The sequence below is a fragment of the Leuciscus leuciscus genome, assembly GCF_965113295.1.
Source record: "Leuciscus leuciscus genome assembly, chromosome: 18".
In the NCBI taxonomy this organism is placed as follows: domain Eukaryota; kingdom Metazoa; phylum Chordata; class Actinopteri; order Cypriniformes; family Leuciscidae; genus Leuciscus; species Leuciscus leuciscus.
This window is the reverse complement of record NC_138742.1, coordinates 20,076,045-20,210,195: the sequence shown is the minus strand read 5'-3', so window position 1 is coordinate 20,210,195 and position 134,151 is coordinate 20,076,045. Positions and strand designations below refer to the sequence as shown.

The window sequence follows — 134,151 nt, the reverse complement described above, 5'->3', positions numbered from 1 at the left end:
GGTACCGCAGCTCCACTCGACTTCAGCACGACTTCCTCATCCTCATCCTCAGAGGACCAGCAACCAGTCAACCTCAGCGACAGACTGAGCCAGGCCCTGCCCAGTGCTGCCGCCATGCTGGCGACCTTTAACCCCGAGCAAGCAGAAGAGTTGCGCAGAAAATACCCCAAATCCTCAGAGCTACGCCTTGACCGAGACATCAGGGACTTTAACAACAAGGTATTACATTCATCAAAACTTAATGCGAAAAAGAAGTGCTGCATGGGGTGTATAAAATCTCGGTGCTCTTTGGTTGTGGGATAGTATATCTCTGAAAACAAGAATTCCAAGGCACTCGAATATTAGTGAAAAAAGTTTAAAAAGCCTTTATTTCATTCCTGGCTTAAAAATTGGTGAGAAGTGCACCTACGCGTTGCGGCTACATGCCTTCATCACACACCCTGATGAAGGCATGTAGCCGCAACGCGTAGGTGCACTTCTCACCAATTTTTAAGCCAGGAATGAAATAAAGGCTTTTTAAACTTTTTTCACTAATATTCGAGTGCCTTGGAATTCTTGTTTTCAAAGGTATTACATTAATTTAGAACAAAAATTGGTAAATGTTAATAAGGGTTGTCACATTTCAGTAGTCGATACCAGTAGTAGTTAAATTTCACTGCTATCATTAGCATTTTATTCAGCGTTGACTTGGAACCAATGTACCTGACCTTTTTGACATCCTTAGTTGTTTATCGCGATCGCATATAAACTCTTATACACATTTGCGCACTTGTTACTAATGTGGCAGTCAAATAATGACTATGTCTTAAAAACAAAAAGCATGCTGAAAATTGTCCATCGAATATTATAGGTGGTATTTTTAAACGGACTGAATATTTTGGAAATTAAATCCTGAAGGTGAATATGGATTATTTAATTTTTAATAATGAAATTGTGCATGACATTTTTTCATTTGAAATATTCACAGCTTGTATATACAACCATGTTGAATTTCAGCCCCCAAAAATGCAAGCCCTGAAAATACAATGCATTAAAATGCAAGCACTGATGCAATGATTAAATTTTTTCAATTAGTGCAATTCAACATGCTTTTTTCTTTCAAAGACATTACTCATTATTTTACTTCCACACTGTAGACTTTTCCTTCACCCTTGTTCACAACAGATTGTTATTTGTTTTGAGCGTACAATGCGAGTTGAAACAACAGTCATAAAAGGCGCTTGATTAAACCTCATTCATTCAGTGAGCTAGCTACTGGCACAGCAGCATTTTTCATACAGACAGAAGCTGAGAGGTTTAAACAATCTGTTGAGCAAGGCTCCGGTCTGAATAGAAACTTTCATTACATTCCTGTTCTCCATGGTCAGCCTCAGTTGCTCCCTGTCTCATTTTTATTTGTATTGTCTTTGTAAAAAGAGAGTCCAAAACTATCTTTCAAATGAACGGATTCACAATCTGAAATGCAGTACAAGACGCTCGATACTGAGAACGTCTGAATAACATGGTCAGACCTTGAAGACATGTTTTCATCAGCCCAAGCGTCGTAGGTGGCCATGAATGGCCTCATTGGTAGATATCGTCTTTTTTTATGCATCTTTCAGTCCGTGTCCTCCTTAGAAAGCCTTTTCTGATCATGTATGCTCTTGCAGACACAAGACTTATATTGGTTTCTTTGTGTGTTTATATAGTCTCCTCAATACAGTTCAGGCAGCTATGATTCAATAAAAATGGAGATATGTGCTGAAGATCTGACTGTTGGTCGGTCTCAGGCGGCTGATGATGATGAAGATGACCATGATGACCACGACGATAGCGATAAGATCAATGATGTAGAAGGAGTGGATCCAGAGAGGTTGAAGGCCTTTAATGTGAGTATCAGAACATTCAGCTGATGATTTTCTACTGCATAAAAAGAACTGTACAATCTTGCAGTAAACCATGTGGTTTCTATTTGCAAGTTAAACTGCAGTTCCTCAATGCATGTGTGGTTTTCACTCATTCCTTACACTTCATTTAAGGAATTAGTTTGGCAAGCTGACCGATTTTTCTCTCTCCGTTTAGATGTTTGTACGTCTCTTTGTGGATGAGAATCTGGACCGTATGGTGCCAATCTCTAAACAGCCTAAAGAGAAGATCCAGGCCATTATTGAATCCTGCAGCCGCCAGTTCCCAGAGTTCCAGGAGCGTGCTCGCAAACGCATCCGCACCTACCTCAAATCCTGCCGCCGCATGAAGAAAAACGGCATGGAGGTACACACACTGCCACGTTCAGCTGCCACTTCTGTTTTTTGGTATGGTTAGATGACTTATATCGCTCCCTGGTGGCCAACACAGTACATTGCAGATACTGAGAAATACAGTTTTGTTTAGTGATGATGCAAAAATTCTAAATTAATATTCATTTGAATATAATTCAGTTAAAGTCCCTATTAAAATGTCTGGAGGTGTTTTTTATAGTTCAGATTACCATGTTAAAATTCAAAGAAATTTAACAGAGGAATTTCATTTGTCCAACACAAGTTTAGCTACAAAGCAGAAATAATTACATAATTAATTTAGACTAATTATGCAAATGTATTGCTTGATATAAAGATGTTTTTCATATTAGACAAATGTTTCTAAATTAAGTTCAAAACTGTCAACTATTAACAGATGTTTAATGTTTCTATACAGCAAGGTAACATGTCTTGACACAAAATTGTTTTCAGATATCTGTACAAAAATAAATAAATCTATTGTGTATACACTACTACTAATCAAAAGAATCCTGAAATGAATAAACCTTAAAAAACTGAAGATCTCAGTTTCCATAAAAATGTGAAGCAAAACAAAACAAATCAAAACAGTTTTAATATGGATAATAAGAAATGTTTCTTGCGCACCAAATCAGCCATTTAAAATGATTTCTGAAGGATTGTGTGACACTGAAGACTGGAAATTTAGCTTTGCCTTCACAAGAATAAATTACATTTTAAAATATATTCAAATAGAAAACAGCTAGTTCAAATTGTAATAAGATTTTATAATATTACTGTTTTTGCTGTGTTCATAAATACAGCCTTGGTTAGCATAAGAGACTTTTAAAAACATTTAAAAATCTTTCCTACCCCAAACGTTTGAACAGTAGTGTATAACATATTAAACATAAAAACTGACAATTCTGAGAAATAATATATTAAATATGCTGTGTGTGTGCTAGCAGACTCGACCCACGCCACCCCACCTGACTTCAGCCATGGCTGAAAACATTCTAGCAGCTGCTTGTGAGAGCGAATCACGCAAAGCTGCCAAAAGAATGCGCTTGGATGTCTACCAGGCACACGTAAGTATTGCTGTAGAAGTGTGTGTGATGCAGGTACTTGTGAACCTTGTAGATGTCTTAGTATCTTATTTTGTCTTTCTTTATTTTAAGACCAAGTTAGCCTGATATATCTGTCTCTTTCTCTCTCAGGAGGACCCAGTATCTCTAGAAAAGGCGGTCTCTCGTGAGCCGGTCTCTCTGACCCAGTCTGCATACTCCCTTGCTGCCTCAGCCTACTCCCAGGACCAGCTATACATCAACGGAGGCCTCAACTACAGTTACAGGGGTTACGGTGGACTGTGTGCCAGCATGCAACACCCTGTGTCCCTGACAACAGCTACCGCCCAGACCAATGGTGAGAGGAAGCTGGCAGCATCCTAAAATAAGTGATAACTGATTTAAAACTTCATTAATTCTTAATAAGACAATTGCCTTGTCTGTGAAAGATATATGCAATGCTGCTGTAAAATTTGACCTAATTTTATGATGCATAAATCAGTGGTTCTCAAGTGGTTTTTAAAACATACAATCAAGATGTACTGAAACTGATGTAACTGAAATCATATTTATTTTTCCCCTCAATAATAAGTTAGGGATAATCCACAGCTAGCTGTGCATTAAACTATTTTAATGCACGATGTGGAGGAAAAGAACTCCTCCGCGAAGTGCGTTCAAATTGTTTAATGAACGGCTAGCCGTGGATTATCCCGCTTATACCATGACAGCTATTATTGATGTTTGCAGCGTAATATTTGACCGGAATGGTAAAAATGGCGGTTATTTTTCTTCAGTTATGACTCGTTAGATCTAGCATTCTGCCTGCTTTGAATCATACACAGAGATAAAGTAGTGTGATAAGATTGCATTTATTTTAATTAATTAATTGTTGCATTAATGTGAATTCATCATCGAAAAAGAGAGAGACTAGAAAGAGAGAGAGAGAGAGAGAGAGAGAGATGCGTGTGTGAATTACCTGAATCTGTTCAGTGTCTCTCTCTATTAACAATAAAGCTGTGAGTTTAATTACTTCAAACCCAGTGATGTTACCCTCTCTTTGCTGAGAAATATATAATGTAGCGATTCAAAGAAGCAAGAGTTTTATTTATATAGCTCCTTTCAACAAGCCCAAGGTCGCTTAGCAAAGGTTCAGTATTCAGTAAAAGATTCAGTAGCAAATGTTTCTGTGTGTGTGCACCACGATCTCCAAGTGACGTGTGTGTGTGTGTGTGTGTGCTTCAATGAAAACTGTGCATTATTATACAGTACAACTGTGATTAAACTGACATGGAACTACCTGTGCATTAAACGGTTTTACCTTCCAGCCAATAAGAATCAAGTATTCAGACAGACCACGGTATAATTGTCTTTATTGAAGAACATACAGCTCTTGAAACTTCTGAAATCACAAAATGAATTATGGTTAATTAATTTAACTATATTGACACTACCAGTTTCTATTAACAATATATTAATAATATATTATTGCAATTTCTATATGTTTAATGTATATATAATCAGTACAAACAAAAACTGCTGTAAAATGTGGAGACCAGCTGTAATTAAACTTTAAATTTAAACTTAAATTATTTTTTTTAAATTTCTAAATTATTATAAAATTATAAACTGACGCTGTGGTTATAAAAGAGTATTGAAAGTTTGAAAGAGTAATTTTGAATTATTTATTAATAATGTTATTAATGTTCATGAATCGGGCTGCATGTTTTGCACTGCATGTTTTTATTCAGTAAACCAGTTTAAAAGAGTATTTGTTTCTCAGATTGTTTTACACTGGTGATGCAGTATGTGATTGCATGCAGCACACAAGGGTGTGCCATTATTTTTCAGTACACAATAATTTTGGACTGACTTCATTTCCTTTAGGACTGTAGATTAGAGGAGAGTAAAAGATCAATCCTGGGATTTTAAGAATTGATATTGAGGTCATTCAAATGCAGTTAGAGATTAATCATAAAATCAATATCTTATCCTCCCCTAAGAGCTGCTAAGTCTGTGTTCTGATTATGTTCATAATTATATTTTTACTCTCTCCGTTTAGGGCCTACTGATCTCAGTATGAAGTCTCTGGCATCGAATTCGTCCTCGTCAAGCTCTAGTAGTCTCGGCAGGAACGGAGGAGGGGGCGGGGCTTCAGCTCAGCTCAGCCATACAGAGGTAGCGGCAGTGCGTCAGCTGATCGCGGGATACCGTGAGTCTGCGGCCTTCCTGCTACGATCGGCAGATGAGCTGGAGAACCTCATACTACAACAGAACTGAACCGGTCTTCAACGCTCTCTCTGTCTACATACATCTCTCGTCCCTCTGGACCACATAACTGGCTGTGTCCCTCACATGATCATCATCATTGTCAGAGGTTTTCCAGTCACCAAGGAAAACCATCTGGCTCTTAAAAATGTTAGAAGAGAGAGAAAACACAGCTTCATCAAGCTTTTGTTTTCATATAGCTTCAGTGAGAACGACCTACGGATGAAGAGGACAAACGTGGAGATGGATCTCTGAAGGACACTGCAGTGCTGAGGCGGACGGTTCGATGTGTCCTCCGCATACTGCTCCTGCATTTCATGCCTTCTCCACGACCTCCCTCCGTTCATTCTGCCTTCATGCCCCTCTGAAAGCCATTGATTTCTGATTTTCTTTGTTTTTAGCTACTTCAAAGGAGGAATTACGGCACGCCAATCCTCCAGACAGCACTAACTAAATGAAGACACTTTTGATTTGGGGGTGTAATGGAAAAAAAGAAGAGAAAAAGAGCAAGAAGAAAACTAAGAGACCTTTGTATTTGCTGTAAATAAGCACTCGCTGTGTTCTGAAGCACTTTTCCATTCGTTCTGACCTCTGAATCATTAATTTATGCATTTAGATATGCAGGTGGAAGCTCACCTGGAAATACCTCAGCCTGTCTGTCCTCTCTCTCTCTCTCTCTCTCTCTCTCTCTCTCTCCCAGCGTCCCCCTCTGTATGTGGGAGAAGAAAATTATCACCTGTCCATCCTCCACTTCACGGTCCACTTATTTGGGCATCGAAAGTGGAGAGTGGGAGTGAATTTGTTTCTGTAATTGAAGTGCAGATTTTCTTTTCCAAATCCTTCAAATGTGTTGTATATATTCTGATCCATTTCAAGGTATTGATCGCAAAAAATACACTGGACTTGTTTTGGGACTGGACCCTTCCTGATGCATTTAAACCCTTCGGTTTCACAGTGACTTTGTGTCCTCCGTACGTGTCACCTCCTGTTCTCCTCTTCTTTATGTGTCCTTCCATTTCTCCTGTACGTCCTCTCCTCCTCCAGCTTATTATTCTACTTTGGAGGGAGATGGAGAGGAAGGATCCGGGATGGAAGCTGTTAGTCTTTTATCTGTTGACTTTTCTTAATGGCCATTAATCCACTCTGCTGCTATGGACTCCAACGTAACGCCACAGACCTGAAACCTCAAGCCTCCCAAACACAACCACAGCACCTCAAGGTGAAAAAACAAGGCAAAAAAAAACCCCAGAAATGAAAGCCAAATCCAGAAGAAAGATAAAAAAAAACCCTGCAGTTTTGCATTCTGGTCGAGAGTGTTTGATTTGATACTGAGGGCTGCTTGTGTTTGCTTTTGTTTGATTTGTTCTAAAAGCACGGTGTGTGCTTAAATCTCAAGATCAACTGGGATCAAATCATTGGCACAAGAGCTTGGCGCACACACACACACACACACACACAAACACGCATACGACACGAACAGACATGCTAAAGGGTCTTTAGAGAACTGAATATCCAGCAGGAGAGGTTCAAAAATGTGTAGTTAGCGAGGTTGATTTGGTTAGGGACTGACTGACAGTAGTGTCACTGTAATTTGCTCCATTTTGCACACAGAGGCACTGCTAATCTATGATTGAGGAGCTCTGCGGCTCCGTGATGCACTGCTAGTGGGGGATGGAGAAAGAAAATCGCAATGCAGAAGATAATCAAACGCATTTCTGGCCCTAAAGGAGACAGACTAATACAGAGAGGCTACCATGAACCCCTGCTGAGGAGCCTTCAGAATCTTTACATACTTGATCACATGACTAGGACCTACATATGATTGAAAGCCATGATGATGAGTGAGTGTGACTAGAGACTACACTGCTCTCTTAAGACATTTGTGTGCAATTTTTACACCCCTGTTCAAAACGCAACAGTACAAATATAGAAGTAATGATTTCTTCTTATTGTACTATATTTATGGTAGACCTTCACAGTCCAACCTCCTACTGCAATATTGATTTGTTAATTAGAATATTGCTATAGATGTGAAGATATGCAGAATTGTCAGCGTGAGGCCTCTCCTCACTGTGCGTGGCTCACGGTGTGATCGTTCTATTTAACCTTACTCTCATCGTAAAGGGTCCTTGACCTCTTGTCATCTCTGACTGCCTTCACTATTTCTTTTTACTTCATTCCTGGAAAGAACGTGATAAGGACATATTTTAAAGAATCCATTTTGCTTCACTCACAGATAAAAATAAATAGAATAAGACTACATTGTGACATTATTTTAATGTCAATCAAGCACATTTTCCACCCAAATTCTCATTACCTTAATGCATCCTAAGATTTCTTTTTTTTTAATGATATGGTGTTAAATCACGTCATTTATAATTTCAATTATATAAAAAAAAATCATTTATTACAGTATAAAAAGTTACAAAAAGAATACTGTAATACATTTTTTTATTAAATTGACAAATAAAAAGGGAGTACAAATATTACTAAGATTTTTTAAATACTTTATAATTTCAATAAAGCAGAATAAGTTACATATGTAAAAAAAAAAAGAGTGCATTATGCTAATGAGAATTGTGGAGAAATATGCTTAAAGGAATAGTTCACTTCAAAAGGAAAATTCTGTCATTTACTCAACCTCAAGTTGTTTCAAACCTGTCAGAATTTCTTTATTCTGCTGAACACAAAGGAAGATATTTTGAAAAATGTCGGACTCTGTAACCAAACAGTTGATGGACCCCATTGACTTCCATAGTAGGAAAAATAAATACTATGGAAGTCAATGTGGCCCATCAATAGTTTGGTTACCGACATTCTTCAAAATATCTTTCTTTGTGTTCCGCAGAATAAAGAAATTCTGACAGGTTTGAAACAACTTGAGGTTTGAGTAAATGACAGAATTTGAAGTGAACTATTCCTTAAGATTGATAAAGATTGTTCTAACAATAGTTTTAATTGTCACAAAACACAATTTCTTATTTTATTATTTCGATTTTTGAAGTGAAATTTAACCAGACATGTTTCTCACAAATTTGACCTGCACATTCTAGGGTGTTGTTTTAGGGAATCCTCATGGTCAAATGTGCTGTTTCTGTTCATCTCTCTCTTCTTGTCTCTGTCATTCTTGTCATGTCCGCTGTAGACACACAGATGGTGAGAGGTCAGGTAATAGCTGCTGTCTCGATCATCTGTCTTTCTCTCGTTGAGGTCTGATATGGGTCCCACTGCCGTCAAACGTCAAACGTTGCTGATTATACGCCAACCTCACATGCTCTTCTGTGGATTTATAAAAACATACCATGGAAATGGGGCTGCTAACCGCATCTGTGTGGAGAAGCCGAAAAAAGCGAAGCGTTCATCTGTTCGTATGGTGTTTCTTCTCTCTAGTTCACTCAAGGACAGCAACTGAAAAACAAACTGTAAAACGAGGCAAACGACAATCGTAAAAAAAAAAAAAAGAGGTGTAACTAGTTCACGGTTTTGTTTCCATGCTCTGTGTCCTGTGTGTGGTTGTACAGCGCCGTGTGTCCCGGGAGAGTGAGGGGTATTTTAGCCATAATCAGAGCATCTCTCACTCTCAGATCCAAGTTCTCATGCTAGCCGCTGAGGACTCGTAGTGGCCCACTGTCGAAAACCTTTTTATCTGATTCCTATTTTTTTTATAATTATCTCGATTACTATTATTTTGTAATTCTTTTTGTATCGCAAGTGGTCTTTTCAGAACTGTTTTGTACCGACATCACATGTGAAGTTTGTCCTGTATGCCTATACATTCCAAACAAGGATGTCAACATGCCAAGCAGCCAGCCAAACCACGGTCACATCGGATTGCAGATACACACACCGAGGGCAAATTCAATCCTACGCCGCACAGGCTTTAAAGTTGAAGTAATAGACATTAGCAACAGTATTAGTTATGTTGACAGCCTGATGCCTGATTCCTCCCGAAGAACGATTATCTCAGTACTGTATGACCAAGTTTTCTGATTAGTTACTGCGTCGTGCCTTCAAAGGGGCCTAACAGAACTGATTGTCATGTATGTCCCTGTATTAACAGTGTATTAGAAAACACATTCAGCTCTCCGGATTTGCTGTCATATGGTACTTCAGAACCTCTTCAAGGGTTTTTTTTTTTTTTTATCAGCACCGCAATCTACTGTGATATTATGTAAGTAAACAGCCCACCTGTCATTTGTTAAAGGCATCACTCACTAACACACGGATGGTCCTATACGGGTTCAAGGCTTTGCATTCAGGTGTGACGCTGGTTATGGTTGCTGCTAAACTACACACAAAAAAAATGCTCTGGTTTGATCAGATGTATAGCTCTGAAAAAAAAAAAAAGAAAGAAATGAAAAGAACTTGACTTTTATTTTTCTAGCACAGTGGTGTACAGCTGCATTCAAATTCATGTGGTTCCCAGTTTTAGTCTGTTCTCTTTAATAATTTGTTGGTGTTTTGGATCTTTTCCATCCCGTCTCGGTTTCCTCCTGATTTCTCCTGTATAAGGTGCTGCTGATGTCGGCTCTGGTTTTGATATGTACCTAATACCAATGTGAAACTGTCTATTTCCTTCTCATTTTGGACTCAGTGGAGGTGTGATGTTTACATGTACAGATTTTTGAGATTTTCTCCCTTTTTTGGTTGTTTTAATTTTTTATTTTTTATTTTTAAATCAAATGCTTTCCCCTTCTTCTTTTCAGGCATTGTTTCATTTGATCATCTTTAGTGAAGGGAAATGGGACTTGCAGCAATTTCCATGCATTTACAGTAAGACAAAGTGTTTTTGTCTGGGAGACCCCCATCACTGACCCCAATCACTTTCTCTAACTGCTGTCAACCGATACACAAAATGAAGAAGGCTTGTTGTAAATGAATCTTTTCCTCTGGCCATTAGGGACAACACATCCGGCTGTTCCTTAATGATTAAAAGCCATTATCGCACCCTTCGTCGGGTGTAGACGTCGTCAAGTATTACAGTACAAGAACAGCAGAGTGAAAACCTCAGGTAAATGATTGCTGTTTTATAGTTGAAAAAGAAGTCTTATCGGCGACCCATTTCCCACTTTAATACCATAATATATATTAAATAAATCTTTTTTTATATTTATTGTGTTAAATATATATAACAGTGAATACTTTTTTCAGTACATGTGGCTAAATATTTTAATTCTTTAGAAAGTGTTGATACATACATATGTGAAGAAAATGAAAGATTGAGTGAAAATGAAAAAAAAAAATCAATTTCTGTTGTTTAATGCAAAACAGCATGGGTGGCTCCTAACATATCACTTTCATTAATGAAAACCAATGATTTGAGATAAAGCTTTCTCCAGTGGGATGTCACTGCTAAAATGTCACTGACATGACATTGTGACTTTTTTTTTCCTCCCAAGCTGTACATCACAAAGCTAAATATACTAATAAAACAGTGTGCTATATATCAATCATCCAGTAGCTGTATTTCTTTTCTTCACCCTAAGGACATTTTTTGATTCGGCATCAATGCATTTGTCTGCGTTTGTCTGTGGGTCAGGTTTTTCTAACCAAGTAAAAACTGAAACTGCTTAAATTGGTCCTCATAATGAGAACGCTCCCCCATCATCCAAGACAATATTTGAATACTAAGCAATTTCCTCTGGTGCTTAGATGTCAGTTTGTTTGTGCATCTTGATTGTTAGCGGTTATTAGTATTTTTATTATTTTCATTTTAATCATTATTTTAATCATTTTAAGTCATGTTATTGCCCACTTGGAAAACCTTTAAAGGGTTGGTTCACCCAAAAATGATTTTACTCGATTTTGATAATTTACTCGCCCTCGTGTCGTTCCAAACCCGTAATACTTTAGTTCATCTTCAAAACACAAATGAAGATATTTTTGATAAAATCTGAAAGATTTCTGTCCCTCCATAGACAGCTACGCAACTTCCACTTTGACGCTTCAAAAAGTTCATAAAGAGATCGGAAAACTAATCCATATGAATTGAGCGGTTTAGTCTAAAATTTTCTGACGAGACACGATTGCTTTTTATGATGAACAGATTTAATTTAGGCTTTTATTCACATATAAATATTCACCAAATCAGCTGCGGTTAACAAGCATGCTCAAGCATGGTCTCTTGATGTAAGAGAACCAATGAGGTTCATTCTCGTGTTATGCAGCACCTTTGAGCTTCAGCAAGAACCAATGAGGTTCATTCTCGTGTTATGCAGCACCTTTGAGCTTCAGCAAGAACCAATGAGGTTCATTCTCGTGTTATGCAGCACCTTTGAGCTTCAGCAAGAACCAATGAGGTTCATTCTCGTGTTATGCAGCACCTTTGAGCTTCAGCAAGAACCAATGAGGTTCATTCTCGTGTTGCAGCTGTTTATGTTTGCTGATAAATGTTTAAATGTGAATAAAAGCCTAAATCAAATCTGTTAATTATATAAAAGCGATCGAGTCACTTAAGAAAATTTGGACTAAACCACTCGATTCATATGGATTAATTTTGCGATCTCTTTGACATTTAAGCGTCAAAGTGGCAGTTGCGTAGCTGTCTATGGAGGGACAGAAATCTCTCAGATTTCATCAAAAAGATCTTAATTTTTGTTGCGAAGATGAACAAAAATCTTACTGGTTTTGAACGAATTAATGACAGAATTTGAGTATCACTAAAATGGGGTTTGGCACTGGCCTCATATGGGGCTTTTAAATAAATTGTATCATATATTCACAATATATAATATAGCCTAACACACAGGTTTAAGACTAATATAATGTCGTTAAATAACTTGGATCGATATTACTCCTCGTAGATGTCGCTCAGATTCGACCCCACACAAATCACGGACGCGGAAGCAATGCATCACACGCTCGAACATGGGTTATTGAGTCGCGCGCACAACGGACAAAATATCTGCGCAACTGTGTAAAGAAACTGGTGCCAGAAAAGTTGCTTTCCTGACCTATGCACATTTTCAGAACAGAGCTGGAAGTATGCGGAACATATTTCAGCGCAGAATATACTAAAAAAAAATGAGAGAAGAATGATGAGATAAAGAGCGAAATTGCCCCAAATAAGACACGATTCCATTATTTACCACCGATACAAACATCCATAAATGACGTCACCGTGTGTGGGCGGACCTATTTGCGCCACTGGATTAAATAATTACATAATAATTTAAAACAACATAATAATTGAAAGTCATGTAAATTGAAAGTCACCCATCCTGTATAACAATAGACGTGGGCATATGTGTTTGCGTGTCTTAAAAAAATAATAGAATAGCCCTAGTGTTATTTTCCAAAGCAAAACGTTTGATGCATGTGCATGCAAATTAATGTCACAGGAGGGACGCGTTTTAATAAACGCAAAGAGATGTTAAGAGTAGTAGGCCTATACGTTTAACGATTAAAGGCGAATCTAAAAATAAATGGTTACTGGTTTCCAGCTCCAAGTGTGCGCTTGCCTAGTGAACAGATGATCGCACTACAGGAGACAAGGGTCGCTTGCAGCCAAGTTTACACACTGCGAAGCGTTTTGCTCCGGAGCGGAGAGTGGCACAAATTCTGCGGCGCACTGCAACGGTCATTATGAGAGAAGATCGAGGGACGCCATGGACAAATAGAGCCTAGATTTAGATGAAAAGAGGATGTTCTTCAAGGTACTTCAACCACAATATCGTCTCCTCGTTTTAAGACATCTTTGAACTATCCAACATGTCTTTTCCGCATGCCTTTGTGATCCATCCCAAAACAAAACCGGTTTCACCTGATCCTCCGCTATGATCGCGGCCAGTGCGTTAGCAAAACAAAGGCGATCCCGGTATAGAATCGCTACGGATGGTCTGTCGCCATCGGTAAGGGACCCACACACCTCTTTTATTTACAATTTCAACCGCTTCGCTTGGTGGACAGCCTCCAAATATTCTAGCTACCCTGGAGTCCGTAGAAGGAAAGGGCTGGGATGGAGAAGTGTTGTCGCAGCTGCATGCCATGCCTGAAGAGGTTATGGGACTGGATATGGCCCGAGTTTTACTATCCGAACATCGCTCGTCCTGCCGAGATCCGCACCGTCTCAGGTGATATCCAGGTCCCGGCTCCTAAGAAGAAGCCCACGCAGCTGTACGCGGCTCTGTTCGACTTTGTAGCCCGCAGTGAGGAAGAGCTGACGGTGAAAGAAGGGGACAAACTCTCTGTCATAGAAAAGAGGGGAGATTATGTGTTTGCCAAGAAGCTGACGGGATCCCTGCAGTCCGGACTGGTCCCTGCTAATTATGTGGCCCTTGTACAGGATGAATTCGCCAACTACAAGTAAGTCCAGAGAATCAATAGACTTATCCTACCTATATTAGAGATAAGATGGTTTATTTAAATTAGAATATTCATTATATTTGATGGAAAATGATCACCCTGTCATATTTTTTCCTAAAGTTGAATGAAGAGCTTGACACTTTCTATACACGTGTCACTGGTTGAACTTTCCAATTAGCCTTCTGTTGTTTTCATACTGGGCTAATATTTTCTACTGCTACACATCAAACAAGGCATTTTATTAACATGATCTTGTTTGTTTATTCATTACACCATAATTAAGGCTTGAAACTTAAGTCACAACAAAATAATGAAGTGTCTTAGTAAATTTTACTTAATTAGACTTTTTTTTTTAAAAGAACATATTAGCAATCAGCCAGAAGAGGCCAGTCTATAACAGTAGGCTACATTGCTCACGAGCTTCTGTTGTGATTTGTTGCTGGTGCTACGATAGATCCAGATAGAATAGAATAGTCATTAGAATAGAATTTAATAACATTCATTATCAAGGCTGTCGCTAAAGAGGAGAAAGGTGGTGACAGTTCTCTGGGTCCCCGGCTTTCGGAACACGAATTCAACCAAGGAGGGCCAACAGCAACAACCTGCACAAGGGCCCTGATGCCCTGTCCATTATATCACCAACAACCTCTAGTGTTTTTTAAAGTCTTTAGTTTGGCCTAATTGACGTTTGGCTGACGGCACTAGACTAGTTGCTGTAAATTTTAAAGATTTAAAGATTTGGCAGGCGTTTAATTGTCTTAAAATGTTGAATTATTTTTGAGTAGACCCTGGAAACTATTGTATATTTCACTCTGTAACAATAAGGTGATTAGCAAATAACGAAATTAGCAGTGCCCCTAGTCTGAGCTCAGCCAAGGAAGGTTCATACAGTATGCCTACACTGTCTCATTTCTTTCACAATGGCCTTCATCACTGTCCGTGTGAACAATGAGTTGTGCTCTGTTTTCTTTTATTTGCGCTATCGTTTGCTACTATTTGGTTGCTGTTATAATGGGGTCAGTCAATTGTCTTCACTATAAAGGCCTCCTAAATAGTGTTGACAGGTAACGGCGTTATGATGTCAGAGGTGTGTGTGCTAGTGCCTGTCAGAGTTTCACTGAAACTGAAGCACCATGGGATTGTGTTAAACAAGCATGTGCACCTGCCGCACCCATATTTAACATGGCAACACTTTGAATGACGCCACAGTGTTCACTTGTGAGAATCTGCTGATCATGCTGACATAATTACAGTAAGAATGACAGTAAGTATGTGTCAGCAAGTAATTACAATAAAATAAATTTCTTAGTAATACAATGCCTAAGGTAAAAAGAGTAAAGGTAGAGTATTAAACACTATTAATTATTATATTACTAATATTACACCTTATAGTTCAAATATATTAGATAATGTACATGCAGTAGAGAGTAACTGTGCTGTGTTTGCTTTTATCTATCAACATCATCAAAATAAAAAAAAATCATATTACAGTACATAATAATATTGTAAATATTCATGGCTTTTATGCACATTTCTCCTGGTTTTAATTAAACCAGCATTATCAAAGGCACAACACCAAATATGATGAATAAAAATACTTTGAATATGACTATTTAAATATGCACATTTTCAATATGACTGTTTTATATATGTATTTATTTATTGTAAAATATGTGCTGGACATAGTCTTGATAGGTTATGAAGTAGAAGTATTTAGTCATTCATTCATTGAGGTATTCAGCTATGCTATGTGTGTCTGCTTTACAGATGGTACTATGGGAATATAAACAGACAAAAGGCCGAGAAGCTGCTTTTGGCTGCTCAGAATAAAACGGGTTCCTTTCTGGTGAGGATCAGTGAGAGTCACAGCGATGAATATACTATCTCAGGTTCGTTCCTCTATTCCTTCTCCCTCTCTCACACGCACTCTTTCGATGGAATGCCTGGAGACCTACAGTACTGCCTGTCCGTTTTTCTCTCGTACATCTTCTCCATTCTCATCTTTCTTTCCTCATCTACCCATTTTCTGTCTGATCTGCATGACAACAGCCTCCACTTCATCAATCTTAATATTTTCTGCATAAGATATCCATTCTCTGCTTTATCCTCCATTCTCTCTCTCTCTCTCTCTCTCTCTCTCTACCCCACAGCTTGTAACACCATATTGGTCATCCATGTACAACAGACTAAGCATTTTTCTGTCTCCTCTGGAGAGTAGCAGTTGCGTTCTACCCTCATAATATTCTGTTTAAGGTCTCAAAAACCCCAAGGCCATCTTAATAGCTGAAATATATGCGTAACATTGAAGTAGCAGTTTTAAAATGATTTTATAATCATTTTTGACTAATCTTGTTCAAATTGATTATACACAGTATTTCCAATTTGATAACATGCTTCTGAAGTCCTACACTAAAAATACTAGTTTACTTATATTTAGTTCTCAGATATAAAATGTAAATATATGCAATTTATATTTATATTCAAAAATTTAGTTTCCAGTCACATTTCTGAAAACTGCATATCTACTTCAGCTTCAGTAACATCTGCCTGCTGGGCAGCATAGAAATAATCACAATTAACAGTTTAATTCTGTTTTTTTTAATGCCACTACAGTGTAATCCTAATACATTCTTTTTTTTACTTGGAATAATATAATAATACAAACTATAATAAAATAGGCCCATATGATTTACTATAATGCTGTGAAACAAAATAATATAATATAATATAATATAATATAATATAATATAATATAATATAATATAATGCAGTCTGATTAAACCGGCCGATTGCTAAGATTAATGAGATGAGAATCATTATAAAATAATTTGATGGGAAGATAAGAGATTTACTTATGCTATATTACATTTCTAAATGATTATTTTGTATGTACATCATTGGAGCTTATGGGACCATATAAGCAGTCAATCTATAAAAAAAAAGTGTGTCTTTGAATAACAAAATATTTGTATTCTTTGCTTCACAGCCAGAAGTGAAAATAGTGTCTTCCATTTCCGTATTCATCGCTCAGCTATTGGTGCTTACTTTGTGTCCGACAAGATCTCTTTTGCCACTCTGGATGAGCTCATCAGATACTACCAGCACAACTCCAAAAGTCTGGGATGCCCCTTAGACCAGCCGTGCGTACAGCAAGTATGACACTCTTAATATTTAATATACACACATTCACACACAAGACTTCTTAATTTTAGACATCCCTTTTGGTCTCATGAAGCAATTGCTTATAAATAGGTTTTCCATTGGCATTCTTGGGTATCAGTTCTGCATTATAGATCTAATTAGCAATATAGAGAAACAGTCTGTTTCTAGAGAAGTGGCCCTGGGTCTGCCTGGAGTTGTTACTTTGGATTTATAATCTCTGCTTCATCTTAATAAGCAGCACAGATAACAGACAACATGGCACACTGGGTTTAGAGCAACATATGATATAGGGGAGAGATTCTAGGAAGAGATCTCTTGTAACCTTTGTTGCGTGTGTGTCCACATGCAGAGGGAGTTGTTTGACATGGAGCCATGGGAGCGGCCGAGGGAGGAGTTTCAGCTACTCAAGAAGCTGGGGGAAGGCCATTTTGGAGAAGTCTGGGAAGCTGTCTGGACTACAGAGAAGAAGAAAGTGGCCATCAAGATGCTTAAACAAGGTGTGACATCATATCCACCTTATTCCTGACGACCTTACTGCGTTTTGAATTGTGGGTGGCATTTCCGGTTTGGGGAACTTCCATTCAAAAAGGCTGAAACTAATCATTTCAAATCATAAGGTTGCCCCACAAATAAAGCTGATCCGTCAGTTTGACTGGATGAGCTGTCAATTTTCCTTCATGATTTATTTTCAGACATCATGAGAATAACGTTATACTTGGTATTTTAACGTGACATGTTATAACAAGAATATCTATGGCAAGAGCTCTTTTCATTCGCTGCTTTATTTTCCTTGTGATTATTTTCTTTTTTCCCTTTGCAATTCGCTATAAAAGTATAAAAATTTAAATTTACGATATATTCCATTAATACTTCACTGGAATGCACAAATAATCTCTTGTTATTCACCTAAAATCCTCACGTTTCTTTCCAGGTTTGTTTTCACAGGTAAATGCAATTTACAATCTGACAAAATGACGTAAATCACTTTGAAATTGTATCACGTAATGCTGAAGTTAATGAACATTTTTGATTAAGGCAACATAAGTTACATAATATAGATATATATTACTACAGTGATATTTAACCCGTCCGTTATTGCTGTGGAAAGACTCGCACTTTTGGGGCTATTTGATATGTTGAAAGTACCTTGTTGATGCTTTTACACTTTTAAATTTCCTTTTAATGTTCGATGGTTGAAGGGTGAGTAGATTAATGTCATATCATTGTGACACTTTTTTAACGTATTGCGTTCATAGAGCCAGCCTTTTTCACTGTACAGTTTAACGGAAGTTACACCCATAATTCACACAAAGCGTCATGGGGCGTAGGAATAAGGTGGATAAGATGGGATGTTTTCACATGCGATAAACCAACTAATACCACAAAACATCACAGAATTTGTTAAATCAATCTCTAATACTGATGTTTGTGCTGTTGTTTTCGCCACCAAAATTGACATTCTGGATGATAATGAACTATTTTGTAAGGGGATATTACAAAATTGAGGACTTGAACACAAATTTTAGAAAACAGAAAACAAAGGATTTTTTCTTTTAAACATTTTGATTAGAGGAGAAAATCAAGACATCCACAAGTACAAAGTAAAATTTGGCTATCTGCGTTTCCGCAACAGTCCGCGCGCACTGTCCATGTGACGTATTTGTTTATCATCGGGAGGGTCCACGTACAACTGTGCATGTGCAAGGTGAATGTTGTGATAGAAGAGTCCACTAGGTGGCTATATGCACAGTTGTGATGTACTGTGCAGTAGTCGAAGAAGTGTGAGTTACTGGGCCATCTGGCCATTCATAGCAGAGGAGACCAATCACGACAGACTGGGCCGTCTGACCAATCAGAGCAGAGGAGACCAATCACAACAGACTGGACCACCTGGCCAATCAGAGTAGAGAAGACCAATCACAACAGACTGTTCCATCTGGCCAATCAGAGCAGAGTAGACCAATCACAACAGACTGGGCCATCTGACCAATCAGAGCAGAGGAGACCAATCACAACAGACTGGGCCATCTGACCAATCAGAGCAGAGGAGACCAATCACAACAGACTGGACCATCTGACCAATCAGAGTAGAGAAGACCAATCACAACAGACTGTTCCATCTGGCCAATCAGAGCAGAGTAGACCAATCACAACAGACTGGGCCGTCTGACCAATCAGAGCAGAGGAGACCAATCACAACAGACTGGACCATCTGACCAATCAAAGCATAGTAGACCAATCACAACAGACTGGGCGGTCTGGCCAATCAGAGCAGAGTAGACCTATCACAATGGACTGGGCCGTCTAACCAATCAGAGCAGAGAAGACCAATCACAACTGGGCGGTCTGGCCAATCAGAGCAGAGTAAACCAATCACAACAGACTGGGCGGTCTGATCAATCAGAGCAGAGGAAACCAATCACAACAGACTGAGCCATCTGACCAATCAGAGCAGAGTAAACCAATCACAACAGACTGAGCCATCTGACCAATCAGAGCAGAGTAGGCTCTCGGAAATGAGGGGTTTAGAAAGATCGAATCCTTTATTGAACCGTTTCAGACACTGTGAGAAGAGAGGTGATGCTGCTACGTACATATATTATGAGAAAATTAAAGTGTTTTATAACCTTGGATGAATTGTAGGAGACCTCCAAAATAAGATTACAAGCCTTTAAATGGCATAATAGGGACTTTAATTGGGATGTTGTGATAAAGGAAACCAAACCAATATGATTTCCATTCTTAAAGTTAAATACTGTATGTAATATATCAAGACATTTGAAGATGTGAAAATAAATTTGAAAAGCATAACTGGAATGAGCCAAAATCTCATACGGTGAAATCTAAGCATAGGAGTTATGTAATGTTGCTGTGTAAGAATAATTTGATTCATTTTTAATGTTTGGGACTTCAAACTTGCCCACAAATGTTTTTCATTTCAATTATTTAGATTTGTTTCGATTTCAAAACATTGTCCATCATTTGGATCTGGAACAAACCCTGAGAAAAGGATCATTGTCTGCACACAAATGTTTTTTAATACAAATATAATTGGATAAATGTGATTTTTGATGTGTTCTAACTTTTGTTCTCTTACTCTGCCCTGTAGAGGACACAAAGGTGGATGAGTTTGTGAAGGAGGTTCACGCACTGAAGAACCTGCACCATCCGAAGCTCATTCAGCTGTTGGCTCTCTGCACACGAGGAGAGCCGGTCTACATCATCACAGAGCTCATGACTAAAGGAAGTCTCAAATCATACCTTTCTTGTAAGTGTCACTACACCCTATTTCCCTGAACTACATTCACTGCACCTGCATGTTTATCTATGAATAATGTATTATAAATCGCAAAAGATTACTCTATATGGTCTTGGTATTTCATGCTTTGCATTTTTTTTTCTCTTATCAGACAATCACGTCTGTACTCATAAACATTTATGGCATTATCTGACCACATCATTTTATAGTTAGAGTTCAAAAGTACATTAAGTCATTAAACACAAAAGTATATCCTTGACTATAAACCTTCATTCTGTGTACCAAGTTCTTAAAATAAAATGAAATAAAATGTTTAATTTTCTTTTCTGTGAATCAACGCATCATTCCTTGAACTGAAATCATATTTTAAGCATAACGATTTGACTGAAAGTTGAATTGAAAATTCAGATTGGCTTTCAGTTCGTTTACCTTCCCCTTTTGCTTTAATGACTCGAGCTGCATGAAATCCACAAAATGAAATCCAAAGCAGGGTTATTATCGTTAACTAAAACTAAAACAAAAAAACATGTAAAATTAAAAACATTTCTGTTAGTTTTTTTTATTCGCTTTGGTACTATTTTCACAAGTTAGGTGTACATTTTCAAAACTCTTAGTGCTAATATCACAACAGATCATCAAAAGTGCACTTTTTTCAAACATTTCATCATGTTTTAAGTTGTGTTAGTACAATACTCAAAATCACAAAGTATCCTTTTCACAACACAAAATAAGTGTTTCATCTACATAAATGTTTCATTCACAGTCACTGCCTTTCATAAAGCTCTTACTATCAGACTTTTGATTTGCATCTCTTTTTGTTCAGTTTAATACATTTGTCTATTATTTAATCCAACTGATCTTAATGGTTAATCAATGAATCATTTGGTACACCTATAGATTTCTATAGATATTGATTCAATACACAGTTTCTATAGAACTTGTTTGCAATTTCTGATATGGATAACCAAATGTAATGAATTATGAATAATTTTTACATAAGCGATTTATAGATAATAACCACCACGATGTTCAAAGTGTGTGCACACGCGTGTGTGTGTGTGTGTGTGTGTGTGTGTGTGTGTGTGTGTGTGTGTGTGAGTGTGTGTGTGTGTGTGTGAGTGTGTGTGTGTGTGTGTGTGCACAGGCGTGTGTGTGTGTGTGTGAGAGAGAGAGAAATTTGCGATTTGTGCAAACACTGAAAGCAGAATAGAGTATAAGGGAGAGGAAACAGTCAATACGACTGTAAAACATCAGATTGATCAGAGATGCATCAGTAGAAGGGAGACAGATGGCATCAAATACAGCATTTTACATTACAGTATGTATGCAATACTGTAAACAGATTACCATGGTAGAGACTGCAGAATTACTACTACAGTATAGATTCAGTCAAATGGTATGAAATCATTTACTGTATTGCCAGCAAACTCTGTTAGCACAGAACCTGGCTGTACTTCATCACACCTTTTGATAACACACTGGATAGATACTATTACAAACATTATGGATTCAATTACTTCTAATGTGGCAACTGTAGCCTGTATTACTGTAATTATTTCAGCAACAACGGTGATTTGAAACATGTATCTTGCATTGTTTGCTGTTGAATGAACTGATTGTTAAAAGTACTAAATTGAAATAAGATCATACTGTTGTGTTTCTGTGATTAAACCAAATGTTCTCATTACATATTACAATAATCTTGTGTTTGAAACAGTGATTATGTGGACTGAAAAGTGTATAACTGTAATGAAAGCATGAGATCAGGTTTTGAAAGAATGACTAGTTGTGTTACAAGTGTGATCAGTTTGGATTTTTGTACTAAGAGTTTTGAAAATGTACACCTAACTTGTGAAAATAGTACCAAAGCGAATTAAAAAAACTGTAATTGAAATAAAGCTGAAATAAAATAAATTACAAATATTTATTGAAAAACGTAAACTAAATAAAAGTTAGAAATGCTGCCTTTGCAAAAAACTTAAATAAGTTTTAGTTTGATTTGTAACTGGAAATAAAGAAAAACTAAAACTGAAATAAAAATTTAAATAAATTAAACATAAATAGCAATATTTAAAATTTTAAAAACTAATAAAATGACTAAAGCACATAACGAAATAGCAAAAAAAAAAATTAGCATAACTAAACATTTAAAAAATAAAAGCTAATTCAATGAATAAAACTAAAATAACAGTGATGCATCTTGACTTTGTACAAAGAGTCACATGATCAGTGTCACTTAGTAAAACATATTTGATTAGTGGCCTAGAAAAACGGAATCTTCAAACATTTATACATTTATTATTTATTTTAAATCAATACATATTTTTCCAGTTTATTTCCAGATATAAAATATATTTAGAATCCCACATTTTCAATGTGGTCTCAGACATGTGGACCCTTTCGTTTCATTGATGTTCCCCTGGCCATTTCTTCCTGTAGCACCGGAGGGTCAGGTGTTGACCTCCGCTCACCTGATCTACATGGCTAGTCAGATAGCAGAAGGAATGGCGTACCTGGAAGATCGACACATTGTCCACAGAGACTTAGCAGCTCGAAACATCCTGGTTGGAGAAGACCTGGTGTGTAAAGTAGCTGACTTTGGTCTGGCCCGCATCATCAAGGTAATGGTTGGATATCAAAGATGCTGCTGAAAATATGCATATAAAATTGTTTCTGCTTAGTATGTAATTCGGTGTTTGTGTGCAGGATAGTGTGTATACAGCTAGTAGAAACACCAAGATTCCTGTGAGGTGGACGGCCCCAGAAGCTGCACTCTACCAGCGTTTCTCCGTCAAATCTGATGTCTGGTCCTTCGGAGTGCTGCTGTACGAGATGATGTCACGTGGAAAGATGCCGTATGATGGTATGGGTCTCTGTTTCTGATCTCTGTTACAGAAACACTAAATGCCTTCCATTTTTTTATATACACTACCGGTCAAAAGCTTGTGGTCTCTTATGCTCACCATGGCTCTTCACCAGGATTCTTTGATGAATAGAAAGTTTTGCAACATTATAAATCTCTTTACTGTCACTTTTGATCAATATAATGTCTTTATAAAAAACTTACTGACCCCACACTTTTGAACGGTAGTCTTCTATAAATGTTGTGCTCTCTGTTTCTCACAGGGAAGAACAATAAGGAGGTGTTGGAAATCCTGTCGTCGGGTTACAGGTTACCGTGTCCAAATCGCTGCCCCCCAAACATATACCGCATTATGATGGAATGCTGGCACGCGGAGGCTTCCAAACGGCCCTCGTTCCACGCCCTTCACAGTCAGCTGGACAATATCTACTCCAGACTCTACTTTAAAACCATTGAGGTGTAGAACACGAGGAGAACAGGTGGACTGAAACAGAAGATCCTGTGGGACGGAAAGATTTGCATGGACAAAAGTGCACATAAGACTTTCTGATTGCTTATGTTAATGAAGTTATGTGCAATAATAAATGCTTGTTAAAGGACTTCTATAAAAATTCCATGAAAGTTGAGGAAAGGAACTGAAATTTTAAAAGAGGAAACGTGCATCATCTTAATCTGACAGGGCCAGATTATCTGTAGCTTGTCATAGCGACTCCTGATCATCAGTGGATCAAGATGTCGAGCACTATTATGCACCCTTATAATATGCATCATGCACTTACATTTATTTTGCGCTAGAGTTAATCTGGCCCATTCAGTTTCTGTAGCAGTAGGAACAGGAGATTATTTAATCTGATGTTTTCAGATCAGAGTTTATGTTTACAACAGATTCACCTGCCAGTGTACGGACAGGTGTCGGGACGGTGAAAACTACAGCTGTTAAGTTATAACTGTTGAGTGTCTTTAGCCTATGTGAAAGGCAGGCTGCACAAATAACTGTTTTCTACCAGGTACACGATCGTGTTACTATACTGTGGTTAACACAGGAGCCATATGACAAAAACTACCTGGGTAGGTTTCCTCATGATCGGTTTCGTAGAAATCATATCCATGTCAAAAGTCTGTTGTCTTCCAATGGATTATTCTTAAAATAACTCTTGTAAATAAAGTATTTTTTCAGTATACATGTTTCTGCAGTTTATTGGTCATTTGTTTGCCTAATATGTAACCGATTTTGAGATTGACCAGAAATTTTCAAGCATGCTGGTAGACTGTAAAGCACTTAACCTCAAACAATAAAGATTGCCTGTTTAGCCTACTGTGCTTGTGTCATTGTCGTCCACAGGCGTGGTTCAAATGCGGAAGGTTTCACTCTAATGTCAGTTCCCTAAACTAGTATACTCGTATGGGAATCCTCTAGAGGTGTCTCTCGGGGACAGTTTTATCTCATGGGGGAATGTTTGAGTAAAACTTGCCCATGTCTTAAGACATGTTGGGACAGAATATGCGGATCCTCAGCGGACGATGGAGAAAACAGCATGAAGACTGACAGTGACTGTACGGGCGAAGGACCCGGTAATACAGAGACTCGGTACACGCCGCCCCAGCCTCAGCCTCAGCCGCCTCAGCATCCGAGTCCGAAGAGTGCTCTCTATACTGCTCTATGGGACTTTGAGGGACGCGACGGACAGGAGTTGTCGTTCAAAGCTGGTGATATGTTCGAGATTGTCAACAATTCCGGTGACTGGTGGACTGCGAAGAAAATCGACTCATTCGGCAGTGTGACCACCGGCTTTGTTCCGTTCAATTATCTGGCGCGAGCGGAATCCACAGAGTGTCAACCGTGAGTGTCAAAGCTACTTCTGAAAAGTAGTTTATTAACACTATTACGGATAAAGAGTGCGTTTTTATTTCAGTGCTGTTGTTAATGTTGTGGTTATTTAAGCAAACAGTTTCGTAAATTCAGCTTGAAGCATAAGTAACATTTTTATTTATCATTCAACTGAACTGTCCTCACGCATTTTAGACACTTCCATGCAATAAATGCACGTCCTTGAATAGGCGATCACTTCGGTTTCCGTTTCAGGTGGCCAAAATTAGATTTGAAAACATCACACTTCGACTCATTTTTAGCTCAGATTGTATCCGAAAATCATTATCTCATATCCCCCGCGGTCAAATATTGTGATTCACTTTATGAAGTATTAAATACTCTTTTAATTAATTAAAGTTAAGTAAATTAGCTCTTTTAATTAATTCAATTAAAGATCTCCGAGACCCGTTTCGTGACCGATTTTTTTAACCGATTCTTTTAAATCAATTGGTTCACAATAAATAACATTGATTTGTGAATTCAACTTATGTAGAAGATTAAACTTGCAGTAGGCCTAGCGATTCAATTACGGACATAGCGAGTTAACAGAAAACAACTTAAGTTCAGATTCTTATAGTGTGCTCTACACTGAGCTTATTTATGTGGACTCTGACCTACACCAACTACGAACACATTTTCCATTCTATCTTGAATGCCTATTGAAGACGAATAAAGCTCGGCTATACTAGTATAGTATGGAAGGCGAACGGGGCCAATAGGCAATTTTTTTACGTGTTTCTTTTGTGTCTAGACACGCACATTCTGGTCGTGTTAAGGCGTCAGTTGTCGTCGCATTACTTTAGTAGCCTACGTTTAAAGACGCATAGTTTTACCATGTTAAGACTACTGATTTGAACGTGCATCTAAAAGGAAAACTCAACTCATTACCGAATGATACAGGGTTTTGCACAAATCGGTTGAGTCAAAGATTCAATGAATTCCTATTCATTTACAACTGCCTCGCATCATTCCTGAATGAATCAGCCGTTTGAATGAATCGTTTGAATAAATGACTCAATAACTCACTCATTAAGACGTTCACCTGCCGCCTCCTACTGGTGGTTTAGTTTCATGTTTAAAAGCATCATTCTTTCCAAAATTTCTTATTTGTATATTCAAAAAATATTTAAAATAATCTCATTACATTATTTAATGCAGTTTAATTTGATTGGTAACAGCCCTTTAGCATCTTATTATTCTATTTTAATTTATTGATCAAATTTAAGAATTTTAAATGAAAGATGAAGCATATATTTAAAACGATTAGGGAAAATGCCCTTTATAATGGTTAAAATATCATAAATATGCCGATTTATATATGTCAAAGCTGACTGAACAGTGATGAGAATATTAATTCGGAATAAATTATATTTACAACACACACACACACAAAAAAAATTCCTGGACAAACAAATGTTTTTACTCAGACAAGTGAATGGCCGACCGAAGAACAATCAAATGAAAAGGCTTAATGTTGAGCCCTGATATATATATTTTTATTATTATTCATTTATTTACTGTTGTGGCAAAAATTCATTAAACAATCATCAACTGCGTAAGAGACACTCTGAAATTCAAATGATCATTAAAAAGTATTTTATTCTTGCAAGAAGGCCCAGTTGCCACACAGAAGTCACCAGTACAGTCTGTGGAACAAGTGCGACGAGGAGAGGGAGGGCAGAGGAGTCTTTATACTGCTTTCAAGGTCTTCTGCTTACAGGCCCTTATCTAAACAAGGGAAGGTTTCTCTGCTAGTGATCTGATCCTGCTGAGATTATTCTTACAAACTCACAAGTTCTGAAATTGGTCCCTTTTCAATCTGCCTCCTCCTGACGTTTCACCTGTTTCCCAGTGTTTAAACACACACACACACTAGTCATATGTTGGCAGACCACATACAGTCCAGCAAGGATCATTTCAATGTCTTACTGAAATAAATGAAAATCAATACTGTAAATCAATGAAAATCAAAAATTTCCATTACATTACCCATAAACTTGTCTTTAGGAAGCTGTAAGTTACAGTGGTAAGAATAACTTTGTGAAACCTTTGCGGGTGGTGGTTTCCCAGACAGGGTTTAAATTAAGACAGGAGTATGCTTGATCTAGTTAATCGTGCATTTCTTTTCTTTTATTCCACAGCTGATGTGTGCAGTTTTTTAATTGCTTGCATTAAAATAAATTTCTCTTTTTTTGTTTTTTAATTAATTGCAGTCTTTTTCTTCTGCCATTCATGCTTATCAGCTCCATGCAATCTTAAGCTTTTCTTGGTTCAGCTGCACACAGGCTGAAAAGGTTTTTTGGCAGTTTGCTAAAATAATAGAGCCATTCTAAGAGCCATCGTTTAAGCTGTTGACTTTTCTACCTTGAGAAAGAACGTTAAACGAACAACTTAAAAGGGCATGACAAATCATGACATAAGACTGACATCACTCACAACGTACCAATGCATTATCCCTCATGAACAAAATACAACATCTGATGTTTGCATACGTGCATACCAGTATACAATTACGACATCCTTCATGAATAAACATGACGACTGATGTTTGTATACATATAACGTACCATCCCGTCACATATGCAAATGTAGTCTCAAATACAACAATTTCATTGGCTGCTGTGCGTGTTGTCGCGTTAACACGGACAAACGGTGCATGTTGACGCGGTCAAAATTCACGCGTTTCGTTTAAAGACTTTTGACCCCGATCCCCTTCCAATTAGCCAATCAGAGTAAAAGTGTGCGCAGGGCGACATGTGCAGTCCCGCCCCGATCTGCAGGCTGCAGCCAGGTGTACTTGCATTTACCTGTGCAATTTTTTTTCCTCTCCCCACCAATCCCGAATGCATGCTGAAGCTGTCAAGGTTAAAATCAACAACATGTAATAGTACCATCAAAAATAATCATAACGTCCTTGGTACTGAAGCTTTGGGTGAAGAAATGACAGACATTTAAATTGTTATTCACTGATAATGTTTTCCTCCAGTGAGCTAATAACAGCTGTGAAGGATTAAGGCCTGTTCACACCAATAATAACGTTAAATATAAAGATAACTATATCGATAATTATATTAACGTGACAGTGTCACACCAATGGAGGATATTTTTATGTGTATTTTAAGCATGCAGTTTTGTCATCTGCCTCTTTAAATACTCAAGCTCTTTAAAGCAGGATGGATTCTGAATGGCTGTCAACATTTCTATCATTCATCAACTGGAAATATTGCTCTGAAAGTGATTTCAACAATATCATTCTCTGTGTCATTATTGTTGTAGCTGTGATGTGGACTTCCCTATTCTCATAGAACTACAACGATTATTAAAACTTTATAGTTCTAGCCCTTGGTGTGAATGGCCCTTTACTAAGTGAACTGAAACACAGTTGAACGGAAGAAACTGATTAGTCCATAGACTGTAAAAAAATATGGGTGACGCCCCTTCGCTCTCTTCCATTGGTGAGAAGTGAAGCCGCTAGTGAAGCCGCTAGCGATTTCGGGACCAGACCTGCGCAGTAGTGAGCAGGAAGTAAAGCCGCGAAATCAAGGCCCCGCCCTCACTCTCGGTGTGAAATAATTAATTATAGAAATGTTGATATTAAATTTAAAGCTTCAATCTCCTCAGTCCTCCGAAGATCCCGAAAAAAAGTCTGTTGGTGCTTCAGTGACTATTTCGCTCAGAGAACCTGTCAATCATAGCTGTCAATCATGACGTCACACCACCGTTTTTATAGCATCAAATAACTAACTAAAAACAAACTTATTTTAAAAACAAACACTTGAATTTAAATCAGCGTAATACAAACTACAGTAAATGACAGAAACCTCCTTCGAAAAAAGATATTTGAAGTGTAATTAAATTGTTTAGTTGGTCTCAAGTCCCGTTGAATAACACGGGGAGGCGGGGGTTATGACCTATACTAGGACCAGTCACCGGGGGGGCAATCGAGGCGTTTTAGCTTCACTTTTCAGGGCTTGTGCGGCACGCTTGGATTAGTCTGTTTCTTGAATTAATCGTTTAGACCGTTTTGAGAATCAGTTTGGTGATTGATTAATTGAACAGATCTGATTCAAAGGAATGTGAATTAAATAGTGGAGTATCACAAATTATTAATACATTAATAAACACCTGTGCTATCAATTGTACCCTAAAGGAAATTATACTGTACAACCCATGTGTTTTCTGTATCTTTAGGTGGTTTTTTGGAAAGATGAGCCGTTTTGAAGCATTGAATCACCTAATGTTTGCAGGAAATGATAATGGATCCTTCCTTGTAAGGATCAGTGAGACAGACAGCACGGGCTTTGTGATCTCAGGTGTGTATGTTGTTTTCTGACAGTCAATAGTGAGTCTGTTACCGCATATCCTTAAAGCTGCTATTGGAGACCGAAGTTCTGAATCTTCTCTCTTAGTGAGGTCACAGGACAAAGCAAAGCACTTCAAGATCTACCATTCTGGTGGAAAGTTCTATGTGGATCCATCTCCTACATTCGCCAGTGTATTAGAGGTGGTTGAATATTATCGAACTCACCCATTCTCCACTTCGGACCAACTGAAGCGACCCTGTATTCGGGTGAGACTCTCTTTCTCTTCCCATTTTTCCCCATTCTCCTCTTATGCTTGTTTTTTTTTTATCTCCCTTATTCTCACATTCTCTTTCAGTTTTGTCATATGAGGAAGTGATTGAAAGAGTTTCTTCATTTTTATGAGAACACCAGCTTCTGTCTATTTGCATTAGAGACAGTAAATATTTGCAACATCAAGAAACTTATTTTTCAGTCCTCCAGCAAACACATGCTGATGTCTAAATGTAAAGCATCCAACCCAGTAAATATGGGACGTGTATATATACAGTAGCAGAACTAAAAATAAATTGCAGTTGTAAACTTACTTCCTGACACCACTGACTCATCTTCCTGTAGAAAAAGCCCCGGTCTGAGGATCTGCCACCCTCCACAGTCGATGAATGGGAGGTGCCTAAAGAACAACTTAATTTAGAGAAGCGGCTGGGCAGTGGCCACTTTGCTGAAGTTTACAGTGGCACGTGGAAGAATCACACTAAAGTGGCCATCAAAATCCTCAAGAACAACGGTGAGCTCATAGCTAGAGGTGCCACAGAGCAGAGCTAAAAATAAGAATGTAAATGTTGCACAGCAAAATAATATACAGTGAGGAAAATGAGTATTTGAACACCCTGCTATTTTGCAAGTTCTCCCACTTAGAAATCATGGAGGGGTCTGAAATTGTCATCGTAGGTGCATGTCCACTGTGAGAGACATAATCTAAAAAAAAAAATCCAGAAATCACAATGTATGATTTTTTAACTATTTATTTGTATGATACAGCTGCAAATAAGTATTTGAACACCTGAGAAAATCGATGTTAATATTTGGTACAGTAGCCTTTGTTTGCAATTACAGAGGTCAAACGTTTCCTGTAGTTTTTCACCAGGTTTGCACACACTGCAGGAGGGATTTTGGCCCACTCCTCCACACAGATCTTCTCTAGATCAGTCAGGTTTCTGGGCTGTCGCTGAGAAACACAGAGTTTGAGCTCCCTCCAAAGATCCAAAGTTCTCCCTCCCTCCAGAACCTTGATATGCTTCTTACAGAGCCACTCCTTGGTTATCCTGGCTGTGTGCTTCGGGTCATTGTCATGTTGGAAGACCCAGCCTCGACCCATCTTCAATGCTCTAACTGAGGGAAGGAGGCTGTTCCCCAAAATCTCGCAATACATGGCCCCGGTCATCCTCTCCTTAGTACAGTGCAGTCGCCCTGTCCCATGTGCAGAAAAACACCCCCAAAGCATGATGCTACCACCCCCATGCTTCACAGTAGGGATGGTGTTCTTGGGATGGTACTCATCATTCTTCTTCCTCCAAACACATTTAGTGGAATTATGACCAAAAAGTTCTATTTTGGTCTCATCTGACCACATGACTTTCTCCCATGACTCCTCTGGATCATCCAAATGGTCATTGGCAAACTTAAGACGGGCCTTGACATGTGCTGGTTTAAGCAGGGGAACCTTCCGTGCCATGCATTATTTCAAACCATGACGTCTTAGTGAATTACCAACAGTAACCTTGGAAACGGTGGTCCCAGCTCTTTTCAGGTCATTGACCAGCTCCTCCCGTGTAGTTCTGGGCTGATTTCTCACCTTTCTTAGGATCATTGAGACCCCACGAGGTGAGATCTTGCATGGAGCCCCAGTCCGAGGGAGATTGACAGTCATGTTTAGCTTCTTCCATTTTATAATGATTGCTCCAACAGTGGACCTTTTTTCACCAAGCTGCTTGGCAATTTCACCGTAGCCCTTTCCAGCCTTGTGGAGGTGTACAATTTTGTCTCTAGTGTCTTTGGACAGCTCTTTGGTCTTGGCCATGTTAGTAGTTGGATTCTTACTGATTGTATCGGGTGGACAGGTGTCTTTATGCAGCTAACAACCTCAAACAGGTGCATCTAATTTAGGATAATAAATGGAGTGGAGGTGGACATTTTAAAGGCCACTAAAAAGACCTCTAAAAAGACCCTCAAAGACTAACAGGTCTTTGAGGGTCAGAATTCTAGCTGATAGACAGGTGTTCAAATACTTATTTGCAGCTGTATCATACAAATAAATAGTTAAAAAATCATATATTGTGATTTCTGGATTTTTTTTTTTTTAGATTATGTCTCTCACAGTGGACATGCACCTACGATGACAATTTCAGACCCCTCCATGATTTCTAAGTGGGAGAACTTGCAAAATAGCAGGGTGTTCAAATACTTATTTTTCTCACTGTATATGGGGCAATGACACACCAATCCCACGGTCGGCCATCGACCAACGTCGGGCTAGTTTTTCCACACGTCAGCTGTTGTCTGGCTCACATCAGCAGGAGTTCAGCATATTGAATCATCATTGGTGAGAGATCATCCGCCGTTCAGTTTAGCGCGCGAGTCAGTGCACAAGAAAAAAAAAGCTAAAGTGATGTAAGCACTGAGCATTACAAATACAATAATATTTTCATAACAACATGAGCCGCCTGGAATGAAGAAAGTGATCAGCGGGATTGATATTTATTTGGATTTTTGAATGATGAACATTTTGACTATTGATACCTGCTGATATAGACAGTTATTTCCCTACATGCAGGCGCAGAACACACAAGATAGTTGGCAGCCAGCTGTAGTCTGTAGTGTGTTCAAGTGCAGCTTTTCGGCCAACGCGAGACGACAACATAGCTTTCGTCACCGCTAGTTCTTTGACGTCTGCTTGGTGTGTCACAGACCTTTACAAATGCAACTTACAAGTCTTCTAGTTTCAACTCTGCCTCTTCTTTTTATCCAAAAGAAATTCTGGCTGTTTTTAAATGTGAAAAGAATTTTAAAAAAATTACCTTAAACTCTGAAGCTTTAAATGAAGAAATTCCACAAACTCTGCAATTAATTCATTCTAAAATATGAGAGGACTGTCATCTTAATTTTTTTTTTTTTTTAAGATAAAAACATTTTCACATCGATATTACAGTCTTTGATTCAGCATAGGCATTGTTTGTTGGAAAAATGCTGAATATGACCTTTTCATAGCTTTAAACACAAGAGTGTGTATGTATTCATGTACTTGACACTGACAGAAGTTAATGCAGCGGATCAAAATATGTTTTTCAGTGCCTTAGAATAAGATACACGGCTGGAATTAAACACTAATTAAACATGAACACATTCATACAGGAAATAGAATAAACTCAAACCAGTTTTTGAACCACCTTTATCCGAGTAAAAACATTTCAAAGGTAAGATACACAATACTCCAGACAGAACCAGTAACTCCAGAGTTACAGTGTTCTGGAATTGCCTTCAGGGAAGGAACTGAAGCATGACATGGATAGGCAATTTTTGGATGTAAATGGGTAATGTGACATTGGGCTAAAATCAACTGCATAATTCAGACAAAATAAATGTATCCTTATGAAGGCAACCACCTGCTGTGCAGCCTTAGGGCATGAATACCTTACAGCCAACGGTTTCAGATTGTACATTGCACACATTACTGGTGAGGTAAATGTGAGCTGAGGCTGAACACGATGTAAGTCATGCAGAATGCCAGTGATCCTCAACATTACACTGGTAAATCTGCAACTGAATACCTCGAACAGAAAAAGAAGTAATGTGGAATAAATGTTGTGCTATATGTTGCAATACACTTTTGCCTTGTTAAATAAAATCAAAAATCTAAACTTTAAAACAAGATAAATTTGCTTTATGTAATGTCTTCCTTCTTACACCATTGTTAAATATTTTTTCTTGTTTTAAGCATAAATCGAACTAAATTTAATGAATATGTTTAAAACAAGAAATAATAAAAATACAAGAATATTTTCCGAAAAATTAAAGGTACATCATCATGAAAAGTCTATCTATGAAAAGTCTATGGATATCTTATCCAATGAAGTTAAAGTATCTATATATGTTTTATGGTAAACAAGGTTAAAATGCAGATTTTCTAATAAATATTAAATATATTTTTATAAATAAAAATACATGTATTTGTAATAAATAAATATCATAATAAATCATATTTTTGTCTATTTCTTTTTTCTTCTTTTTTTTACCACAGATGCTCTGAATCAGAAGGACTTTCAGTTGGAGGTGCAGATCATGAAGCGTCTACGTCACAGGCACCTGATTTCTCTCTTTGCCATCTGCTCTTCCTCCTCCCCGTTTTACATCATCACCGAACTAATAGAGAAGGGCGACCTGCTTAATTTCCTCAGAAGTTAGTCCCCTAGATATGACTGATTGATGTCTTGCATTGATAATGCTGTCTCATAATCTTATACATCACTCCCCATCATTCAGGTCAAGAGGGTATGGTATTGGACATGGAGTCTCTGATCGACATGGCAGCTCAAGTAGCAGATGGGATGGTATATTTAGAGGCACATAACAGTATTCATAGAGACCTTGCTGCGAGAAATGTTCTAGTCGGAGAGGGATACATCTGCAAAATTGGTGATTTTGGCCTAGCTCGAGTCATTAAGGTGAGCAAACTGATTTTTATGCTGATTTGTTTGAGGGGCGGGGGGATTGGGGGTGGGGACTTCACAATTTGGATCTTAAGTGATTGATATATATATAATTTGTGTGTGTGTGAGTGAGATACTGTATATGTGATAAACTAGGCCAAAAGTAATCAAAAAGTATTCAGATTATATTACATTAAATGTACAGTATAATGTAATAGATTACGTTACTAACTATTACACACTACGTGTGTGTGTGTGTGTGTATATATACATATATAAATATAGATAGATAGATAGATAGATAGACAGACAGACAGACAGACAGACAGACAGACATACCAACATAGACATACCAAAAGCGAGTACCGGCACCTTATTTTGTCAACTTCAAGTACTGCATCCTGGAAATTACTCTTGAAATTGTTTATAGGGACATTTGCTTCCTCCTTTGTTGAAATAGCAGTAGGGAACATGGTGTTGTGATCCTGATCCTGTGAAATTATAGCTTTGGTATATATTATGAAACCGAACAATCAAATTTAACCATTCCCAAGAGCGATTTTACAATAATTTTTAAGTGCTCTTCAGCGCATGTATTTGTTCTATGAAGTTGTCTTTTAACATGTCTAGGAGCCTGTTTATATATCTGATGAGAAGAAAATACCATATAAATGGACCGCTCCTGAGGCTATTGGGCATGGCTATTACTCAACTAAATCTGATGTCTGGTCATTTGGGATTCTCCTTTATGAGATTGTCACACATGGAGCCGTGCCTTACCCAGGTCAGTTTTAACATGCTAATTGTTGTATCCTGTTTTTGTTTGTTTTTTAGTTTAAGACTTAAGAATATTTATCATTTATATTTATCATTTTTAAATCATATTTTATTTTATTATTGTATATTTTATTATTGTATTTATACTATTGTAAATAGTATAATGTAAATATACTATTTGCATATGTAGATTTAAGTTACAGTACAAATAAAGGGGAGTTTTCTGAGGGGTTTTTTTCCGCATGTGCTGAGCCGGAAAGCCAGAAGCTGAGCCATTTTATTCCTAAAAACATGGAGAGAAAAAAATTCCTCCTGGCTGTTGACAATATTTTGAGAGTGATAAAATGGGATATCAAAAAATTCCTTCTGTAAAAACCTTAAGAAGTCAACAAGAATTCAGATTTATGTTCAAGAAAAGTATGCACATTTGTGAATATTTAATTAGATAATGCCTCATTTGCAACATTTCAGAAATCTTTAAATATAAAAAATGTTTATGATGCTAAATGTAATCAGTGAACTGTTTTTTTTACCCTGTTCATCTTGGGTTTCTTGCCTTACAGCCTTAAGTCCTTAACATTTGAGTCTGTATTCAAGCCATTATCTTCTTTTATAGGTCTTCATAATTCTGAGGTGTATGATCTCGTCACAAAAAAACGCTATAGAATGCCTTCACCAGCCAATTGTCCACAGATCATCTATGACATCATGAAATCTTGCTGGGGAGCAGAGCCAGAGGACCGTCCCACGTTTGAGGTTCTGAAGCATCAACTAAACATCTATCAAGACAGTGTCTATAGTTATGCAGGCAAATCGAAGAAATCCTGAGGCCTTAAAGTCTTAGAAACCAAAACAAGACTGGCCATGAACAATTGCAACAGACAGATACAATGTAAAATCATCTTTGAATTATCCTTGTTGGAGATGGACTGTAGATTAGTCCAACATGTCAGTTTTCAGATAATGAGGAAGATGTGCACATGAAGCACTTTTTGGGAGTGCTAAGGGCAAATAATAATTTATTTGTGTTTAGACTTGAATATAATGTATAATGAGACAGATGCTGTAGTTTTTTTTTTTTATTAAAAAGGTTAATAATAAACCTTGTTGTTCTCAGGTAGAGTAGACTGAAATTTTAAATTTCTAATCAACAATCTGTTCAGGGGCAAGTTAAAATTAGGCTACTAATCTTTTTTTCTGTCTTTCTTTTTTACGTATTGAATGTATTCTTGTTTTTAATGTTTTTTTCCTCTTCTCAAGCCTTTAATTCAAATGTGAAAAGCAATAGAGAGGGATATTCCATCATACAAGTGGAATTATAAAATTAAATATGAAGCTATTATGAATGCCAAAGAACATGTACAAAATGCTATAAAACAACAAATAAGACATGCTGTTTTATGTTGATTTGTACATTTTAAATTGTGCTTTACTGTCGTAATATACTTTATTATATTTTATAATGTATTGCATTGTTAATGTTTATTGCAGTTCACCATAACAAATTCCTCATGGCAATCTTGCATTGCTGATAAACTCCAAAGAAAAAAAGCACGGACACACAAATATATTAGAGCTCCTTTGTTTGTTATTCTAAATTAGCTTATGACAGGCACAACCTTGGTGTGTGTCTCAATTGAGATTAATTGCGTAAGAAAACAGTAAAGATGGGGAAGGATTGCGATCATATCATGCAAATATCTGCTAATTCAAAGGTCTGTTAGATAACAATTTGTATTTGTTTTGGCAGATGTAATACTCTATATTGATGCAGAAACTAGCGATACTTCAAGTTCTCACAATAGGTGAACCAATGAATCAGGCCTGTGCAATATGAAAAATCACCAGCAGATGGCGACACACCATTATTTCACTGATGAGCTGTATAGCTTGCAACCAAGTCTGTATTTTAATTTAATTCAATGGCGTGTCATCATAGTACAGCTGTCATAAAGCGTGAAACTGCAAATAAATAAATAAAAGAATGATTCATGACCATGTTCAATCATGTAGCCTACTTAGCGTATCCATAAGCACTGCGACCTTCATGCTTTCCCTACAACAACAAACACGATATAGGCTCCTGTGGAGGCTCTGACACTGTAAATTTAAGTTGTTATGTGTTTGAACTACTGACAAGAGCTGCTGATGTATGGGATCATGTTCGTCATTGTCATTGTCATTATCATCATCAGTGACTGTGTTCTTCCAGTTACGAAGCACATTTTCAGCATATAGCCTATACTTCTTAATATAGGCTATCCAATTGTTTCAATATTAAACTCATTATTTTAAAGAGAATAAAATGTTAGTTTTTTTAATCATAGTATCACGTTGAGATGGACATGGGGTGAACTTTAAATATTTTCACTTCCAATTTTTGGTGATACGCCATAAAGACCGTAACCATGACATTTAAATAAACGATGCTTATTATTTTTAGGAATATTGCAGTGTTATAAATGATTTATCCATGCACATCATTATTATTATTACTTTATTATTATTATTGCCCTCGTAATCAAAATAATTTCCCCTCTTGTATACTGAACATCTCTTCCCTTCTCTGATGACGTGTTTACCGGCGCCAGGGCAGAACAACCTGTCACTCACATCAACCATCCAATCCAATCCAATCAATTTCCCATGGACAAAATCAAGCCCCGCCCTACATTTGTTGGAGAAGTTATATCCATTTAACTTTTTTTTTTTTTTTTATGCTTTTGGAGCCAAGGGTGCAAAGAAAACACATACAAAAATATATAATAAAATAAAAAACATTCACAAAAATACAAGACCTTTGTATCAATCAAAGATTTTGAAGACAGTACACAAATGAACAGTCTTAATAGTGTTTCCATTAGTACTAGATTGAATAGTAGAAAAGTAATTCACATTCTTTAAGGAATACTGAGAAAAGGGGCATAACTTACTTATGAATGTGAAATTTGACTAATAAAATTAAACAAATTATAAAAGCCTCCTTATTCATACTTATCATACTTTATCCAAAAATTAAAATGTTCAAAATGCAGACAAAATGAATGAGTATATTTTCCTTAATAAACAGACACCTCAAACCAACTTTTTCACATACAATGCCAGAAAATGTGGGGTAGACCCAGGCATGTAGGCTACTGGCCATCGGGACTACCGCGAGATTCCCGGTGGGCCGACGTGCTTTTTAGGCCGATACATTTAATTTTTTTTTTTTTTTTTGTCTTAATGGCCCATAAAACTCGTACATCGGTGGCCCATTCATTTTGTTTTGTTTTGCTTAATTGACGGCGCTGGGTTAGTGCCAGTGTAATGCATATTGGTCAAAAAAAGCCTTAGTTGTTTTTTTTCCTCACAGACCGGCCCATGAAACGCATAGATCAGCAGCCCATTGGTTCTTTTCTTGATTGACACTGGGCTGGCCCAATCACATCTTTAAACACCTCCCCCTTTGGGCTCTGACCGAGCGTGTAGTGTGTATCTGTCAAAATAGTCAAGAGAGATGGAGAAGAAACGCGAGGAATGTGCAGAGAAATAGCGTGAAAATTAGATACAGGCCCTTCAAGCAGACGCTGTAAAATGTGTCAAAATAACAGATATTTATTTATTTATTTAAAACTTTATTTTAACTGGGGAACCAGACTGAGACCAAGATCTCTTTTTCAGTTGAGCCCTGTGAAACATGTAAACATATACAATGTCACACAATGAAAAATACATACACAATGAAGACATCCAAATCAACAAAAACAATCACAAACACATGAAACATCATATAAATACTCCAATACATTTTTAAAATGGACCAGGGACACAAGATTGTTTATCTGAAGTTTGATCTGCAATTTGTTCCATATAAGGGGCAAAATAACTAAATGCAGACCTACCCAGCTCTGTTGAGATTGATGGGGTCTTTAATGTAACCCACCTTTGGGATCTTGTTAAAATATTTGTATGTCTAATAAAAAGCAAAGAAGATATGTAAGGAGGTAATTTAAAAAGAAGAGCTTTGTAAATAAAAAGGAGAGCATGTTTATCACGTCTCACAGCAAGAGAGGTCCATCCCACATGTTGGTATAAAATACAGTGATGAGTTTTATAGTTATCACCAGTGATAAACCTAATTGCACAATGATATATAGCATCCAAAGGTTTTAATGTGGCAGTTGAAGCGTGCATATAAATGATGTCACCATAATCTAGGCCAGACATAAAAGTGGCCTGAATAATTTGTCTTCTATGAGGAGATGACAAACAAGCCCTGTTTCTATAAAGGAACCCCATTTTGATTTTTAGCTTTTTACTAAGTTCAGTGATATGCTTTTTAAAAGAAAGAATGTTTTCAGCAGCAGCAGGACATTCACCAGCTTCAGTGGCTGATGAAGTGAGGAGGATCAGAGAGATGAGAAAGTGTAGAGCCTGTGGTAAGCAGAACTACTTTCAAAACACTTAGGCTATGTCATGAGTGTAGGAACCCATTACCCATTATGCCCTCGAACCCCCCTAGAAGGCCCAAGGTCCACACAGGCACACACCACCAAAAATCCATGTGAGAAACACTGGTATTGCTATGCCAATGCAGCTTATAGCTTGTTTTAGGATTCATCACTGTGGAGTCTAGTCCAATTGTATTAATAAATGACAATTCTGTACTTATTTCATCTGTTAACTCTCACTCGTTCCTACTCACTCATTACATGCCATTAGTGGTTTTAAGGAATAGGAGTTGGTATACATATTCAAGGACATGCAAAGATGGGTGGTGTTTATATGTAGTGGGCCAGTCTAGGCCAAAATGCCAGGGCCGATTTTTTTTATCCCAGTCCAGCCCTGGGTAGGCCTACTGTTTCCAAGTGCAAAGAGCAGCTTACATCAATGTAAAAAAAAAAAAAAAAAAAACTAAACAAAAAACAACCTGGCATCACAATAAGTGTATTGTGATTGTCAAAACATTTTAGTGACTAAACAGAGTTTTAGGTTTAGTGACAACATGTTACAATGTTTACATGGTACAATTTCTGGTAAGCTAAGTTTTTTTTTTATTGCTTGACACAAATTTCACGATTTCAATTAAATTCAATTATTGTGATTTGATTCAATATTGACTCATTTGGATAAATATTAGGTACACAAGATAGGTTCATTTTTCCTGAAGGAAACAAAAATCTCACCTAATGCTGTAAACATACAGAGAGCCCTCAGCTGGTAGTATTATTTAAGGTTAAAAATAACTCAAATATAATGCGGTTTTTTTATAATAACAACTTTATTTAATGATACAAGTACAAATATTATAGATATGTAATATAGTATATTTAGCAAAATACTCTCTACAGCTCTTTTTTTCTAGTCAGTGCTATATTATGGTCATTAAATGGCTTTCCTGAGGTAAATGTTATGACATAATTGTTCTCCAGCTGTTTTATTGACCTCTTTCCGCGGTTGAAAAACACTGATTGATCGATATTCTGTATGAGGAATATACATTTTGGTAAGTTGTACTGTATCTTTCAACATTGTTCATTCGTGTTTAATGATTAGCTAACTATTAGCTAAATGATCGGTTCAGATGCCGCTTGAACTGAGGCGCTAGGGATCTGTCACATCACATTTACAAGCGCCAACTATTTATTGTTTGAATTTCGTAATAGAATTGACAGAATCTGAGAGCTGAATTTTTTTTATATCATAAGTAACTACTCTGTTTTATCTGTCGGTCTCCATGTCCTCTTGCTTTGCGATTTTTCTGCGCATGAGATAATGGATGTGTGGCATGAGAGTGTGTGAAAAGTGCTGAATGCGTGAGAGTTGGCAGCCCTGTAGCAACACTAACCAAGACAGCGAACAGACAAGGAGTGACTGAAAAGTCAACTTCTATAGGAACACAAACTAGGTAATGAACAACACAGCTGAACAGAATTAACTCATAATGAGGTGACCATGGTAACTAATAAATGGCAGGAATACAAACGGAAGGAAGGCATGTGACATGAAAAACTGAATGTCCATGATAACTCAAATAGAACAGAACAGAACAGACTATGACAAGTAGAGCATCGTTATTGTTTTTGGACTGTAAAAAGCTTATTTTACCACATACTGTGTCAGTTGTGTTAATCATTGGATCATCATTTAAGTGAACATTTTTCATGAGCCAATTTATGGCGTAGTTAAGTAATTGTGCAGTAGGTAAAAAACTACCAAATATCCACAAAAACACAGCATAAATGTATAGTTGAGAATAAAAAAAAGATATATATATATATATATATATTATATATAGTTTGCCATGTAAAAACTGTGTATTTCCTTATGCAATCGCTCTGTAAACGTTTGGGGTCTATCAGACCCCAAGGACCAAAAACGTAAACCTTACTTGAGGACCGATTAAATCCAGTTCCTTATCATGACGTCATCCTCCAACCACGAAGTTATTTTGGTGGTATAATATTTTATATTATTTTTTTAAACCCTGCACATTCATCAGTAAGTATTACAGCTGTATTTTATTAATTTGTATGGTGTTCTTAAGAAATCAGTTTGATGTTATCAAAATTAACGTTATGTTTACATTCTCAGCTAATCTATAGCTTTAGCCGTTTACTGTCTATGGCTTTAGCTTGTTTCCATCCTGCCCGGTTCTTTCCATTTGGGTGTCTTTTTCTTTTTCTTTCCACAGTCTAAAAATGTATTAATTAACTAACAAACAAATAAATAAAGTGAAGAAATGTTAGGCCTGTGTCTAACTTACATGGGCATATATCGAATTATACAGAAGGTTTTGTTGTGCTTAATTATATACACATTCAACTTTGCTTGAGGTCGCTCAGACTATAGGACTGTGATGATGGTTTAATGGTGACATGATCTCTTCCAGGGAAAGCTTCTCTAGTTCCCTGTGTGAGTGATTTATGATGGGCCATGCAGGAAGAGGCTCGCGGAGCTGCTCATGCTGTCAGAGCGTGATCTTCGAGTCCACACTCCACAGACTCTGAACATCGACCTGCTCCCGTGACACTCTTTTCACCTGTAAACCAGCTGTTTTCACTTCACTGGAAAATCAATAATTCTGACTTCTCGTTTGTCTTAAGTTTGAGCTTGCAAACCTTCTAACTTATAAAACAAACAAACTTTAAGTAACTGCACGCCTTTCTCTTCGGAAGTCACGTGATTGCACTAACCATTAAAGGGATAGTTCACCCGAAAATGAAAATTCTGTCATCATTTACTCACCCTCAAGTGGTTTCAAACCTGTATGAATTTCTTTTCTCTGCTGAACACAAAAGAAGATATTTTGAAAAATGTCTGTAACCAAACAGTTGATGGACCCCATTGACTTCCATAGTATTTTTTTCCCCTACTATTACTAATTACTGCACTTACTAATTGTTTACTCGTGTAATATAAGTTTATAATAATAACTATTTTATATTTTTTATATGCCTGGCGCTGTATGGCTATTGCTTAAATCTATCACTTTTGTGACTCAGCAGTTCAACAACCTTTAGTGGTTTTAGTTGAAAATAGGTCATGCGGCCTGCATGGCTTCCCCGAGCAGCAACATCTGCCTGCTGCGTGCCAGCATAATGCTAACCACGTGAGTTATGATATGGTAATGATGTGGGCAACACCCTGCAACTAACTGAGCAGTTTATATGACCTTAAGCTGTCAACATTCAGCGGATGGAGATAATATTAACAGTGTTGGAAATGTCTGTATTTATGAATATAGCAGCAGGTTTCGTGTTGCTCTTTTGCAAAATTATACAGTCAATTGAGGTCAACCACAAATAGACGCGCACCCACTAACCTTTTTAACTGGCATCAAGCCAAAGTTTTTACAGTGTTGTGGGTGCAGTGTGGGTAACTGTCGCAGCCATGCACTGTTTCAGTGGTGCTTTCATGTGGGTGCAATTTTCAGGTTTAAACCTGTCCAACTTAAGGCCTTAATATTTAATAACCTTCTTGTTCCTTTAAATGTAAAGTGTGATTGAGGAATAAGTGATATAAATAAAGGGCCTTCCTGCATCTGTTGTTGTAGTAGCTGTACTTTAGTCAGTAATACATTTACAGTAATTTAATATGAATAGTTCTGAAAAAACAGTAGGCCTACCACAGATTTGAATTAATGTTAAAGGGATAGTTCTCCTGAAAAATGTAAATTCGTCATCATTTACTCACCCTCACCCCAAAACTGTATGACTTTATTTATTCTGTGGAGCACAAAAATAAAATATTGAGAAAATATAATGACTTGGTTAATATGGAGCCCCTAATAATGATTAAATGCTTTTGCATTCCTCTGAATAACTTCACATTTGCACACAAAACTTTTTATGTCTCACAAAGGTTTTTATTTTATGTCACAATATTATTTCTGTCACAATTTTAGGGAGCGGATGCAAAGTTTCTCAGTTTTGCAAGAGAATGCACTATTGGTTACCCATATTCATAAAAAATATTCTTCTATGTTTTGCTGAAGAAAGCAACGATACAGATTTGGAACAGCACGAGGATGAGTAAATGATGACAGAAGTTTCCTTTTTGTGAGAACTATCCCAGTGTATATTTACATTAACCTGGAAAAAAAAAATTTGTTAAATGGATATCTTTTTGTTTGATTAGCTAATGGGGCACAATCTGCATATTTCAGCTTTATGCTTAAAATATTAATAATAATGCCATTTTTTCATGGATGCAAAAAATAATTAAGATTAATTTCATAGATTTGGAAACTGATTTTAATATCATCACAAAAGGCTGTAAATATAATAATAAAGCACTAGACAGATTACCCTCTGCTATGTTCTTATAGTAAGAAGAACATCTCAAACACAAAACTGCCACATGAAGGCCTTATTTATTCATTAATCTATACCTATGTCTCCTGCTTTCCCCAATTTTATTCTCTGCCCACCATTAACCTTTATACAGAATGACCTTTAAAATACAAGGCAGGAGAGTAAACAGGAGAAGTACATGCTTCAGCCCAATGGCTCCTCCTGTTCAAGACTCTTTAGCAGGCATGTCACATGGAATAGTCCTGTTTTTCTTACCGTCGAGAATATAGGTCAAAGTGGATTGATGGCTTGCAGGGTTTTCTCTCATCTCAAAGACCTGCAATGTGAGATTATAGACATAATTACAACAAAAGGCAACAAAAACAAACACAATCTACTGACAGTGTGCTTAATAAACAGTGTCATTATAATTATTGTTTATTTATTTTTTACAATAAATACTAAAAGTCCATTTAAATCAGTAGCATTCATGTGTAAAAGTAGAAGCGTATCTCTTGTGCAATGAATTTCCACTGGCACTTGCGAGGAAGATATTGTTGCAGAGGCAGAGCATAAGCAGGGCATCCCAACCGTTCCTTGATCCCAAAGTCTTTTCCAAATGGTCAAGAAAGCATAGGGGTGTTCCTCAGGGTGGGACCTTCAGCTCCTTAGCAAATAGCTTTTCAGTCCTTGAGCCTGGAGCAAAGGAGGGGTTTGATATAAAACTACAGTCTGCCTCATCTGTGTTATACGCTCAACGATTCCTCAGGCTTTCCCTTCTTCACAAGATTTAAAAAGTATTTTTCTGGGACGTTTATACTGCCATTGGACTTTAAGGATTTTACACATGACAGACAGCCTACAAAAAGGCAAGGTCCACTTAAAGATAAGATCAAGTCATAATGCATGGCCTTTCTAAATTAAATGGCTGATTGGCAGATATTAAATCAGCAACGTGACTGTTTTTAGATTTGAAGGAACGTTAAACACTTAAAAACATTAAGCCGACTGTATAACCACAAGCTGTATATATAAACTGACCTAGATATGTCTAATAGGTTGACATGATACTAACCAAAGCAGGTCTCTGGAAATTGCATTTGTCCAGGACTTTTTGAATTGAGTCAAGTTGTTTTAAATTTTTCTTTAGAAATGGGGCTTGTTAATGTGTTTTGTTTTACTGCGGATGGAGTTTAGCAGGGGAATTTTCACATCTGTGAGGATTAGATTTCCTCTGCTTCTTTGTTGCTCTTTCTATAGGCCGGCTCTCTGTCTCTCTTACTTTCATTCTTTTGTCTCTCATTCTTTCTCTCTCTCTCTCTCATACACAACTGCCCAACACATACATCAATTCACAGAAAAACTTTTGTCTTTTGGTCTTTGTAAACTGCCTGGAGGACATCGATCTTTGTAGAAGAATGACACCCTTTTCCATTAACTTTTCAGACTGCTGCGCATACAATTCCTGACATCTCTAATGTGCTGAACCTTTTATGATCTTTCAAATGAGATTAAATGACATTAAGTTTTCCTTTAATCCCTCACTGCTTCACTCTTTAAAATGATCAGAGTGTTCTGATGAAGCGTAGTTTTCACTGGTGTTAAGTCATTGTGGATTACACCTCCTTCACACAAAGGCTTTTGTGTTCAAGACCGATTTCATGTTGACTCAGTGAAGGATTAGTGCTTAAGAGAGCCTTAACAGGCTAAAAAGCCTGTTATGTGTCTAAGTAAAAAGTAAAAAATAATAAAAAAAAGAACCATGCAGGAGACTGCAGATCTGTTGAGAAGCATTGTCTTTTATATTCAGCATCACAACAAGGCTCCCAATTTATAAGACAAGATCAAATTATACACTTCTGGCTGGCTATATAGAGTAAAGTTCATTTCCATTATTAGCATCATCCAGCTATGATCGCACACTGTTCTCTCTCAGACTGTTTGTGTGAAGGTAGTGACTTTATTTTTAGAGTTGGAAAAGTATTTTGGTAGAGATACTTCAACACACCCTGAAGACGAAGAGTAAGCTGTCAGTCAAACAGGAATTATGCCAAATCATATTACAATGTCAGCCATCAGTAGCCCTAGTATATTCCCATCAGGCAGACATAACATACCGTTTTTTACTCTTTCTGTGAGTTACATTGATTCCCCAGTAGGTGGCGACAATTGACTCTCTATATGAAAGAGTCACTGAATCATTCACTCAACCCGATTTGTTCAAAAACACTGATTCGTTTAGAAACTATCTGTGGACGAAATCACAGCCATGCTGCTAATCAGAACAACATTGATTTTGCTCACGCAAAGCCATACATATTTAAGGGTTGTACATGTACATGCTAGCTTATGTGCATAGCAACCATACATAGGACCAGCGGATTCAGTTTACAATTTGAGCAAAACTGGGACAAAGGTTCTTTCTATGACTTTTGACACACCTGTGATGCACCTATCCACAATCAGCATGTTTGTTTTATGTGGCGTCAACAAGTTTGGTCTTGTTCTGTCTAAAGTATGATAAGAGATTTTAGTTTTCCAAAATGGACTTTGACCAGGTTTTTTCCCAGAAATTTTTTTTCTATCATGTTTATGTCGCTCTGATGAGGATATTTGTTCCCTGACCATAAAACAAATAAAGTTTATTCAGCACTGACCTTAAATCCACCTCTTTTGCTATATTTTTCCAGGTTCCAAAGAACACTTCCATTTCCAAGCATTTGGTTCTGTCATATTTACACATAAAAGCTGACCATGACCACCGTAAATGCCCCCGTGTGTCTGCTTGCTCGGAATGAGTTTTATCGGAGTAAGTGCAGTACTATTTTTAGCTCTCTGATGTTTAACCAGCTACAGGACACGTGTAATTCTGACTGTCTGCAGTTTCCCAAAGCTCTGTTTATTTCTCTTCAATGAACTTGTACCTGAATGTACAGCACACACTGTTCCTATTTTAGCCTTATCAACTGACATAGTCATTGACTTATTTGTTGAACAAATAAAAACATTGCTCCTCTTTTTGTGAATTGACAGAAATAGACCTAATTACATTGCTTAAACATTACTGGGTACTAAAATCATCATAAGAAATAATAGAAAACAAAAATGTTTAAAATTACATTTAAAGTCCCCCTGTAGTCAATAGTTCTATCCCTTAAAACTCATCTTTGATCACCAAAATGACATATTTAAATCTTTTTTCCTTGAAAAATGTATTCAGGCCTTAAAATAGCTTGAATGTAACTCTACACCCATGCCTCATCTAGTATATGCGGTTCTATGAATATGAAAATGAGCCCCGCCTCCACTCACTCAGCTCAGAGATCCACTGAGATCCTGATTGGTTATAAGGTAGTTTGTGACGTCAAAAACACCAGCAATTTCAAACTGCGTTTTTGAAACTGTCTTTGGTTCACTGCAGTTTTAAGGAGAAAATACTCAGCAATGGTGTTGACTTATGCATTTGCACATGGTTTGTCTTAAAGCATAACAACACCACATAGACAAAAACAAAATTAAACGCTGAATTTTCACCACAGGGGGACTTTAAAATATTTATCAATGCTGAATAAAGTGCAGAGTCAGATTTATTTTTTATCAAATGCATGCCTAAGAGGATTTTCTCATGTTTATCAGTGTGTGATTGTTTTTGTTTGCAGGCATCTACCCAACAGACAAAAGGAAGGCAGTCAATAGTCTTTCTGATAACTTAATGGAACCAAAGCAAAGACAAGTGAGTGTCTGGTTGACCAAATCTAAACAGCAAGGTATGGTAGAAGTTCAACTGAGATCTGTTGATCTAACTAGATGTACATTTAACACTTATGACAAGAATGTCTCTTTATTCCTGTCTTTCTGTCTGAATGCAGATTTCTCAGGGCCTATGAACAATCGCTGGACAATAAATGTGGTTTTAAGGAACCAGACATCAAGTGAAACCTCTTCCAAACGGATAAGTCCTGCTGATCGTGTGGTCAAGTAGACACCTGCACAAAAATAATGCATAGAGTGCTGAAGAAAAAAAAAAAGGGTATGACTTATATGTGCTGCTGATTATTACCTACTAGATTTTTTTTTTTATTGTCTACTGAAGACTTGCATGTTAGAAAACACCAAATTAGTTTTAGTTTATATGCTACCATTCAGAAGTTTGTGGTCAGTAAGTCTCTTATGCTCACCAAAGCTGAATTTATTTGATCAAAAATACAATAAAAACAGTAAAATTGTGAAATATTATTACAATCTAAAATAAATTAATATATTTTAAAATGTAATTTATTCCTGTGATGTCAAAGCTGAATTTTCAGCATCATTACTCCTGTCCTCTGTGTCACATGATCCTTCAGAAATCATCCTAATATGCTGATTTAGTGCTCAATAAACATTTATTATCATTATCAGTTAAAAACAGTTGTGCTTATTTATATTTCAGTGGAAACTGTGATAATTTTTCTAGGATTCATTGATGAATAGAAAGATCAAAAGATCAGCATTGATTTGAAATAGAAATCTTTCGTAATATTATAAATGTCTTTACAGTCACTTTTGATCAATTTAATGCACACTTGCTGAATAAAAAATAGTAATATTTTTTTCTTTAAAAAATGTGCTACTGACCCCAAACTTTTGAACGGGTGTGTAATTATACTGTGTAATATCCATTTAGTCATGTGTTGAATTCACTCTGCTTAATTTACCCAAAGCATATTCCCACCAACAGCTCACAATATGACTACTATAGGAAGACGGTCCTAGCTTGCAGTTAAAATATCTATTTTTTTAAGATAGCCATTGCCTGTTTATTTATTTATTTATTATTATTATTATTTTGCATGCGCGTTAGCTGGACCAACCTGAAATGTAACGTGATTTGACAGAGAATAATTTATAATATTGTTTTTCATTTAGGAGATCTTGCTCTTTCATCATTCAAATTCATAGGAACTGTATCTATTGCCTAAATAGAAAATAGCCAATATGGCAATTGAGCGAACTGATTTGTCTTTACTATCCAACTATTCTGCATTTAAAAAAAGTACATTAAAGTAAACTACCAATAACACAGCTCCTGTCACAGTCTCTTAGTTGGGACCTGTTGCTGCGAACAAAGGAAAAATCATCCCTGAAAAAGAATAGAGTCAGCATGCCACAAAGAGGCTTTTCCATGTATCTAACCAACCATCAGAGCTTAGTGACCTGGAAAATCCATGTACACATGGGAACAAAGCCGTACGACGTCATCTCTACAGAGCAGTTTTCCATACTCACTGTTGGGTCTACCACTGCATATTTTGAAGTCCACAGACCACAGGCACTATGTTCTGTCCTTTTGGGGTTTCATAAACCATGTCCAAGTATGAAGTAGATGTCTTCTATTCAGAAAGCAATGCTCTAGTTTAGTAAAATGTCTTTAAAATGCTTTATTCCACTCAAGAGCACTTTGAATCCATTTTTATTTCCTGGACCTGCAGCTCACCCTGTTGAAAAGGATGCTGAGCTCAATGCATTTATTTGAATTAAACGTTTTCTCCAAAAACTAACTGTTGGCTTTTTTTTTTCTTGGATCATTTCTATACAAGGGGAACTGACATTTCACTCAAGGGCAGTTCTTCATGGCCATGACATTTTGTCTCCCTCAGTTTCGATCAAACAGTCTGTTTGTCCAAGTTGAAAGGATTTGCTGAATTTAGTGTCTGCATGCTTGTTACATAATCTGATCATTCTTTTAAATTAACAAAATACAAGAGCCTTTCCTCCACACTGCACATTTAGAATTAATTTAGTACAAATCAGCTGTAATGTACACACATACAAAATTCACAATTACCATGGAGTATAAAAGAACCATGTGCAAAAGAAATGGACAATGAATGCAGTCTCTCCCCAAGACCCCATATATTTCTCAGCTTTTATTATTCAATTTCAACTGCACCTTCCAGTAAACTACTAAATGCACAGCAAAGGATTTTTGGAAAAGGAGGTCTTCTCCCTCAACTGTATAAGGATGGTGTATGGTTGATTTATGATTTAGAAAACAAAGTCCAGTAGCAGTAGTGGGCTGTTTAAGACAATTTATTGTGCTGAAAAACACAGGTTAAGACAATAACAAGTAACAAAATCTCCAGAGTTACAGATGTGTAAAAATGTACAAAATTTTTGCAAGTTTCAGCTCTCCCATTTATTACGTGATATAATATATATATATATAAAACAATGAATACAAAAAAGAAAAAGTACTAAAACAGCCCATTATATGGATGGGAAATAAAATAAAAAAAAGGGAACCATTTCCGTCCCCTAGCGTTGGTGTCCTGATCTGGTCTTGGATTCAGGAACGAGGAGAACTCCCCGCCTCCGACTTGCCTCCATCGCTACATTCGCTCGCTTGCCTCATCACCATCTCCCGGGCGACACATGTCACCTGCCCATTGGTCACGCTCACCACCCCTGACCTGCAGAGAGACAACCAGATTAAGAATTGTAGCCATTGATACGACAAACTGACACCTCGTTACAAATTTGCAACTGCATAGGCATTTCAAATCAGCACTCGGCAAGGCCTTCATGTTACATGCACCAATTTAGGTGAAACTCAATCCAGTGACTCACTTCTGCTGCGCCTCCTCAGTAAGAGTTCCCATACCAGGCTGGTTCTGCTTCCCAAAGAAGAAACTGGACCACCAATGACCAGAATCCTGTTTGGGCAGACCTAAAGCACAATTAAACAACAGGTCAGAACATACGGCCTAACCACAGCCCTGCCAGATGACTAAGCAACAGTCCTGTTTCTAAATTCAATGACTTCATCAAAGGTTGATTACCCAAAACAATCAGGACACCCATTTGAACAGAGCTGGTGTGGGTGGTGAATGTGCAAATGGTTGCATAATGCGTGTAAATTGTCAAAACTGTTGCAATCAAATATTGATTTAAGCGGGGGCTTGAAGAGAGATTGAAATGAAATGCAACTGACCTGGATGATGTGGAATAACCTCCCCACTGTACTCTGAACTGCCACATGAGCTGCTACTGGATGTAGAGCCAATGCGCCCTGAAAAGAAACAGTCTTATAAGGCAAATTCTCAGTATAACATCAACTATTAATGGTGCATTTACTATAACGGTCAATGCTACTTACTTCTGTAGTAGTCATGAGTGGCAACAAGAGAACCACTAGCTGGGATGGCTGCCATTTTACAGACTTGTGTAAATCGTGACTTAGATGGAAACCCTGTAACGAGAGCAAAAAGAGATTTGGTCAGATATGACAACTTCTATAGCAACCAGACTATTATTTACCATCTTAACCCTGAAAAATAGCTTCTAATGAATACAGATCGACTCAAAAGAAGGCATTTAAGAGGTTGTATCACTAATGTGTGGTTTGACACCTTGTTTTGGTTAGTTATTGTAAGGGTTACTCATTATGTTTTAGGATCAAACCACAATACTAACTAAAGTGACATTATGCCACACAAGGCATTCATTAAGAAATGGCTTTCCACCGCATGTTTCAGAAGACTACGCGAGGAAGTTACTTACAGTAAGCCCATAGGAATTTTGGCAGTTGATGAGGGGCATGGTCATGCACTCACAAAAGAAACATTTTGCCCCAAACATGAAAAAACATGCATGTAGAGCACTACAGCAAGATGCATCTAGCATTAACAGTGATAGACTAAATGTACGTTACTCTGCTCAGATTCTCTAGCCCAAACAATGACCACCCTTTAAATATTAGGTGTAAGACCACATCCTCACCTTCTTTTGCCGCTCGTGCTGATGTTATTAAAGCACCCTGCTCGATTCAGTCGGAGGCTTTGGGGAGAAAACGCTAGGCGACGGGGCCCATTTGAAAAGGTTTGGATGGATAAGACCCTCCACGTCAGAAAATAACTACCGCAATGCTGTCTAACAAAAACAACACGTTCGCTGCCATTTATACAGAGACGTTTGAATGGAGGCGGGGCGTCTCTGTCCTCTATATAAACACCTCCGCGTGAAACCGGATCAAACCAGTGAAATCAAGGACGGGAGGGTTGGTACTTTCTGAAAATGTTCAGAAACAATGAAAGTGTTGCCAAGATTTGGTCTTGTAACTCACTGTGTGCATAATACCGGATAACAATATCAATAAATGCACATAATGAATACATATTGCATTTTAATACATTTTGTAATTTGTTTTAATAACATTCAACTAAGCTGTAATACACGCATCCCTGGTGGTCTAGTGGTTAGGATTCGGCGCTCTCACCGCCGCGGCCCGGGTTCGATTCCCGGTCAGGGAAGTAGTGTTTTGAAAAATTCCACGTATCATTTGTAAAACAAATAATACCCACAGCTCTTTAATTGAGCATAAACGTATAACTCTAATATTGTGATTTAGTTTGTAATTGATTACTCGTATTCGAATCAGATCTAGCTCTGCGTTTGACGAATAAAACCAGCTTTACATATTAACATAGTCATCTTGTGAGACTGACGCAGATGTTTGCTTTTGAGCTAGGAAGGAAAGTTTCGGTAAAGTTTTTGTATGCATAATTAGAAGACTGTATTCATTAGACAGGTGCATGGTTTTATTTTTTGTATTGTATTTTTATTTTTGTATGTCCTTTAGTATTGCCACCGTTTTCAAATTTGGTCCGAGAAGAATTGTTTGTAACACAGAATTTAATTAAAATAATTTTAATAAACGTTTCTAACTACTATCCATCTAATATGGTAACTAATGATCTGATAGGCATTATACAATAAGTGTTGGCTAGAAAAATGATAATACTGAGAATACCTGGGCAGTCTGAAAGTGGAATTCAGAGTCTGTAAATCAAAGGTGCTCAAGCCTATCTACATGTTAAAGGAGAACTCTGTAACTCTAGCGAACTCTAGTCACTTCTTCGCTGATTTTCCCTTTTGTTGTCGCATGTTTTCCCCACGAGCTCCCCCTACAGCTGTGGGGGGGGGGGCGTATATTTCACAACACAGTCGTAAAAAACTCATTTGCGGCGGCCTTCTCCCCCTCTCTACCGCTGCTCATGTGCGTTTGTTTTGATCGGAGCAAGCCAACTGTATCGTGTGGAGCTATGTCTACCGAGGTGGGTAATCTGGTAATACATCATACATGCGTGTGTGTTTATGTCGAATTGCCGTAAAGCAATTTGTGTTTCGCGCTCGTTCTCGTTCTAGTTCTCGCTTCTCACGAGACTTCCAATTTCTATCTTGCCGGGACGGTAGTCCCCAAGTTGCAAGGTTGGTTTTCCGCCTGGGAACGCTGGGGGGAGCGGGGAAAGTCACCAATATCACCAGAACAGGTTGTTTAACCATCCAAATGATTTCTAGACAGTTTTATTAAGTTAAAAAAGTTACCAAGTTCTCCTTTAATGCAAGAACAAAAGAAAAATGTTAAAACATGAATATATGGCATGTTTTGGGCATCTTTGCTGAAAAAGGAGCAAAGACCCAGAAGTACATAACCTCTCCAATCTTCACGTAATGTACACTGCCATCTAGTGGCAGATTTACGTCATGAAGAATATGAATGGAAGAGAGAAACAAACTAACAAACAAACAAACAAAAGCCATTTGAATGAATGCTTTATTGATATACAAACAATTGACAAAATAAATGAAGCATTACACCACTGTTGCTTAAAAAAAAAAATGATCAGAGCCTAAACAGCTAGGCTGAGATCCCTAATTTAAAGCTATACGGTGCCTGTTCCCTAAACAACCTTTCCAAATGACTTGTTAATATACTACTCAAATTAATAATAATAATAATAATAATAATAATAAAGTCCTTTCCCTCTGAATGTTCACTATCTTTTCCTCATCTTTTCAACGTTTTGCACTATGCAGAACTACAGGTGCATTCTAATTCTATGGCGTAACACACAGATTTCAGTAGAAAGTCATGTTAAATTGGCATCCTCCTCATCAGCATCAGTCAGTCAATGCATGTAATCCCTTACATCTCACTCAATGAGGCATGTAATCATCATTGTGTAATATACTGAAACAAGGCCACCCACTGACCCATACAAGTGAATGAAATATCAGGAAAGAACGGATTAAAAAAAACTAAAAAAAAAAAGGGTAAAATAAGAGACTACACTTGCTAATAGTGAAATATATTCCAATATCTTTCAGGTAAAAAGTGACTGTGCTACCATACAGACTACACCAGTGTTTGCATCTGTCTGGAAAAATCAACAAGTGCCACTAACAAAAGGAATTGGTCTTACTCGCCATTTGACATTTTGGGTTAGTGCACATGAGAGCAATTGCATTTTTATTTCTTACAATTGAACAAAGTGATCTTTGTGATGTGATAGTTTGTGTGCGTGTGAAACATTCTGACAGAAAAAGATCTATGGCATCTACTAACTGGCACTCACAGTATGGCACAAAGCAAAGGCAAGTGATTTCCAACATAAATAAAACATTCCCATTAATCAATCAAAAAACAACAATAATAATCGAACAAGAGCAAAGGTAAAAGAGGATATAAAGCCAAAAAAAAACACTTTACCAGCAAAAGTCCAATAAAGCAATACAGAGTGAGAGTGTAAGGCCGACTGAGGAGGTCAGACATTCACCAGGTGTACAGCAAAGCCTCGCTTCACATTGTACTGAGAGTAAAAAAGAACTCAACTGAATGCTCAGCAGCGGAGGAACCTGCAGAAAGTTTCTGTTCTTTTCTTTATTGGCCTAGAATCCTCCCCCCCCTTCAGATTTGAATGTTTCTTCTTTGTGTTTTGTACCCCTCTGCCATCTGATGAATGCTGCTTGGCAGTACTGATTAAATATAGTTATTTGTATTCCTTTATATTAGTCATATATAGATAAAAGTTATGTAAAAACATTATGCAAAGCAGTGTAAAATAGTTTCTAATACAAAATGATTCAACATTTTTCTTCCTTTGTACAACCTGTGATGATTTCATGTCACAGAACCTGTACTATGCGTGTGTGTGTGTTTTTAGTGAGATGAGCAAGCACATGCTAGCAGTAGGTGGAGGAGTATCAAAGGAGGGATGAAAGAATTCAGGGAGAACGGAACGATTGGGAGAACTGAAGTGTGGGTGTAGTCAGGATTCACACAGAAATGAGATGAGTGTTTGAATGGAGAGGGTGGGCTCTCAGAATGGAGCGTTGTCCTGCACTGGGTTTGACTCGTTCGGAGAGTGAGCACTTTCACCATTGGCTTTCCCTCCTACCACCTTATACTGAGACACACAAACAGAAAAAGATCAAGAAAACTGCAGTTCTACTTTAAAATGCATCCGTCAAGTTTTTAGACGTGTACTCTTCGTATTCATGTGGTTTTATCTGGCTTTGAAAAACTTTGATATCATTTTTACATGTGGTGTAATCATCACGAAAAAAGTAATACCATATTTTCCTTGCATCTTAAATATTATTTTAAAAGAAGCCATTAAGTTTTTTGGCTCTGAGGGACTTCAAGGGTCCACTACTCTACACGTCAGTAAGATTTGTATTAAATTTTTTAAGAAATCAATACTTTTATTTAGCAAGGACACATTAAATTGATCAAAATTTTACACAAGATTTCATTTTCAAATAAACGTTTTTTTATTTTATTTTTTTTAACTTTTTATTCATCAAAGAATCCTGAAAAAAAAATATATATATCGTGGTTTCCACAAAAATATTAAGCAGCAGAACTGTTTTCAACATTGATAATAATCAGAAATATTTCTTGAGCAGCAAATCAGCATATTAGAAAGATTTCTTAAGGATCATGTGACACTGAGGACTGGAGTAATGAGGCTGATGCAGATCATCATAATAATATTTTACAATTTTGCTTTTTTACTGTACTTTTTATCAAATAAATTCATCCTGGGTGAGCCTAAGATACTCATCTTTCTGAACAGTTAGAGTATATATATGTTGCTGACTCTTGTTGGATGCACTAGATGACTTTCATATGATGGATGAATTTTTTATAAAAAATATTTGTCAATTGTATTTTTAAAATAAATTATTAGATCATCTGTCAAAAAAAAGAAGCGTCATGTCATTGACCCAGTTTCAAAAGTGAATTCTTACCTTGATGTTTCCAACTTTGTCCTCAAACGATTTGAAGGTTGGAGAGTTCCTATTTAACAAAAACACATATTAATCCCAGAATTCATAGTGAAAGAAGTATTCAAATGAATTATACATAAGCAAATGTGCACAGAAAACTGCCAGATAAAAGGTTAAAAGTGTAGTCATTGGTGTGAACAATATCTAATATTTTAATGTTCAATGAATCAGAAACAGTTTGTGTTTGTTGAGTGGCATTGTTTTACACTAGTACTTTACCTCATAGTTGGCATACTTATTGAATGGCGAATGGAGTAGTTGCTACTTCGAAAGCATTAAAGGAAGAAAAAGTTGTGTGTGTTAGCAAGCAAGCAGGAAAGCATGTAAGGCAGAGAGATCACACACAGACTGCTAGCACATTTCATTTCATTCATGCAAAAGCAGGGTTTTGGAGTTAAATTAACATTAAAATCAATACTAATTTCAAATGATAATAAAAGCATTTTTTTCTAAATTAAATGGGCTTGGTATTAAAAACAGAGCTCTATGTTATGCATTAAAGACATTAATCAGTCTTACCCAAAGGAGTTAGAAAAAGGAAGAGCTCTGTAGACCAAGCAAAGGCAGCGTTTAAAAAGAAACGGGAATACAAAACCAATCAGATTGGGAGTTAAGCATGACCAGAGCAAGCAGGAAGAACAAATGATGAGAATTACTGTTTGTACTGATATAGAGGACTACAGGGTGAATACACTGACTACCAAAAAAACAAACAAATCATTTTATTGGGATGAACATGAATAGATGTTATTTGCACACTGAATAAATTTGAGTGATGTACTTATTTGCCTGATGAATGAAGGATGAGGTTTGAAAGGACAGAGCAGTGGAGGTTTCATTTATAAAACACGGCTGAAGCTTTAGATCTGTTGAATGAAGCTAATATCTTCTTTCTGTCATGTATCATAGCTGCTCAACACACCGGTCACATGATAGCGGAGTCTCAGGCCCTCCGCATTTCAGAAAACAACATGATGTTTTAAAATACAGGCCTCCATAAAACTCCATATCTTCTGACTTCTGTTTGTGTTAGGGGTGGTGAAGGAAGTTCAATTAATGTGTGCAAATATTGATAGGAACAAAAACCCGAAACAATGTAGTGAAGTGAAGCCAGGAGAACAGGTTAGGGAGAGCTTCTGTTCAAAGTAAAACAGCTGAATGCAGTTGAAGTGGCTCTTCTGACGCTGGCTGCACTGCATTAACACTCACTATGGATAATCATGGCATTATAGTGATGATGAATGACAGTAGGATGTGACACAAATGAAAAAAATTGGATCAATAACCAAAGAGAGCTGGGACAGTTTTCAGTTTTCAATACAATCTTTTAGAATGACTGTTCGCACTGAGATTTCATCTTTTTTGCCATTAAAAATCAACGAATTTGAGTTGGATTTGTATTGCCAGTGTGAACAAACCCAAAGACAAAATGAAAAAAGTAATGGGAATGTGATGAAGTCCATGAAATGCCACACATGCAAATGCAGTTTAAGATAAATCAGTTTAAGACAAAATAATTAACAACGACATTAACAGGGAACTATTAGTAAATCTTATTATATTATTATTGTCTTATATTTCATAGTACCCCAAGTGATTGCAGTGCCACTGGAATAAGAGTACAAGAGAAAGACAGGAATGACACGGGTGGGCATTTTGACTTGTGCATTACCTCATGTCACCCAGTTTCCTGCTGATGGCCGTGCCAACGGTGGAGAGGGCGGCTGAGGTCTTCTGTCCAGCCTGAGACAGCGTTTCCTGAGTCTTTTTATACCTGTGAGAGGAAGAGCACAGAGAGAAGAGGATGTGGGAAGAGAGAGAAATAAAAAAAACACATGTGAAACTTATTAATGTCCACGAACTTCTCCACTTTTCAGGAGTTAGTCAACATGACCTCAGCTTCCAGATGACAAAATCAAGTCAGATACCCTTAAATTCGTAAAAAAAAAAAATTAAGGATGCACGATATATCGGCCACCATATCGTTATCGGGACGATATATGTTCATTTTTAAAGTTACGGTTATCGGCCCAATAAGAAAATCTGACCGATATATTAAAGCCGATAAATAATGGATTATTTCCTTCTGCTGAGACACTTCAGATGTGCACTGTTCGCAAAATATGAATAGAATCAAAAAAGGAAAACAGTTAAGCGCATCATGTGCAGCACAAGTCTGTCATATAGGGTACATAAAATTATAATGTGAACATTATAATTGTGTGCTTGGGATTTAGATTTATCGCCAATGTATCGGTTATCAGCTTTCAAATATAATAAATGATCGATTATCAATATCGGGCAATATTTTTCTATTGGTGCAAGCCTACAAAAAAATGTTAGTTGTCTCACTGGACAGCACCTGAAATTTTTTTTATAATATATGCTACTGTTCAAAAGGATTATATTAAGTGACAGTAAAGACATTTATAAGGTTACAGAAAATGTATATTTCAAATAGATGCTGTTCTTTCTATTTATCAAATAATCCTGAAAAAGAGAGTATCACCACAAAACATCTACAGAGTAAGCACATTTGCAATTGCAATTCCCACTACTAAAAAAGCAATATAAGACTGTAATGTCTAAATAATAACCCATCAGCAAAATATCCACAAAGCATAGCAAGCCACCCTAAACCAATCCTTTAACCCTTCAGGACCATAATAAAACCAGAAAACAACCTTTAAAACACACAAAATGAACGTAAAGAATGAAGTAACTCACACTTCAGAGCTGGTAATGTCATCCAGAGTGGAAGAAGCTGAAACATAGCTACAAACGAACAGGGTAATACATTCAAGTCTCCACTCTCACAACCACAAGGTGCTATAAACACACACATGCATTCAACATTTTCATTTTTAAATTACGATTTTACAGTTATGCCGCCTCTCAAGCAGAATGCAGGCGCTGCTAAACTGCACAGTCAGCAAAGAAAGGGCATTTTAATTCACATCATTCTTACACACACAAACTCCAGGCATTTAACTTAAAAAACTCATGTGATCAAATAAGATGTGTGAGTATATTTCAGCTTTCCAAGAAAAAAAAAAAAGTGACATTATAGGCTGCCTTAGCTTTGGGGGAAACAAGTAGCATGTTAGCGTGCAGGATATTGCAAAGTAGGATTTGATGTAATATTCATGACTACAGCAAGTATGGTTTCAGGAAGCATAAATTGGTCTGAATTGATGCAGACGTGGCATTCGTTCATCTAAACATGACAAGACTTTCCTTACACAAACATATGCTCTCTGTCTGTAGACGCCTCAGTCTGGATGTGTGATTCAAACGGTGTGTGTAAAGAGGGAAGTGGGAGATCTCTCACACACTCGTGATAATGTATAGCCTGTCTGACAGGTTCAGCTATGAACCTGCAACTACATCAGGACTGGCGCTATGATTCATGGGACCCGGGGAAAAACATAGTGGCCCTTAGTGACCTTAGTCTCAACACAGGGTCTGATTTAAGATAATAATCTATGTAGCTAAACCTGTTAATACTGTAATTACAGTAATCACGTAGTTTAGTACGTTTACTTACTGCGATGGACTATTTTAACTTTGTCTTTACTATCTTTCTGGGCCTTGAAAGTGGCAATGATGTTGCTGCCTATGGCTGGTTCAGAAACCTCTCGGATTTCAGTAAAAATATCCTAATCTGTGTTCCGAAGATGAACGAAGGTCTTACGAGTTTGGAACGACATGAGAGTAAGTAATTAATGCCAGAAATGACATTTTTGGGAGAACTATCCCTTTAAGGGATAAAAGTTAAGGTGCTTTATGCAACCGAATTTTGGCCTTTTTGATATGGTAAATCAAGCAAATTGTCAGTGGCTTCAACAGTTAGCTAACAACCTGTTTGATATGCCATTTTATTATTGGCAGAGTAGGCTGGTGCACCATTCGAAGGTGTGGGGTCAGTACGATTTTAATAAGAAATTAAAATGTTTATTTATCAAAGACATTACTTTTTTTTTTTAAACGCGTTAAAGACATTTATGTTGCAAAAGATTTCTATTTCAAATAAATGCTGTTATTTTCAGCTAGCAAACTATATTAAATTGTAATAATTTTTCACAATATTGCTACTTTTACTGTATAAATAAGAGGCAGCCTTGGTGATCCTTCTTTCAAAAACATTTTTAAAAATTGTATTGACCCCAAACATCTGAACAGTATTGTAAATAGATTTGAATTAATGAAGCGATTAAGTGTTTGCACAGACATACACACAAAAAACACTCAATACATGAGAAGGCGAACAGCTGATTCAAATGTCAGTGGCTGCTATTTCAGGGTACATGAAAGCAGCAAAGCATTTAAAGAAGGAAACATCTGTACGATGATCCTTTTTGTTTCAGAGATCATGTGCTATTTGCATGGGTGGACAAAAAGACTATCTGACTGTGAACACATAACAACAAAAATATGTGACACCATTCAGTGTTTCAGAAGCCCACTTCTCTGGCCCTCACCATGTCAATTAAGATACCATTTTATTTTATTAACAGCCTTTTTCTTTCAAAAATGCGAAAGGTTTCAGTCAGTCTCTGAGTGGAGAATCAACAGGGCTGAAAAATGTATGTATTAAAGAGCATGTTAGAGTCGACGCTACAGGAAAACCAGATCATAGCATTTTAAAAACCATCCGTCTCAATTTGAGAGACAGGTTTTAGTTATTTGTGTCAGGCTGTTATGAATGGTTCATTTAACACATCAATGGGCAGAGCATCTGAACACCTGAATCTATATTTTGATACACTGCATCCACTGATTTGTGATCAACAGGCCAGAAAAAAACCCAAGGCATCAGTTATGTTTCCTCCTGAAACGCTGTTTGATGGTGAGAAGGGTTGAGCTCTGGAATCAGGTGTTCAAATGCTTCATCCCCACTGACGTGTAGAGAGTAGGTGAGAGGAATTCATGCTTTCACTGCAAATACACTCTGGATACGTGCCGATGTGGTCAAACACTCACACATCGCACCCTGTAACCTTGTCATTCCACTGGCCCAGTTTCTCTGACATCTTCACATAGCTTAAAAAACACAGACATGGTTATGTGCTGCCTGGAGCAGAGCACATAGTGAACATCACTAAAGCAAAGTGTGGTGTTACTGATAATCCAAAAAATGACTGACATTCTCTGACCAATAACTTCACTGTACTGACAGACTGATATACTAGCCAGGCAAATTATTCTGCAGATATTTGTTCAATTGGAGTTTCCATTGGCTAATTTTTTAATAGATAGTGAGCAAAGTAAAATTGTATATACATCTTACTGTATGGATCATTTTCAGACTGTGTTGATGCGTTTCCATTAATATTATATATATATATAGATATATATAATATTATACTTTGCAGTATATTACCTTAGCATTAAATGTTATATTATCGTTCACCTATAAGTTTACCCATCTATGGTGACGTCCACTTCTATAAAGTACAGAAATGTGAAAAGGGTTCATTATTGACCATCAGCCACCTCTAAAATATTGTTAATGGCATTGGCTTAAAAAACATACAGGTCATTTTAAAGCTTGCAGGCAAATTTGATCTTTGATTTAGCATACATTTGATCCACCTACAGGATCAAAAACAGCAAACATCAAGCATCTATTGTTTCTATCTAAAACCTCGAGAGTCACACTCAAACCAATGGCCATGAGCCCCAGCTTGGAACACAATAAATAGTGATGATTCATGAGTCGACTACAATCCTCCCACAGAGCCTTTTGGAACCAGACTGCCATTTTTCAACTGATAAAACAATTACACTGAAGGGCTTTCAGCGGATGACATAGATGCCCGCCCATAATACACACAGAAAACCACAGTCATCTCCGCTGCCTGATCAGGCACTCAAAGAGCTTTTTCTAATGCTTTCATGAGGAAATGTAAAATCCTACAGAAAATGCATCTAGACAACTTTGACTTTATTTTTAGGCTGATTTCCAGCAGCATAAAGCGAGGGGAATGTGTGTGAGCCGGAGGAGAGCGAATTGAGGGTGGATTAGTTCAAAAAGGTTCAGTTCTGCCATGAATTCCTCCGCTGATGGCACCAGCTAACAGCTCGCAGCTACAGGATCTGCCATCATACAGAGTCGTCACCCAATTGCCACTTCAACAAACCTTTTTTGTTCTGAATTTTGTTACATTTTGTCCAAAATTATGTCAAATCACTGTCATTCCTGAAGAGTCTGTGAAGCGGGTTTAGGGTTCGACTTTGCAGATGGCATCCCAGTCACCTTTTGAGTTTGAGTAAGCGGGACATGTAGAAGGAAGGCATCCTTACGCGTTTGAGGTCTGGACGTCCTGCCAGCTTTTAGTGATGTTCTGTTTGAACTCGCTCAGGGGGCTGAGTCCCAGTTTCCGCTTCAGCTCCGCCGAATGGCGCTCTTTAGCCGACAGCACCTGCCGCAAGGTGTGGATCTCCTCCTCAACCTGATACCAGGATGTCACAGACTTTTTTTAGAGAGGTAACAGGCCTCAACAGGAATATATATTTTTCTATTTATAATTAAAGGTGCTGTATGTAACATTTTCACCCTACTAAAGCATACAAATACCATAATATATTTGCATATATTGAGGAAACATGCTAAGTTCACATACTCGTTTCTCTGAAAAACACTTCTACAGACACAGTTATTTTACTTTGAAATGTGCGCTTCAGGCTGGAATGTTTGTTTTTGTTTTGTCTGTGATACTGCACAGTGCCAATTTGCCAATTTTCATTGTCCATTGCGCTCGCTCCTGTTGCGTGTGCTCAAACTGGCAACCCGTGTGAGCACCGCCCAGTCTGAGGAGGTGGTGGCGGGAGGAACAACGATCTCCGATATTGGACTGCAGTACCTATTTCGACCACTAGTTGTAATTCTTACAGACTGCACCTTTAAACACTCTGAATGAACATGTTAAACAAGCTAATTTGAAGACCTATTGGATAAGATGAGCACATCTTCAAACTCATGGTTCAGCATGGCAGTGTCATGCAGTGACTGTAGACGTTTACCTTGGTGAGCTCCAGTCTCAGTTCCTCGGCCTCCTCCTCTGTCAGACCTGGGGGAAGAGTCTCTGGACTCACAGCTGCTGCTCCCCTCTCTTCAGGAACATCCGAGAGAGAGTCAGAGCCCAGGCCTTTATGTGGAGAGTTCAGATTGATGTCTGAAAGAAAGAGAGAGTGTGTTTAGTGACATAAGTTAAAGGTGAAGTGCATATTTTCTGTGACGCTATACAGAAATGCAAAAATTGTGATCACAGAATCCCACTAATAAGAATATATATATTTGTATTATTATTTATTACTTTTGGCAGATACATTTAAATGTTAAAGCCTTTCTTTTCACCCCATAATGATGACTCATTCTGCACTGCACAGATTTTTGACCAATCAATTGTCTAAAATAAGAACATCCCTGTAATACTACCTGCAACAGACAAGCGAGTAGCAAATCATGGTTCGTGGATGTGACAAATCTTTTAAAGGCATGAGTCTTTCAATTTGTTCCACCCAAACTTCCTTTTTCAATAGTAAATATGTCACCACAGAAAGAAAAAAGTATAAAAGAGTATAATCACTCTTCACATGAGAGTAACACACATTCAGAAGCAAAAGCATAAACAGCAGACATACAATAACATACAATATATATATACAGTACACACACACACACACATATATATATATACTTATAGATTATAAACAAAAACAGCATACAGTATGCTGTTTATATATTTATTGTGTATATTTTAAGCCATTTAATACATACAGTTCAAAGGTTTGATCAAACTGTGCCCAATTTAGGTCAGGCTGTGACAGAGAGGTCACGTGGGGTGTAATTTATATTAATGAGACATGTCATCAGCTCCTCGCTGACCCTAAACTGTCCATTTAAATAGCATCACATAATGTGACACAAAAGACAAAGAACCGGTGCTGTCTTAACTGTTGGGTTAATGTTAAAATACCAAATCCAAGTTGAAAATCATCACGCCATAAAAAGCACAAGTCGAGCAAAGGCACCATAACTTTCCTACATCATCTATTTGATTTCAAGGTTAACTTAATCAAATAAAATACAAACACCTCCACTCAGTCTCGACGTGTTTTTATCGTGCATTAGTAACCCGATCGCCTGCCCTGCCCTGATCTCCCCTTCACCGCCACATATTCACCGCGCTTGGATCAAGAGATAACGCTACAGTTACGCTACATTACGCAATAAACAAACATGCTGCTCTATCAATCCAATGTATCGTGTTCGATTGCTTTGTTTTTGTTTACCTTGATTGGCGGAATCCATGTCGTCAGTTTGGATCTTCAAAATGTTGCTTTGACAGTTGCGTAATTCAGAGGACTGGGCAAAAAACTACGTGTCTTCCCTCTTCTATCAAAACATCCAAAAGCTTGACAAGCCAACACAAGATCCCGAGCGATCAGCCAGCTCAGCTTGAAGAGCTGCCCAAGTCAAGTGCCTTTCTTTCCGGCGCCTTGAGATGACGTCTACAGCGTCCTTTTTCCTGCGATCAACAAATTAGCTGTGAAAAACACTATTAGCCAATTACTGCTGTTTCTTTTTAGGAAAATCTAGCATATCATTACTTAAGAGAAGCATGCCATTTCTATAGAACAAACCGAATACCAGAAACTGCACGTTGGCTATTAAACTTAGGTCATAAGAGGACACTATATGAGCATTCTTTGAATTATTCTTTAAATCATGTGTCTTGACAATTTTTTGTTATACAGAGCATCGGTGATAAAGGCTCTTTTGGCTTTGCAGAGAATCAATCGATCCTGTTAACAAAGCCGTTCTGAACGATTCGTTCACGAATCGAACTGATTCGGTTAAGCGAATCTCGAATCAACAGCTCGCCGACTTTAAAGTCACCATGAAATCAATATAACAATTCTTATTTTTATGGAATGTTGCAGTGTTTATTATAAATTATTTATCTGTGCACATCATTATTTAAAAAATAGCCTAATAATAATGTGCCCTTCTTTGTAATCTTTAATCAAAATAACTTCCCCTCCCTCTTGCAGTGACATATGGGGTGCTTCTCAATACTTATTTGTGCATTCTCATTTTCCTTTCCTCGCGTCGCAAGCTCCACACCCTGCAGGATGCGAGGGAAGGCTGCAAGGAAAGAAAACGGGGACAGAGGAATCGAAGGAAAGCTTATTTGTATATTGGAAAATCCTTGATCACTCGAGTGTAACTTCCCTGCCTCAGCTGCGCTCAAAGGATCTGCTCTTACTGTATGTTGTTAAAGTGTAGTTATTTAAGAAATTAATAAATATTAACAAGCAAGATGCCCTGTTGATATATTTGTGATATATGATTTATTTAAACTGCAAAGGTAAAGCATAAATTAAAATTATTGTGACAGATGTGATGAGAAGGGGGAGGAGAATTTTATACAGTGTCAGGTTTCTCAACAAGAAAGACTTCCACATAGGATCATGTCATGTGTATCCTCGCTCATAGCTCCTCTGGAAGCTTCCTCAGTCCTCGTTCCTCGCGGTGCAATTAGAGATGTCCTTCAAGATGGCTGAGCTCGATTGGTTTCCGGGTCATAGGATGGAGGACGGAGGAGCGGGAAACGAGGAGGGATATTGAGAAGCACTCCTCTCCTCTTCTCTTATGACGTCTTTACTGGCGTGAGGGCGGGACGATCTATCACTCACATGACATTGCAGCAATAGCAAACGACAAGCATCCAATCTAATCAATTACCAATTAACAAAATGAAGTCCCGTGCTAAACTTTTCTTGTTTGAGAAGCCATTTCACATGTCACAATAAGGAAGAAAAGACTATCGCAACTTCTGTTTCATGCCGAGCCCTGACACGACATGCGGAAGTATTGTGGCCACATAAGAATTCATTCTCAAGACTTGATCGTGGCTATGTTTTATTAATTCATTCTCTTGTTTTTGCGAAATCATGGCCATGTTGTACTAATTAGTAAATCGACAATTTAACTAAAATGAGGGAACTATAGTTCCCTCATTTTAGATGTGGAGTTTTTAATTCGTGGGCACTATATGTTGTTTTTGTATTTGTTATGACAGTGATTAGGCTTTTTTTGTCAATTTTACACAACGCGCACCTCAAAGCAGTTAGGCAATCAATCCAAAGAAAAATTTACTGTTGAAGCCAGAAACTCTTGGATTACACTATTTATACAAACCAATTCATCAACATATTAGAAAAGCCTTTTATTGAATATAACACTACTGTAAAAAACATTTCATCCATTCATCTCATGACAACCTAGGGTGGGAGATGGGTGTTTAAAACTCAAGGTAATATATTGCCTTGAAGCACTCCTGTAACAAATGGGGGAGTGGAGAATTGTCATTGATTATTATTGGAAGAGAGTAACTGAAGTAAAGTTAAAAAATCTAAAACAAAAATAAGTAGACATGATGTTTTAATTATTTGCACAAACACAGGATAGGTTTTGTCAAGAACCAAATGGAGGAGATGGTCCACATGACCCCATTCTGTCATCATTCTTGCTTTGAGCAGAAGGTTCATTTCTTATTGGTAGGTGCAATGAACCAGGAGAAGGAGAATCAGAGATGAATCGGCTCACGGATGACCTGGAGGGCTCAGTCCTTCTAGTGCGGAGCTCACAGGTTTGCCAGTCTGCAGAAAATTAGGTAAAGTGACTTTATTTTCATGCATGAGCATAGAGACATATCTTAAACCTTCCTCAATTTAAACACAAATCTTTGATTTTATTTGTATAGCTATTCAAAATAACATGAGCTTTATTAGACTGTGTCTCTTCACCTCTGCTATATACAAGTAAGGTACTGAATGTTTCCCCATATTCGCTGTAGGATAACCAGAAAGGCCAGGAAATAAAGGGCTAACGTGACAACCTGTGGAAAGATGGAAAAGTATTATCACTGACATGTATGTCAATAGCATGACGGGAATGAGATCAAAAACCAAAGATGGTGTTTATTATGTCTTTAAGTTATTGAAATGTCCAGAAAACGTTCTTGAAAACTTTGACTGAAATTGTAGAGCCACACGGCGAATGTGATTCTACCAACTACAACATGTTACTGATCAACATCTTTGTTGATTCTGGAACAACATTTCAATCAACCAATCAGGTTTGAGGGACAAGTTTACAGTTTATGTCAAGTTTAGGCTTACAACCAGGGATAGGTGCTTCTACATCAGTGTTATTCACCTCATTTCCCTCTGATTTTAAGGAAAAGTTATAGGTAGGGGTATCAACATATGTTGATCTAGGAACATGTCTTACTTGGCAAAATCACGGTGACAAGATGGACATACTAGGTGAATGTATACCTGTGAAGTGCTTAACCTATTCTTCTCACAAACAGCCACTTTTCTGATGTCTGCACAGCCATCTTCTTGTTCCCAATTGTCCTCCAGTGTCTCCGGTGTTGGATTTGTCATATCAGAAGCCTCTGATTTCAGATCCTGATCTGGTTCAGGGTCAGGTTCTGGTGTCAGAACTGGTTCGGGTTCAGATTCAGGTTCTGACTCTTGTTCATCGGGCGTTTCCTCCACCTCTTCTTCAACTGTAAAGTTTCCAGCATTAATCAGAGGAGTTGTAAAAATAAAGGATATTAGTTAATCTATTGGGTCTCTGATGCTCACACTCCAAGAAATCCAGCTGGTGCAGAACTCTCTCTTCTGCATCGAAATCCACTTTGTAGTGATTCATGTTCTCATAATCCGGATCCAGGGTCTCCAGAGTGAAGCAATTAGATGCTTCTCCAACCCTTCAGAGAAAATGACAGATACTGTTGATTGTTAGATAAATCTTCTGATCAATCTAACTGATGCTAAATTAGCTAAAAAGATGAGACTTACTTCTCAATAAGATCTTTTGAGGTCTATTAGGAAGAGATACAAATATTTATATCAAAAGTTGCATGCTTGACATTTAAAATGGAGGATTACTGAGGAACCCCAAACAAAAGATATAACACCTGGACAAAAGAAGCCATCTCTGGGTCCTCTATGGCATTCTGGGCTTCCTGGATCAACTTTGAGTTTGTGTCCACATGCTCACTGTAGGTTTGCAGTAAAGATTGGGCCCAGCCACTCTTTTCTTCCTGCTCAGAAGTGATTTGTTGGGTCATGATCTTACGACGTTCCTCCAGAATGTCAGACATGCGATCAAACTTCTCACACAGAATCTGTTTCTGAATCTTGCCGTTTTCCTGTCAAATGGGCATTGTAAGCATTAATGGATAATCTGTTTGTTGTTAAATGTCTTTTTTTGATGTTTCATTGCATGACATTGTAAAAGTAATTTCTTCAGAAAGATCCACACAAACCTCTATGTTCCTGCAGAGTGCCTCTAGTTCATTAACAAATGACTGAACACGGTCGTTTGTGGCAACCAAAGAAGCAACTCTGTCATTTAGTTCAGCCTACAAGAAGTGAAATTAATGAATTGTTCTGAATGGTGTAAAGATGTAACACGATAAAACAAATATAGGCCATACCTTCTTTTGCTGGTAAACATCAGGCAGGGGAACTACTTGGCAGTTATTGTGTGCCCCAAACACCTTACAGAGAGAGCAGGTGGGCACCTGACACGTGATGCAATAAATATTAAGCTTCTCATCTTCATGCTCTGCACAGTTAAACTGTGCAAGAGGCTTTGGTGGTGGAGGCCTAGAGCTAGAAACACACTGATTTAAATTCAAGATCAGGTCAAAGTGTTCAATACACCATACCAACAACCAAAGCGTTACTAGAAGGGGCTATATATTAACCAGAATCTTTTATTGATAACCTTGAATTTTAACCAGACAGGGCTTTTAAGCAGATTTTATAAACGCGCCTTATAAAAAATAAAAATAAAACATTAATGATGTGCATCTTGAGAAAAAACAATAGCACTGACATATTTTAAGATAAATCAGTGCAAGTTGCTTTGTTAAAACAGCTCAAACACACATTTTCATAGCCACTAAATGATCAAAATGATTATCAAAATGATTAAAACGATGCTGAAAAACTGTTTACACAATCTACTCCATGCCTTCTGTTATCTGACTGATAGTTTATACTTTTTTTTAGCACAAGTAAAATATCTTTTGATTGCAAAAATGTCCCTCTTCAGGTGTCATCTTGCTGTGAAAGTTTTTTCTTATTTGAATTTTATAAACATTTACTTGACCAAAGCAACTTATGTTTACCTGATTATCCATTATCTTAATAAAAAAAAACATTAAAATGTGAGTTGACAACAAAATTCTGTGCTCTGAAATCCCCCCCACTGATGGAGAAAGTTAGCCAGGAGGCCCAGAAACCCCAGCGGGACCCCTGTTAATTATATGTAAGAAATCTGTTATGTTGTTATAAAAAACTAATTAATTTACATTACAAATTAAAAAATTTTCCCTCAGTTAGTTTAATTTTTTTTTAATATTATTCAAAAAAAGATTATTCTCAAGTATGAACTATTATATCCAGAGGTGGACAAAGTACACAACGTCCTTACTTGAGTGAAAGTACAGATACTACTGGTCAAATATTACTCCGTTACAAGTAAAAGTTGTAAAGACCGATTTTCACAAGTAAAAGTACAGAAGTACTTGTTTTTAAGTATCAAAAGTAAAAAGTTAATGTCAATGCATTGTTTTATTATTGTTGCATTGTTGTATGTAATACTTACAGTACCTTATGCCTCTGAATCTATGCCTGCCTACCTACCCTCATATCAATATCAAATTTATTTCTAGAACACAGTTCCAGTTGTGGGATTGAATGTGAGATTGAATAAATCACTCAATAACGTCCTACATCATGGTTTCGGACACCCAAATGGCTGTTCCCTCAAATAGTGCCCTATTTAAAGTTTTTTGGCTTTTAGCATGAACATGTTGGCCTTACTGTTATCTATAAGCTAGTGTGCTCCAAAACAGTGACAAAATTCGCATTTAGAAGACCATTCCCAACGTTGAAAATGAAAATCAGGTTGATGTCAGAATCCAACGTCAGATTGACGTTAATCTCCAACATTGGACAGACGCTGTATTGTGGTTGAAAATGAAAATCGGGTTGAATTCAGAAACCAACATCAGTCGGGTTCTGACATCAACCCGACTTTCATTTCCAACCAATATCCAACATCTGTCCGACGTCGGCTTCTGACGGCAATCTGATGCCGGGTTCTGACATCAAACCGACTTTATTTTCCAACCAAAATCCAACGTCTATCTTACGTTACTACTTAGGACCTTGACAGAAATGTAGTGGAGTAAGTACGATATTTGTCTTTAAAATGTGGTGAAGTTAAAGTAAAAATAATACTCGAGTAAAGTACAGATACTCAAGAAAATGTACTTTGTTACTGTCCACCTCTGGTTATATCCTATATCATACTATATGAGCCATAAAAGCCTAATGTATCAAATATAATACTCAAAAAACACATACACAAACTTACAGTATTTAATTTTTTTGTTGTAATTTTTTTATATAAAGGTTCAATCATTTGTTCCATTTAGAAAATACTATTTAAAAAATTATTATTATTTACTAGATCATCTTTGTTGACAAAAGTTATTCAGTCAATACACTCCTGACCTGACCTTTCAGACTCCTGCTTGTAAACATCAATAATGTTCTCCACAAGTAAATTGCGCTGCAGTCCATAAACTCCATGACGGTCCAAGACAACCTCACGCCGACAGGAAGGGCAGCGGAAACGGCCTCCAATTCCAACCTGGAAGAGAGATGGCTGCACATCTTACTCAGCATGCTGTTCTTCAGCTGTCAGCATGACTTGTGCATCAAAAGGCTAGGATGGTTAACTAGACTAAATAACATCTTCACTTTGTTAGACTAATTGGACTCTCATGTCATGTACCTCTCTAGAGATGCACCATGTGTTCTTCAAGGGTAAGATGATCTTATATGGTCTGAATTCTGTGGTTGTGTGAATCTGCGTTTTGTTCTGTGAGTCCTTTCAGAATTGCTGTCTTGAAATGTGTTAACCCATATACTTCTGTAAACTAGTAACTGTGTAATACAGTCCACATAACAACCATTTACTTGCATTTGCCTTAATCAACACAGAAAGTCTTGTCCTCCTGAGCATGAAACAGAGATTGTAAACAGAGGAGTTTGAGACAGGAATCCTAAAATAGTCATAGCCTACTCTTTAATATCTCTCAGCAGCTGAGGCTTATGCGGCGAGTCATATACTAATGCAACTAACTTGTTCTTGGCTTGAGTTTTAAAGTGACACAGCACTCACTCCGAGAGGTCAAAAGGCAAGTGTATATAAATTGTGAACTGCAAATCAAATTTGAATTTTAGAGCTTTTTTTGTGTTCAAAATGTAAAAAAATTATATAATAAGCAAGTACATCCAGTACATCCCAAACCGTGTTTTTGTGTAATCCTGAATCACTATGGTACACCTGTAAGTGTAAATGTTCGGACTATTTTAGACTGGTTCGGGTCGGCCCCGCTGCGGAGTAGCTTAGTGCATGCGTGACTCATCATAGACATAAACAGAGAAAAATAGCTCCGGCTACAATGTTCTTCCACAAGACGCATGGAGTTCTGTTTATCAACCGCTAGAGCGCCAAAGGTTATGGACTGCAGCTTTAAGGAAGTGGAATTAAAATGAATAATCATTTTAAAAATCCAGTGATTTGGAAAATTATATAAAAAAAAGTATATTCTTTACAGATTTATGGACCAGATTTCATGCATTTCCTTGAATGGCATTATCTGATGAATTTCTCTGAATTGCAATTAAAAATGTAACTTTCTAATAATCCAATTCAGATTTTAATTTAACCTCCTGAGCATAAATAATTAAAATTTCAACACTAGAATTAAAATTCCAGTTCTTAAATTCAAAATTTTGTCCAACAATGATTCTTAGTGGAGAAGAGATTAATAAGTGTTTTTAGCATTCCTTTGGACCACTTTCCCAACTTACTCATGGCTTTTAACCTTTGCCTATATGTGGAAGTGTAATGGAAGACTGGTGAGGTATCAAACTTCATTTAGATGCAGAGGAGGAGAAGGATTATGCAGGCAAAACATTAAGCATTACTAAGGACTCTCTTTTCATATCAATACATCCATTGTGCATTGCATGAGCGCTAAACCCCTGACGGCTCAAATGCATCAGATGTAGGCCATCACCTATTTTTATACCTCAGATTTCAGGCAGGGGATTAAGTTTAAACATTTACCATCCCCACCTGTTGGGTTTCACTTATTAGCATGACAGGTGTCTAGAAAACTGTCTGTTTACTGCAGTCATGGCAGTTACTCCATGTGTGTGTACAAGCACTTTTACATGTTATTGACCATCCATAGTTCTTAGCAAATAGCATTTTAGCTCATAGAAAAGACTATGGTTTATGAAGGAAACTGACACCTCATGTCATGTACAGATGAACTGTCTGTGTACACTCTTAATCTGAAAAAAATATTTGAATAATCCGAAAACCTTTTTCCACTATAAAGAACCTTTTGTGCAATGGAAAGGATCCTGTGCAGATGCTATTTTGAGAATGTATCATCTTAACAAAGGCTTGAAAATGTACTTGTAAACATGTTTCTGATGGTTACCCTTACGAAAAAGAAGTTTATTCAAGTGTGCTATTTGTATATTTCTTTGAAACTAAAAATAAGAAAAGTCAAACCAGGAAGGGTTAACAACATTGAAGCTTTTGGGGAACATTTATGAAACATACATTTAAGTGTTGATAAAAATTACACATGAAGCTCGAATAAAATGTTTTTAAAATGGGAAGAGTTAAAGTAGTTAAAAGGTATATTTCAAGTATAAAAAATTTATTTAGGAATTTACATAGTAATATACATGAAAAACAAATAATGTAGAAATAGAAAACTATATGTATGTTCACTTAAAGAAAACGTACAAGTATACTTGCAGTATAAAACTACTACAGTAAACTAGTAGTTTACTGAGAGTATACTTCAAAGTGTACTTTCATAAACTAAAAAATATGCTACAAGTATTTGACTAGTAAACTATCTGTATACTTATAAGTTCACTTGAAGTATAGTTGCAGTACAAACAAAAAACATAGTTGTAAACTAGTTGTGTACTCAAAGTTTACACTTAAAGTATACTAAAAAGTATACTTTTATACACTAAAAAGTGCGCCAATTTAGTCCCAAGTAGTATTGAAACAGTATACATCTAGTGCATTGATATTAGGGTACTTAGCTTACATAAGTAGCCTATACTTAAAATACACTTGAACTTCTCTTAAGTATACTTCATAAAATTAAATTGAAGTATACTTAATTTTCATAAGGGTAACGAAATGTTCCTACATCCACACATAAACCATCCTCCTCTTGGCATATGGTACACACCTGGTACAGTTCATTGGCACACTTGCGGCAGAGGTTGTGCAGACAGGGCAGAATAACGACTGGTTTCGTAAACACGTCCAGGCAGATGGGACAGATGAGTTGTTTCTCCAGCGTCCCCATCGAGGGGTCTTTGTGGTCAGAGGCAGAGCGTATATCCAGTGGAAGAGACATGGCCGTGTGCCCCCGCTGACCCCACACTCACTGGAAAACTAAGTTAGGAGAGCAAAACCACAGCAGAGGAGATGAGACGCCACCGTCTCCATGTCTCTGTGCTGCTCTTATGTGGATTTCCAGTCTCTCGAGACAGAGGGCAGTCGCTCTACCCCAGAGCTCGAACGGGACGATGGGGGCCTGAGTTGGTTTGCAGCTGGAAATGTGTGCATGTGCCAGAAGGGGAAGGTGTCTGGTTTCTTGCTGGCTCACTGATCAGTTGTGCCCATTTCAGGCAGCCAGTGGAATGCTGGGAAATATAGATGATGCCCTTTCTCCTGTTACTCCAATCATTCATGTCCTCAGTCTTATAACCAGCCAACAAAGTAAATAATACCAGAATAGCAACAGCATTAGGAAAGAATGTTTATGAATGTGTACCTGAATCATTTAACACAAAAACATCTATGCTTGTATACGGGTGTATTTGAGTTTCAACTGATTTCGTCCATACAATGAAAGCCAATGGGACGACACTTTGTCAAAGTTCAGACTTTTAAAAAAAACATTTTACTTTAATACATACATAACTTTTCTGACTTTCACTAAAGGGGTGGTTGATTATGATTTCACTTTTTTAACTTTAGTTAGTGTGTAATGTTGCTGTTTGAGCATAAACAACATCTACAAAGTTACAATGCTCAAAGTTCAAAGCAAAGGGAGATATTTGCTTTTAAAGAAATCGCTTTTTAAGGTCTACAACAAACGGCTGGTTGGGACTACACAAGCTTCCTCCCGGGTTAGTGACATCATTAACCCTAAAATTTACATAAACCCCGCCCCCGAAAAACGATTTACAGCTTATCAAGACAGAATATGCTATCAATGACTAGAAGATAACTACACATAAGCTGTATAAATTCATCAACTAACCATTCAGAAATGTCCTGTTGCTTCTACATGTTGTCACTTCTTCTTGAGTCTCTCCATCATTTTCTGAATCCGGTTTGAACATAAAAGTCTAAAAGTTTTTGAAATTTTCAGTGAATGTCTGTGTGAGTGCAAGCTGTTGAAGCTCCGCCCTCTGTGCCACAAGCAGCAGGTCATTTGCATTTAAAGGAACAGACACAAATGGCGCTTTTCCACTGCATGGTACGGCTCGGTTCGGCTCGGTACGGTTCGACTCGGCGCGGAACGGTACTGCTCGCTTCGCTTTTCCACCGCATGGTTCGCCTTGACTCGGTACGGCACGGTTCGCTTTAGCTCAGTTGCTTTTCCACTGCAGTTAGTACCGCTTCAAAGTGGGTGGGACTGATCGTTATTTGCCATCTCTACTGCCATGACATCATCATATTAAATGCGAATTTCCCCATTCACTCCTCGGCAACCAACGAGAGGAACGTCTGCACCTCGTCCACTGACCACGATTCAGCCATTTCTTTTTTTTAAGTTTATACTCTTTTTTTTTTAAAGCAAATACTTTAAAAACAGGCGCTACAGCGTTGGCTGTTGTCTACTGGCTATTTAAATCTAGCGGGTTTAGTGTCTCGTGTCGCAAATACAATGACGCTGGTAGTGATGATTCTGTCTGACCAATCAGTGATCTGCAGTGTTTTCACGTCACATTTTAGTATCGGTACGGAACGCTTGTAACCTCAAAAGAGGTGGTACCATTTAAAGCGAGCCGAAGCGAGCCGTACCGTACCGTACCATGCAGTGGAAATGCGCCATAAGTGAGCCGTACCGAACCGTACCATGCAGTGGAAAAGCGCCAAAGCATGCCGTACCGAACCGAACCGTGCCGTACTGTACCATGCAGTGGAAAAGCGCCAAAGCGTGCCGCACCGTACCATGCAGTGGAAAAGCGCCAAAGCGTGCCGTACCATACCATGCAGTGGAAAAGCACCAAAAATGGTGCGTTTTTGCTCACCCTTAAAAATTGACCATTTTAACATGCTATATAAAAATATCTGTTAGGTATTTTGAGCTAAAACTTCACATACACACTCTGGGGACATCAAAGACTTATTTTACATCTTGTGAAAAGGGCATTATACCACCCCTTTAAATATGTTTTTGGCTTGATATTCTAACTTTTAATTGAATTAAGATTTAAGAAGTATTAAAAGCAACATTAGCGCTTTATTTAGCAGATCATTGGCTTTGCACAAATACACACAAACACCACAGATACATTTTAAGTTTCCTTTCACATTTATTTTACAGTTGTAATTCAGACCAATTATCCATGTTACATCTCTCTGACACAATATATTCATGCTACAACAATTTCAGCTGATTTGAACCAGAATGCGCAAAATAATTCTGTACAATGGTCATTTTCGCTTACACATATTGAACTACGTTTGATTAATTATTAACATTTATTAAAAACAGGAAAATAATAAATAAAATCTTGTTTCTCATCACCACTATTTCCTTCATTTATAACATGATTGTGTTTAGGTGTAGCACTCAGACACAAGGCTCCATTCGTTCTCAGACTGGAAGCAACAGGATCAATATCTGATCAATGCTTTTTCATTTACGATCATGAACAAATACAACAAATAATTGGACAGGAAAATGACTGGGATAATTGAAACCAAAGATAGATCATCTGTGTTACAGTGGAGCTTGTGTTGAGAAATAATATTTTGCAAATAAAAAGCGTTACACATTGTGAACAGTTTTAGAAATGTTTAGAAACATGATCACTAATATAATCTGCCAGTGCCTAATGCTTCAGACATAAATTAATTACAAAACAAACTATGAGATACATCTAGACACCTATGAAATATCCACAATGTGAACCTAAACAAATAAAACATACACATTTGGGGTAAATTACACAAGTTTTCCGCACATCCTCTTTCAAGTGCGTGTAAATGAATGTTTAAAATACAAATGCCCAACAGTGACAGCTATACAGCTTAAAGAAATGACAACTGAACACAGTACATAGATGGTGGTACAGTGATTAAACTCAGAGCTCAGTTTTAAACAGCACACACACACACAAACACACACACATATAGTGTCTAAAACAGAAATTAGGTTTTCCTACTTTAAAGTCTGTATGCTATTGAAACTTCTTTCCGCCACTCAATAAAAAAAGTAATTGCCACTTTTGATCTCACAAATCTGACTTTTTCACTCACAGTTGCGAGAAGTCGTCTTGTTTTCTTGGCGGAAACAAGCTTCCATAGCATATTCACTCCTATCAAAATTCAAATGCATGCATTCAGAGAGATTGCAAGTGTCAGGGTTCCCAAAACTTTCAACCAATGATTTTTCCATGACCTTTCCATTCACCCATGATTACTAGATAAGGCTTTGCAAATTCCTTTTTAGGAGTGTAGCTCATGAAGTTTACTTCTTTGCTAGCTTCAAAGTCACATAGGTTTTCTATGAGTGTGGGAACCCTGAATCATGTATGAATGATATGATCAAAACCAGCGAGCATGAACTATTATAGCCAGAAGGATACAGATCACAAGAGTTTTTTTGGCATAATAACAGTAATACTGTTAATGTGTATTAACTAGAGCACAATGTTATGTAGACCTGATTACATTAAACCAGGCACTAGGGATCAAGATCAAATTATGGGTACAATTACAGCCAAAACAAACAGAACCACAGTTGTTAAAATAACATTTCACAAATGTATCTTACTAAAATGTTTCATTAATAAAACAACTTTGGGTCAGTGTGAAACTAAAGAATCAATTAGTCAGTGAACTCAATGTTTCTAAATTATATGGGAAACATAAGTTAACATGATTTATGCAGATGAATGCCTTTACCCACAATCCTCCTGTGCTTGAATTGAATCTGTCTGTCCTCTGAAACCACAAACCTGAGGAATGCAAAACTAATGCGCAACCCTTTAACTTAAAGCCTTATATTGACTACCATTAATATATATATATTTTTCATACTACGGAAGTCAATGGGGATCAGAAACTGTTTGGTTACCCACATTCTTTAAAATATCTTATTTTGTGTTCAACAGAAGAAAGAAACTCATACAGGTTTGGAACAACTTGAGGGGGAGTAAACGATGACAGAATTTTCATTTTTGGGTGAACTATCCCTTTAAGAATACAGATGGAAATACAAAACACATGTACAAGAATAAATAACCTAGCACAGTCTCAGTATGTATCGGACAATCCCAATCTCCTGTTCCAATAACCACACACACCACAGTAAGACATGTAGCTGATATTAAGCAATAGCTAAGCACTGCATGATTATATTTGACAGTACATGTCCACCGGATGCCATTAACACATAACCGTCTCACATAAACATTCACAGCATGACACAGCAATGTTTCCTCAATCGTGTCCTCAGAGACTACACTACACTGCTTTGCTTTCCTGTTTAAAAAAATATAAATGTATGTGTACTACTGAAAACCCTTTCCTGTTGATGTAACGAAACGCTTGAAATTTTAATCGGAAGGATTATAAGTTATATATTGTGACTTTTGCTTAAAAATGGCACAGGTCTCTTTGTTACTAGTCCATTTAACATGAGCAGATTTTTTTTTGTCAAAGACATAAACACTGTTCAAAACGTGGAAATATGAAAACAACCCAGGACAGCGTTTATGATGCGATTGTGAGGTTTGTGCTAATCATGTGCATGGAAAGGGCAATAACTTTTGAAAAGTTTGGGATCGGTAAGATTTTTAAAATGTTTTTAAAAGATGTCTTTTCTGCTCACCAAGGCAGCATTTCTTTCATTAAAACCGTAGAAAAAAAAGTGAAATATTATTACAATGAAAAACAACCGTTTTCTGTTTTAAAATATTTAATAATGTTTTTTTTATTCCACTGATGTCAAAAGCTGAATTTTCATCATCATTACGCCAGTCTTCAATGTCACATGATCCTTCAGAAAACAGTTGTGCTGCTTAATATTTTAACTTTTTTTTTCAGGATTCTTTGAATAATAGAAAGTTCAAAAGAACTGAATTTAAAATAAAAGTTATTTTGTAATAGAAATCTTTGTAACACTATAAATGTCACTTTTGATCAATTTAATTCATCATTGCAGAATTAAAGTATTAATTCCTTAAAAAAAATCTTCCTGAACCCAGGCTTTTGAATGGTAGTGTTTGAATGATTTGACATCTTCAACTGTTATCAAGTTGTTTGCAGTAAGTTAGTGTAACACCAGCTTCATTGGCCATTATCATAGCTGAATGCATTAAAACATACACAAATATTTGTGTATGTCCTGTTGTTACGAATTAATTCTCAAATAAGATTGATCAAAATGATCATCACTGATCATGAAGACAAATGCAGTGTGAAAGATGAAGCATGGATCAAAGCAGGAAGACTGTATGGACACTGTAAGAAAGTCTGTGTGTGTGTGTGTGTGTGTGTGTGTGTGTGTGTGTGTGTGTTGAATATAAGTAGGTTTGGGGATGATAGAAGTAAAAGGCAGATAAAAATAACAACTCGCTTCTTGCCCTGTACAGTGGAGCATTTCAGGTTTCTCAACAGAAGATCTGTAACTAACTAACCCCCCCCTCATCCTCTTCCTCTGGATCACTCATCCCCCACGAGACCTCTTCCGGGGATGGTGGTCCCATGTGTGAGAGAGCGAGGGAGGTTTTAATAGCTGGCGTCTGTCCGGTAGCTGGTGTGGTAAGAGTCTGCTTTCAGCTGAGTGGTCTCTGTGGCGGAGGACGGCTGCATCACGATGGGGCTGCTGCCATCTGTGGAAACAGACACCTACTTTACAATCCGACCAGCTAACAGCCCAAACTGAACCCTGTTGATAAGCATTTCAGGCATGATTTTAAGTGCCAGGAAGCCACTTCAAATGCTGAACGGACCTCTGAAGGCATTTAACTGCAATTCTAAGTGAAACAGGCAATAATGTTGGGCGGGAATTGATTTTATCCATTAGGATTTGATTGAAACCAATGATACTATTGACCTACCTGCGCGGCCTTGGTTATGCCAGCAGAAAAGAAAAGTTTCATTTCAGATAAAAAGCAGATTAAATTATGACATTGTGCCGAAAGAGAATGAAACCAAACGGTATTCCTTTACAACAACATGCAATGAATTGTGTACAATAGTGCCAGGGACATTTCTACGGTGGCTGAGAGAGCTCAACGCGCCGCAACTGAAGAAAACACATGCAAATTAAAAAACAACCGCAAATAAAGAAAACATCGTCATCAGTTTCACAACACATGTGTGCTCCAAATACTCACAAAACCACCAAATACAGAAACACGCTGCAAATAGCTCAGACCACAACGGAAACATTTTCGGGTGACCCCAATAAGTGACGAACCCGGCTGGGACGTGCTAATTGCTTGTGAGCATCCCTATGCCCTACTCCCTTCGAAGGGCAGACGGCAGAGCCCTTGAAGTGGGGACTTTGGAGTGAGCACGGCACTTGTGTGCCATTATGTAGCCGTTGGGAACGCACTTGATGAGGGGAGCAACAAAAGACAACGTAATTTCCTCATTATTTTCACCTGGGATGTTCCCATGACAACGCAGAACGGTGTCCATCAGCTGAATGGCTGTTACTTCCAGAAATCTCTTATTATTGCTGTTAACTTAACTATTGCAAATAAATATAAATTTTATACAAAAAAGTTTTATATATCTGTGTGTGAGTGTCTCAACTTTAAAACTTTCCATCTCATCTTTGGACCATGCATTATCTAACATTTCTTATGAAACTTATTTAAACATAACATGACAACATTTGTACAATGTAACTGATGTATAGATTAACATCTTTCCCTCATGTTCTTTTTCTCTATCTTTTTATTTATTTAATTAATTAATTTAGTTTTCAGCTCATTGTTCTTTTCTCATTAGTATTCTGATGGCATTGAACACACTGTTAATACATTTTGTATATCGTACACAAAGTTGTATGTCATAAACATGTCATCTCTGTATGTTTAGCAAAAAAATAAATAAAATAAAAAATAAAAATAAAGTAGGCTTTGAGCTGTAAGCACATCCCAGCCGGTCCGTCACTTATTGGGGTCCCCTGGAAACATTTTCGTTGTGTTCTGTTCTATTTGCAGAGTGTTTTTGTATTTGGTTGTGTTGTGAGTATTTGGAGCACATGTGTTGTGAAACTAATGAAGGTTTTTTCTATTTGCATGCGTTTTCTTCAGTTGAAGCGCATTGAGCTCTCTCGGCCACCATACATTTATTTAAAACCCCATGAAATTGTTTGATAAACGTAGTTTTATTTCCAGATGTATTTCCTTTTGAAACGTAGGGGAGGGGGCACACTGAAGGTGTTTAAAAAAATACTTAATAGCATTTAGATTAAGACCACTAAACTTGAGAAGAACCAATATTAAAATTCTGTCTGATACCAATAAACTGAATTATTAATGCTATAGCCAGTAACCAATAAATGGCTGATATTAAAATTATTTACAATAACATTTTTATAAATTTAACACAAAAAACTAAAATCAACCAGTTTCAAATGCTATGAATTTAGGTATGACAACATTATAATAATATTGCTAAAGATTAGATTCAACAGTGTTATTAAATTATTAGTGTTGATAAATTAACTTGCTATATGTAATGTTTTAATAATTACCAAGTTAAACAAATTAAACATTATTTTAGATCATTGAAATATTGAAATCTTTATTTATTATTTTACATATACTGTCATTTTAATATTTATTGAATATCCTGCAGAACTGCATTCCTTGTTATTTTTTATTTTTATTTGTATGACTAAACATTGAAATAACAAACAGTCATTTAAAAAATAAAAAATAAAAATAAAAAAACCATTAAGGGCCAGATTTACTAACAGCTTGCGCCAGCACAAACCCTCTTTTGGCATTAAAAACCTACTGTCAGGATTTACTAAAAGACAGGCAGTGAAAAATTAGCACTGAAAAGGCATTGGCACAGTTATTGCACATGCATTTGTAGGAATTTCACTTTCAGACGCAAAATTTATGGGAGGAGAGAATTTAAATGAATCGTGCAAGGTGATTTACTGGGTTTGTGCTAATCAATTTACTGTTTTTTTAGCCATTATTTACCAGCAAAAAAACTTCTGTACCTGGTACACTGCGTTGGTTATTATGGAAATGATCCAGCTGCGTCTGTGTTCTTTAATTTGTGCATCGTCAGCAGATAACGCACAGAACTTTCACTTCCATCACTGCTTTTTTGGAATTGCAATTTGCCCTAATTTTGCAAGTCACCAAACCACAATATGCTACTTGCTATTGGTTGTCAGTGTCAGGTGGTATTGGTGGGAGGAGACAGTCTCATTCTAGATAACTTTTATTAGACTTTTAGAAATACACTAGCTTATATATGATCTCAAAAATATACGCATGGACTAATAGCCACAAAACTTCTATTTTGATCTTGAAACCATGTTAATTTGACTATTGTGAATGAATGAGCGAGTCAGTGTGTCTCACCTCTCTCATCAGACTGCATCTGAGCTTCCAAGTCTTCAGGAGACACATAGAAATCCGGCTCATCTGACTGCGGAGGATGAGGTTTACACTTCCCACAGCAGCAGTTACAACAGCAGCACAGACAGCAGCAGAAGTAGCAGCCCGTGGCCACACCGCAGAATATAAACAATGCCTGTCAAGAGGGGGGGAAAAGAATTCAACAGAAATAACAGGATGCACATACATTTAGTATTTACACCATGGTTCAAATGTTTAGGGTCAGAGGTCTCTTATGCTCACCAAGACTGCATTTATATGCTCAAAAATAGTCAAACAGTAATATTGTGAAATATTATTACAATTTATATTTTAAAATGTAATTTATTCCAGTGATATCAAAAGCTGAATTATAATAATCATCATTACTCCAGTCTTCAGTGTCACATGATCCTTCAGAAATCATTCTAATATGCTGATTTGATGCTCAAAAAAAACATTTCTTATTATTATCAGCATTCAAATAGAAATCTTGTGTAAACTTATAAATGTATTTACTGTCACTTTTGATCAATTTAATGCACACTTGCGGAATAAAAAAATATTAATTTCTTTAAAAAAAAAATAAAAAAAAACCTTACTGACCCAAACCTTTGAAAGGTAGTGTATGTTACTCAGTATATATCTTGTGTGTATGACTAACCTTGGCCCACCAGCTGGACAATACGAAGTATGTGTTAACATTCTCCTCTCCAAACTGTTCTGCCACGTAAAGGCCCAGAGATCCGTATTTGTCATAGATGTTGCGTTTGGTGGGATCTGATAAAATGGCATGAGCGTTGTTGATTTCTTTGAATTTCTCAACCGCTTCTGGATTGTCAGGGTTCTTGTCTGGGTGGAATTTCAGAGCTAGTTTCCTGCAAAACAAAAGAGAAGAAATGAAACTTTTATTAATGCAACTATGATCTTTCCTGGCATCATTGCCAATCTGCTTTTAGATGTGTTAATATGACACTATGGCAATGCACAGAATGGTATACTATCTGGCAACTATTATTTTAAAAAAGTATGTGAAATACTAAGCATTATTTGACAATAAATGTTGGTAAATGTAGTCAGTCATCTGGGTTTTCATGCGCAAAGAAAATGTACATACTGCGCAGTGTGTAGAATGTTATCCTGAACACACAGAGGAAGTGAGGAAAATGTTCTGTCACCCTCTAGTGGATTTAATTGAAAACTCAAATGTGCTTAACACAAGGAAATTTGTGTTTACCAACCCAATCCCTCTCGAGTAAAGTAAAATAAAATAAAATAAAATAGATTCAGAGCAATTTCTCCACTATTTTTATTGGTAATGTTGTAACAATCTTTCTATGTCCCTCCTGTCTCACCTGTAGGATTTCTTTATGTCTTCTTGTGCAGTGTTCTTATCAACTCCCAGGACCAGGTATAGGGATTCTCCCGACGTGGAGAGTGAACGCTGTCTCTGCTGCTCCGCCATTACTATCACACACACTCACACTCTCCCCTCACACAACCACCTCCTCTGTCTGAAAGAAAAAGAAGAGAGACGTGCGTGTTATATTTGCTGTGTGCGCCTATATGTCTGTTATTTCCACTGCTTTCTGGTTTCTTCCTTTTCACAAACAGCAGCATAACATGTACATACAAAAAAATGCAAGCATGTACATGCTGCCATCCCAGGAATGCAGCAATACAACTTTTCAGTGTTCAAAATAATTTATCATATCCACAATTCTTTCACCCAATTACTCTTTAGCTCAGCAAAATACTGAGAACCACCATTATTATGTCAGTCAGAGTCATAGGTTCATCATTGACCCGAATGTCTCTGTTCTGAGAGCACTAAGTCACTGCATTAACACTGTGTACACTCACTGCACTACAAAAGTCATGTGACTGCAGCACACAGGGCGGTGTTTGAGAGGAAGGGAGAAATGCTAGTTCCCTTTAGGTGCGGATTTCTTTGCCATGGCTAACCCTTGTATTCGCATACAAACTAATCATAGTATGTTAAAATAGTATGCCAAAGGTGCCGGGTGCTCTTCCAGTGCACAAATAGCCCTTGAGCACTGGTGAACGAGTATGCTTCAGCATAGTAAACGCGCACACACACACACACACACACACACACACACACACACACACACACACACACACACACACACACACAAAAAAACTGTAGGGCAGGACTTGATTCGATGCATCTGTTCTTTATTGGGCGTTGCACTCAAAAGTGGAGGCAGATAAACATGAGCTTGCAGGGTGGAGTTTTAGTGACTATTATTGGAGAACTCCTGTGTACGTCACCAGAGAAGTCTGACTTTTTCACCGGAAGGTCCAGTTATGACATTTCGATTAAACGTTACAAGGTCAATAAATAAATAAATAAATAAATAAATAAACATATTCATGGATGAATTGAATTGTACACAATACGATCTATAATATACATTATATTAATACACAAGCTATCAAGTTGCATGTCCCATTACTGACATGTTTTACTCAAAAGTATATACTTTCCCCATCACCAGTGTCATTCGATATGACTATAGAATAATAATTATGATTTTTATTGTCATTATGATTAAATAAAAATATAAAAATAATAAATATTTTTAAAGCACTACTGTACTGTAAGATAAAAAAAATGTATTTAGTAATGGGAAAAAGTCATTTTATCGTATAAAAGAAAAAAAACTATTTACAATATAAATTATTCTAATTTGCCGTCAAATAAATGTATGCGCTGCAGGTTTCCAAGTGAAGCATGGCACTATGTTAATTTACACACTTGTAATTCATTATCTTTGGTTTCAGAGTCTCAGAGTGTCAGTCCTGTAAAAGAACAGAGCAGCTCAAAAAAACACAATATCATGAAAGGCACGTTTGTAAATAAACAGTGCCGTGCTTCACTTGGAAACCCACAGTCTATATATTTAAATCGCAGCCTTTGAGTTTTGATAATCACACTAAGTACCATACCACAATAGGGATTTTATTTTGATATATCTTGCAAAAAAAAAGAGAGAAAAGAATAAATGCCAAGAGCTTTTTAAAATTGCAGGCTTCAATCTGATTTGTCGACTTTTATTCTTGATAGACCTAATTTTCTTTCTTTTCTTTTTTTTGCAGTGTGCCATTATTATCAGGACAATCAAGCATATTTTACCCCTCATTAACAGTTCATTAAGCTCACTTTACGCAGACGGACAAAAGTCTGGCTCAGCCAGAGAATTTGCTATTGACTATTGCGTCAGGTAGGTGTACGTGAACACATGGAAGGAGATAGGGAGGCAATGTCTTCCACACAGGGAGAATCAGAAGTTACGTCCTCCTGTATGCAGGAAAGTCAATTAACCCATTAACCCAGAGTAATTCAGGTTAAGACACTTCCACACAAAATGGCTGCAAGGAGAACAAGAGACATTTCACTGTCACAAGAGGTCAATAAATGAATCAATTGTTAGCAGAAAAAAAGAAGATTTATAATGACTCTTTGAGTACAATTATTTTTTTTCATTCAAGGAGCTTTCTTAGCGAGACAGTTTCGTTTCCATTCCAGGTTAATCGTGCAGCTTGTCAGAGAGTATTAGCAGATTAGTATTAGCGGAGCGTCTGAATAAGTGAAGGGTTATTTCTGTCCCTTCTCAAACCCTGTGTGCTTCTTCCCATAATTCCTCTAGGTGTGATACTCTAAGAGAGTGTGTTTGGGTGAGATTTCGTTGGGCTTCACAGCTAGCCTACTAGATGTTATCTCAGAGTAGCCTTTGACCATTTCATTAGTGTCAAAACAGATACAGCATATGTTCAGATGTTAGTGGTGCTTATTTAATATTGCTCATGCTTAGGATTTTCAAAATTCTTATTAAAGGGGTGGTTGATTATGATTTTACTTTTCTAACTTTAGTGTGTAATGTTGCTGTCTGAGCATAAACAACATCTGCAAAGTTACAACGCCCAAAGTTCAAAGCAAAGGAAGATATTTGCTTTTAAAGAAATCATTTTTTAAGGACTACAACAAACGACTGATAGGCACTACATGAGCTTCCTCCCAGGTTAGTGACATCACGAACCCTAAAATTTACATAAACCCCGCCCCCGGGAACACGCAACAAAGGGGGTGAGTCCATGTTGAGAAGAGGAAGAGTTTTGTAGTAGAGCACATTTGGGAGTCTGCTCAAGCTGTCGCAGCGGTCTTTTCACATTTATTGCAATACAGTACGTAACACAAATGCAATAGCATTCCACTCTGTAGGCATTTTACAACAGTTCCCAGACTAGCAATTTATAGATTATCATAAAAGAATATGCTAATCAAGGACTTGAAGATAGTTAACTCAACATCAGCTACATAAATTCATCAACTAACCATTCAGAAATGTCATATTGAATTCTACATGTTGTCACTTCTTGAGTCTCTCCATCATTGTCCGACTCTGGTTTGAACGTAAAAGGCAGAACAGTTTCTGACATTTTAGTGCGTGTCTGCAAGCTGCTAAGGACAAGAGCTCTTGAAGCTCCGCCCTCTGTGCCGGGAGCAGCAGCTCATTTGCATTTAAAGGGACACAAACAAAACAATTCTTTTTTTTGCTCACCCTCAAAAAGGGACAATTTTAACATGCTATAAAAAATGATCTCTGGGGTATTTTGAGCTAAAACATCACATATTCTTGTAAATCTTGTAAAAAGGGGCATTATACCACCCCCTTAAAATTAAACTTCAGTGCATAACTTGTTAGATTTGCCTAGACAATAAAACTGGCAAAAAAGAAAAGAAAAAAATAAGATATATTTTATATATAAATATATAGATATATATAAAAAGACGCCCTGAACGAGGGACCAGAGTCATATCCAAGGAGGACCACAATATCATTAATTTGTTCAAACTTGTGTGCTGTCAGAGTATGTAAAGCATTTAATGAACTTGTCAACTGTTCTGTATAAGTATGCATGTAAGTACCATTCAAAAGTTTGGAGTAATTTTTAATGCTATTGAAAGAAGTCTTCAGAAATGTTGCATTTATTTGATCAAAAACACAGTAAAAACTGTAATATTTTGAAACATTATTACAAATAGCTGTTTTTTGCAATTCAATATATATAAATCATTCCTTTGATGTGAAAGCTGAATTTTCAGCATCATTACTCCAATCTTTAGTGTCACATGATCCTTCAGAATTCATCCTAATATGATGATTTGCTGCACAGGAAACATTTGATTATTATAAATGTTGAAAACAGTTATGCTGCTTAATTTTTTTGTGACAGCCTACTTTTTTCAGGATTCCTCAATGAAAAGACAGATCAAAAGGGCATCATTTTTTTAAAATAGACATGCTTTGTAACATAATAAATGTAGCCTATATACTGTAACCTCTGATCAATTTAATTAATCCTTGCAGACTTCTAGTTCTTTAAAAAAAATCTTACTGATCCCACAGTTTTGAAGGATAGTGTTTGTAGTATGAATGCAATCCTAATAACAGCTATTCTGCATACTTTAGGCTTGTTTGGACTTTAGAAGCCTCTTTTGACTTCCACCAATAAGCAGTGACATCTCAACCCCCCAGCACACTGTAGAAACCATAATGCAGTGTGTTAAAAACAAGCATTAGCAAGCACAGATCAACCTCCCACAACACCAGCTTAGCACCATGCACCACCAACATTTGCTGAGAAAATGTTTTTTTTTTTTTTTATTACACATTATAGTATCTAATATTTTGTCAGTAATAGGCATGTGTGTGTGGGCTGCTAGCAGATAGACTTCCTGCTTCAGTGGCTCATTAAATGTGAGTACTAATAGGGTTTTCATCAGGAGAAGGCTCTGCAATGCAGCCTCACCAAAACACTACATCCATCTCTCTTCCTCTCACACACTCCCTTCCCCCTCCGTGTCTCTGCACCACCATATGGTCCAGCTAAATCTTTAGTGGCCACCTCAGCCTTTGGACTAGTACTAGAGATGGCTGCCAAAATCTCTTCTCCACAGCTTAATGAATATCACTGAGTCCATGTCTCTCCCATAAATGTTTGTCCATCAATTCTCTGTCTGGTCCCTCTGTTTGTGTTCTAGCATCCCTCCCACGCCACTATGTGCATCTGAGCAGGTGAAGTGATGCAGCTTGTTTTATGTGTGCTGGTTTTAAAAGGTCTGTTTGTAGAGGGATGGAAGAGTAGGACATGTTTGATGAGAGTCTGTACATAATGAACAAATACACAGAGGCTGTGACACACACACACACACACACACACACACACACACACACACACACACACACACACACACACACACACACACACACACACACACACACACACACACACACACACACACACACACACACACACACACACACACACACACACACACACACACACACACACACACACACACACACACACACACACACACACACACACGTTGACGTAACTAAGACCAGGGTTATTCTCATGAACCAAAACTAAAACCACAAAAAACATTTTCATTAATTCATGAACATTAATTAAAATAAAACCAAAAAAATAAATAATAATTTAAGGTATTTGCCAAGGCAACATTTTTCATTTTTATTTAGTTTAAACTGAAGCACTTAAACAAACTAAAACTTAAACTTGATTATAAAAAATAACTATGTAGACATAAAAAAGTACAATCAACTTGGATGTTCAAGTCATTTCAACCTAAATTACATTACTGACTTAAAAAACTGTTGAATCTTGCTTAACTTATAAAAAAGTATAAAATTGTGATGACTTAAAGCAATGTAAAAACATGTTGTCATAACTTATTGATCATAATTTTGTACAGTGTAGAACAAAATTGCTAAAGTGTAAACTAAAATTAATCTAAAAGTTAAAACAGAAAATATACAAACAAAATCTAATTCAAAATATTTAGTCAAAAAACTATAGTCGTAGTATATCAATGATATCACTGCGTAAAACAACATGTATTGATTATTGTTATAGGCATAATTAAATGGATCTGAAGCATTTATCAAAACAACATAAGGAGCAAACAGGTGGCGTTTAAAAGTTGGGTGGATTTGATGAGGACGGGGCACAAAAGCTCTCAGAGAAGAAGACCAGACACCAAACAGATGAAGAGTGGATGAACAAACAGATGAGAGCACTACAGAGTCACAGGGTTTTGTGTTGATGATGGAAACTGCCTACCATTTTTCTAATATAGATATGAAGAAATCAAGAGCCACAACTTCTTACAAGAATACCACGATAACTCTCATGGAAATGAATAATCCATTATAGCCCAGGATCACGTTCATAATTTCAGCCACTGCACGTCACACAACTCGTGTCATTGTTATCTTCTGTCATTGTTCTGCATCCATAATGCCAGTCTACTTTACTACTTCCAAATACACGAGGACTATAAAATACAGTAAAACTATTTGTTCCTTCATTAAATCATCATTTATGTGGCCAATTATTGCAAAATGAGAAAAAAAATGATCTACAAATAAGACAACTCACAACATCCTACTGACTGGAAAACAAGCTATCAGTTGAACTACCTATAATGTCAGTAAAAGGAAACTTTGTCACATGATGTGATTTTAGTATCAGAGCCTGGGAAGACAGAGAGGGGTATGCTGGGTAACATCAGTCGTAAGTTAGACACATCACTAACCCTGAGAAATGTCTGCAGTCGCCACAGAAACAATGGTGCGGTTGTTAAGATCCGGAGACTAATTCTGTTATCAACGGTTGCCAGTCAAGTTACTCCAGTTCTTACAAAAATCTACAGCGTCACATTTACTCACAAATTACTTTTGTGTCTTAGGACTCTTATTAATGATATGTGGTTCCTGTTCTCATGGTTCATGCGTTTCATTTCCTATGTTTGCCTTGTTTCTGCCTTCACATACATGTTCAAAAAACACATTATTTTTCACATATTTTACATTATTACAGCACCTCACTCCCCAGTCTGGCTCAAACACGCCATATGTCCTGTTTCGATGAAGCCCCTCCTTCCGAAATACGAAATGTGCTGTGATTGGTTAGCTGGCCCAGTGTGTTGTGTTTGACACCGCATAGTGCGTGTTTGGGAAATGTCCCGTCCCTCCATAACTGTGAGCTCTAAATGTTGGGGTTAAAATGTTCAGGAATAGGCCTAGTGTTAAAAATAAATTAACAACTCTAAGTTTGTCTGCCTTAAAGGTGCAGTGTGTGATTTTTAGCGGCATCTAGTGGTGAGATTTGCGAATTGCAACCGGGTAATAACTCGCAGCCTTTCCTTCAAATTGCAAACTCGAATGAGAAGCTACGGTGGCCGACGTAGGATCGGAAGATGTCGTCGTCTGAGTCAGCAGAGAGTAGCAAGTCAAGCAATAAGGTTTCTCTATATTATATTTTATATTAAATTATATTTACTTAATTATTCAGTAAAACCACATGTTATTGCGATTGATATTTTTACTTGTTTATCATTGTGTTAGTCTTTTATTCACTGACTTTACCATGGCTTGTTTCCATGCTAATTAGTATAAGATAAGAGCATCAAAGCAGCTAACTTAGGTAAGGGGAAATAGCTAACGTTACGATGTCCGAGGCGTCGTTCAGACAGCTTGTTTTTCTCCACGTTTGCCGCGTCAGGGACAACCCGAGTATTCTGCTGCGTCTTTTTCTGCTGCTTCTCATTCAAGTTAGTGACGAAACGCGCTCTGTAGTATGTCGATCTTCATAGAAGGGGGTGGCCGCGGTTATGTAGATATAAATGACTCATTCTAAGGTAATAAAAACATAACGGTTCATTAAGTGAGGTCTTTATACACCACTGAAAACATAGTTATGGATCTTAAATTGCATTTCTGTCAATAGATCCTCAGAAATATCACACATTGCACCTTTAAGAAAGGCCAAACAAAGGGGATTTGGAAACGCTAAAGTTGAAAAAGTGGAAAAGAATAATAGGACCCCTTCAAAGTAGTGCATATTATTTACATATATGAATAATCATTTGAAGCGTACTGTATGTTTTATACACAGCAAAAATAGCCTGTATTTGACCTTAGAAACGTAATAACCTTAGAAATGTCAGCAAGATGACCATCTAGAAAGCGCAGTGAATGTTTATATGGTGGTCAACGAATGGGACACTAAATTATATTTAGCATATAACATATATACCATTGACCACCATATAAACAGGCAGTCAGAAAATCTGCTTGCCAAACAATACAGAATTTTTAGAGTCATTTTGTACCCTCAAGGACAAATTATAGAAAGATATGATTTCTTGACATTATTTTTCGCTGTCTTTTTATGTGTCATCACATTGAAGCGTTTGCTGCTGAAATGTGGTACAGGAAACATTGCTTACATTTTTATTTTATACTGGGATAATTCTGGGGTGCTCTTTGTTAGGGTGGCAGTTGCCACCCCGGTAGATCCGGCCCTGTATGCCACGAACTTCACACACTTCAGAAACACTTAGCTGATCCGCATAAGCGCTCATTGTCACAGTTATAAACACAATGGCTTTCTTCTATGATGAGTGGGTTTGGCATCATGGCGGCTTTGTTTCCAGGTGCAACGTTAAAGCAACACACACATCTCCCAGAAATCCTGTAGAATTCAACCAATCAGATGACGACTCCAAAAGAGGCTGAGACTGACATCAGAGAACCACAAATAAAACCAATGTGTTGTTAAATTATTAAAACGTTCATTTAAAATCTCAGGGGGTACTTCAAGCAAATATTTTAAGACAAATGAGTTTGACTTCCACAGACAAAAAAATGTTGGGAATCCCTGTTTTAAGTGAAGCTGATCGAGTAAGTTCCCTCCTGTGATTGCTTATGGTGACCTAAATTAAATATGTGTGCCATCATGTGAGGTGTGAATTTTCAGGTCAGGAATACACATATGCATACATTACACATACAGAAGACAAGGGATGATGATGCGCATCTGTCGGCCAGCTCTTGCTCATATCTCAGTCTGCGTTGTCTCATTTCGAAGCATTCTCATTTTCTTTGAACATTTCTCTCTTTTCCTCAATTCTATGTTTGTAACAGGGTGTTTATTTTAATAATGTGAACTACACCTTTAACAAATGAAAGAAATGTGTAAAGAAAAAAGTAACATCCTTATGAATCCTAATGAACTCTCACCAGAGAGATGTGATAAGAGCTTTAATCTCACTGTGATCATCACACCTGTAATCACATCTGATTAAGACACATCTGTAAGACTGTAATATCACTCAAGTGTAATCTTTATCAAAACTGAATCATTTAGAGAGACAAGCATTATTCAATGCACATTTAAATCAAGTGAGACATATCTGAAACTGTTGTGTGAGTCTTATTATACCAACGATTGTCAGGTAAAAGACAATCTCTCTTGACCATACACATACAGTAAGCAACATTTCCAAGCCAACAGATTGTTACATTTCTTTGTGAACTTTATGATTATTTAAAAAGCAGTTATATATACGTTTAGGTAGTATTAATCCAGCGTGACAAGACAACACTGTGTCATTTTGATTATCAGATTCAGAAAGAGGGTCTGATAAACAAGCCTCATTCTGGCAAACACATGACGATCAATGCACTGTGTGTTATATATAGTGTGAGGCACTGCCCCATATATATGAATATATATATTCATATATATGGCTGAGTGGGAAATTTTATGAGCATGTGTGGTGTGGTGGTTTCCCCATCAAAGATCTCCTCAATCAGGGTAACCCAAGAGAAGCTCTTAATCTCTTAAAAAAGTAAAGAGCTGAATTGATAAAGGCAGCAAAGAGTCTAATATCTAAAAACATTATTTCCCTTAATATTTAACTAGCACCTATCTCATAATAAAATGTCTTGTGAGAACAAGTATGTTTTTCATCAATCGTTAACTTTTGATTCTTGCTTTCAGTTTTAGGTTCTGTTGCATATCAAATATGAGCTGTCCAAACAGTCACAAAAATGCCTTGACTAAAATTCTGAACCATCATATGAACCATGTAAGGAGGGTAACAGCAAAATACATGTCACTATGGATCAACTGGTCATATTAAAAGCTATACAGGGTCATTCCATGTCAAATCAACCAAATTTTGTAAACTTCTTGCCTCAAATGATTGATTTTGTTTGATCTTTTTTTCTGAAGAAATACAAACATAAAAAGTGAAGAAGGACAAAATATGAAATGTCATGGATGGATATTTATTGAGTAATCCACTGTTTTGTAGAGGGGGATGAAAATGACAATTTTTGGATCCAAATTTGGATCCAACAAGGGAATAAAAATGACTTTAGAAAGATGGCAGCATTACTATTTTATTTTTACACAAATATTGACATGCTGATAGTTAGATCTGTTGACTTTCGCAATATTTGTTGCATTAAAGGTGCACTGTGTCCTTTTTAGTGGTATCTAGTGGTGAGGTTGTGAATTGCAACCAACAGAAGTTACGGTGGCCGACAGGAATGTCGTCATCTGAGACAGCAGACAGAGAGTAGCCAGTTAAGCAATGAGGGTTCTTTACAAAGATAAATTAAGAAATTAGGGTTTACTTAATTATTCAGTAAAACGTAATGTATTGTGAATACTATTGTTACTTGTTCATCATTGTGTCAGTGTTTTATTCACTGACTTTAGTTAGCTTCTTTGCAAGAACAACAACATAGTAACAGAACGTTTTAGGGTTTTGTCTGTTAAGGGCTACTGTAGAACCAGTTCGGCACATTTCAATGTAAGGGGACCAGCGGTGTAAGATAGAAAGTGCTCATTCTAAGTAACAAAAACATAACAGTTCATTAAGTAAGGTCTTTATACACCACTGAAAACATAGTTATGTATTTGATATTGCATTTCTGTCAACAGATCCTGCTAAATATTACACATTGCACCTTTAAATGCCAACGGTGAAAGTTCAAAAATGGGAAAAAGCAATTTTCAAGTTTTTTTCCTCCAGTTTGCATATAGGCCTAACTCATGAAGTATTAAAGACATCTTAACATCCTTTTAGAATCTGGTTCTTAAATTTGTATTTTGGCATCTTCATTCATGAAGACACTATATGGTTTTAATTCCAATTTTTCACCAGAGATATTGGGATCTTAATACGGCTCCAAGAATTAGATTGAACACATTTTCATTGTCAAAAACCAAATGTGGGCCATTTTGTATACAGCTGATGCTTTTTTCTTTTAAAGAGGAATGTTTTAAGAACAAATAATGCTGAAATTAATTTTTGTTTCCCTCTATGAAAACAATAGCATAGAACATTCCTGTCTGAGTGCCATACATACTCTTTTTTTGTATTTTGCGTGCCAGTAACTCAAGAAGTATTAGAGATATCTCCATATGACATTACATTCTGGCTCTTAGTACTTTTCTTTTGGTATGTTAATTTTTAAGGCTCTATATGGTTCATATTCAGATATTGGGATCTCAAAGCAGCTCCATGTTCAAATAGTTGAATATTAAAGGGGTGGTTGATTATGATTTCACTTTTCTAACTTTAGTTAGTGTGTAATGTTGCTGTTTGATCATAAACAACATCTGCAAAGTTACAACGCTCAAAGTTCAAAGCAAAGGGAGATATTTGCTTTTAAAGAAATTGTTTTTTAAGGACTACAACAAACGGCTGGTAGAGACTACACGAGCTTCCTCCCGGGTTAGTGACATCACTAACCCTATAATTTACATAAACCCCGCCCCCGGGAACAAGATTTATAGATTATCATGACAGAATATGCTAATCAATGACTAGAAAATAACTACACATCAGCTACATAAATTCATCAACTAACCATTCAGAAACGTCCTGTTGCTTCTACATGTTGTCACTTCTTCTTGAGTCTCTCCATCATTGTCTGACTCCAGTTTGAACATAAACATTGACATTTCCAGTGCATGTGTGTGTGAGGTAAAAGGACACAAGCTGTTGAAGCTCCGCCCCCTGTGCTGAGAGCAGCAGCTAATTTGCATTTAAAGGGACACACACAAAAACTGTGCGTTTTTGCTCACCCTCAAAAAGTGACAATTTTAACATGCTATATAAAAATATCTGTGGGGTATTTTGAGCTGAAACTTAACATACACACTCTGGGGACATCAGAGACTTATTTTACATCTTGTGAAAAGGGCATTATACCACCCCTTTAACCAATTTGCAGAGCTGATACTTAATGTATTTAAAGCATCTGAAGAATAAATGATGCTGAAACTAGAAATGTAGCTTGTTACCCTATATTAAAACAATTGCAAAAAAACACTGACAAGATTGTGGCACAATGAACCATTTCAGAGATATTTGGAAGAAGGAATTTTGTTGATTTTGACAGCTTCTGAAGCTAGAGTTCAAATTTGCAGTTTTGCAACATGTTTGAAACAAGTTTCATGCCTTAGGAAAGTGTGTTCTCTCCCCAAACATTGTATCACACACAGACACAAACAAGATTTGCTTCACCGGCTTGGATTGCATTTCAATCTCCAATTGTTGTAACATGTGAAGCATAGTCAAAGATTGAGTAGTATCCACAGGGGCATAATATTTGGTGAAGTGACTGATAATACCTCAAACTTTTAAACATTTAAGGCCTCTGCCTGGGTAAATGGGACCCTGGGTATTTCTTTTTACGTTTCACAATGAAATGAAAAGAAATTATCAAAATAAAATAGCCGGGACCTCTGAGTTGACACGGAATGACCCAACTACAGTTCAAGACTTCAGGGTGAGAATATTCACACATTAAACTGATCAAAAGAGACAGTGAAGATGTTTATAATGATACCAAATATCTTCTATTTCAAATAAATGCTGCTCTTTTGAACTTTCAAATAATATTGAAAATATATATATATAATGGTTTCTACAAAAATATTAAACAGCACAACTGTTTTCAACATTGATGATAATAATAAGAGTTTCTTAAGCAGCAAATCAACATATTAGAATGATTTCTGAAGGATCAAGTGACACTGAATAAACACTGGATTTTAAAATATAGAAAACAGTTATAGTACTGTCTCTACTGTATTTTTGATCAGATAAATGCAGCTTTGGTGAACATAAGACACTTCTTTCAACATTAATAATCATCTGACCCCAAACTTTTGAAAGTTAGTGTACCTGATTTATTTTTTAAATGGTACTATTTGTGGTTATTTTTGAAGTATTAAAAAAAGCATAACCTGATGAGACCACTGAACATGAGTTTACACTGGCTGGATTTAAAAAAAAAAAACACATGGCAGATAGGGGACTTTTCGTCCTCATTTCAGAAGACCATCTCACGCCACAGAGGAGGACCTCCTAACACCCCCGTCATAGACTATGCGCAGTTAGTTAGCCTGCTTTAACCGCAATACTGACTAAACAAAACCCTTCAAGAATCCTGGCACAGCGATGGCGAGAAAACAACTTCTAAAACCATCCAGTTAATTAGCTAATGGAGCACAAGAAAGGTGCTTTCAGCAGGTCCTCTCAATGAGTTATGCAGCATTTTAGAGCGAAACAGATGGGACAACCCAAATTCAAACCTGAGATTTGATAATGACAACAGACGACGGTGGAAGACTGAGTACTTCAGAAAGAGCACAAAAAATTAGTATCTAGCCTATATCATAAGATGGAATAAGAAGGAAAACTTGGTTTATGGCAAGTCATATCTGGACTATAACAACAAGAACAAGCCATGATGATGACCCACTGACAGAAACAAATCAGCGCCTATGTGTAGATACATGATAATTACAACTCAGAGACCAGATAGCAAAAAAGAGCAAAAGACGTATTACTTCTCTTTCTGTCAAGATACAGGGAAGCCAATAACAACTGGCAGTGTCTTACCCAATGAGGTTTAGCAAGACCATTGAGATTCAGCAGGAGCACAAATCTAACAAATAACCTCAAATACGTTGACAGCCTGATGGGAAGAGTTTCAATACTGATGGAGGCCAAACGCGTGTTTACTGACCGGTTGGAGATTTAGAGCCTTTAATCCCCCTGTACTGCGCTCAGCATCCATATTGGTTTGCTTGTTAAAGAGATAGTTCACCCACATTTAACCTTATTATATCAAATCATTTATTTGTTCAAATCCGTAAGACGTCAGAAAAGAAGAAGAAGATGCAGAACGACAGCCGCAGTCACCATTCACTTTAATTGTTTGGAAAATAAAATGCAATGAAAGTGAGCAGTGAACAGTGATTGAAGATGTCAGTCCTTCCCATTTCACTTGGTCTTCCAGGAAGAAAGAAAGTCATGCGACATGAGGGTGAGAAAATGATGACACAATTTTCACTAAGGGTGAACTATCCCTTTAATGCTGGTTCACCGGACTGCATTAATCTTTCTCGCTCAAACCCCTACTACAGCAGACAGCAGTACTAATCCACGAGCAAGGGCAGCATGTATGTGTAACGTTAGCAGCCGGATTGAGACGCACAGATAGGATTCTCCTCTGGCTGCGTTCACATTTCTTACCGTCTAGGAGAGAAACGTAGGTAGAAGTGCAGATCGTCAGTTCTTCGTATAGTATATCCTATATCTATAAACGGCCTTCAAATAGGAGGGAGTGAATCAACCTGCGGTGCTCAGATACGGCGTCCTGGTCTTATGATCGTGTGAAGCGTCTCCGCTCAATGGGAGTCGTGCCTGACGTCACAACCGATCTAGAAAGGATAATGGGCGGAAACGAGAGACGGACAAAATAACCAGAGCTAACGAATGCATTTCTGAACGTGAAAGCTGCTGTGTTTTCATTGTCTAAATTATTGAGGGCAGTGGTATATATGTGGTATTGTAAGAAAACGCCATGGTAAGTGCTGCTAAGTGATGGCTGATGTAACATTTAAAAAATAAACAAAAAATGAAGAATCAAACGTTACAACGAACGCAATATTTTAATTATGTTGACAATACATTAATTTATAAAAATGTAAGCAGTCCGCTACGTTGATGTTATAAAGTTGACGTTTGATCGTCAGCCAATCCAAACGAGGTATCGTTGTAATCTCGTTTTTTCTTGATCATCGCGAGAGCTCAGTACGGCCTTTCTCCCCGAGCTGCTGGTGAGGAAAGTGTACACATTCAGGTAAAATGCAAAATTTTTGCATAATCGACTTGTTACTCCTTATGTCGCCAACGAGTCGTACTGTGTAAATGCTTGGAGAATATTTGTGTTTATTAACGTTCATATGTGGTTGTTGTTACGTAAAGTATTGAATCTGTTGTTGTCTTCTATCCAGCGGTACAGGCTTCAATGTTATGATACAGGCCTTTATAATTAGAGCTTCCGGTCATCATAAGCGCAAATGTCATCTTGCTTGATTTCAGTAGCATTATTGATTTATATTTTCTCATTGTATATTCACTGATTCGTTGGCGTTTTGTTTAGATTATTGTTTCGTTGCCCTAGTCTTTCTCGAACTAAAAGCTTTATAAAGTAAACATAATAGTATGCGTTTATATAGTATATGCAGACTAACGTTATAGACTAACAAATATGTATTTTAAATGACCTTAATTAAACTAATTTATTTAACTTAGATGAAGATTACAACTGTGAGATTATAACAACCCATACATAAAAAAAGTGTCTAGCTTTCAAGCTGCCTCTTTTCCCATAACTGAAACTATAACTTAAAATTGTATGTATTTATTATTATCATCTTATTATTATACATCATGTTTGTATATTTGTTTGTCTGTGCAGAACACTTCATGATGAGTTATGCTGAAAAGCCAGACGACATAACACGAGATGAGTGGATGGAAAAGCTCAATAATGTTCACATTCAGCGGGCAGACATGAATCGACTCATTATGAATTATTTGGTGACAGGTAAGTGGTCAACTGACCACTTGTATTTATTCACCATACATTGCAGCTTTAATACAAGTGTCTGTAGATCTTTTTCATAATTTGCTTGTTTTTATTTACAAAGAGGGTTTTAAAGAGGCAGCTGAGAAGTTTAGGATGGAATCAGGCATAGAACCAAGTGTTGATCTGGACTCTCTGGATGAAAGGATAAAAATTAGGGAGATGGTCTTGAAGGGACAAATTCAAGAGGCCATTGCACTGATCAACAGTCTGCATCCTGAGCTGCTGGACACTAACCGCTACCTGTACTTTCATCTTCAGGTAAAGCAGATCAATCATTCATTTGACGATTCTAATTGTGTGGACCATTTGTTTAACACACATTTGCAGACACTGTTTCAGTTGATTGCATCTGAGAAAATCTCAATGTAAATGCATCTGACTAAAAATAATATTTCAATTTCGAAAAGTAGATCTGTTACTTTATCATTCAGAACCTAACAAAACATCAAACCAACTTAAAGGTGTGGCTTAAGAGTCCAAAAATACTATTGGGGCCACTGTAAGTTGTTCACTTTTGGACTTTTATTTTGTAAACTGGCTGTTAACCTTTTAATATATATGTATATAACACTTACAAAAGGTTTTGCACTGTTTCATAGTGAATCATAGATTTGTAGTTTTTAGAAAGACTGTCTGATGCTGAATCACAGGGGAATGATTCCAAACTTACAACAAGTGCTTCCTTCCTGTAGCAACAACACCTGATTGAGTTGATTCGCCTGCGGGAAACTGAGGCTGCATTGGAGTTTGCACAGACACAGCTGGCTGAACAGGGAGAGGAAAGCCGAGAGTGCCTGACAGAGATGGAGCGCACCCTTGCACTCCTGGCTTTTGATAACCCAGAAGAGTCACCCTTCGGAGACCTGCTAAACATGATGCAGAGACAGAAGGTAACATATTGTTTTACATAAAACAACCGTCATTTTTTAAAATCTTTATTTATTTATTGAACCTGAAACCAGTACAATTGATGATATGCTGTCTGTCTCTTTATAAACCTTGTTATTTTAATATATTATTAAAGGGATAGTTCACTCCAAAAAGCGTACTATCCCTCTATAGACAGCTATGCAACTAAAATATTTACGCTTCAAAAAGTTCATAAAGAGATCGTAAAACTAATCCATATGAATTGAGTTTACTCCAAATTTTCTGAAGAGACTCGATCACTTTAAATAATGAACAGATTTAATTTAGGCTTTTATTCACATGTAAACTTTGATCTGCGAACATTAACAGAAGCTCTACCGAACCTGCTTGACAAGCGAGAACAAACCTCATTGGTTCTTGCTGAAGCTCAAACGTGCTGCTTAACACGAGAATTAACCTCATTGGTTCTCGCACTTCAAGTGAACATGCTTGAGCTTCCGTTTACCACAGCTGATGTGCGAGTTGGTGAATATTTATATGTGAATAAAATTCAATCTGTTCATCATAAAAAGCGATCGTGTCTCTACAGAATATTTGGACTAAACCGCTCGATTCATATGGATTAGTTTTCCGATCTCTTTATGAACTTTTTGAAGTGTCAGAGTGGTAGTGGCATAGCTGTCTATGGAGGGACAGAAAGCTCTCAGATTTCATCAGAAAGATCTTCATTTGTGTTCCGAAAATGAATGAAAGTTTGGGTTTGGAACGACATGAGGGCGAGAAATTAATGAGAGTTTTTTTAATTTTTAAATAAACATCTGCCACCGACCAGTTGAGGATAACTTTTACACATTGGCACATTGTGTATAAAAAATCTCTTTGAAAAATCTTTTGAAAGTCTTATGCTCAACAAGGCTGTATTTGTTTGATCAATGTATTAAACCAATGATATTGTAACACATTATTACAATTTAAATGAACTATTTTCTATTTCAATATAATTTAAAATATAATTTATTCCTGCACGTGCTAAATATTTTTGTGGAATCTGTGATGCATTTTTGCAGGATTCTTTGATGAATAAAAAGTTCAAAAGAAAAGCATTTATTTGAAATATATGTATGTATAACAATGTAAAAGTCTTGGTTGTCATATTTGATTAATTATATTCCTGTTAGATACAATTTCTTGCTGGTATTATTTATATAGGCCTATGTAAAAAAAAAAAAAAAAAAATCTTACTGCCCCCACACGTTTGAAAGGTGGTGTACTTTGGCCAGTAGGCAAAAAGGTAAATTATGTCAATATGAAATATATCCTATGTACTTAATGTACATTCCCAGTTTTACTGTAAATTATACATCAACGCCTATTATTTAAAATATATAGTTTGTCTTTTGTAATCTGTATCAAAATGTAATAACTCTGAAATTACTTTCCTTTTCTGCAGATGTCACTTGATATGATATTTGTAGACTGTAATGAAAGGCATCATTTATTTAAAGGGGCTATACGTAGTATTCAGAAAACCTTGTTATTAGCGACATCGGCGGCCGGTATGTGAACCGCAACTTATTACTCAGCAGCCATGTCACCCTGTAGCCCAAGACCGGTTGCCCACTGAAGCTAAGCAGGGCTGAGCCTGGTTAGTACCTGGATGGGAGACCTCCTGAGAAAACCAGGTTGCTGCTGGAAGAGGTGTTAGTGAGGCCAGTAGGGGGTGCTCACCCTGTGGTCTGTGTGGGTCCTAACGCCCCAGTATAGTGATGGGGACACTATACTGTCAAAGAGCACCGTCCTTCGGATGAGACGTAAAACCGAGGTCCTGACTCTCTGTGGTCATTAAAAATCCCAAATTTGCCCAGTGGCCTCTGTCTATCATGGCCTCCTAATCATCCTCATATACTGATTGGCTTCATCACTGTCTCCTCTCCACCAGTAAGCTGGTGTGTGGTGGGCGTTCTGGCGCAATATGTCTGCCGTCGCATCATCCAAGTGGATGCTGCACATTGGTGGTGGTTGAGGAGATTCCCCCCTTCTATGTAAAGCGCTTTGAGTGCCGAGAAAAGCGCTATATAAATGTAATGAATTATTATTATTATTATTATTATTACTACTCAAGCACACGTAACATACTAGAGACTGAATGTGATTAAATGCCCGATATACTCACAGCGAAGTTCTTTTTCATTCACTGTTTAGATGCATATGTAAATGTGCTGCATGCTTTCCTTTCAATACACAGAACAAAAATTACAGTGGTGAGAAAACATCAGTTAAGAAGCATCTGATCATAGTGCTATGGATATGTTTGCACCAGGTCTGCAATTCACCCGCATTATGTTGACGGATGAGGTCATTAAAACTACACTGTTATGGTAGTTTGATTATAAAGTATATTTGAGATTATAGATCTGCTATGTGAGACTATAGTTTGACTTAATCCCTTTTCTTTACATGACACATTAACATTACAGTACAGAATGTCCCTTTCTGCATTATCCTAAACGCATTAATTTCATGTCATAGAACGGAAGCTCACATAAATAACACATCCATTTGATTTTGAGAGTCCTTCACATAAAAGTCAAACAATTCTATTGCTATTCTATAGCAATTGCAATAAAAAAGCGATACATTTTTGCGCCGATTTTTTACATATAGCCCCTTTTTAATCTGCCAGTGATTGACAGCATGTGGTCCTCTATAACAGGTGTGGAGCGAGGTAAACCAGGCAGTGCTGGACTATGAAAACAGGGAGTCGACACCGAAACTTGCCAAACTCCTCAAACTGCTGCTGTGGGCTCAGAACGAGTTGGACCAGAAGAAAGTCAAGTACCCCAAAATGACAGATCTTAGCAAAGGCACCATCGAGGACCCCAAGTGAAAACGAACCAGCATCTCTATGCTTGCGTTCTGCGGGGAACAAGAACGGACGCTTTCCCTCTCTTTAACTATTTATACTCAGTGACTGACACTCAAACATCCTTTTATCAACCTTTTGTTTTGTTTACTCGTCGCTTATCGGAGACTTTGCATTAAATGGGATGTGGAAATGAGATTAAGATTTAAGGATGACTTCTAGCCAAAATGGAAACACTTTTTATCGCAGATGGATTTCTGTGATTTTTGTTACCACAATGTTTGACTTGCTGAGCTGAATTGATAGCATTTTAGCCATTTTGTTTTTGCAGAGGATTATTATCTTTCTATTTTGTCAGCGAATGTTCAGAAAGTCTACAAATACAGTTGAGGACTGAACCACACTATTTAGATTTACCTTCTGTTTGACTGTCCTCTGATGTGAGGTACCTAAGGCACAATAGTGGTGTCATCAAGGACAGTGAATTGATTGTACCAATACGATGAACGAGTTATGTGTGCTTTCACAACTTTTATTTGCAGTGCACGGGTATACATTTTGTATGCGTGTAAAAGGGCCCTGTCAAAGAAAATCTGCCCTTTTGAGTACTAATGTTATTGCATTATAATGTTATAAAGTCATGTGACATTGTTTTCTACTGTACATTGTCATAGTATTCCTGCTTACATTGACATTCAATTGTGATTTATAGATATTGCAGAGATCAATTTGTAAGCTTCTGAAATCAGATGCTTTACATAGGTATTAAATATTCTTTTTTTAATCCCCAAACTCTATTTGAATATCAAAATTGCTGCTGTTGTTGTTATGGCCAAATACTTATACTGTGATGCCTAATTAAAGGTTGCAGAAGGTGTATTTTTATAACAAATTAATATGTGGTGAATGAAAGCCACCCACATGGGCTGTCTCATGACTGATTATGATAATTGCTTGCTGTTGGCTGGTAAAGACACAACCTCAGAATTTACACTTCAAATGAGTCAGAAGAACAAGAATTACTATGACAACTTGGATTCTGACTTGTAAAAGTTTATTTCTTTAGCAATGTAATCTTGTGCACGTAATGGACATGATTATTACCCTAGGGCCTACGATTATTTCTTTGTATATAATACAGCGAAATCCGATTAATGATTTTTTTTTCTTCTTTTGAGTCGGATCTTTTTAATGAATCAGATGAACCGGTTCACAAAGCGAGTCCAAAGGAGTCGTTAACTTAATCGGACTGATTCGGTCCTCAGCTGTTATTGACTGGACTGAACCTATAATCATCTCTATCAGACGATGTCTGATTCATAATAAAGCGATGCATAATAGAACAGCTGGATGTTACAGTTAAGATTTTACTGATAGCTGAAAAGTAAGTTACTTTAATATATTAATTGTAGAAATGTTACAAAAATAAAGCATATGACTTGATTAATACCGTTTTATCAACATTTATATGGAACAGAGTTAGTTTAATAAACAAAAGTCTGTAAAAGAAGAGTGAAAACTTTTCAGTCAGGAGATGTTAACGAGAGTTGTTTCATGTAAAAGCTAATAAAAACTTTTAATGAGCTGAACTATGACTGCAACAAACCAAACTGGGATGCTTGAATTTACATTAAGCACCCTAAAAACAGCATTATTTGAACATAATACATACAGGAATGAGTCGTTTACAGGATTTTTTGTGAGTCGTTCTGTTAAACAAAATGTTTAAAAGAATCGATTCGCGCACATGAGTCGGACCTGGTGTATCTGTAATACCAATCAGTCGTGTCACGTCCACTAAACCTGTTCGCTAGCATTTTGCATGAAAGAAATCCGTCTTCATACGGTTTTCAGTTTCACGCTCAGGTTTGTTGCCCAGGGCAGATGCGAAATGATGACTGAATGTGGAAGGGGCTGAGTCACGTTACTTCCTGGTTTGGGGCGCCAGTGGTTGGAGGAACTGCGTGGCTGAAAAAAGAACTGACACGTGGATCATCATCAATACTTCAGGAATCAGGAAAGAAAGCTGGAATTCGTCCCGCTGCGTTATAGCAGCTGTGAAAGCCGAAAGTCCGCTGGTTTCTGCTGGTCGCTGGAGCGCATTGGTTGCGACAGGGATGTTATAAGGAGATGCTTCCGCGAAGAAACTGGGATAGAAACATATTGTTTTCATTGCTTTGCTCTTTTGCCTATCACGCTCGCAAAGACTGACCCGAGAGGACATCAGAGCAGATAGTCACAAACGAATATATTTGTCGTTGAATGGCAATTTTACAAAAACATGGAAAGAACTCTTGTCCAGATTTGCCCAGTATTAAGGAGAATCCCGCAGAAAATTTCGGACAAGCTGGATCGCAGAAGAAGTGGGCAGAGTCAAGTCAGACCTGGACAAGGTGAGACCACCACCTCCTCACCAAACTTTCCTCTAAATAATGCGTATTAGTCTGATGCAAACAATTAATTAATATAAGTGCATTACTATGATAATAAAGTATAGTAGCCTAAATAAAGTATGAATACATTGTATTGCAAAAGTATATTAATGGTATATTTATTCTAAGGCACACCAATTACCATTTCAAATTTAAATTTATCTCAGTAACAAATTATGAGTAGTTAAAAGTATTATTTTAATGTCAGTTTTTCAAACATTTCACACGTTTCATTCAGAATGGGAAAATGCATTATAAGCATTATTAATATATTGCATTTAATTGTAATAAAAATACGGCTTTTCATTTTTAGTTTATGTTAGCTCTGGTCAATTAAATAATATTATCTGATGCAACTTTTCATTTTAATTATGTATTAGTAAATGTTGAAATAAATGCTTTAGACTAGGGCTGTCAAATCGATTAATCACATCTAAGAAAAGGTTTTCTTTACATAATGTGTGTGTGTGTGTGTGTGTGTGTGTGTGTGTGTGTGTGTGTGTGTGTATGTATGTGTATATATATGTAAATATATATTAGTATATATGTGTGTGTGTGTGTGTGTGTGTGTGTGTGTGTACATGTATTATATACACAAATAAACATATATACAAACTTGTCTGTGTGTGTATACACACACGTATTATATACACAAGTAAACACACACACACACACACACACACATATATATATATATATACAAACTTTTATGTTAGATATGATTAATCGCGATTAATCGATTTGACAGCACGACTTTAGACGTATTCATTCATGCATTGTTAATGTCAACTAATATAGTTAACCAATGTTAACAAATGTAAACTTATTGTAAAGTGTTAACATACTACTACTACTACTACTAATAATAATAATAATAATTATTATTATTATTATTATTAATTAAGTGCTTAGTCACAGTTCTGTTCTAAATCAGAGGATTAAAATAAACTTTGTTAAACTTGGTTTTTGAGTAAAAAGGTTTTGAGGAAAAAGTTTGATGAACTAAGTTTTAGTGCATCTGAAGCAAATCAACCAAGATGGGCACCTGCCAGTTTGTGTGCTTTGGCCTGTAACAACTTTTCATATGAATCTTGTTTGTTTTTAAAGATACGGTTTTATCTCTCTGTCTTTAGGCCAGTAGCGAGGCTATGGACGGTGGTGCTGTTGCTGGGCACATGTTTGCTGTACTGTGCCCGTGTGGCCATGCCTATCTGTGCAGTGAGCATGGCAGAGCGCTTCAGCTGGTCCAAGAGAGAGACGGGCATGGTGTTGGGCAGCTTCTTCTGGGGCTACTGCTTCACTCAGGTCCTTGGAGGCTACGTCAGTGACAGGTCCTCTGACTCCATTGTTTCTGTTGCTGAAACCTGAAAATAAATGTCTTTATTTGTGTACTTTACATAAAGATTTCTTTAAGTTAGTAATATTAAGTAATATTGGATCTTGAGTTCTACAATTTAAAGTGGCTCTTACATTTATAAGTTAATATTTAAAGGGGTGGTATAATGCCGTCTTCACAAGATGTAAAATAAGTCTTTGATGTCCCCAAAGTGTGTATGTGAAGCTCAAAATACCCCACAGATATTTTTATATAGCATGTTCAAGTTGTCACTTTTTGAGGTTGAGCAAAAACGCACAGATTTTCTGTCTGTCCCTTTAAATGCAAATGAGCTGCTGCTCCCAGGACAGGGGGCGGAGCTTCGTGTCCTTTTACCTCACGCAGACATGCACTGAAATTTTCAAAAACCTTTAGCCTTTTATGTTCAAACCAGAGTCAGACAATTGTGGAGAGACAACATGTAGAATGCAACAGGACATTTCTGAATGGTTAGTTGATGAATTTATACAGCTTATGTGTAGTTATCTTCTAGTCATTGATTAGCATATTCTGTCATGATAATCTATAAATCATGTTTCCGGGGGCGGGGTTTATGTAAATTCTTGTGTTCATGATGTCACAAACCCGGGAGGAATGTCGTGTAGTCCCTACCAGCCGTTTGTTGTAGTCCTTAAAAAACGATTTCTTTAAAAGCAAATATCTTCCTTTGCTTTGAACTTTGAGCTTCGTAACTTTGCAGATGTTGGTTATGCTCAAACAGCAACATTACACACTAACTAAAGTTAGAAAAGTAAAATCATAATCAACCACCCCCTTTAATAGAATGTAAATATTTGTAACTTTAATTGGGCAACAGTCAGTAGGTCACATAAGTTAGGTCACACAAGTTAGCTTCAGCAGTTGAATGAATGAATCACTATCATTTAAAGGGCGAGTGCACAGTGAATTCATTGGTAGAAATTACGTGAATGTGATGGCAGTCTCTGGTTTAAGGGTGTGGCTCTATTTTATAATATCATCCTTTGCCATCTGTTGAAACTGCTTTAAATATTTGTTAAACAGGTTGTGGCTAATATGCAAACAGTTCTGAGGACTCTTTTCCCGTGCCGTCTGGTTAATCGCACCGGTTTAGTCCAGCAGTAATTTCCATTTCCTTACATTCAAATAATATTAAAGAACTTAATAATATGATACACTTTTAAACTGTGAGCTAAAATGCAGTCATTTTCAAGTCTATTGGCCACCAGAGAGCCACAACCTGCTCAGAAACAGGACTGAACACAGTGAAGAATGTGATGCAACTGAAGCTTGCCATGAACCGCTGGTCTGCATTGGTCCCATGCTGCAGATCTAAGGACTGAAACAGCACTATGACGTTTTTAAAATGTGGAATAGAATGTCTGTTTTGCTGGAGAAATACTCATAAAGATATGTTTGGATTCGATGTCATGTTCATAAATGCGTGTGTATGTGTTTTTGTTGATTTGTTGGGTGTTTAGGGTGGGAGGAGAGAAAGTGATGCTGTTGTCAGCGGCAGCATGGGGAGCAATGACAGCCTTCACTCCGATCTTAGCCCATTTCTGCTCCCAGCCCATCGTCTCCATGACGGTCTCCCGCTTCCTCATGGGCCTGCTGCAGGGTGAGAGACCGCCCCAGAGCGTACCGAACTTCCCATAACTGTGCTTTCATGCTGTGCGGATTGTGTACTTTCGAGGATCTAAGGATATTGAAGTACAATAATAGTTTAAAGGGTTAGTTCACCCAAAAATGAAAATTATGTCATTAATGACTCACCCTCATGTCGTTCCAAGCCCGTAAGACCTCCGTTCATCTTCGGAACACAGTTTAAGATATTTTAGATTTAGTTCGAGAGCTTTCTGTCCATCCATTGAAAATGTATGTACGTTATTCTGTCCTTGTCCAGAAAGGCAATAAAGACATCATCAAAGTAGTCCAAGTGACTACAGTGGCTCAATCTTAAGTTTATAAAGCGACGAGAATACTTTTTGTGCGCAAAAAACAAACAAAAATAATGACTTTATTCCACTATTCATTTCCTTCTCTCTGGGCCTCGAGTGAGTTCACGTAGTAAAACTGTGCATCACACACATGACCAGCGTCGGCCAATCACTAGCCTACGTGTGACATACAACACAGAAGCGCTACGCATTTATACTACGTGAAAAAACTCGAGGCCCAGAGAGAAGGAAATGAATAGTGGAATAAAGTCGTTATTTTTGTTGTTTTTTGCGCACAAAAAGTATTCTCGTCGCTTTATAAACTTAAGATTGAGCCACTGTAGTCACTTGGACTACTTTGATGATGTCTGTATTACCTTTTCTGGACCTGGACAGTATACCGTACATACATTTTCAATGGAGGGACAGAAAGCTCTCGGACTTAATCTAAAATATCTTAAACTGTGTTCCGAAGATGAACGGAGGTCTTAAGGGCTTGGAACGACATGAGGGTGAGTCATTAATGACATCATTTTCATTTTTGGGTGAACTAACCCTTTAAGCTTGGAGAAAGTTGCTAAACAATATCCAGCTGTTTTCAGTGTTTTTCTAAGTCGCTGCAAATGCAGCAGAGCTGTGCTGTTATTAGGGGAAACTTTGCTTGCTTAGTAAATCATTGCAAATTGCTAAATGTTCCCTCCTGCAAATTTTGACCTCTTTTTATTTGAAGAGGAGCATAATTGTGCTGTGGTTGGCAAAGAGAGGAATCCAACCACTATCATGCCCTGTTTTTTATTATGCTGAATGTCATTGTACTGCTGTTGTGTTCTCTTGAAACTAGTGGAAGGGGTCTGAAAAACAGTCACTGGACTGCTATAAAATATGCCACTTTGATTCCTTTATCAGCATAGAGGGAGCTGCAGTTTGGCTTTTTGTTATAAAATGTTAAAGTTTGCTCAAATTTATTAGTGGCATCATCTTTTCCATGCTTCTGTTACAAATCACGATGTCATCTCGTAATTACGACATGGCGTGAATGCAGCAAAACAGCTTTACATTATTATTCAGAATTATGAGATGGGTACAAAACATAATATTACGATACAATACTACTTGCACATTCCAACACAGAATCTACAATACAGGATAAAATACGTGATGAATATATAAAAAAAAAAAGAGGATGCCCAACATAACATTTATCAGTAAATCATGAAAATTAAATATTTGTTTTTTAAATTAATTAATTAATTATTAGTACCACAGTGTGTTTGTTTTTAGTATATGGTGGGCATAAGGTGGTATATTTGTTGGTTTGTTTTTAAGTCATAAACAATAATAATCCACTTATGGCTATCCAAAAATGAGTGTGTTTGTTTTCTTGGCGCTCAGGTGTTCACTACCCGTCCCTGGCCAGTCTGTGCTCTCAGAAGGTGGTGGAGAGTGAGAGGGGTTTCCTCATGAGCACAGTGGGAAGCGGCTCATACCTGGGGTTAGTGTCTGATCGCTGTCTCTGTGGAAATGCGGAAATGTAGCCGATGTCTTTCAGATTGAATGTGTGTGTGTGTAGGACTCTGGTGATTGGCGGTCTCGGCTCTCTCATGCTGGACTTGTACGGCTGGGAGAGTGTGTTCTACGTCTCTGGGCTTCTGTCTGTGCTGTGGGCGTACTGCATGTGGAAGTATCTGCTCAAAGGAGAGGGTATGTACAGGATACGCGAGCACAAACATACACACATTTATTTGGATTGGGGTCAGTATGATTTAAATGTTTTTGAAAGAAGTGTATGGTGCATTTATATGATCTAAAATACAGTAATACTGTGAAATGTTATTGCAATTTCAAACATATGTTTTATATTTGATTATATTTTTAAATGTAATTTATTCCTTTGTCAAATTGTTAGCATCATTACTCCATTCTTCAGTGTCACGTGATCCTTTAGAAATCATTCTAATATTGCTGCTCAAGAAACATTACTGTGTAAACTATATATAAGAATCCTCAGAAAGAAATTCTTTGATGAATAGAAAGTTCAAAAGAACATCTTATGTAACATTATTAAAGGTCTTTACTGTCACTCTTTTTACTGTATCCTTTCTGAATAAAAATGTAATTTATTTCCAGAAAAAAAAGTTGTGCTGTTATTCTTTTCCATAACAGGTGTTAACAACGGTTTGTTTAAAGGCCGATTGTGCTTGTGTTTGTCAGGTCCCATCATCACACTGGAGTCTCTGGGCAGCGCTGGAACCCAGTCCAAACTGTCTAAGAGAAACTGGTTGCGTCTCTTCAGACAGCCAGCTGTGTGGTGAGATTAGCACCTGAATACTGTGTGTGTGTGTGTGTGTGAGAGAGAGAGAGAGAGAGAAAGAGAGAGTGTGGGTGCTGAACAAAGAGTCTTTACTGAGCTCCCATAAAGGCCTGATTCACATCCACTCTATGTCTGTCTATATATAGAGCACTCAGAAACACAGTAACACAGTACTCTGTCCCGTCAGCCAAATATGGCTGAGTGTTTCTGACTGCACACATGACGCGGATGTTTTTTGTGATATTTAAAAAATTATATTAATGTATAAGGAAAAGTAGATAGTAATTATAAAAGAATTTAAAGATGCTGCTGTCACTGCCCAACTGTACTTTACCATGTTGACTGAGAGTGAGTGCTCTAGTAGTGATTGTTGTCACTGATGTTATTGTTATGGCAATAGAGGACCGCAGTGATGATGTGTTTTTGTAGGCCAGCCCGGAAGTTTGCATCACCACGGTTCCCTTGACAAAAAAAAACAGAGGATTTTTTTCATTGGCTTTTGGATTATTGCAGAAAATAAGCTCTGTGACCTACAAAAGTGTATGATTCTTACACGTTTTGAAGCCTAAAAACAGTCGGCAGAAAAAAAAGATGAAGTTAACTTCATCAAGCTAAAGACTAACGTAACCATCACTAATCTTCCGACAACTTTTTCAGTAAAAAAAAAAATTATTTGAAAGTTTGTTAAAATAGCTTGCAAGAGCACAATCATAAACACAATGACTTCAGGACAATAGACAAAACCCATTGACTTCAGGACAATGTGCAGAAGTGCTAAAATGCTCATTTCCGGGTTCTGGGCTATAAAAATATGTCCTCCCTGCAGCACTCGATTAAGACTTACTTAAGTTTTTTTTATTAAAATGATTCTTTTTGCATTCATTATATAATTTATATGAATTATTATTAAAATATTATAATGCTCTCAATCAATTTTTAATTCTCTAACTTTTGTTAATATTGTGTTATCGTAAACATAGTGATGTGGATGCAGTATCACGCAAATAATGATCACTAATGCCATTGTGGAAGTGCACTATTTGCGGTTAGCCATGATTCATTTGTTCCATGAGCGAAAGTCTCCAGATATAAGGGTTTACCAAGGTAAATGTTAGTATTCGGCTGTTCATGTGATCGCAACTTGGTGTCATGACTGTAGAATCTTGTACATGGTTCTAAACATATTTGTCGAAACTTATTTATCTTTCAGAACCTTTTTTTAATGGTGAAGAAAAATGACTGAGTGCACCTTCGGTGTCTTTTGTCTGCCAGCTGCGTTGGTGTCATTCATTCTGTCTGTTTTTCAGTGCCGTCATTATTACACACTTGTGCACCGCCAGCACCTTCTTCACACTGCTGTCATGGCTGCCAACGTATTTCAAGGACACCTTCCCTGATGCCAAGGTAAACTGAACTGCGCTCTTTCAGACAGCGTGTGAGAACATGATCTGTGTCAAAGCAATATAATATCAGTTTGCATACTGAGATTTCTCTCCTTCTATGCGAGACATGAATAACTAGATTGTTTATGATGTTAGTATGATGCTGTTCTGGTTGAACTCCAGCAGGGGGCTCCACATAACAACAACACATCTGAGTATGCAGAACTGTATGTTCATATGCGTTGGGCTGACCTATTGTTCATTGCGTGTTCCTGTGTGTGTGTGTGTGTGTGTGTGTTTGATTGTATGTCTGCATGTGTGTGTTTCTTCAGGGTTGGGTGTTTAACGTGATCCCATGGTTTGTGGCCATTCCCTCTTCCCTGTTTAGTGGATGCCTTTCAGACCATCTAATCAGTCAGGGTACGAAACCACACGTACTACACAAACGCATTTAAAGATATAAGCTCACATTTGTTCCTCATATCAATGTCTTATTGATTGACAATAGAAAGGCAATTAAATAGTCCCGTTCCTTTCTTTAGTGTCAACGGCTCTGTAATCATTGTTGTGTCGTGACTTTGCTCTTTCCCGCCAATGTTACGCATCTGTTCGAGTTTTACGGTGTTGTAAATGTCAAGTCTACTCAACTGTAATTGTCCTATAAAATCTGTTAAATGTTCCTCAGCTGGCACACTCATACTCTCGCCCCTTTCTCTGACTCTTAAAGGTTTTGATACTGCGTCAGTGAGGAAACTCATGCAGGTACAATTGAAATACACACTCTCTCATGAGGCTGCATTAACAGCTACATATTATTACAATATCAAATAAATGTTGTCTATTTTAATGTATTAATATATTTAGTGATGGCAAAAGTGATCATTACCACAGTCCTCAGTGTCACATGATCCTTCAGAAACAATATGCTGATTTGCTGCTCAAGAAACATTTTTTATTATTATTATCCATAAACAGTTATGCTTCTTAAAATATGAAAATATTTTTCATGAAAAGAAAGTTCAAAAGAACAGCATTTATTTGAAATATAAATCTTTTGTAACATTATAAATGTTTAATTGTCACTTCTGATTAATTTAATATGTCCTTGCAGTATAAATGTTTAAAAAAAACCTTTGAATTGTAGTGTATATAACAATGTATTGATCTGTGTGTTTTTCAGTTCTTCTCTATGGGCGTGTCCAGTGTGTTCACTCTGTTACTGTGCGGGACCACTACGTTCCCCACAGCTGTGGCTTTCGTGTCTGCAACGATGGGCCTCACCACATTCAGCCACAGGTAATGCCACACACTGCTTACACATGCATTGAAACAAACAAACAGTAGACCTTGGCAACCGCAAGGTCATGAGTTTGATTCCCGGGTAATGCAAGCACTGATCAAATATATGTAAAAGAATCTGCCAAATGCATGAATGTGAATGTAAACATATAATTCTCTCTGTCTTTGTAGTGGGGTTTCAGTGAATGTTCAAGATCTCGCTCCATCCTGTGCTGGGGCTCTGTTTGGTAAGTATCATTGTCTCTGCTCTAACCAGAACTATGATTGCACACTTAAGGCTCATTTACACCAAGAATGATAACTTTAATGATAACCATCATGCTATATGTATTGGCATATACACTGATGGACAATACCTTTGTAACGCTTCTGTTATGCTCTGTGTTCTGTTCTTCAGTGTACGCTTTAAAGTAGGAAGGATTTTGATTGGCTTTCAATCTTGTTAATGTTCATCAGCTGAAAAAACAAACAAACATTACAAGTGATTATTGCACGTATTATTTTGGTATCATTAATATACTTATAGTTTTTATTAATATTTTGAATTAGTTTTTATTTTTATATTCAATTTCAATTTTAGTTAGTGTTAGTAACTTTTTGTCATTTTTGTTGTCTATATATTTTTTATTAATGTTTAGTTACTGATGGCGTGCTGTGCATGGAGATGCATTCCCTGTAAAACATCATATTTTTTAATTTTGTCAAATACTTTTTCTTGATTACACATCGTTTTTTTAATGTTTCTTTTATATTATTTCATAAGTTAACATTGCAATAATTTTTTTTAACATTGCAATTTAAAATTAATTTTGTTCTGCAGATGAAAAAAAGACGAAACTGCATTCTGTAAAAATTCAGAATAAGCAGCGATTTCTTTCATTTTTAAAATAATATTAAGTATTCTTTTATTTCGATCTGCAGTCTAATAAAAGTTAAACATAAAACGGTAGCTTATGTAGGCTGTAACTGCACCTGTTTCTGAATATTTATTTATATTGTAAAAAGGCTACACTTTAATTATATCTAATTGAGAAAATATGATGAGGAAATAGTCTTGATATTTCTGCAGTGCTTCTCTCAACTTGTTACGAACCGCTCCGAGACACGAAGGTTGAGATCCAAATGCAGCTTTATTGTATGGGGCAATCCAGAATCGTAATCAGATGTACAGGCAAGAGTCATACACAGACAGGCAGTCAAAACAAAGAAACAAACAAAGAAACAAAACAGGCAGGGACCAGAGGCAAAGAGAGTAATCCAGGGAACAGGGCAAGATATCCAAAACCAAGAGACAAGAAAACCAGGAGAATGCTCAGAAATGCAGTGTAACACTTAAACAAGACTTCGCGCTGAGTAGGGTTGGGTATCGGTTGGGTTTTATCCGATACCAGTACCTACTCGGTATTTTTCAAACGGTTCCGGTGCTTAAACGGTTCTTAAGAAAACGAAACCGCACACACTTTATCAAAAAAATAATACCTGTGTGTGTTTTCTGAAAAAGATTTTCTGATTTCTGATTAAATAAAAAAATGGTGCCGTTTAAAAGGCTACTGATGTAGCCGAAAACACTTAAGTTAAGATCAAAATTTTGTCTTCTCATATTATTTATATATATTATATTACGTATTATATATTATAGACTTTTACAAAACAGAGAAATATCTGACACTGAGCAGAAATATTTAACACACATAGTATAGCCTCATATAAATATACTTCATACTTGATATGCAAGATTTGCAGTTGGCATTAAAATACTAGACTTACCCGAAGAGGAACACTGCAGCTGAACTTGAACTTTAGTCAAGAATGTCAGAGGTTTTGGGTTCTAATCCGCATTCGTGGTTTTTTGTTTGTATGTTTGTTGTTGTTGTTTTTTTAAACCGATTATGCTCATCAGTGGTTGTATATCAAGCAGGGACACTTTGTGTGCATTAGGCTATATTTTTTTATTTCACCAGAACTAATAGATATGAGGCGCCGTCTAGGGCTTAAATCGAACTTCATTCACGCACACATAAAACGCTTGCATACACATATACGAAGTAGTCACACATACATGTATACTGCTGAATGCTCCAACTATATGAAATGCACAACGTCACATCTAAAGTCGCTCACGCGCACACACACAAACTCTACACACACGTGACGCGCGGAACTCTCCGCGCACATACTCATCTGAGACGCGAGCACACACACACACACACACACACACACACACACACACACACACACACACACACACACACACACACACACACACACACAAACTCACGCACATACTCATCTGAGACGCGAGCGCGCGCACACACACACACAAACTCGCGCACATACTCATCTGAGATGCGAGCACACACACACACACACAAACTCGCGCACATACTCATCTGAGACGTGAGCACACACACACACACAAACTCTACACACACGAGACGCGCGGAACTCTCCGCGCAGATACTCATCTGAGACGCGAGCTCACACACAAACTCACGCACATAGGCCTACTCATCTTAGACGCGAGCACACACACACACACACACACACAAACTCACGCACATACTCATCTGAGACGCGAGCACACACACACACACACTCGCGCACATACTCATCTGAGACGCGAGCACACACACACACACACTCGCGCACATACTCATCTGAGACGCGAGCACGCACACACAAACTCTCCACGCATATACTCAGACGACGCCTCATAAATAGATCGATCTCTGCAACGTATTGAAGCGCGTCCGCGTCCAACGTATGGAAGCACGCGTGAAGAAAGTGCGGTGTGCGGGAGCCACAAGAATCCGCGCCACTGATCGCAGCGGCAACGAGCACTTTGATCATTTAAAAAAACACAGTTCAGCGCTAGATCGTCTCTTATTTAACAAACAAACTAAATGAATGCTCTGCTGGTTAACTGGAGATGTTTTGTTATTGGATCATTCGTGCCGCGAGATGCGGTGAAAAAAGTCAGGCACCGAAAGTTGCGTTCTTATTCGGTCTCGATACTACCGTTTACGTCGGAACCGGTTCTCTATTGGAACCGGGTTTCGGTACCCAACCCTAGCGGTGTTGCAGGACTAACAGGATGATGAGACACAGGTGAATGCAATCAGTGAATGAGGTACAGGTGAATGTGATCAGTGATAAGTGATGATGAGTCCGGGCAGTGAGTTATGGGAAATGTAGTTTGTGAGTGATAATAGTCTTATGTGGAGTGCCCTCTGGTGGCTCTCAAGGGCACTACAGCTGGTGACCGTTACACAACTGAAGTCATGCTTTCTGGGTTTTCAATGTTACCAGTCCCGGTAAATAGAAAATTGTGAGCGGTGTACATTTACTGTAGACTGATCAATTGAAAATGAAAATATACTGTACAAATAACATTTAAATAAAGCAGTAATTTATTTCATTCTGACCGGTAACTGTCTTGAGTTTTTGCTCAGAGCAAACTTATTTGTTTTTAATTCCTGATTTGTGAATAACAAATAGCCTTCATTATTGCTTGATTATCGATAATAAAAAAACAGCACTAGAAATGTTGTAATTAATTAAATTAATCTGGAAAGACGTAATGAAATGTGGCAAAAAGAAAATGAGAGAGTATAAAGAAAAAAAGATTTGATTCTCAACATTCTGTGCCATCAAAATGCATTTATCATTCTTACAATCACCATACGAATGTCTACCTTCACCATAAATCTCAAATTTCAATTCAATTCCTTATTCTTCAATAACATGATTCATTTCTCATTCGAAAAGAACGCAGTGGAAATTATTTGAAGGACGTTATGTTTAACGTTTCATAAATAAGTAAGAAAATGTTTTCTAATGGTTTTAGTTAACCATAACCAACCCTGATTCTAGCGATATTGTTCTACGGTGTCATTGTTTTGCACAGATTTTTTGTAATTTTACAATGAGCAATAGGATCATCTGCTATTTAAACTAAGTACAGTGAATATTATAAGTCAGTCTCATTATTTCCTTTGTCTTTTCTGAATCTGTAATATGTTTATTATTTCTAATAGGGGTGATGAATACCTGTGGAGCTTTTACAGGTAAGGACATTACTTTTTACATTTAAAATGTAATGTTAATCACTTAAAATCAAATGATATATCAGGGACACTTTTTTTTTTTTACAGGTAGATTGTTAGTATGCTGTATATGTTAATGCTGTTGTGTGTTCTTGTTAGGGGTCATCATGGTGTATCTCTCAGGGTATCTGATCGAGGCCAGTGGTTCCTGGGCGTCAGTTTTCGGCCTCATCACGGTAGTGAATCTGCTGGGTTTAGCCACGTTCTTAAGCTTCGCAGAAGCTCGCAGAGTGGACATAGATCTTGCGAAGGGCCGTTACCACAACATCCACATCTGAGAGCACAGGGGCCTGGAGCAGAGCAACACCATCAGGATATATGGAGCTTATGGATCAGCTGAGTTTTGTGTATGATGGGTGGGGAAGGACACAGAGAAATGACTGGCTCTGAGAAGAAGAGTCAACAGTCACTGGTTTCTTCACTATGGAAACTATTTTGCTCTCTTTGGCTGAAGAGAATATTGGAAAAGCTGTAGGAGATACTTAATAGATCTGTAATAGATTACTAGGAGCCGCAGGATGAAGAGTGTTACTGAGTATTTTAAGATCCATGCTTTCATTCATTTCTATTTTATCCTCTAGCACTTGTGTCAGTGTGACCAAAGCAGTTCAGAAACCCGCAGTACACCGTCCATTTAATTAGATGAAGACCAAAAACTAGAGTTTGACAAGTCTGGGAATTTACAGTGTTTATTAAATTATTAATACCATGTTATTTTAAAATACCTCATCTCAGACGTCTGTTTCTTCCACAGGGTATGAGCTGTTGATAGAGATTACTGTTTTTTTTGTTACTGCAGAATTAGAGTTTTTCCCAGTTGGAAAAGAAAGTTACTGTCTTATTAAACGTTAGTTAAACGTGCTTTTGTGCATCTTTTAGCTGGCTGATTCCTTAAAGCATTTTCTTTGTCTCCGCTGTCTGCTGTTGAGAATAGTTTCTGATCTTTAAAGGAAGTTTCTGTTTCAGCCTTTGAGACAAACTGCTAGTTTCCTTTTGTCTTTGTCTGATTTAATTATCAGGGACCTTTTCTCGGTGGGTCATTTGTTTGGACCAAGAAGTTGCACAATGAAATGAATGTATTATGGTGAAAAGCTTTATTATGTAGAGACAAGATCCTGAACGTTATGGGAATGATTCGACCAAAACCTATTTCGAATATGTAGCCTGTAAGTGCATATTTTTAAGTTCAATTCTTTCAATGCTGAAAGGGTCACAAAAGGATATTATCTCATAAATTGTGCTGTAGATCTCCCATTCCCCAGTTGTTACTGCTTTGAGAAGTATTGTAAATGTTACTGTTAGTTACATAAAGAATTTGAAGGAAAACGAGTTCCTAGGTCTTATTTCAGTGTGCATTAAAACATGCAATATGTTTCTGCTGTTATTGCTGGCCTACTGCTAGGGAAGATCATGGCAGATTTGCAAACGGTGGGAAAAAAAAAACTTGAATTATTATATAACTCTCTTCTCTGCAAGGGACTCAAAGAAGTTTTATTTTTTTCCAGTACGTAAAATCATAAGAAATATGTTCACAAAGATTATTTGTGATTAAAATCTTATTTTATACATAGATTAGATACCACTATGTATAATATAAACAGTAGACAATATCAGAATACATTTATATTTATTGATTTATATTTGATTTAGAGAATAGATTGAAAATGCTTATATGATTATTGTCTATGTCAACCATATATATTTAGTAAGTTTTCTTTGTTTTCTTTCCTGTCATGTTTTATTGTTCTGGCTGATGCAGCTTTATAGAAATGCCATATCACGCATATATTATGTTCCATTCCATTTAATTTGATATTTAACGTGTTATTGTTCTACAATAGCAATAACTGTATAATGATTGTGGGGCTTGTTTCACCATCACAGCTGACAATTACTTGCATTTGAGTAGCGATGAAGAAACTTTGCATATTTATTACGCTTGCATCATTTCTCATGAAACTTTCTCACTCAAGACTAGGAAATACAATAGATGAGCTGTGAATTAACGCAATGTCATACTGTCCGGAGTTGTGGATGAAAGATAGGTTTTGCAGAAAACTGAATTAATCAATATTGCATTCTTTTAGAGACAAATATCACATGAAAAAAGAAATGTAAACCCATGTAAATGCAGTATTCTGTATTTGTAAGCATATTTTGCTGAAATATAAAACTATATTTTATCAAGGGAAATATGTTTTGTGTATTCATTTACTCTCAACGGTGATCCAAGACGTATTAAAGTTGTGTTTGGGACCTCACCACCAGGAGGCAGCAGAGTCCAGAAAATAGCGTGTAGTGTAGCGGCCCTGCCTTGCTTACAGGCTTACAGTCAGCTAACTGTCTGGCACAAACATTTAAATGCTGAAAAAGAGGCCTTTATGCGTGCAACTGAAAGTGCGAGGGCGGGCATATGTGCGTTTAACTGGAGTGTCATGGCTAACACCTCCTGACTGTTTGTAGATCATTACACCTCAAATTCCAGTCAAACTTCGCCAACTGCGTCCAACCAACTTCCACACAGGCTCTTTAGTAGTATACTTCAGTTCTGATAATCTAACAGATACTTTCGTGGAGTATAACGTTCTGAGTAGCCTAAATATATGCCTGCAAGTAGTCTGTATTTACTGGAAATGCCAGCGCGCTAATTAATCGTATAGAGCCTGAGCCATACAACTAGTTGTTCACACTGTTGTCGTAATTCCAGAGCTGTATCAGCATGGATGGACATGCAGGTCTTCCTCTGCTTCTGTCGCTAGATATATGGGGTGGCACCATATGGCAGGTCGCTGCGTGCCATGCTGGTGAGTTGGCAATGTGTGCGTGTGCCAGGCATCCGTCACCCCTCTCACGGGACTCTCTCAGGTTACCATAGAGACAGATGGCGATGGTGGTGGGAAGGGGGGTGAGATCAGGGGCCTGGGGCAAAGTGGGCGACACTGTGTCACACCTGAAGATGAAAGGTGCTTCATGTACTGAAGGAGGTTTAAGAGACAGAGACCAGATATATGTTGGGCTAGTTTTGTTTGGAAATAGTTTATCTAAAATAGTTCTAAATCTAATCGTTTTCTGTACAAAATACTGTGTTCGTGTGATTCAGTATTTCAGATCGCTTGACTGTTTAGTATCTGAAAGGATATTGAGTTGTCAGTGTCACACCTATGTTCACTTGGCCTTTACTGATTTTGATATTTGTAAAATGTGTGAAAGGCTAAAGATTATTGTTGATTTAACTTTAAAAAGTAAGTTCCCTGGTTGCCTTAATTTTGAGTTCATTGAAATAAAAAAAATTTGTTAATTCAATGGAGATTGGTATAATAAATAGAAACTCAAAACATTATGTTTTCTGAACCACATTAATTGATTTGATAAAAGATTTTAAAAGTTGTGATAACAATTCATGAAAATAATGTTTTACAGTGAGAGGACTATGGAGAATAACATCCCCAGGCTCTCAGAGTCTGATCCGGTTTATGTCCAGACCGTTCGAGTGACAGGTGACAATATCCAGATCTGTGCTGATGTGCGAATGCATTGTCTGTGTGTGTACATGTAGACAACAGTAATATTCCTGGCATTTTAGATGCAGTTTTATTGTTTTACCTGGTCCCAAGCTGGGACGATGTTTTTAAATGTAAAAATCTACAGTAAAAATGATAAATTAAGTTTTTTTTTTAAATAGAATAATTGAAACAAAGCATGATTTAAATAAATTTGATTAGGCCTATTTGTCTTAAATTGATTTTAGGTTGCCTATATTTGTTACATAAATGATGTTATTTAATTGTGCCATCATTTCCTCAATGACTAAACATTATTGACTAAGAAAATTGTATCACAAGTTAAGCTTGTTTAACAAGAAAACAACAGTTTCAGTGAAGAACTTGAGATGAAATCGGATGTATGAAAAAATAAAGCAAAATCAAGGTAAATATATGGAAGATCATTTCCGCCACATAATGGGGAAAACATCATGCATGCAATCATGCATTATTATGACATTAAAAAGCGAAATTATGAGATACTTGTCATAATTAGGCTATGAGATAAAAAGTCAAAATTGACATACTAACAGATAAAAAGTTGAAATGATGAGATAGGCCTAAGTTATAATTATGAGAAAAAGTCAACATTGTGACAAAAACAACACAAAACATTGAAATATGAGATAAAATGAAACGTGACTCTTTATCTCATTATGACTTTTCATCTCAATTATAATTTACCAAAGCACAAGTTTTTTTTCTTATGTGGCATACATAGGCAGACTATATTTATTGTGCATCATTACCATTCCAGCTACAATTGTGTCAAATTATGCAAAAGTCTGAAAATATTATTTAATTGTGTGTATTTCACATACATAAAAGTACTAGCTAGAAATCAGCTATGAAACAGAGGATTCAGCCATTTTATTCCAAAAATGTAATTTTCCTTACATCATTTCCACCACAGAGTGCTTGAGATGTGTTGGATGAGGTTCAGAAAAAAATGACTCAAAATGAACCAATTCTCCAGCGTACTGTACTGGCTGTTCTGTAGCTTCTACTAACTGATACCATTACCAATACTAATAATACTCCAAGTATGAATAAATGAGCTTTGTTGTGATAAATTATGGTGTTACATTTAACACAGACCTTTAAAAGTAATTGATTTAATGTCAATCTAATCTTAAAACCATATAAAATAGCCTACAATCTTCCATTACTAATCTTTTTAATTAAACAACATCAAAACTGAGGTAGGGCACTGTATGTTTTCGGGATATTATTGAATTTAACACAGCTGGTTGTGACATGCCGTGATATCACAGCTTTTACATATCTTAAGGATCGTGGCAAAGCTCTTAATTAACTCACGCGGGAAGTGACAGAGGAACAGCCCACCGCGCATTATTGGTTTTCGTCGCAATGGAGGAGTAAAGAGCCTGTCAGAGGATCGAGAGATGCGCCTGAGTGAAATAGTGCCGTTAATTACTAATTAACTTCAAGCTAATGACAATGTCACTGTGTCGTCGTCTCAACGAATACCCTCTCCTTAGAAAGCCCCCCCCCCCCACACCCCACACCCCACACCCCACACTTAGACCTGATCTGCATGCTAATTACTCCTACACATGCACTATTTAGACTCCACAATAAAAAAATATTTTTATTATACACTTCAAATCCATAAGAATACATTTTACTGCATCTTCAAATGGGATTACTTTAAATAATTTAATGGAGTATTTGGTGAACAATTTTATTTTGAGGCTGCTTAATGGAAATGAATGAATAAATAAACAAAAAAACAAAGATATTCAATGACCACAAGAAAGCTCCAAGCTTCCTCTCTGTCTTTCTCGTCTGTTAAAAGCTGAGCCCTGTGGCTATAAACTCTCCCTCTACTAACTAAATTACCCCTCACTTTGTTTAGCGTTCCCTGTGGAGCGACTCTAGTATTGCTGATCGCCAATCATTTCCGCCGGCTCACATCTCACACAAACACACGCGCGTGTCCAGATATGTTGATTTCTGTCAATTAACTGAGTCAGCTGTTGGCTTCCTGGTAAGCATATGGCCAGCGTTACACACACTGTCCTGTAGTTCTGAGCAGCGAGGGACAGTGTTTTAATGGAGCCCTCCGGGACAGGACCTCACACCTGCGCTCATGCCGGGCTGAGGAAGTGTCAGCGAAGCACCCATATAAAATGATATATCAAGAGGTGTTGCAAGAACTTCTCTGTCATCTCACTGAAATCAATGAAGAATGTCCAAGACACTGTAATTTCATGAATACGCTTGTTTCGTAGTATTGTTCAGTGACGCAATGAAATTAGGCAATGAAACACTTATTATCGTGCTTAAAACAGTGGAGAAAATGGGAGAATCAGTAGGCATACCTGTACAGCTGAAGAAGCAGAAAACTTCTGAAGTCCAAGACAAAAAATGGTACGGCAAATGAGGGTGGAAAGATTTAAGCAAATCCTGAGTGGTGACATCCAGGTTGTTTCTTTTTTCTTTATTTTGGAAATGTAAGGAAATTGTGTTGACCACTCTCTAAAACCCACTAGGAGCCTATCAGTGTAACATTACATAAAACTCGAGAGACAATCATGCTGAACCTTGTTGATAGATGGCAGTTGTGTCAGTATTTGAAGTCTATACACTCCTGGGCAAAAGAAGAAAAAAAGGACGAGACCAAAATGGCTAAACATTGAGCTTTTAATTGTCTTATTTGGCAGGAAATCGGCAAAATTTAAGCAAATGCACTACTTAAAAAGCAATTGCTGTCACAGCAAAACATCAAGGACAGAATGAAGTTTTTGGGAAGTTGTGTGTGGAGTGATGAATCACAATGAAACACGAGTTGCACGGTGATGCTCTAGAGCTGTGTCTTTAAAAATCTGGTGAGAAATATAATAATAAACAAATCTCTACCACACTGAAGCATGGAGGAAGAGACTGTGTCATTGTGTGAGGAGTCTTTTTAGCTGCTGTATTGGTGAACTACTTCACTGTGAAAAGTCATTTAATGCTTTGGAGTACAGGAGAATATTGCAGAATGTCTTGCTTCCCACAAATGAAAAGTTGTTATCTAAAGAGGAATGATCAGATATTATTTTTCAACAAGACAATGCTCCTGCACAAATTACAAAGACAACCAAGAAGTGGCTTGAGAACAAGTCCATCAGGCTCATGTTCGGCCTGGTCAGAGTCCAGATTTGAACCCTATAGTGAATATTTGGTCTTACATTAAACTCAAACGAACTGGGAGACATAATTCAACTACTTATGAACTGTTTGAAGCCATTAACAGTGGAACAACACTGACACTGTAAAAAGCTGTCTGCAAGTCGGAGAAGGCTTCTGTGCTAAGTTACTTTATCTTCAGTATTTTTGCAATTCTTGCAAATTTCCTGACCAGTGAATTGTGATTAAAAAGGTTAAGACATTAAAAGACCACTAAATAATTGGCCATTGCCTTTTCTTTTTTTGCCCAGGAGTGTACAAAGAATAGACATGCTAATGCTAGCTAAAGAACCACTGAATGTACTTTAAAATAGGATGCAAAAACACCATTTAAATATAAACTGGTCCATATAGCTCAATATAAGTCATACGATTCTTCAGTGAGAAATAGACCAAAATTAAAATCACCGTTTGCTGATCATTTTTTATCCTGCAGTGAGCTATTGTTGGCTATGACCAAATTATTGGATCAATGAGATTAAACGAATCAGTTAAATTTTTGAACAAATCATTCTGACCACTTTTTGTGATTCATTAAAAAGATCCAACCCAGAACAAATGATTTGTTCACTACTTTGACGTAGCAACTTCTCTCATGAACGTATCAAGGTGTAATTACACTAACTACTAAACTAATTAAATTTCAGCCTGTTCCTCACATAAAAAGCTGTAATGACTTTAGATGAAATATAGTGTGCAAGTCATACAGACCAACGTTTATGATAGCGTTATGCTGCTTTATTTGCTTAAATGCTTCTTCAAGAATCTTCAAAACATCTTTTTTTTTTTTTCACCACAAGAAATTAAGTCATGAATTTGTAACTCGATAAGGGTGAGAAAATAAAGACAAAATTTCATTTTCAGTTGAACTGTCGCCTTAAACATCAAGTTGATGTTGTCGAGGACAGCTGCTGTTATTTTCGGATTGTCTGTATTTCTTATTTTTGAATGTCCTGATGTCATTGACATAAACAAACAGAAAGAACCCACGAAATATGCTTTCCGTTCATCTTTCTGATTCTGACAGTTAGTTCTCTATCCTGCTTTCTTAAACCGACACACAGACAGCAACAAATGCCAAATGTATGTTTACAGAACAATATGATGCATTGCTCTGGCAGGGAGTCGTCGTATGCTGGCCACTTCAGAAATAACTCAAACCCCCTCCATCTTTTTCTCCCTGACAGAAGGTCTCAAATGATCAGACACAACAATGTGCTTAATACTCACTTAGTTCTCGCTGTGCTCATCGATGAGTGTGTTTTATAATTGCAGGAGTGATAGCGCTATATGTCCTTAAGAATTGGACAAGAAGGCTTTTTCCAAACAAAGGATCTTTATTAGCTCAGAGCTTTGGTGGACCACTTCAATCCTCTGGCAGTCTCCTCTTTGTTGATTATCAGCTCATCACGCAAGGAAATTTCATTCTCTTGTTTCAAACTGAGCAGCCTCTGTAAGTCATTAGCTCAAAACGTGCCATCGCTTATCAGTGAAGCTTAGCAGCGCTTCACTTAAAAAACCAAAAAACCTGCACTCTTCTTAGACTAGTAAAGTTGAACTGGATTTTTCAAGTTTTACTGGATTTTTTAAAAACTGTTCATCATCTACTCACCCTCATGTTGTTCCAAACCCAGTTTATTTCTTCAGTGGAAAACAAAAGGAGATATTTTGGAAGAATGTCCAAGTGGCTGTTTTCCATAAAATAAAATGATCAAGTAACCCGACTTATGTGCTGTATTTCATGTTTTTTTAAGTCAACACAGAGGGCAGATGTAATGCAAACTCTGAAAAAAGTTTTGCTCATCAACAACAACAACAACAACACAAAAACATATCGCAAGAGTTTGCATTCATTTCACAAAAGTTGACAAATTCTACGAAATTATGTTCAACCAACAAACTACATTGAGGTGGAAGAACTAACAAACATTTTTATGATGATTACTCAAAAGAATTAATTTGTTCCAACAAATGTCAACATAATTGAGTGGCGGTCCTGGAACCAATCAAACTGATCTATTTCAGCTGTTACAGCTATAGCATATCACATGCTAAATGGATTGAATTTAACATGTAAAGATATTACTATTTGTATCAGCACAATTGTTGCTCATAGAATCATTGTAACCTAATATATATCCTAACACATTTTTGTCACCCACAGCCTAACCATGAACACTAATCATTAGCACAAACTTCAACATAACAGGAACTCTTTCAAATGTCAAACATAACAGCATTAAACACTAACAGCTCTTTCACTTTAAAGAACATGGATGTAAAATGTTCTTCATGGAACCATACCAATAAATAACCTTTATTTTTAAGAGTGAATCGTGAGGTCAGGGGTAGTCTCGTGTAGCCAGACCTTAAGACTGACGGCAGAAGGTCTGGACTCTATCGCAGCTTTCATTGGCCAAGGACCGCTCAGAGTAACACAACCAATCAACGAAATGTCCCTACAATAACAGACCGGCATGCATCTATAAATTATTCATTCAAGAACGTTGTGCAAGTTAACTACAACAATGGAGCCAACGACTTCACATACTTTAGAAAATTCAGCATTTAGTTGATCATGGGCTCATTGTCACAGTTGTAAACATGACGTTGTTCTTCTTCCGCGAAGGGGTTTGGCGTCATGACATTTGTTTCCAGGCGGACCGTTAAATAACGCGACACACACATCTCCCGGACATCCTGTGGAATTCAACCAATCAGATCGCGACTTTGAAACTCCTGAAGTGTTTCCAGTAAAGTGTGCCATATGAATCAGACGTTCAACCAACGGTCCGTGGGCTGAGTAACTGAAATAAAAATGATGTGTCTGAATTGAAAAATTCATATATGTGAACATTAAGCTGAATTGACCCTTCGCTAAGCCCTGCCCTCCTTAGTTACTGTTGCTATGCCTGACAAGCTTTTGTGCCTGACACGTCTATTACAGTAAGTATGCACCGGTGTCAGACATTCCCAAGGAGATAATTAGTAATTTTTGGCGAACAGGTGAAATATCTGAGAAAGCAAGACAAAAGGGACTGCAGTATGCATTCGAGGGATATATCCACAACATAATATGCAACCGATTAGAGAATAATTGAATCAAAATTGAAGCTAAAGCCTATAGGTCCCAGCGCAAGCAGATTGCAAACAAATTGAGGAACAGCTATGTTCATGCACAGCAAGGTAAGTGAAATTTGAAAATAATCTAATAATTATAAATCAAACATCTTATCCATAAGTCTTGTGGAATAAACACAAGACATTAGCCTGACCACTTTGCAATGATACCATTCTCCCGCTTATATTTTTAGCGTGCCAGGCTATGTGTCGTGGAGCAAACGTAGGTGTTTTTGTTAAACCTGTCGACATTTAGTTGTGAATGGGGCCTCCCACACTGCTTGATCCACGCCCGGCATTTCTCCCCTTGGGTTTTAGGATTTGGGAAGGGAAAAAATTCGACCCCCCCGTCCAAACTTTTAGGATACCGGGTATCAGATTTGCACAATACATACGCACAACGCTTCGTCATGTTTCCCTCGCTCGAAAGCTTGCCAGACCTCCCGCGCCTAGTTACGGTTGCTAAGCCACGATTGGCCTGTGGCGGTTTTCGGGCGTGGCTTAGCGAAGGGTCAATTGTCCTTTTGTGTTCAAAAGAAGAATTAATGTCATATAGGACAAGATGAGGATGAGTAAATAGGCCTAATGACAAAATGGTAATTTTGGGGCGAACTGTTATACATGTTGTTCAGGTACCAGTTTGTTTTGAATTCAAAACAGCACCTTGCATAACACTTCATTTCTTGTGTCCCAAACACAAGTGCACCACTAAATCTGTCTCTCTCTGCTTCTGTCCATGCACTGTGTCTGTTCCCCCCTCCACCAGCTCTCTCTGTCTTTCACTAAAGTTCGGCTGTCAATCAGATCTACCCTCCGGCTATGTGCACTGATTAAAAACCCCCAGAGATAAGGAGACCTAAATTAGATTTCAATAAGGCCACTGAATATTCATAACAGGAAAACATCTAAAGGTAAATGCTTTTTGATCTCGGCTTACAAATACCACTTGTGTGCATTCCCAGGTCTTTTTACTCTGGCTCCAAGTGTTGCAGTGCCGAGGCGAGCCGGTCCGGCTCACGCTCCTCCGGGGGATGCGGATGAATACTGATGACAGCCTCCATAAAAGAGGCCGGGCATTAATTATGTTTATACTAAAGGGACTCAAAAGAAAGGGCACCCACACTAAGCATTCATTAATTAGTACAGCGGGAGTTTACTGGGTGAAAAAGAGGGAAAAGAAAGACTGACTCGCACACATACGGAGGACACCATTAAAGCTGCGAGATACTGTTATTATTGAAGAAGTTTAGAGGGTGAGCACGAGCTGGACCATAAACCATTCTCCAGACAGCTTATTTATGTCGTTTTCTACAACTTCTGATTTTACGTCTTTAATGAAAATGCCAGCAGAGTGTGTGGTGTGAGTAGCTAATATCCATGTTTCTAATGATGTCGTAGCCATAAACCTAAAGGCTAATTAGACTTCTTTATTTGTAATATGTGCTTTTGTATCTCGTTGTTTTTAATTAATTTACTTTTAATCAATGTACTAGGTGAAACTAGGGTCAAGGACAGATTTGTGCATTCTTCAATCATTTGACTGCAGCAGTGACTTATACTTCTCAGTATTATTCTGTATTATATAGTAAGCCTATACAAATTCCTACATTTACTTCTGCTGAAAGTCTGAAATGTGCATAAGAAACAAGTGACCTGGTCTGAAAAAACAAAACAAAAATAAGCAACCCGGTCAGGAAAAACAATTCACTGTAAAAAATGTTATACTTTTTAAGTACAATCAACTTGGATGTTTAAGTAATTTGAACTTAAATCCCATTTAACAGATTTTTTAAAAAAAATTAAATGAGTAGAATCTTGTTTAATTCATAAAAAAAAGATGAAAATTGCTTAACTTATTTTGATGAGTTAAAGCAATGCAAAAACATATGTTGTCATAAATGTTTGATTAAAATAGGCCCAAATTGGGGGTGGGACATACGCACATGACACAGTCTGCACCCTATGCTCCCCTTTAAAATAATTTTGTTTAAGTTTTCTATTATGTTCTACCAAAAATGTTGTTCGCTTTTTTTCCTTGAAACATTTACCTTTCAAAAAAAATTACAACTTACTGTTGTAATGGCATAAAGTTGCTGAAGTCAACCTGTGTCAGTTTGTGGTTTCAGTAATATATCTTTAAACACATGCAGCACTGGGATGAATAGCAGACCGTTTCGGTGGAAAAGAAGAGAGCGCTTACTTGCCTCTGACCCTGACTCATAGCGCTCATTAAAACAGACAGAGCAGCCATGCTATTGACAGACAGAGAAACATCATCACACACTAATGATAAAGTGGTCAAACATACTGTCCTATGGGTGCCATCCACTAGGAAGCACAAATACCCAACTGAGACTGCCAAATCTATAAGCGACTTATTGGAAAAACAAGCCCAAGTCGCTTATAATAAGCAGACTTGACTTGGCAACACTGGGTGGATGTAGTATGTCCATATTAGTTTTGGGTCAGAAAGATTTTTTTTTGTAGTTATTTATAATTTTTTTTTAAAGAAATGTATATTTTATTCAGTAAGGATACATTGAATTGATCGTAAGTGACAGTATAAGACTTTTACATTGTTACAAAAAAATCCGATTTTTTTTTATCTCAGTTTCCCAAAAAATATTAAGCAGCACAACTGTTTTCAATAACTGTTTCTTGAGCAGCAAATCAGCATAATAGAAGTGAGTTCTGTGACAATAAAGACTGGAGAAATGATGCTAAAAATTCAGCTTTTCATCAAATACATTAAACACTCTCACAAGTATGTGATTTCGGACATAGTTAAAGTATCTGGGACACCTGAATTAGCAACATGGTTATATTCAGAATGCAACATTAGCCTAATGCATACTGTAGTGTGTTGTATACTGCCTACTATATTTTAACATGAAGCCAATGTGAGAGAACATATGAAGCATTGTTTCAAACAGTAGTAACAGTAGTTATCTCCGAATGTTGCATATTTTTTGTGCATTTTAATCAAATATTGAGTTCGACACCGTTTTCAACTAAACAACGGAAAAGTGTTGTCGCAAACTTGAAAATGGATTTCGAAGAGCAAGTTTTTCAAAACAATAACATGCATTTTACCTGTTCAGTCTATAGGAGCGTAGTGTTTCTTTACAAAGTGACATCGCCAACTACTGGCCAGTCATGAATAATACAGCGTTGCTTTGACAACGTTGTCGACTCTTCGGTTTTTTTGTACATTGTTTTCATGTAAATGGGCCCTAAAATGGTTGTAAAATAATGAGTGAAGAAAGAACTTCTAAAAATCATGGTTGATATTACTTCCAGGTCACAGGATTGAAAGTTCAAATTGAGAGCGCTGCTTTGTGGGATTCAGTGTGCTTCATTTTATAAAATATTAAGAAATAAAATACAGATTAAGAATACGAAACATAATTTGGCACAGTCTAGGTTGATGTCCCCCTCCTCCAGCGTGTTTCGAGCGAGTGTGAGCTGTGTGTGAAGAGAGGGGACTGGTGTAGTTTGTGCCCGAGGCTGTGCTGTGACAGTCAGCCCAGAACGTTTGGCTAAAAGTCTCAACCAGACATCAGGAAACCAAAATGTCATTCACTGATGGGGCCAGTGGGAATCTCTGTAATAATACCCCATCGTTAAATGAAGATTTGACCCTTGACACTGCTCGTATGTCCTATTCACACAGAGGAGAAGTTTTCTGCATCAGCATCATTATTATTGCAAAGGTTTCTTCTGATACATGTAATTACGATTAACACAACTGACTCTCACATACTGTACATGTGAAATGCACATCTGAAGATAATTAATTCAGTCAAAATGATTATTTGGTATTGGCATAGTGGAAACTATAACTGCCACCATATTTTCTCTTTTTTATGTTCAATCCCTTTCTTTTTCTCTCTCACTCTTTCTCTTGCACCAGATGATGGTCATTCTGTTGCCAGGCAATCTGGTCTGTCAGATTCACACTTGCTTTTACCCCCAGATTTCTCTTTCTTTACTCACTCTTTCTCCAACTATCTCTCTCTCTTTCTTTTTGTCTTTTTTTAAGTCAGGATCATAATCTCTCATATAAAATAAAAACAAACAAACAAACAAAAAAACAAAAAACACCTTCAAGTTGTGTTATCTATATAGATGGCATATTTGTGTGTGTGTGTGTGTCAGGTTTTACAAACATCAAATGTACAGTAAAACCTGAAATCACCTACATTTTGAGGACCAGATGATAGTCAAGAGAAAAAGGCTTAATAAGCATACTAAATAATGTCTTAACTAAGATCTAAAACTGCAAAAATGTTAGAGTGCATTTTAGGTGAAGAGGATTGAGAAATCTCTGTATAAAAAACAATAGAAACCATGTTAGAAAGTCAAATATGTGTGTGTGTTTCCATGTATCTGTGTTGCACCTGAAGGAATGAGTGAACTCAGTGAGGGTCACTGGGACCGTACAGGGTCATAGCCTGGCCTGCAGCGTGCAACGAGGGCCTTAGGCACTGATCATGTATATAATCGTACAGAAATCATACAAATATTCATTTTTGTGTATGCATGTAGACTAACGTGAGCATAGGAAGGTAATGCGGGTATGCCAGTTGAAGTTTATGAAAAGAAAAACGCAGGAAGAGAGACAATCTTGTGTTTTTGTGTGCAGACGAGTGCATGGAGGCAGGTGGTGGTCTGGAGGGCTGGAGCAGCGGTGTGTGTGTGTGTGTGTGTGTGTGTGTGTGTGTTTATCTTTCCAGTCCTCAGGCCCTGTTGTTCAGAGATGTGAGGTGTCATGCTAGCTGGGCTCCTGCAGTCTGAGAGGCAGCTGTGAAAGAGACAGGTACGTCTGCCCCCCACACACACACAAACACACACACATATAGAGAGATAGAGAGAGAGGGGATGTTTCTTGCTTACCTTCCGTCTCACATGAGAGCCAGAGGTGAATTTTTTCTACATTTCTTTGGAAAAAAAAACAAAGAGAAGGTGTAGATTGATAAGGTGTATTTTATATATAAAATTACTTGAACACACCTTCTGTTGATGAACATGTTTTTAGTTTCTAAATTAAAAATCATTTTAATATATTTTTTGGGGATAAAGTAAAAAATTAGCAAAAAACTGAAGAAAAAAAAAGACTAAAAGAATGACAATATGGAATTGATTTGTTTCCTTCACTTAACATTTTTATATATAATTAAATTATTATTCATAATTAACAAACTTTGTAACATTGACACAGTTATTGAACTGAATATCATTTACTGAATATTTGTATATTATTTTGTGGAGCTGCTTTGAAACTTTTTGTATAAACTTTTTGTATGCTTTTGTATAATGTGCTATAAGATAAACAGGGAATGATATCATAGAGAGGGTGCCTGAAGACCCTCAAGACTGTGGGTTAAAATCAATAAGTCTTTTAAAATATTTGATAATCTGAACTTTTAATGACACATCAAAGTCATGTCATGTGGTGTGAGATCCAAACCTAAAAAGTAAAATTTACCTCAGATTTCTTCAAAGGATACAACATCAAGATGAGTACACCGCCTAATGTATTTTAAACCATATGAAATGAACACGAATGCAAAGAGTACATTTATAATAACTTGGCACAAAAAAAAGGTTCAATGGGGTGTTATATACCCTGCATGGGATTCTTGTCTCAATTTTGACTTAATTTTGGACTCAAGAACCCTTTATGCCAAAAAGGTTTTACATAAGGAGAAATGTCTTAACGTAATATTTCCATGTTTTTCCCTTGAGATAAAGTGTGTTTACAAGCTGTTTAATTCATAAAATGTAATAAAAAATGCCCACGATGGCAACCCCTAAAAGATTATATATATAGCGCCTAACAGAACTCTTTAAGATTCCTTTTCTTTTAAGAGTGTAGATTTTTCCTTTCCTTTATTGTGAACATCATATATATATCATTGGCCTAGATATTAGTAGACTCCGCTGAATACTCGCATATCCAATTAGACAAACCATCTATCAAACCCACCCTCTTTCCTCTCAGACATCAGTCGGCTCCAGTAAACCGGCTGGTTTATCAGTTCATCAGTTAGCGGGTGTTGTAACATGGAAATGTGAAGTTTTCACGCACCATCGGTTCGATGTTTTAATTGAGCCAGTAATTGAATAAGGAGTGTCCGTGTAGCTGTGCGCATGCCTGTGTGATGGTGCGCTCGCTCGGCGCCGCGGTGCCAGGTGTCTCCAGGTGTCTGGCTGCTCTCTGCTTCATTTGTCACATCAGAAAGCAATAATTCAAACCCGACAGCCCCCAGCATCACTCATTTCCTTTGAAAACGCAAAAGAAAGCGGCAGGGAAAGAAGAAGTGGTGGAGAAACGAAAGACAGAGAGAGAGAGAGAGAGAGAGAGAGAGAGAGAGAGAGAGAGAGAGAGAGAGAGAGAGAGAGAGAGAGCGTCTCAGCAACATGTTTACCTCCAAGGCTAACGTAAGCCTCCCAGGCCTGAATCTCCACAGAGGCGGCAGAGTGAAGTAAGAGGGTTAGAGAGCTTTTATTCAGAAGCTCCAATACAATCCCACACAGTCCTTTACTCATCTCTCCGAGTCTTTCCATATCCCATACCCATCTCCAAATGTTTCAGGCCAGCCAGATCCTCTCTCCCACACTCGCTCGCCTGTCTTGCTCTCCCTCTGGTTTCGTGGTGGGGCCAGATGTCCAGGTTGACACAGCGCTTACGGCGTTTGACTTGATAAAAAACCAGGCTGGCTGTGGGTAAAGGGGGATTAAAACAGGGCCTGAGGCGCTGGTGTTAGATTGAAAACATCCTGGGCTGCTTTGTATGGAGATTTGCATACATCCAACCCGTGCGGGGCCTGTCCATCTGCTAGAGTGCATTGTCCCCGCACAACAAAGTGTGTTTAAATATTTCACATCTCCATTTACCACAAGGGAGAGAGAGGGTGAGGGTGAGAGGCACAGACACGGGCGCACAAAGCGACGGAGGGGGAACGAAGAAGAAAGAGAGAATGATTTGGCATGTCTTTGAATTTGAACAGATCCCAAATGTGCTCCCATCACTGAGTAAACAGCTCTGGCCGGGTTTTGGCAGAGCGTGGGCCATTCAAATATCTCATTTTGGATTCCACTGTGACACCAGGTGAGAGCAAAGCTGGAAACAGGTA

The 134,151-nt window shown here is 37.3% G+C and overlaps 9 protein-coding genes and 2 long non-coding RNA genes across 18 annotated transcripts; 6 read left to right on the top strand and 5 right to left on the bottom strand.

The window, feature by feature from the left end:
* The first annotated feature begins 6 nt into the window (after window positions 1–6).
* Window positions 7–11,016, top strand: nol4lb (nucleolar protein 4-like b). Its single transcript, XM_082146467.1, has 6 exons — window positions 7–219; window positions 1,689–1,868; window positions 2,062–2,250; window positions 3,203–3,322; window positions 3,452–3,656; window positions 5,358–11,016. The coding sequence occupies exons 1-6, from the start codon at window positions 115–117 to the stop codon at window positions 5,573–5,575; spliced, it is 1,017 nt and encodes a 338-aa protein (XP_082002593.1). The 5' UTR covers window positions 7–114; the 3' UTR covers window positions 5,576–11,016.
* Window positions 11,017–12,891: 1,875 nt separating this feature from the next.
* Window positions 12,892–24,330, top strand: srms (src-related kinase lacking C-terminal regulatory tyrosine and N-terminal myristylation sites). Its single transcript, XM_082146458.1, has 8 exons — window positions 12,892–13,867; window positions 15,635–15,756; window positions 16,854–17,020; window positions 17,379–17,526; window positions 20,139–20,297; window positions 22,728–22,909; window positions 22,995–23,151; window positions 23,415–24,330. Exons 1-8 carry the CDS (start codon window positions 13,521–13,523, stop codon window positions 23,612–23,614), a joined length of 1,482 nt encoding a protein of 493 aa, XP_082002584.1. The 5' UTR covers window positions 12,892–13,520; the 3' UTR covers window positions 23,615–24,330.
* A 138-nt stretch (window positions 24,331–24,468) lies between these two features.
* On the top strand, window positions 24,469–36,800 carry ptk6b (PTK6 protein tyrosine kinase 6b). The gene is made up of 8 exons (XM_082146457.1): window positions 24,469–24,991; window positions 29,213–29,334; window positions 29,431–29,591; window positions 29,941–30,109; window positions 33,620–33,778; window positions 33,862–34,043; window positions 34,659–34,812; window positions 35,422–36,800. The coding sequence occupies exons 1-8, from the start codon at window positions 24,597–24,599 to the stop codon at window positions 35,631–35,633; spliced, it is 1,554 nt and encodes a 517-aa protein (XP_082002583.1). The 5' UTR covers window positions 24,469–24,596; the 3' UTR covers window positions 35,634–36,800.
* A 7,475-nt stretch (window positions 36,801–44,275) lies between these two features.
* Window positions 44,276–49,786, top strand: LOC309481518. Its single transcript, XR_014200036.1, has 4 exons — window positions 44,276–44,451; window positions 46,273–46,391; window positions 47,242–47,349; window positions 47,452–49,786. It is a non-coding gene; the product is annotated as an uncharacterized lncRNA (long non-coding RNA).
* Window positions 49,639–51,526, bottom strand: ppdpfb (pancreatic progenitor cell differentiation and proliferation factor b). The gene is made up of 5 exons (XM_082146486.1): window positions 51,344–51,526; window positions 50,721–50,813; window positions 50,556–50,633; window positions 50,192–50,291; window positions 49,639–50,034 (listed from the first exon to the last, which is right to left on the bottom strand). The coding sequence occupies exons 2-5, from the start codon at window positions 50,773–50,775 to the stop codon at window positions 49,911–49,913; spliced, it is 357 nt and encodes a 118-aa protein (XP_082002612.1). The 5' UTR covers window positions 50,776–50,813; window positions 51,344–51,526; the 3' UTR covers window positions 49,639–49,910.
* A 1,633-nt stretch (window positions 51,527–53,159) lies between these two features.
* tpd52l2b (tpd52 like 2b) lies at window positions 53,160–64,211 on the bottom strand. Of its 7 annotated transcripts, none has more exons than XM_082146475.1 (7): window positions 63,995–64,207; window positions 62,723–62,874; window positions 62,003–62,151; window positions 58,424–58,471; window positions 57,369–57,470; window positions 55,658–55,706; window positions 53,160–54,810 (listed from the first exon to the last, which is right to left on the bottom strand). In XM_082146475.1, the coding sequence occupies exons 1-7, from the start codon at window positions 64,011–64,013 to the stop codon at window positions 54,724–54,726; spliced, it is 606 nt and encodes a 201-aa protein (XP_082002601.1). In that variant the 5' UTR covers window positions 64,014–64,207; the 3' UTR covers window positions 53,160–54,723. The 7 variants fall into 7 exon arrangements, with proteins under 7 accessions (XP_082002601.1, XP_082002602.1, XP_082002603.1 ...); XM_082146477.1 differs by lacking the exons at window positions 53,160–54,810; window positions 55,658–55,706 and adding exons at window positions 55,713–55,960; window positions 56,216–56,242 and having other exon boundaries at window positions 63,995–64,211; XM_082146478.1 differs by lacking the exons at window positions 53,160–54,810; window positions 55,658–55,706 and adding exons at window positions 55,713–55,957; window positions 56,216–56,242 and having other exon boundaries at window positions 63,995–64,210.
* A 1,045-nt stretch (window positions 64,212–65,256) lies between these two features.
* On the bottom strand, window positions 65,257–73,471 carry trim101 (tripartite motif containing 101). 2 transcript variants are annotated; one of them, XM_082146463.1, is made up of 10 exons: window positions 73,099–73,471; window positions 70,318–70,466; window positions 68,221–68,392; window positions 68,050–68,145; window positions 67,699–67,932; window positions 67,580–67,602; window positions 67,364–67,488; window positions 67,049–67,284; window positions 66,515–66,606; window positions 65,257–66,367 (listed from the first exon to the last, which is right to left on the bottom strand). In XM_082146463.1, the coding sequence occupies exons 1-9, from the start codon at window positions 73,267–73,269 to the stop codon at window positions 66,520–66,522; spliced, it is 1,293 nt and encodes a 430-aa protein (XP_082002589.1). In that variant the 5' UTR covers window positions 73,270–73,471; the 3' UTR covers window positions 65,257–66,367; window positions 66,515–66,519. The 2 variants fall into 2 exon arrangements, with proteins under 2 accessions (XP_082002589.1, XP_082002588.1); XM_082146462.1 differs by having other exon boundaries at window positions 65,711–66,367; window positions 68,221–68,398; window positions 73,099–73,461.
* A 1,968-nt stretch (window positions 73,472–75,439) lies between these two features.
* On the bottom strand, window positions 75,440–97,378 carry dnajc5ab (DnaJ (Hsp40) homolog, subfamily C, member 5ab). Its single transcript, XM_082146485.1, has 5 exons — window positions 97,197–97,378; window positions 83,092–83,250; window positions 82,401–82,614; window positions 81,722–81,893; window positions 75,440–78,991 (listed from the first exon to the last, which is right to left on the bottom strand). The coding sequence occupies exons 2-5, from the start codon at window positions 83,199–83,201 to the stop codon at window positions 78,888–78,890; spliced, it is 600 nt and encodes a 199-aa protein (XP_082002611.1). The 5' UTR covers window positions 83,202–83,250; window positions 97,197–97,378; the 3' UTR covers window positions 75,440–78,887.
* Window positions 97,379–97,657: 279 nt separating this feature from the next.
* gid8b (GID complex subunit 8 homolog b) lies at window positions 97,658–103,115 on the top strand. The gene is made up of 5 exons (XM_082146471.1): window positions 97,658–97,806; window positions 98,428–98,556; window positions 98,660–98,856; window positions 99,291–99,488; window positions 102,182–103,115. The coding sequence occupies exons 2-5, from the start codon at window positions 98,436–98,438 to the stop codon at window positions 102,353–102,355; spliced, it is 690 nt and encodes a 229-aa protein (XP_082002597.1). The 5' UTR covers window positions 97,658–97,806; window positions 98,428–98,435; the 3' UTR covers window positions 102,356–103,115.
* On the bottom strand, window positions 99,747–102,175 carry LOC309481520. Its single transcript, XR_014200038.1, has 2 exons — window positions 101,586–102,175; window positions 99,747–101,046 (listed from the first exon to the last, which is right to left on the bottom strand). It is a non-coding gene; the product is annotated as an uncharacterized lncRNA (long non-coding RNA).
* A 758-nt stretch (window positions 103,116–103,873) lies between the features above and the next one.
* On the top strand, window positions 103,874–119,348 carry slc17a9b (solute carrier family 17 member 9b). Its single transcript, XM_082146459.1, has 13 exons — window positions 103,874–104,724; window positions 105,897–106,094; window positions 107,599–107,738; window positions 109,450–109,549; window positions 109,628–109,758; window positions 110,269–110,365; window positions 111,676–111,772; window positions 112,083–112,170; window positions 112,478–112,512; window positions 112,931–113,046; window positions 113,221–113,276; window positions 117,087–117,116; window positions 117,255–119,348. Exons 1-13 carry the CDS (start codon window positions 104,594–104,596, stop codon window positions 117,431–117,433), a joined length of 1,398 nt encoding a protein of 465 aa, XP_082002585.1. The 5' UTR covers window positions 103,874–104,593; the 3' UTR covers window positions 117,434–119,348.
* The last annotated feature ends 14,803 nt before the right edge of the window (window positions 119,349–134,151 follow it).

Bases quoted from the DNA above. Each gene is read 5' to 3' on its own strand.
- nol4lb (XM_082146467.1), top strand. From the start codon at position 115: ATGCTGGCGACCTTTAACCCCGAGCAAGCAGAAGAGTTGCGCAGAAAA. The intron at 220-1,688 runs GTATTACATTCA...GTGTTTATATAG, and splicing joins TCAGGGACTTTAACAACAAG to TCTCCTCAATACAGTTCAGG. The intron at 2,251-3,202 runs GTACACACACTG...GTGTGCTAGCAG, and splicing joins TGAAGAAAAACGGCATGGAG to ACTCGACCCACGCCACCCCA.
- dnajc5ab (XM_082146485.1), bottom strand. From the start codon at position 83,201: ATGGCGGAGCAGCAGAGACAGCGTTCACTCTCCACGTCGGGAGAATCC. The intron at 81,894-82,400 runs GTTAGTCATACA...CCCTCTTGACAG, and splicing joins TGTCCAGCTGGTGGGCCAAG to GCATTGTTTATATTCTGCGG. The intron at 78,992-81,721 runs GTGAGACACACT...CTGTTTCCACAG, and splicing joins GATGCAGTCTGATGAGAGAG to ATGGCAGCAGCCCCATCGTG.
- trim101 (XM_082146462.1), bottom strand. From the start codon at position 73,269: ATGTCTCTTCCACTGGATATACGCTCTGCCTCTGACCACAAAGACCCC. The intron at 68,146-68,220 runs GTATGGCCTATA...CACTTCTTGTAG, and splicing joins ATGTTTACCAGCAAAAGAAG to GCTGAACTAAATGACAGAGT. The intron at 67,603-67,698 runs GTGTTATATCTT...TCTTCCTAATAG, and splicing joins AGATGGCTTCTTTTGTCCAG to ACCTCAAAAGATCTTATTGA.
- ppdpfb (XM_082146486.1), bottom strand. From the start codon at position 50,775: ATGGCAGCCATCCCAGCTAGTGGTTCTCTTGTTGCCACTCATGACTAC. The intron at 50,292-50,555 runs GTCAGTTGCATT...ATTGTGCTTTAG, and splicing joins GGTTATTCCACATCATCCAG to GTCTGCCCAAACAGGATTCT. The intron at 50,035-50,191 runs GTGAGTCACTGG...GTCTCTCTGCAG, and splicing joins ACTGAGGAGGCGCAGCAGAA to GTCAGGGGTGGTGAGCGTGA.
- srms (XM_082146458.1), top strand. From the start codon at position 13,521: ATGGAGAAGTGTTGTCGCAGCTGCATGCCATGCCTGAAGAGGTTATGG. The intron at 13,868-15,634 runs GTAAGTCCAGAG...TCTGCTTTACAG, and splicing joins GATGAATTCGCCAACTACAA to ATGGTACTATGGGAATATAA. The intron at 22,910-22,994 runs GTAATGGTTGGA...GTTTGTGTGCAG, and splicing joins GTCTGGCCCGCATCATCAAG to GATAGTGTGTATACAGCTAG.
- ptk6b (XM_082146457.1), top strand. From the start codon at position 24,597: ATGGGGGAATGTTTGAGTAAAACTTGCCCATGTCTTAAGACATGTTGG. The intron at 30,110-33,619 runs GTGAGCTCATAG...TTTTTACCACAG, and splicing joins CAAAATCCTCAAGAACAACG to ATGCTCTGAATCAGAAGGAC. The intron at 34,813-35,421 runs GTCAGTTTTAAC...CTTCTTTTATAG, and splicing joins TGGAGCCGTGCCTTACCCAG to GTCTTCATAATTCTGAGGTG.
- gid8b (XM_082146471.1), top strand. From the start codon at position 98,436: ATGATGAGTTATGCTGAAAAGCCAGACGACATAACACGAGATGAGTGG. The intron at 98,557-98,659 runs GTAAGTGGTCAA...TTATTTACAAAG, and splicing joins TATGAATTATTTGGTGACAG to AGGGTTTTAAAGAGGCAGCT. The intron at 99,489-102,181 runs GTAACATATTGT...CCTCTATAACAG, and splicing joins ACATGATGCAGAGACAGAAG to GTGTGGAGCGAGGTAAACCA.
- tpd52l2b (XM_082146475.1), bottom strand. The intron at 58,472-62,002 runs GTAAGGATGCCT...GTTCGTTTGTAG, and splicing joins GACGTCCAGACCTCAAACGC to CTATGTTTCAGCTTCTTCCA. The intron at 57,471-58,423 runs GTGAGTTACTTC...TTCCTCTCACAG, and splicing joins GACATTACCAGCTCTGAAGT to GTATAAAAAGACTCAGGAAA.
- slc17a9b (XM_082146459.1), top strand. From the start codon at position 104,594: ATGGCAATTTTACAAAAACATGGAAAGAACTCTTGTCCAGATTTGCCC. The intron at 112,513-112,930 runs GTACAATTGAAA...TGTGTTTTTCAG, and splicing joins CAGTGAGGAAACTCATGCAG to TTCTTCTCTATGGGCGTGTC. The intron at 113,047-113,220 runs GTAATGCCACAC...CTGTCTTTGTAG, and splicing joins CTCACCACATTCAGCCACAG to TGGGGTTTCAGTGAATGTTC.